The sequence below is a fragment of the Mus musculus genome, chromosome 2, assembly GCF_000001635.26.
Source record: "Mus musculus strain C57BL/6J chromosome 2, GRCm38.p6 C57BL/6J".
NCBI classification, from domain to species: Eukaryota; Metazoa; Chordata; class Mammalia; order Rodentia; family Muridae; genus Mus; species Mus musculus.
This window is the reverse complement of record NC_000068.7, coordinates 30097013-30226464: the sequence shown is the minus strand read 5'-3', so window position 1 is coordinate 30226464 and position 129452 is coordinate 30097013. Positions and strand designations below refer to the sequence as shown.

At 48.8% G+C, this 129452-nt stretch overlaps 5 protein-coding genes, 2 long non-coding RNA genes and 2 pseudogenes across 33 annotated transcripts; 4 read left to right on the top strand and 5 right to left on the bottom strand.

Moving 5' to 3' along the window:
* Nucleotides 1-16957: 16957 nt before the first annotated feature.
* Nucleotides 16958-20616, bottom strand: Gm31201. The gene is made up of 2 exons (XR_374214.4): nt 20474-20616; nt 16958-18615 (listed from the first exon to the last, which is right to left on the bottom strand). It is a non-coding gene; the product is annotated as a predicted gene, 31201 (long non-coding RNA).
* Kyat1 (kynurenine aminotransferase 1) lies at nt 20170-41341 on the top strand. Of its 8 annotated transcripts, none has more exons than NM_001356475.1 (14): nt 20618-20832; nt 32353-32411; nt 34180-34277; nt 34393-34540; nt 38101-38250; nt 38326-38412; nt 38648-38776; nt 39158-39278; nt 39556-39632; nt 39730-39819; nt 39922-40108; nt 40194-40273; nt 40712-40798; nt 40896-41341. In NM_001356475.1, exons 4-14 carry the CDS (start codon nt 34514-34516, stop codon nt 40959-40961), a joined length of 1101 nt encoding a protein of 366 aa, NP_001343404.1. In that variant the 5' UTR covers nt 20618-20832; nt 32353-32411; nt 34180-34277; nt 34393-34513; the 3' UTR covers nt 40962-41341. The 8 variants fall into 8 exon arrangements, 6 of the variants coding, with proteins under 6 accessions (XP_006498378.1, NP_001343404.1, NP_765992.2 ...); NM_172404.3 differs by lacking the exon at nt 34180-34277 and adding an exon at nt 28306-28508; XR_003953717.1 differs by lacking the exons at nt 34180-34277; nt 39158-39278 and adding an exon at nt 28306-28508 and having other exon boundaries at nt 20170-20832.
* Nucleotides 41342-47970: 6629 nt separating this feature from the next.
* On the top strand, nt 47971-53019 carry Spout1 (SPOUT domain containing methyltransferase 1). 2 transcript variants are annotated; one of them, XR_866012.3, is made up of 12 exons: nt 47971-48075; nt 48500-48545; nt 48744-48872; nt 48983-49142; nt 49637-49726; nt 49801-49850; nt 49973-50103; nt 50463-50546; nt 50653-50751; nt 51176-51278; nt 51396-51543; nt 52280-53019. XR_866012.3 is itself a non-coding variant. In NM_172660.4 (12 exons), the coding sequence occupies exons 1-12, from the start codon at nt 48040-48042 to the stop codon at nt 52370-52372; spliced, it is 1158 nt and encodes a 385-aa protein (NP_766248.3). In that variant the 5' UTR covers nt 48006-48039; the 3' UTR covers nt 52373-53018. The 2 variants fall into 2 exon arrangements, 1 of the variants encoding a protein (NP_766248.3); NM_172660.4 differs by having other exon boundaries at nt 48006-48075; nt 50474-50546; nt 52280-53018.
* On the bottom strand, nt 52396-55057 carry Endog (endonuclease G). Of its 2 annotated transcripts, XR_374059.4 has the most exons (4): nt 54399-55057; nt 53514-53623; nt 53021-53404; nt 52425-52774 (listed from the first exon to the last, which is right to left on the bottom strand). XR_374059.4 is itself a non-coding variant. In NM_007931.1 (3 exons), exons 1-3 carry the CDS (start codon nt 54888-54890, stop codon nt 52492-52494), a joined length of 885 nt encoding a protein of 294 aa, NP_031957.1. In that variant the 5' UTR covers nt 54891-54941; the 3' UTR covers nt 52396-52491. The 2 variants fall into 2 exon arrangements, 1 of the variants encoding a protein (NP_031957.1); NM_007931.1 differs by lacking the exon at nt 53021-53404 and having other exon boundaries at nt 52396-52774; nt 54399-54941.
* A 1072-nt stretch (nt 55058-56129) lies between these two features.
* On the bottom strand, nt 56130-63859 carry Gm31080. Of its 3 annotated transcripts, XR_866090.1 has the most exons (5): nt 63289-63859; nt 61854-62061; nt 61350-61415; nt 58023-58087; nt 56139-56168 (listed from the first exon to the last, which is right to left on the bottom strand). It is a non-coding gene; the product is annotated as a predicted gene, 31080 (long non-coding RNA). The 3 variants fall into 3 exon arrangements; XR_866091.1 differs by lacking the exon at nt 58023-58087 and having other exon boundaries at nt 56130-56168; XR_374213.2 differs by lacking the exons at nt 58023-58087; nt 61350-61415 and having other exon boundaries at nt 56138-56168.
* On the bottom strand, nt 64865-67182 carry Slc39a1-ps (solute carrier family 39 (zinc transporter), member 1, pseudogene; annotated as a pseudogene).
* On the bottom strand, nt 74451-92735 carry Tbc1d13 (TBC1 domain family, member 13). 10 transcript variants are annotated; one of them, XM_030252063.1, is made up of 14 exons: nt 92553-92714; nt 91595-91668; nt 90913-91056; nt 89752-89792; nt 89564-89597; nt 89283-89344; nt 89084-89183; nt 85908-85990; nt 84044-84203; nt 79603-79813; nt 78940-79103; nt 77682-77842; nt 77477-77534; nt 74453-76765 (listed from the first exon to the last, which is right to left on the bottom strand). In XM_030252063.1, the coding sequence occupies exons 5-14, from the start codon at nt 89582-89584 to the stop codon at nt 76700-76702; spliced, it is 1086 nt and encodes a 361-aa protein (XP_030107923.1). In that variant the 5' UTR covers nt 89585-89597; nt 89752-89792; nt 90913-91056; nt 91595-91668; nt 92553-92714; the 3' UTR covers nt 74453-76699. The 10 variants fall into 10 exon arrangements, with proteins under 10 accessions (NP_666364.1, XP_030107923.1, XP_006498383.1 ...); XM_006498320.3 differs by lacking the exon at nt 89564-89597; XM_030252062.1 differs by lacking the exon at nt 90913-91056 and having other exon boundaries at nt 92553-92713.
* Nucleotides 82410-82908, top strand: Gm52549 (annotated as a pseudogene).
* Nucleotides 92736-100177: 7442 nt separating the features above from the next.
* On the top strand, nt 100178-129182 carry Zer1 (zyg-11 related, cell cycle regulator). Of its 7 annotated transcripts, none has more exons than XM_017317305.2 (16): nt 100178-102138; nt 112984-113219; nt 115133-115283; nt 115367-115803; nt 116084-116260; nt 118130-118244; nt 118343-118489; nt 118797-118970; nt 121443-121658; nt 122885-122926; nt 123029-123148; nt 123621-123736; nt 124512-124715; nt 125332-125429; nt 126049-126151; nt 127622-129180. In XM_017317305.2, exons 2-16 carry the CDS (start codon nt 113062-113064, stop codon nt 127677-127679), a joined length of 2316 nt encoding a protein of 771 aa, XP_017172794.1. In that variant the 5' UTR covers nt 100178-102138; nt 112984-113061; the 3' UTR covers nt 127680-129180. The 7 variants fall into 7 exon arrangements, with proteins under 7 accessions (XP_017172794.1, XP_006497994.1, XP_006497991.1 ...); XM_006497931.4 differs by having other exon boundaries at nt 100178-102189; nt 118797-118964; XM_006497928.4 differs by having other exon boundaries at nt 100178-102189.
* Nucleotides 129183-129452: the final 270 nt, after the last annotated feature.

Sequence of the window (129452 nt, the reverse complement as noted above, 5' to 3'; positions counted from 1 at the left end):
ATATCTCCTAATAGTGCCATTCCCTGGGCCAAGCATATTGAAACTACCACACTGGGTAACAAATAATACAATTAGCTCTCTCAGGACTTATCCAATCTCCCAGTTTTGTTAGGGTCTTCAAAAGATGCTGTTGCTCCTATTTAAGAACATGACACCCTCTTTCCCACAAGTGGGATGGATGGTTTCTCCAGTCATTTGGTGGTTTATGGATGTCTGTTGTCATTTAGAGAGGTTGGTTACAAGTTGGTTTTGAAGGAAACAAAGTAAAGGAGGTTAGATTCTTTCTCCCCTTTATCCTTTTTTCTTGTATCTAATGTTGGGGAGTGAAAAGGGGGAGAGCAGATACAGGGATGTAAGGGGGTGAGTACATCTCCTTTTACACTAGACAGCAGCTTGGAGTCTCAAATATTTTACATTGGTATGGATTTTTGTATATTGAATGAAACTTAAGGTTATTTTTGCTACATTTTTGCTACATTTTATGTATATATTGAAACATATATATATATATATTTATATGTATATATTGAAATATATATATATGTCTTAACTTTTGTTTTAGTTATTGTACCTATACAACTCATTTTGAAATGTAACATGACATTCTAGTCCTTTTGAAAGATACTATTACAAACTGTTTAGGATAATTAAGCAATGCAAGTTGTCATTAGTCAAACTTGTAGTCTTGTTGGGTACTAGTTTAATTACAAAAATAAGCTTTGTTTAGCCTCCTATAGATGTTTTCAAAGCTAAGCAGATAGTAGATAGCTGGAAACAAGCAACATTTGCCTATTCAGATATACTTTAAACAGATGGTCTTCAGACACTCCAGAGATCTGTAGACTATGGCATTTAAGATTTTTTTTTAGGTTTATGTTATTAACGCGTTCTCACGCCCGGCCAGGAAGAACACAGCAAACCAGAATCTTCTGCGGCAAAACTTTATTGCTTACATCTTCAGGAGCAAGAGTGTAAGAAGCAAGAGAGCGAGAAAACGAAACCCCGTCCCTATTAAGGAGAATTATCCTTCGCCTAGGACGTGTCACTCCCTGATTGGCTGCAGCCCATCGGCCGAGTTGACGTCACGGGGAAGGCAGAGCACATGGAGTGGAGAACCACCCTCGGCACATGCGCAGATTATTTGTTTACCACTTAGAACACAGCTGTCAGCGCCATCTTGTAACGGCGAATGTGGGCGCGGCTCCCAACATCTCCCCCTTTCCTTTTAATAAGAGCAAATAGGCCACCCATATTAATGAGAGTGGAGATAGAGGTCAAATCCCCAGTGTGTAGGTAAAGGAGCCATGTACAGGATTAGCTCTTAGGCTCACAGGCTTTTACCCAGAGCAACCCTGACCTGCTCCCGTGTCGTTTTGCCTGGAGAGAAGGACACTTGGACACTCAACCTTCTTGAAAGATGACATGTCTCCCTAGAATAGGCTCATATATGCCGCAGAGCCTTTCTACTGCAGTGCTTAGCCGTGCAACTCTCTCGGGCTGCTGAAGCACACTCACTCTATCCCGTGCAATGAGACTAGCCTCATGGGATATAAGAGCTGAGTGGCCAGCGACCTATTGCCTAAGCATAGATATATCAGGGGAAGCTCCATGTTCTAGTCCTGCAAGCGCCTGGGCAATAACCACCTTGTCTCTCTTAGTTTAGGCCTTAAGCTTACAGACCAACCAAAGAAGCAACACTAATCCACAGCAAAGTGTATCTCCAAATAATATCAATCCCACCCATTCTTTAAAGAAAGAAAATGCTGAGGAGATCCAATTGGGTAATCCTTTGGTCAGGGACAGGTCCAAGCGCGTGGAGTTGACCTGAAGTCTCAATTCCCGAAGGATCTGTTCAAATTCAGCCATCCAATTCTGTAACATATACTGAAAAAGACTTTTTGACAAATTAGCTGCCCTAGTAAATTTAACATACTGAATGGAAGTAACACACAATCCCGGAAACTTTTGTTCACATCTCAGCTGAGCTATTTGCCATAATACATCTAGTTGTTTCTGGACAAGATCTATGAGTTGATTAACCAGCATGAGACCTCTCTGTATCTTGACATTAGCTGAGGCCTGTTTATCTATGACTGTAGTCACTGAGGCTGACAAAGTGTTAATGGTGTCAGTCGTCTGGACCTGTCCAGACAGAGCCAAGGCTGTCTGAATCAAGGCTAAACCCAGTTCCTAGTTAGTGGTAAAAAAGCAGGAGAATACTTGAGCATTATACATCACCGTCATTGGGAGTGGAAATGTCGACATTATCCCCCAACGCTGCTCTCTCTTTATTATTGACGCCCTGGACATCACCAAGACGAGGGACATCAGTATTCCCTTGGTCAGTCTGGATTTTTCGGGTGAGTCTTTCTGGTATCCAAAATGGGTTGTCTTCATTCTGTGGGAAAACACAGATCGCTCCCCTGGATCTTATCAAAATAGGATCCGGGCCATACCATTTATTATCAAGGACATTTTTCCATTTAACCATCTCATTGGGCCTATCTGGCTCTGAACAATGACGTTCAGCCGCAGTATGGCCATGAGCATCAATATTTAAAAAATTGAGTGTAAAGAGTGCCATAGACACAGACACTCTTGGTGCTCGGGGTAAAATCTCTTCAATTCCCCTCTTTTGCTTTATAAGATAGGCTTTGAGGGTGCGATGCGCACGCTCAACAATACCCTGTCCTTGAGGGTTGTATGGAAGTCCAGTCAGGTGGGTTACATCCATCTGACGGCAGAACTGCTGAAATTTTTGAGACGTATAAGCTGGTCCATTATCAGTCTTAAGGAGTTTGGGTTTCCCCCAAGCACTCCATGCCTCAAGACAATGTTGAATCACATGTGAGGCTTTTTCTCCGGTTAACGGAGAAGCAAACATGATGCCAGAACATGTGTCAATGGACACATGGAGATAGTGAAGTTTTCCAAAGGAAGAAACATGTGTAACATCCATTTGCCAGACCTGTAGAGGTCGAATACCGCGTGGGTTAATTCCCACATGAGGAACTGGCAAGAACTCACAGCAGCTTTGACATTGAGTAACAATGTCACGGGCTTCTTTTCTTGTCAAGGAGAAACGACTGCGTAATGTTTCAGCCGTCACATGAAAATTGTTATGAAAATTTCTTGCAGCCTCTACCGGGGATGATAGGGCAGCAGCCACCACTTTAGTGGCCTTATCTGCCAAATCATTTCCCAGAGCCATGGGGCCAGGTAGGCCTGAATGGGCTCTAACATGAGTAATATAAACAGGAAATCTTCTAGATAACAAAACTAATTGTATCTGCTGAAAAATATTGGCAACTCTACTGGAAGGCTTAATCACTCCAGCCACTTCTAAAAGATTTACTGCATTAACCACATAACAGGAATCTGACACAATATTAAGGGGTTCTAAAAAGGTTTTTAAAACTTCTAAGACCACTAAACATTCTACCACTTGAGGTGAATTTTCATTATATTGTTTGGATACCACTTTACCATTAGCCATATAGGCACCTATGCCAGTTTTTGATCCATCAGTATATACCACAATCCCATTTTTAAGTGGGTTTCTTACTGTTATTTGTGGAAACACAACAGATTGATTTTGGGCAAACTGTAAGATTGGATGCTTTGGATAATGGTTATCTATTTTTCCTGAAAAGGAGGTAACTAAAACTGCCCAATCATTAGATGTGGCTGCCAAGGTTTGAACCTGTGCAGCGGTATAAGGTACAATTAAAAGATATGGACTTCGCCCAAAGTGGGTGATTGCTGCTTTTAGACCTTTAAGGGCAAGCTGTGCAATTGCATCAGGATACCAATCTATTATTTTAGCTGGGGATACGTTTGGATGGATCCACAACAATGGCCCATTCTGCCACAAAACTGCAGTTGGCAATTGTGCTGTCTTAAAGACACACAAACTGAAAGGCTGCGAATCCTCAATACGTTGTAATTGTGCATTTTGTAAGGCATTTTCCACTTTTTGTAAGGCCTGGTTAGCAGCTAGAGTAAGAGTCCTAGGGGAGGAGATATGAGGATCTCCTTCTAAAATACCAAACAAAGGCCTTAACTCAGCGGAAGGAATCTTTAAAAAAGGTCTGAGCCAATTAATATCTCCCAACAGCTTTTGAATATCATTTAAGGTATGGAGGTGATCTCTTCTTATCTCTACCTTTTGGGGCACAATCTTATCTGGGGACACCACAGAGCCCAAGAATTGTCCTGTATCAGAAATTTGGACCTTTTCTGTGGCTATCTGTAAACCCCACTGACTTAAAGTTTTAAGTAGAAAAGGATATGCCTTTTGTAGCATGGTAAGGTCTTTATGGCACAGGAGGATGTCATCCATGTAAAGGAGCAAAATTAAAGAGGGGAATTGTTCCCTCACTGGCAAAAGAGCTTCTTGCACATAAAGTTGGCACATTGTAGGACTATTGGACATTCCCTGTGGTAAGACCTTCCATTGATACCTCTTATCAGGTTCCATGTGATTAATAGAGGGGATGGTAAAGGCAAATCTGGGCCTATCCCTTGGACACAAAGGTATAGAAAAGAAACAATCTTTAATATCTATAATAATTAAATTCCAGCCACGTGGTAAGGCGGAAAGTACAGGGAGACCCCTCTGTACTGGGCCAAATAAGTTCATTTGCTCATTAATGGCTCTGAGGTCATGGAGCAGTCTCCACTTTCCTGACTTTTTCTTAATTACAAAAATTGGAGTATTCCAAGGTGAGGTAGATGGCTCAATATGGCCTAGTTTTAATTGTTCCTCTACCAGTTGAATCACAGCTTCCAGTTTTTCAGAGGATAGGTGCCATTGAGGAACCCACACTGGGTCCCCTGTTTTCCATGGTATGGGTCGTGCTGCCCCAATGGCCACTAAGGAAAAACCCAGACCCTGTCTGTCTTGGTTTCCATTAGGTGAGATGGGCTCTATCCTTCCCTGTTCTTGATGTCCTAACCCTTTTCCTTCTTTATAACCCATCTTTGCCATGATATTTTTTGCTTTAGTTGAATACCCTCCCGATGGGGCATTTTCATTGGACAAAATAAGGCCCAAATGCTGCATAATATCCCTTCCCCAGAGGTTAACCGGGAGTGGGAGCACATAAGGTATGAATTTCCCTTGCTGTCCTTCAGAGGATTCCCACGTCAAGGCAACGGAGCTTATAGTGGGACATGATTGATATCCTAGGCCCTGTAATGAATGAGATGACTCTGTGGTGGGCCACGCTTTGGGCCACCAATGTGTAGAGATTATACTTTTATCTGCTCCGGTATCAAGGATGCCTTCAAACTCTTTTCCGTTAATCTTAAGGCAGAGCTTAGGTCTATTATTCAAAGATACAACCAAATAGGCAGAATCATTTCCTGAGGAGCCCATTTTCTTTATCTCAGGTCCTGCAGATTTCTCCCTGGTATTATCAGGGAGGAGCAGCAGCTGAGCTATCCTATCTCCTTTACTAATAGAAAAAACGCCTTTAGGGCTTGAGCACAGGACCTGTATTTCAGGGGAATGTTGACAATCCATAACTCCAGGGTGGACTACTAAGCCCTGCAAGGTGAGTGAACCCCGGCCGAGAATAAGGCCCATGGTTCCCGGGGGCAAGGATGGTATAGGCTCCACCGGCACCGGCTGAATACTCATTTGAGGCATTAATAGGAAGTCGGAGGCGGCACGCAGGTCCACCCTTGTGGGTCTTCCTGGGTCGCCTCTCTGACTGCTTCCTGGGTCCTGACAAACCGGTTCCCATATCTTTGAGGGCCCTGGGACCGAGGGCCCGATGACCCGTTTTTTGGCACATAAGCTGATTGACTATCAGGTGGGGGAAGAATTCTGCCCTTTATATCCCTCACAGAGCGACACTGGTCGGCTCTATGATAACCCTTGCCACACTTAGAGCAAAGAGTGAGAGTCCCTCCCTGTTTATCTGGAGCTCTGCAATCTTTCTTAAAATGCCCAGGCTTTCCGCAATTAAAACATGTCCTCTGATCATTTCTGCTCATGGAGCGGTTCTGAGATTGGAGGATGGCGGCCGCTAAGCCTGCATTGGTGAGAGGTCCCCCAAGCTCTCGACAGACCCTGAGCCAGTCTTGTAAGCCTTTGTTCTTTCTTGGGGCTATGGCCGCTCGGCACTCCTTTGTGGCTTGCTCATAGATTAGCTGTTCTACCAGAGGCGCGGCTTGCTCTGAATCTCCAAAAATACGCTCTGCTGCCTCTGTCATTCTGGCCACAAAATCTGAGAAGGACTCCTGAGGTCCCTGGACAACTTTTGTTAATTGACCAGTGGTTTCACCTGCTCAGGAGAGCGCCTTCCAGGCCCTAATAGCCGTGGAGGAAACTTGGGCATAAGCTCCCCAATGGTAGTTTGTTTGATCAGCAGAATAAGCTCCCTGACCCGTTAACAAGTCAAAAGTCCAATCTCTCTGCTCTGGAGTCAAAGCAGCTGCGTTTGCTCGGGCCTGCGCTTGTGCAGTTTCATGCCAAAGAGCTCTCCATTCCATATATTTGCCCATACTAGGGAGAGCGGCTTTTACAACCGTTTGCCAGTCGGCAGGAGTTAGTGCCATGCCGGCAAGCCTGTCTAACTGCACCAAGGTAAAATTAGCATTGGTTCCATATTTACGGACCGACTCGGCGAGTTCTTTAATTTGTAAGTATTCTACCGGAGCGTGGACACGCCCACCCTCGGCTCCTTCAAAGACTGGAAATGCCTGTTGTATTTTCCTTTGTTCCTCTCTGGGAATGAATGAGTCTGCGCACTGCCTCTCTGCGCATTGTCTCTCTGCGCAGGGCTGACGCACTACGCAGGGCAGGGACTCCGCATAGGGCGGACCTTGAAGCCGACTGCCCTGAGGCCAATCAGCAAACTGGCCTTCGCCAGCCGCTTTTGGCTTCCTTAACTGATTAGCTAGCACTTTACCTGGCTGGTACCCTTTTTTCTCATAATGAGCTGCTTCTTCCTCCCAGTCTGTTTCTTCAGAGGAGAATTCATCATCTGATTCAGAGCTACCAAGAGCTGGCTCCCCGAGCCCATCCAGCGATGAGCACAGGCTCCTTTTCCTAGAGACCTCCGCTAATTGATCTTTCTTCTTTTCCCTTTTTCCTCTTTTTCTTCTAATCTCTCTCCAGGTATTCCTACCTAACCTTAACTTTTCCTCGGGTTCAAGACCCGTGGAAAGGACTGTATACTTATTTTGTGTACCATATTTTCTCTTTGCTCCTACTCTCTCTCCCCGCTTTACTTCTGATAGATTGCCCTGAATTTCATCTAGAATCCGCCCTGCCTTAACCACTTGATAACATGTGAAAAGGAACAAAAGGGCTTCTAACACTAGAAAAAATTCAAGGCCAAACATAACTTGTAAAGCCATTTTCCACTTTACTTCTGATAGACTGTCTTGAATTTCGTTAGAAAGTTCAAGACCAGACTTACCTCGTAAAGCTGTACTCACTGGTACTCTCGTTCCCCAGCTGAAAAGTTCTGAATTCATACAGTTGAATCCTTCTTAACAGTCTGCTTTACGGGAACCTTTATTACCGCGACCCGCAGTTCTGGTTCTGGAATGAGGGATCTTCCTTGCACCGGTGATGGTAAACTCTCGTCCCGAGTTTTTTCTCGTCCCGGAATTCGGCACCAATTGTTATTAACGCGTTCTCACGCCCGGCCAGGAAGAACACAGCAAACCAGAATCTTCTGCGGCAAAACTTTATTGCTTACATCTTCAGGAGCAAGAGTGTAAGAAGCAAGAGAGCGAGAAAACGAAACCCCGTCCCTATTAAGGAGAATTATCCTTCGCCTAGGACGTGTCACTCCCTGATTGGCTGCAGCCCATCGGCCGAGTTGACGTCACGGGGAAGGCAGAGCACATGGAGTGGAGAACCACCCTCGGCACATGCGCAGATTATTTGTTTACCACTTAGAACACAGCTGTCAGCGCCATCTTGTAACGGCGAATGTGGGCGCGGCTCCCAACAGGTTTACTTATCATTATATCTAAATACACTATAGCTGTCTTCAGATGCACCAGAAGGTGTCAGATCTCATTACAGATGGTTGTGAGCCACCATGTGGTTGCTGGGATTTGAACTCAGAACCTTCAGAAGAGCAGTCATTGCTCTTACCCACTGAGCCATCTCGCCAGCTCTTAAGATGTTTTTATAGGAATAAAAGGCTTTTCATGACAGTGAGACTTGTGTGCTCCTAGCAGTAACCCCATTCTACTTCAAAGGAGACAATGGGCATTGCAGAACCTCTATACGGAGTTTGCTTCAAATGTGGCACAGCTAGCCACTGGGCAAAAAACAAACCTCTTGCCTCAACTGCTGACAGCATGCTGTCCAAACTATAGCCCAGCTGGCAATGAAGAAAATCAACTGCTATACTTTGAGAAGACAAGGTAGGCCGGTCCTTCATAATTCCTGCTTCACGGAAAAGTCTGTCAGATATTCTGGGCTTGTAGGCCGACGATGAATGCCCCAACATTGCAGAGGACTCTTGGGGGACTGTCAGGGCAGCCAGTAGTCTCTGTCATGTCTGTAGCTGTGGAAGCTGCTGGCTCTGCACTTCCTGTTTCCTCAGGGAATACTTATACTTCCCAAGTCTCTCCTGTGGCTGAAGACAAGATGGTTACAGTCTCACATGTAAGTATAAGTTGTTTAGGACTTCGAAAATTGTCTTTTTGGTCTAAAAAGATATCTTGAGGTTGGTAATGCAAGTTATGATAGAAAGTAAATCATGTACGGAAGTTTGGAACCACCAAGATAGGAGAGTTAAGGAATGCTTTCCCCAAGGATGCCAAATACAAATGGACTGGACACTGTGAATGTAACTCTTAACTGAGAGTCTTCATAATTGTGGGGTTTTTTTTCTTTCTTTCTTTCTTTCTTTTTTATTTTTTGGTTTTTTTTTTTTCAAGACAGGGTTTCTCTGTATAGCCCTGGCTGTCCTGGAACTCACTTTGTAGACCAGGCTGGCCTCGAACTCAGAAATCTGCCTGCCTCTGCCTCATAATTGTTCTTACTATGTATAGTCTATTGATATTAGAGAAAGAGCCTATCATTGACTAAAAGGGAGAGACATTGGAATAATCTCTAGTGCACTGTGCAAAGGTTGTCTTTGTAATATACAAATGCTGATTTCTGTACTGGCAGAGTGTTGGGTACAGGTCAGACCTTGGCGTTGTTATTTTCATGAAGCAGTACCTGTTTCAGTGTTTGTGAACGTTCTTCTGTGCATCTCCTTCTGATTGGTTTAAAAAAGAGCTGACTGCCTATAGCAAAGCAGGAGAGGACAGTGGAGCTTCCAGGGAGAATCAGGGGAGGGAGCTTTGCCAGCCAGACACGGAGGAAGAAACAGGTACTGAGGAGAGGTAATGAGCCAAATGGCACAACATAGTATAGTTTGAATCACATGAGCTAGTTGGGAACAAGCCCAAGCTAAGGTTAACCTTTCTTTTTTTTTTTTTTTTTTTTTTTTTTTTGGGTTTTTGAGACAGGGTTTCTCTGTATAGCCCTGGCTGTCCTGGAACTTACTCTGTAGACCAGGCTAGCCTTGAACTCAGAAATCCGCCTGAGTGCTGGGATTAAAGGCGTGTACCACCACACCCAGCCAAGGTTAACCTTTCTTATTAATAAAAAGTCTCACCTGGCATGGTGGTGCACGCCTTTAATCCTAGCACTGGGGAGGTGGAGGCAGGCAGATTTCTGAGTTTGAGGCCAGCCTGGTCTACAGAGTGAGTTCCAGGACAGCCGGGGCTACACAGAGAAACCCTGTCTTGAAAAACCGGAAAAAAAAAAGTCTCCGTGTCATTTCTTTGGAAGCTGGTGTGGAGACAGTCCAATGATAGAGGTAAATTATGGAAGTTGCAATGGAGGAGGTGACACCTTAGCCAAACCCTGAAAGGTGTGCTGCAGACTGCATTAGACTCTGAGCCTAGTTGTTAGGTAAGGACACACAGTAGAAAGTTGCCAGCCGTAGATTAGATCGTCCGTTCTTGAGCCTTGCTAAACAGAAGCATTGCCTAGAGGGAGTTTGCTAACATTCATTGCAACATGTATCATTATCCCTCCTGATGGATGCATATTGTACATGATGTGCCCCTTAATTATTGTGCTAACCAGTGTGTGCTGTGTGTTCTGTTCTTGGTGCTAGGGATCCAGCCCTCAGGTACTGGCCCTACCACTGAGCCACACTGCAGCCCCTCACCCCTTTTAATTTTTTATTATTTTTTAAATTTTTATTTATTATTATACATAAGTACACGTAGCTGACTTCAGACATACCAGAAGAGGGCGTCATAGCTCATTACGGGTTACCATGAGCCACGATGTGGTTGCTGGGATTTGAACCCAGGACCTTCAGAAGAGTAGTCAGTGCTCTTACCCGCTGAGCCATCTCCCCAGCCCCCTCAACCCTTTTAATGACTGTTCATATTCCATTTCCCAGATGTACCATGGTTTACTGATGAAGTACTAACTACCAGATTGCTTCCCTCGTGTCCTATCACAACTGATGCCATCTTTGTACAGACATCTTTGCACACATGTGTATTTTTTTAAGATTTATTTATTTTATGTATATGAGTACACCACAAAAACAACACAAAAAAATGGTATTGTCTGCAGAACTGCTGCTGTGCTAAACTGACCCATGTGCTCCTTGGGCCTTTGGAACTGGCCTAAGGAAGGGGTGTGGCCCAGTTTGAAGTTATGGGAAATCTGGGATGTGTACAAGCTGGCGAGAACGCAATGGACCAGAATGCTTCCAGAAAAACTGACAGCCCCTCCCTGGGAAGTGCACTAGAGGTCACCTTGGCCGTGTTTTGAGAGAGAATTTGTCTACGTTCTGCCCAGGTCCTGAACATTGGGTTAAGGTTAAAGGTGTCCACTGATTTGTTTGTGAGAGGAAGGTTCAAGGCGGCAGGGCTTCCGGCTGTAGATGGTTCTGGCTTTGCTTGACTGTTCAGCTTCAAAACTAAAAGAATAGGGGCCGCCGGGGGGTGATGTCACACGCCTTTAATCCCAGCACTTGAGAGGCAGAGACTGATTTCTGAGTTCGAGGCCAGCCTGGTCTACAGAGTGAGTTCCAGGACAGCCAAGACTACACAGAGAAACCCTGTCTTGAAAATATGGCTCAGTGGTTAAGAGGTCCTAAATTCAATTCCTAATACCTACATAGCAGCTCACAACTCTGTAATTCCAGGGAATCTGACACCCTCACACAAACACACATGCTGGCAAAACACATCAATGCACACTAAAAAGAAAAAAAAATAGAATCACCCACTTGTCACCCCCAACTGGTTTCAGTCCCTGTAGCAACCACCAGGCAGAAGCTAAGGGCAGCGCGTGGGGCACTGTAAACTGTTCCCACAGGAGGAGAAATTCCCTTTACCCACAGGCAGTTTCACTGCTTCCTCTTCATCCCCAGCCAGCAAGGCTGTCTCAGTCTCCTCCAAGGAACAGGGCCTGGTTCCTCAAGATCAACAGGGAATTCCCACAGGCAGGGCTGCCCTGCTGACCTTGTTATAAACAAGAGTCTGACAGTGCCACAAACCAGGCCTTTCCCACTTCCCTCTCAGCAGTCAATGCTCCAGACAGCTCAGAGGGCCAGGGTAGGGCCTACTCTGGGTATAGCATGGTGACAGCAGTTGGCAGCTCTAAGGTCACCTGACTTTTGTGAAGCGGGCACACACAGAGAGGGAGTAGATGTGTAACTCTTCCAGGGAGACTTCTTTCTTTTCGTTTTTGTTTTGTTTTTCTTGAGACAGGGTAGCTCTCCCTGTCCTGGAACTCACTGTGTAGACCAGACTGGCCAAGCACTGGGATTCATAGTTTGGGAAACTTTAAGATTTATATCTGTGTGTCTGTGTGTCCATGAGGAACATGTGCATAGTTGCCTGGAGAGACAATAGAGGGAGTCAGATGCACAGGAGCTAGTTGCAGCTTCAGGACATTCGTGCCGGGAACCGAACTCAAGTACAAGAGCAAGACAAGCTATTTACCACTGAGCCATCTTTCCCACCCACTTAGGGAAAGTTTCCAGGCCAGACCAGAAGGGCAGCAACCTACCAAACAAAGTTGTGCCGGAGTCTAGCATGGTGAACCAGTGAGTTTACTGAGGCTACTAACTGCTGGGGTTCAGGAATCGCCACTCAAACCACCTCAACACTGATCCAAGCTAAGCAAGAACAGTTTATTGAATGTTCACCTTAATACTGAATATTCAGGACTGAAAAAAGGACTTAGAAGCCTAATTATGGTACTGGTCTGGTCTCAGGGTAGACTTTTTTTTTTTAATTATATGTAAGTATACTGTAACTGTCTTCAGACACACTAGAAGAGGGCATCAGATCTCATTGTGGATGGTTGTGAGCCACCATGTGGTTGCTGGAATTTGAACTCAGGATCTTTGAAAGAACAGTCAGTTCTCTTACTCACTGAGCCATCTTGCCAGCCCCAGGGTAGACTTTTTTAAAAGATTTTTTTTTTATGGGCTGGTGAGCTGGCTCAGTGGTTAAGAGCGTCAACTGCTCTTCCAAAGAGGTCCTGAGTTCAAATTCCAGCAACCACATGGTGGCTCACAACCATCCATAACAAAATCTGATGCTCTCTTCTGGAGTGTCTGAAGACAACTACAGTGTACACACATATAATAAATAAATAAAAAGATTTATTTATTTACATATCTATCTATCTATCTATCTATCTATCTATCTATCCATCCATCCATCCATTCATTCATTATGTATACAGTGTTCTGACTGCATGTATGCCTGCAAGCCAGAAGAGGGCACCAGACCTTATTATAAATGGCTGTGAGCCACCATGTAGTTGCTGGGAATTGAATTCTGGAAGAGCAGACACTGCCCTTAACCTCTGAGCCATCTCTCCAGCCCTCAGGGCACACTTTTTATAGGAAAAACCAGGTTGAAAGTTTACAGGGCAGGGAGGGGAGCAGTTGGCTTAGTAGGCAGAGTGCTATCAGCTAACCTGTAAGCTGAGTAGGGTAAGGGGGTGGAGGGGAATTTCTAAACAGTGAGATAACAGAGCATGAGTATCATAATCATAACTTTTTACTTTTTTGCTTAATAGTAGCATTCTTCAGTGTCAGCCAGAAACACCACAGTGAGCCCATACATAGGTGCAGGAAGGGCTGCTCAGTGGTCAGCTCTGATTCAAGATATTTTTAGACCTAACAGTTCATATTGACCTTTGATTTGTAAAGCTTTGTGGAATTTCTTAAGATCAGCAAACCTCATACAGAACATTCAGAACAAAACAGGATATGTGGTCAGCATGTCCTTGAGCCAAGTCACTTCTCTGTGTTCCTGACTGGCAGGCATGTTACAGCAACAGTATGGAATAGCTGGCAGGCATGGAAGAAAATGGCTACAGCTATGCCAGGGGGAGGGGCAGCTCATGCACTAACAGGACCAGGAGCCATCACTTGCACTGCAGAATGGCTGAGGCCCCTTCAGTTAACGTTCCACATCCTGTAAAATGTATCACCTCTTAATGTAATCCTGTAAAAGCCATGTTTTTCCTCCTGGCCCCAGACTCCCAGGCTAACAACACTGGGACTCAAATATATTTACACATACCTAGATCATGAGCTTTGACTGTTTCTCAATTAGATTAGATCTTAATATCCAATTTATTGTTATCTAAGTTCTAACACATGGCTGGTTACCTCTGTTCAGCTCCCATGCTTCTGACCTCTTTCATGTTCCTGGGCTCCTCCCGACCTTGCTCTATCCCAGAATTCAGTCTCCTTACTGGATGTCCCACCTTCTATTTCCTGCCTAAGCTTATAGGCCAATCAGTGTTTTATTGACAGGTGCTGCATCCATATAGTACAGAAGAGATTTTCTCTACCATTGAGATGCCAAAGCTTTTAAATTCAGACTCTTTTTTAGAGAACCTGATCTAAGTTTGAACTCAGGTAGACTAACAGGCTGGTATCTAGCATTGGTTTCCAAGTTTCCCCACAACAGAACCTGAGCCGAGCTCCAGTCAATCCCCAACAAGAGTAGAATTTCCAGGTTACACCCCCAACAAGACCAATGTCTCCAGGTTATTCCCTCAACAAACCTGTACCCCAGGTTACAAGTCCACCCCTTGCCTAACGACAATCAATGCAGAGAGGAGCAGAAGTTAAGTTTATGATATGACTCCCAGCACCAGCCAATTATGTTAAAAGCCACAACAGCTTTCCCTGCTTGCTGCATACTATAAAGTCTTGCCCCAATAGACATTCGGGGCTCCCTCACCACCAAAACCATCCTGCTTGACGGTGGTGTGTTGAGGGCGCGGGGTGGGGTGGGGGAGCTAGCTCAAATAGAATAAAGACCCTGCTGTGAGTTGCATCAGATTGGCTCCTGTGTGTGTTTTGGGGAATCATTAACATTTCCCTGGCACAACAGCACACATAGTTGAGGCAGGACTACATGGGGTGGGTGAAGAGATGAGAATGAATGGCTGGACACTTAGGTGCAGGTCTGATCACCCTTCATACTTCTGCCCTGGGATGTAGCTTCAATCTTGTAAGGGACTCTTGTGGGTGCCCACTGCTGCTTTGATTTCAAGAATGTCACCCCAAGTTGTGTCTTGGAGGATAGCATCCCACAACAGAGGATTATGCCCGCCCCCATCCCACTTCTGAGGAGTAGGTCAGAGAAGTCTTTACCTTTGATACCAGGAATCTAAACACTATGAAACCAGTAACACTCATCTCCTTGTGTATTAAAGTAAAAGCTACTGGGTGGTGATAGAGCACACCTTTAATCCCAGCACTTGGGAAGGGAAAGCCAGTGGATCTGTGTGAGTTTGAGGCCAACCTGGACTACAAATAGAGTTCCAGGGCACTCAGGGCTACACAAAACAAACAAACAGGGGCTGGGGAGATGGCTCAGCGGTTAAGAGCACTGACGGTGGTGTGTTGAGGGCGGGGGTGGGGGTGGGGGGTGGGGGTGAGCTAGCTCAAATAGAATAAAGACCCTGCTGTGAATTGCATCAGATTGGCTCCTGTGTGTGTTTTGGGGAATCATTAACATTTCCCTGGCACAACAGCACACATAGTTGAGGCAGAGGTCCTGAGTTCAATTCCCAGCAACCACATGGTGGCTCACAACCATCTGTAATGGGATCTGATGCCCTTTTCTGGTGTGTCTGAAGACAGCTACAGTGTACTCATATACATAAAATAAATAAATAATTCTTTAAAAACAAACAAAAAACCCGTTTCAGAAAGAAGCAGAAAGAAGAGGAGAGGAGAGAAGAGGAGAGGAGAGGAGAGGAGAGGAGAGGAGAGGAGAGGAGAGGAGAGGAGAGGAGAGGAGAGGAGAGGAGAGGAGAGGAGAGGAGAGGAGAGAAGAGAAGAGAAGAGAAGAGAAGAGAAGAGAAGAGAAGAGAAGAGAAGAGAAGAGAAGAGAAGAGAAGAGAAGAGAAGAGAAAAAAGAAAAAGCCCCTTTACAAAGGTGGGGCTCAAAAGTCTCATGCATGTTGTGGGGAACTGAGGAGGGAGGTAGGGTCTGGAAAGGCAGGCAAGAACATGGACCTAGCCCAAGGACTGCAGTGTTCCCATTCAAGTCCATTTCTTTCCTGGGATGTTGGTTGCAACATTATTGGGGCCCTGCAAGAGGAACAGCAAAACAGCTTTAGAACTCATAGAATTCGGCCCAGCAGGAAGCACGACCGACCAGAGTGCTCTGGAGAGGTACAGCCGAGGCCTTCATGCTCTTATGGAGCTTGTTGCCTCCGTCCCCCTGTCTCTCATAATCTGAGTTGTATGAAACCTCTAAGGGGGTTTCTGGCCCCTCAGCAGGCAGTGTCAGTTTGCCCTGGAACATAACAACAGTGATCGGTCTTTTCGAGGCATTGCTTTTGGAGCAGATTCATGATTCAGCCACCGCCCTTAGAGAGAATTCAGAGATGTAGACTGTTAGTAAAGTTTGGTTGATTTTGCTAGTGGCTTTGACTAGAAAATCTTGGGGACAGAAAGGTGTGCCTGATAATTAAGCAAGGGACTTTTCGAGGTCAGGGAACAAGAACAATGGCAGCTCCACTGGCTAGTCCTAACTGACATCCTTTCTCGCTAAAGAGGGGCTGGTGAGCAAGGTGATTCGTCCTCCCTTGTACTCGTTTTTGCCCTCAGTTTCCTGATACGATTTAATAAAAAGCTGTCAATGAGTAAGTGTGCACTCCAAGTAATTAAAGTAGAAACGATTGTACTTTTCATTAGATATATATATAAAAGTTTAGGTTTGTGATTCTTTTACGGTTTTTTTTTTTTTTTTTTTTTTTTTTGGTTTTTCGAGACAGGATTTCTCTGTGCAGCCTTGGCTGTCCTGGAACTCACTCTGTAGACCAGGCTGGCCTCGAACTCAGAAATCTGCCTGCCTCTGCCTCCCGAGTGCTGGGATTAAAGGTGTGCGCCACCACCGCCCCGCCCAGCTCTTTTACGATTTTTTTATGAGATTACTTTTTAAGATAGATTATAAAATGATTGATCCTTTCTTTATAACTGAAAATTGCAGCCTGCCAGTAAGAGAAACTGACTGAGAAAAATATCCTGCTTGCTTATGCTGCTTACACTTTGTTAATCTCTAATGGTGCTTAGACACAAACGTGTGGATTCTTGGGAATAATTTGTGTTTTACTGTAACCTATAAAACATCTATTCACCTGAGGGTTTTGGGAACGTGGTGCTTTTTTTAAAACAAATACTGTAATCATCCAACTGACAAAAAATAGAATGTGGGCTGGTGAGATGGCTCAGCGGGTAAGGGCACTGACTGCTCTTCCGAAGGTCCTGAGTTCAAATCCCAGCAACCACATGGTGGCTCACAACCACCCATAACGAGATCTGACGCTCTCTTCTGGTGTGTCTGAAGTCAGCTACAGTGAACTTATGTATAGTAATAAATAAATCTTTAAAAAAAAACAAAAAACAAAAAATAGAATGTAACCACATTGTAATTTTTATATTGCTTGTAGGATTTTGCTGGGATGTATAAGCTGTAAGGGGAAAAATAAAGTTGTTGGAGCCTTGCTTCATCCACAAGTGTGTGTGTTTGTGTGTGTGTGTGTGTGTGTGTGTGTATGTGTGTGTGTTTTCCTCCCCTTTTTGCTGGCCCCAGAGAATTAAGTTTTGCTCCGTCAGAGTTCTGGGTTTGGAGCCTGGGCGAGCACTGTAAGTGCCTCTCCTACAGAAGTGTATTCTCAAAACATCCTAAAGGGAGCTGGGTGCCAAGCTTATGCTCTAGAAAGATGAGGATGTGCTGGGCTTGCTGGGCCAGGCTTTAATCCCAGCATGTGGGGCCTGAGCAACTGGGTCTCTGTGAGTGCAAGGTGAGCCAGGGCTACATGGTGTGATCAGCTCAATAAACAAACAAACGAACAAACAAACAAATATGACAACCTAAAAGATCCCTTTTGGAAAATAAAGAAAAGATGTTTAAGCTGAATTTTAGAGAACTCCAGTGCTGGTAATTGAGCATGTAGCAACTGTGACTCTACCCAGGTCTGAATAGACACCGAGACTGAAATTGTTCACTTTCTGACTTGGGTCCCCTTTCCAAGTGCAGCAAAGGTCCCTGGCCTCCACACATGCACGCCACCAAGTGCTCGTGAGGCTTCCCGCCTTGCCAGCTTCTTCTCACACTCGAGGCCCGTGCACCCAAAGCACAAGAAGCCCTGCAGCACAAGGCGACACTGTAAATCAGTGAAGTGCCTGCGATCCCAGCACATAGCCGCTGTGTGGGAAGCTAGATCCAGGCCACCCTGAGCGCTACCCTGAGGAAAGCCCTGCCTGTCTCACAAAACTGAAAAAAAGAAAAAAAAAAAAAAAGAAAAAAGAAAACAGCAACAAACCCATCGTAGCAGAACTTTCTGACCAGCAGGAGCAGAGGCTGTTTACCAGTGCTTCAACAGCAGCCTTCAGCAACACACACTGATAGGTCTGAGATGAGGGCAACAAAACTGTTACCTAGTTTCAAAGCCCTAGACTGAAAACATAGCTGACAGATAGCACTCCACTGCCTGGTGCACTGCAGAGCATCATCTGTCACTGCATGGGACAGAGAAGACCGGGCTTCTGGCCTTTGCCTCCGGTGAGGCTGAGCAACCCTTACCCCTAGATGACTGCTCTCTAGCTGCATGTGGCTGTCCTTGCTGAGGCTGCCCCGGCCATCTCTCCAGGGTCCTGACATCCCTCAAACCCCACGGATGCCGTGACACTGGAAGACAGCGAGTGCTGCTCTCAGCAGGTTCTTGTGGGACTCTGAGGTACCAGCCTCCAATTGGTGCTAATGAAAGTGCTGTCTGAGGCTGTAGACAGGGCAACAGAAACTACTGGGCATGATGCCTGCCCCACAGACCTTGGCTGTCATGAGGAGTCCCCATGGCAAATTCTGCAGTCTGGAAGCCAGACCCTGCTGGGGATTCAGGGACCAAACTTACACCCAGACCAAAGGGGTCAGTGGAGGGTTCTAGAGGAGTAAGAGAACATGGGTAAGTGTCCCTAGAGCAGGAACAGTGGTGAGAGAGATCCAGGCAGGAAGCAGAGGGCGTGTTTCCTGGCAGGAGACAGAGGTGCCATCCAGAGAATGTTAGCCCTGGAGGAGAGAAGGAACAAGAAAGGAGTGTCAGGGAGGACCAGGCCATACAAGGACTTCCACTTAAAATCAGTGGTACACTCTCCAGAGTAAGCAAATACTTAGTGAGACACCGCACAGGCAGCAATCTATTCGTCACTTCACCCAGAGACAAGTGTAGATCCCACTGGAGACTTGGAAGGGACAGCAAAAGCAGTCTGAGTTGGGAGTGTGGCCCAGCCACAGGGAAAGCCAAAGTACTGTCAGGAGGTCACTGGGAATGGGGTGACACTTGCTGGGACCTGAATGGGTCTAAGAGGGATCTAGAACATGTCACACCTGGGGGTGGGGTCAATTTGTGCCAGGAGGTCAATACAAGAACACAGAAGCCAACACGGGTGTCTAGCAGTAAAGCACCTAGAGCCAGAAAGGTGCAGACGCTGTCCAGGCCACCTCTGCACTGTCTCCTCAGCCGGGATCCAGACACCTGGCTGAAACTGAGCCACTACTTGTTCATGGTTAAAGAGCCAGAACTGAGGCTGCAGGCTCGCCTGCTCCTCCAGGATCCCACTTCCGGAAGTGTACCTCAGGCAACATCGTCCATGTGGGTACCTTCTCCTCTGGACTACCATGGGGCTGTCCTAACAATGCTCAACCCTCAGCTTCTATTCCTGATGTCTGTCTCCTCTCAGACTGCAGTGCTGAGGAGGCCAAGGACACATTTCCCAACATAAGTCCCAGTCCAAGGCCAACCATAAAGACAGGGCAGGTGAAAGAGCCCAGGGATGGCAAAGAGGTTAGTATATGTATCCCACCTAGGTTCCTCTGCGGTCCCCCCACAAAACCTGCAATCATTTTTGCTTCCTCCCTTGAAGCTCCTTCAAGCAGCAAGTCAAAAACCCAGCCACCTGCCCGGATTCCTGATTCACAGGGCAATCCCAGAAGCCCCCACTCTCTACAAAGGCCACTGAAGTGTAACGAAACTGCTCTGTAGCAGGTGTCCTCAGCAGACGAAAACCACTGGGGAGGTGGTGGGTCACAAACGTCTCTTGGTCTCCTGCCTTGTCCTCTACAGACCCTGGGAGACAAGAAGGTCCAGAGTCAACACCCAAAACCCAAACAAGCTATGGAACTGGGAAAGCAGGGAGTCAAGCCACCCCAGTATCTCCTCACAACACTAGCCTCCAGTCCCTGCTTCCCCTGGACTGCCACAGGGGAACCTAACCTTCACCAACTGTGTGGCCAGGTCACTTCCACTGTCCCAAGCCTCGGAACATACTCTTATCCTCCTTATCCTCCGTCCCCAGCACAAGAAGCAGACCTCCTGCCCTTCCTCCTGCGCTGTCTGCTAGTCTGTGTGCTCCAGAGAGCAGAACAGTCAGCAGGGGTTGAAGGTTTTGCTGCCACCTTTCCAAGGCAGAAGGTCTTTGAAACTTTCAGGTCCTCCATTCTTTCCTTCTCAATTTAGCTTCCAATTTCATTGTCCCCTGGCTTCCCAAGCTGTGTTCCTTCAGCCTGGACGCGTCATTGCTGACCTCCAGCTCTTCCAACCTCACCTCCCTAGATCTGTCACTCCTGCCCAATGCATACATGCGACGGGCTAAACCAATAGGAGAATCGGTCTTTTCCAGCCTGAGATTCCAAAGACCAGGGAATAGTCCCGCAGATCAGAAAGAGGGAGGGGTTCAAGGAAAGAGTTCGGCACCAAGTACTAGGGGAGCCCGGGTGGAACCTCTGGGAAGGTGCACGTGCGCGGAGGGGCGTGGATCTGCAGGGACCGCGGCGGAAACTCGGGTGAGAGGTGCGAGCGGAGGTCGGGCCCGCGTCATTGGATTCAGGGAGGTGACAGCGCGTCCCTTTCCATACTCGACCCACTCACCAAGGCCCGCTGTTCTCGGCCGCCACGCAGGCAGCCCTAGTCCTGGGTCTGGCTACCCACAGCCAGTCGCGCCGTGGGTCTTTGGCTCCTTGTTTTGTTTGTACCGCTTCTTAGGTCTCCGCCCCGGAAGTGATGTCACCGAGCGCAAATGCTTGGGGATCCTAGGCTGTCGCCCAGTCTTTAAAGGGCACACAGAGCTTCGCACTGCTTCTGACAGTTCTCTTGAGCTAAGCTGCATCTGGGCGGAAGTAGCCCATCTAGGGCTCGGCCTCTTTAAAGGAACAGACTTCTGCAACCTTGGGAATACGTTTGGGGTCGCGGGTTATTGGACAGAGCAGCGCTATTGTTTGCTGAAGCAGGTCAGTTCCTGGTTGCCGTGCGGGGTTTCATCTAGATCGTGTGTTGAAGTTAGCTAAGGTTTGCGAGTGCTGTAGCTCTTTGATCCATGTGCTCCTGTTTGTATGTGATGTGTAGCTTCTCTGAAAGAAGGATCTATCCCCTGAGAAAAACTTGCACACGCGGTCTTGGCAGCTCTACACTCAGTCACAGAACCAGTTAGACTAGTTCTCTCTGCACCCACGTCCACTCTCCCAAGGTAGTCCTGGCCAAGAAGATGCAGACTGCGCTAACGGAGAATTGCCTGCAGAGCTAGCGCCAATAGTCTCTGTGGGTCCTTCTGGGTTCTGTCGGTTCCCGGGCTGCACGGCAATTGGATTCATGTACTAATGTGGGACAACTTCCAAGATAACTTAGGTTAAAATAATAATAATAATAATAATAATAATAATAATATTTTTTAAGTTAATGGGACAGAAAGAATAGCCTTCAGTCCTACTGAAGCCTGCTATGGTCAGATGTGCAAAACCCATGTTCTACCAGGCATATCACAGACATGCCACATGACCTGCAGGAAAAATGGGGCTGAAAGAGGCTGAAAGAGAGGGTGAACGAAAGAGAACAGGGCTGTCCCGCGTAGGTGGACTCCAAGGCTTACAGTCCTCCATAGACCTGGAGTATCATCTATGAACAAATGTGACCACAATGGTAGACACCAGGTGGCCCCGCTGGTGGGTTCACCGTTTTATACACACCAGTTCTGTTTACCAATGGGTGAGGCACAGAGTTTGGAAAAGGATTCCCACAGATGTTCACTCCCCTCCCACCCGCAGGAGGGTTTGAAGACACCAGGTCTCTCCCTCTGCTTCCTGGGAGCCTTAGCACTAATTTTTGGATCTCCTGTGTAGTCGACCTAGTAGGGAGCTCAGGGTCTCACAGCCAACAGGACACTGTTTCCACCCTATGTTTCTGTGAGAGCAACAGACAACCTGGCAGTCAGTTCCTGTGCTGAAAACTTTTTTTTTTAAGATTTATTTATTATTATATCTAAGTACACTGTAGCTGTCTTCAGAAGAAGGCATCAGATTGCATTACAGATGGTTGTGAGCCACCATATGGTTGCTGGGATTTGAATTCACGACCTTTGGAAGAGCAGTCAGTGCTCTTAACCGCTGAGCCATCTCTCCAGCCCTGAAAACTTTTTTTTTTAAGATTTATTTTATTTATTTTATGTAGCTGTACAGATGGTTGTGAATCTTCTTGTGGTTGTTGGAATTGAATTTAGGACCTCTGCTCGCTCCAGCCCAAAGATTTATTTATTATTATAAAAAGTACACTGTAGCTGTCTTCAGATGCATCAGAAGGGGGCATCAGATCTCATTATGGGTGGTTGAGCCACCATGTGGTTGCTGGGATTTGAACTCAGGACCTTCGAAAGAGCAGCCAGTGCTCTTACCCGCTGAGCCATTTCACCAGCCCGTGTTGAAAACTTTTGTATAGTACAAGGAACCAGACTGGGTGAAGTTAGAGGGGGAATTCTCCAAGATTGTGACAGAGAAGTGTGTAGCATGCCTGCCCAGCCTCCCTTCAGGTCCTAAGGGGTTAGCAAAGAGCACACTGTTAGAGCAGGGCCGGCTCTCTTGGACCTGCTGTACTCATTCTACAGATGGATAAACTAAGTCAAGACAACCCATGTTCCATAGCTAGTGCAATATTGGAGCTGGGACCATTACATCTAAGGCCAAACTTCAGGGTTTTTTTTCCTTGTCATGAAATGGGGACAGGTCTTAACCAAGCTTCTCCCGTCCCAATTCATTGGGCACCGTGGGTAGTGTTGTGTCAGTGAGTGGCCGTTTCCTGGCAGAGAAAATGTGAACATTCTTCAAGGGACCAGAGCGTCCAACTGGAACAAACTACTTTGCCTTGAATGCCAGGTCCCCGTGAAGATCAGACTGACCTCAAACTCACAGAGATCGCCCTGCCTCTGCCTGCTGAGTGTGGGATTAAAGGCATAGACCACAGTACCCGGTGCCTTAAAAAAAAAAAAAAATAGGTGTGTGGTTATTTTGCCTAAATGCATGTCTGTTCGTGTGTATGCAGTACCTATGTAGGCCAGAAGGGGGTGTTGGCTCCCTGGGCTTGGAGTTATGTTGCTGCTGGGAGTCAAACCTGAGTCCTGTGGCAGAGAAACCACTGAGCTGTCTCCAGCACCACAACTTTATTCTTTATTTTTTGGCTTTTCCAGACAAGGTTTCTCTGTTCCTGGCTATCCTGCAACTTGCTTGTAGGTCAGGCTAGCCTCAAAATCAGAGGTCCATCTGTCTCTGCTTCTGAATAGCTGGGATTAAAGGTGTGCACCACCACTGCCTGGCAAAAGGGAGAGTTTTGTTCTGTTATTTTGGCTTGTCCAGAGCCTTTATTCTCTGTTCATCCTAAAGAAAAGGAAACATGGAAACTGCAGACTCAGAGCTCAGGCAACTCCTGAGGCCAGCCTGAGTTGGCTCTGCACTCCATCTAGAGTAAATACAGCTTGCTGGACAAGTTGGTACAAATGGGGTCAGCAGCCAGGCACAGTTGGAGTCAGCACCAAGTTCTTGAAGGAAGCCAGTGCCGAGGGCCATCCATCCACAAGCTTTCCTAAGCTGATGCTGGTGGCTAGTAGCTGGCTAGGTTCAGGGAGGTGCCCCTCTGATCCCTGCCCTGGTGGAGATGTCTCCTCACTGTACCCAAGCACCTGTGCTGCCCCGTGGCAGAGATTCTCTGGTGGGTTGTTTGTTTGAGACAGGGTACTTCTGTGTAGCTCTGACTAGCCTGGAACTCGCTGTGGAGACCAGGTTGACTTAGAGCTCACAGAGATCTGTATGCTTTGCCTCTCAAGTGCTGGGATTAGAGATGTACACCACCATGCTTGGCTCTATTTTATGTGTCTGTCTGTCTACATACTTACTTATTTTTAGCTCATTTATGAGTGTTTTGCCTACATGTACGCCTGTCTTAGTTAGAGTTTCTGTTGCTGCAATGAAAAACCATGACCAAAAAACACGTTGGAGAAGATAGACTTTATTTGGCTTACACTTCCATATCACTGTTCATCATTGGAGGAAGTCAGGACAGGAACAAGGCAGGAACCTGGAGCCAGGAGTTGATTCAGAAGCCATGGAAGGATCTTGTTCCCCATGGCTTGCTCAGCCTGCTTTCTTCTAGAATCCAGGACTACCTGCCCAGGGTGGAACTACCCACAATGGGCTGGCCCCTCCCACATCAATCACTAATTAAGAAAACACCCACGAGGGGAAAAAAAAGAAAGAAATAATCCACTTCCAAGGGTGGGGATGGGAAGGGTGATTTTCATGTCTTTAATCCTAGCATTTGGGAGGCAGGGGCAGGTGGTTCTTTGTGAGTTAGAGTCCAGCCTGGTCTACAGAGCAAGTTTCAGGACAGCCAGGGCTACACAGAGAAACCCTGTTTTGAAAAACCAAAAAAGCTGGGTGGTGGTGGTGGCGCAATCCTTTAATCCCAGCACTTGGGAGGCAGAGGCAGGCGAATTTCTGAGTTCGAGGCCAGCCTGGTTTACAAAGTGAGATCCAGGACAGCCAGGGCTATACAGAGAAACTCTGTCTCAAAAAAACAAAACAAAACAAAACAAAACAGAAAAACCAAAAAAAAAAAAAAATCCTGACTATAGCCTGATCAAATTGAGGCATTTTCTCAGTTGGTGCTCCCTCCTCGCCAGTGACTGTAGCTTGTATCAAGTTAACATCAAATTAGCCAGTGTAGTGTCTGTGTACCATACCCACAGATGCCAGATGAGGACTCCTATTCTCAGGAACTAGAGTTACAGAAGGTTGTGAGCCTCCATGTGGGTGCTGGGAGCCAACCCCAGGATCTCTGCAAGAGCAGCCAGTGCTCTTAACTGCTGAGGTATCTCTCCAGCCTCTTATTTTATTTTATTTTTTTTTTTATTTATTTTTTTTTTTTTAAAGATTTATTTATTTATTATATGTAAGTACACTGTAGCTGTCTTCAGACACTCCAGAAGAGGGCATCAGATCTCATTACGGGTGGTTGTGAGCCACCATGTGGTTGCTGGGATTTGAACTTTGGACCTTCGGAAGAGCAGTCGGGTGCTCTTACCCACTGAGCCATCTCACCAGCCCCCTTATTTTATTTTTTATTCATTTGGGGGTTTTGTTTTTTTTTTTTTTACTTTTTAGACAGTCTCACTTTGTAGCCCTGGCTATACTGAAAACTCATTAGACTGGCCTCAAACTAAGAGATCCACCTGCCTCTGTCTTCCCAGTGCTGGGACTAAAGGTGTGTGTCACTATCTCCTAGCTCATTTAAAAAATTTTAATTATGAACCCCCGCCTCTGTGCGTGTGTTTGTGTGTGTGTGGTGTGGTGTGGTGTGTGTGTGTGTGTGTGTGTGTGTGTGTGTGTGTGTGTGTGTGTGTGTTTAGGTTTAGGTTTATGCCTGGAGGCCAAGTGAGGGTATCAGATGCCCTGGAGCTGGACTTCCAAGTGTTTGTGAATCATCTGACACCATCTGACACGAGTGCTAGTAACCCAACTCAGGTCCTCTGATAGAGCAACATGGACTCCTAACCCCTGAGCTGCAGTCCAGTCTCCCCACCCAACTCCACCTCCACCCTTTTACCCCACACCTTGTGGATTTTACATCCCATCAAATTCTTTGTGATTTTGAGTAAATGTTCTGACGTATGCCACTGTCACCACAATACTACTGTGACCAACAGTCCTTGAGACTGTGGACATCACTTCTCATTCGTAACCCACTATCCTACCCCAACTCCAACCCCAGGCCACCATTATTTACTTCAAGTTTCTAAGGAGTTCAACGCCTTGCTAAAAATAGAGCCCAGATCACTCATGCCAGACAAGTGCTTTACCAGCAACTGTATCGGAAGACAGCTCCATTGGTAAAGGGCTTGCAGTATTAACCCGAGTTTGACTCCAAGTACTGGTGTAAGAATAACCCTGGTATACCTGTAGTGCCTCTCGGGGAAGAGGAGACAAGGTGGAGAGGGGTGACAAATTAACCTCTGTCCTCCCCCCCACACCCCCCCACAGCCACACACTGCTCCAGTGCACACTGACAAATCAAACACACTTACACAAATCAAACACACAAATCAAACACACTTACAAATCAAAATGTGTGCAAGTCTATATGTCCCCAATCTCAACCCAGAGAAGCCAGGGTTTATAATTCCATAGAGCCTCTTCAAACACTCCTCAACATAATCATAACCATTCATTATATTAAGCAGCCTCACAGAGCCTTTGTGATAAGGATAAATTGCAGCTGTACAGGTTTGTTTAAGTAACCCTGGCTCTCAACAACACAGTTCAAATGTCAGTGTCCATAGAAAGTTAATTACTGATGGTTGCATAACATGAACTTTGTAGTTAGTTATCCCCAACAGATTTCAAGGAAGGATATATTGCAAAATGACAGGTTACATGGGAGTGGCAACCAGTCACGTCAGGCCCCTGTTTCCCATGTCAGGGGCTGATTAGTCACTATATTTGTTCAGGGACAGGCAGCAAAGCATGCTGTCACCAAGTAATAAAACCAGGGGACCCATGTAGCATTTCACAAAATGGAGTATCAGAAGAGAGCATTAGCCAGGAGAGACACAAGTGCAGGTAAACAAGGGACCTGAACATGGGAAGTCACATGTGCGTGGGACTACATACCTGATCTTAGGAACAGGAGCACTGTAGCTGTCCTTGTTGGAAACCTTCTAAATGCAATGAGAGAAACTTGCCAAGTGTACTCTGACTAAGCTGAGAGGTCCAGAGAAGATGTATTTATTCATGTGGTCCATCTTGGATGGAGCCCAGGCCTGGGACACACCAGTGAAGGGCTCCGCTGCTGAGCTTCAGGCCCAGCCCTTGTTTGTTTGTTTTGAGACACAGTCTTAACTATGTAGCTTGGGTTGCCTATGGTTCTGGGGCTGGCAAGATGGCTGAGCAGGTTACAACATCTGCCACCAACTTGGGTAGCCTGAGTTTTATGCCCAGAACCTCCAGGGATGGCTCAGTAGTTAAGAGTATAGTCCAGGGGCTGGAGAGATGGCCCAGCAGTTAAGAGCACTGACTGCTCTTCCAGAGATCCTGAGTTCAATTCCCATCAACCACATGGTGGCTCATAATCATCTATAATGAGATCCGATGCCCTCTTCTGGTGTGTCTGAAGACAGCAACAGTGCACTCATATACATGAAATAAATAAATCTTTAAAAGAAGAGTATTGTCTAAAGCTGCAGAGAATAGGAATTGGGTTCCCAGCACTCAGCTGGGAGCTCACAGCATCTGTAACTCCAGTTAGAGGATAAGGGTCCAGTACACTCTTCCGGGCTCCCATTTCACGCCTGCAGTACCCAGGCATCTATGCAGACAGAATACACATAACAAAGAAATTTGCAATCTTCCTGCCTCAGCCTCCTGAGGGTTATTGGTGTCTACCCATCCCTAGCTCAGATTTTTGCTACTTTAGCTCATACATGTAGTCATATGAGATACTGTGTTCATTCTTTCATTGATTTATTCTCTGATATATTACATCCTGACTATAGTTTCCCTCCCTCCTATCCTCATTAGAAAAAGAGCAGGCTCCCAGAGATATCACCCAAACATGGCATAGCAAGTTGGACTAAGACCTGCACCTCCCCTCCTAGTAAGGCTGGTCAGGGAACCCAGAAGGACAGGGTCCCCAAAACAGGCAAAGTGGTCAGCAAGAGCTCCTCCCTCCCGAAGCCATTCTTTTCTGTGTAGCTGTTGTAAAGGGAGATCTCAGAAATGGTTATTCTTTGGCTCAGCACCCTCGAATAGATCCAGGGAGTGTAGCTGGTCTCTGCTACTTTGTGGGTTCTTCTTCTCCCCCACCCCCCACCATCCTCTATCCCCTCCCCTCATCTCATATTTATCACTAGAGAGGAGAAAAAGAAAGATAGAGAGGGCTGGGCGGTGGTGGCGCACGCCTTTAATCCCAGCACTTGGGAGGCAGAGGCAGGCGAATTTCTGAGTTCGAGGCCAGCCTGGTCTACAGAGTGAGTTCCAGAACAGCCAGGGCTATACAGAGAAACCATGTCTTGAAAAACCAGAAAAATAAAAAATAATAATAATAATTTTGACCACTAAAACTATGTTTTTACATTTGCTTAGTCAGCCAGCTTCCTTATCTGGCTCTGCACTTTGCCTGCTTGTACAGTGTGTGTGTGTGTGTGTGTGTGTGTGTGTGTGTGTGTGTGTGTGTATTTCCAGGATTGGAGCAGGAGTCTGGGTTTATGCTGTGTTGCTAGCATTTGTCCGTGACCTTCACCTGGGTCATTTGCCCCTGCAGGTGATTTGAATTTTAAAGTGTCATTGAGTGTGACTGAGGTGAGTCACACAATAAAGTACCTGGCAGCAACCCAGAGCACAGTGATTCGTTGTTGTTGTTGTTGTTGTTGTTGTTGTTGTTGTTGTTAGAACTGTGTGTGGGACTCAGGCCCTGGCTTGGAGCCATTTTCTGGCCTAGACTGTCTGCCCTTCTGTGCCCCTGAGGGGACGTCTGCAGTGCCTTGGATCTGGGAGGCATGTTCAGGAGTGCAGCAGGCCTCTCGGTGCACCTGCTGTGACCACTCTGGGGAAGGAAGGCTGGAGCCTCACGCAGCCAGTGCTTGCACCAGTCTGTAAGTGTCCTGCATGGCACTCACCCATGTTCACAGCCCTGGAGGGGAGGGTCCTGGGGTCTGGCTTGGTCTTGCCTTTAAAGCTGTGCATGAGCCCCCTCTTCCAGAGCCTTTCTAGACTACAGCTGGCTTGTCATCTCCCTCGGCCCTGCTTCTCTCATCTGGAACTTAGCTCTGCATGGATGCTTGTATATTGGGTACTGCCTGCCCATGGTTAGCCCAGTGCCCAGCCCAGCTCATAGCACAGAGTGGGTGCACAATACATCTTGGTTGGCTGATCGTGCTATACACAGCTTGAGAATATCACTGTTCCCTGATGTATCCATGTATTGACTGCCTTTAGCAAAGGTACTCTTGAGTACCCCAAATTTGTGGAATGACAGTTCTCTCTCCTTCTCAAGGCCATTCATTTATCTCCACTCATTTCTGTTCTTCTGTAAGTTCATGCCCTCCTGCCCTGCTCCCTCCCCAGCCCGACCAAGCTCTACACTCCTGCTGTCGGGCCTCATCCATCCCATTATTCATTCATCTCATTCATAATCTCTCCCTCTCCCCCCGCCCCCAATCCCAGGTGAATAGCCACCTGGTCCACCTGGCTTCACGCTCTTGGCCACAGGGAGAGGCTCTGCTGCAGTGAGCTGGGGAAATAAATGCCCGTGAAGCTGTAGGTTAGAGACAGGCTCAAACTCAGAGAAGAGGCAGTGTGAAGTGCACCCGTTAGAATCAACCAAAGACCAAAAAAGAGCCAGAAATACACCAATCAGGCTGAAGACATGGCTCATCAGCGGGAGGTACTTTCCACCAGTCGCAGTGACATGAGTTTGATGACGGGACTCACATAGTGGGGAACTAAGGATCCACTCAGGCAAGTTGTCCTCTGACCTCCACACACATGCTGTAACGTGTGTACCCCCAGAAAATACATAAGCTATAGCTTTAAAAAAAAAAAAAAAACTAAAACCCAGCCAGTCAAATAATGCGATGTCTGTACACATTACCAAACAGAAGCAAACAGAAACTGGGAAGCAGATGGAGAGAGGAAGAGGCTCTGCAAGCCCTGGGTGACACCCTTCACCCTTCCTACAGTGTCATGCATACTAGGCACAAGCAGGGTGTGCATGCATAGATACGTACATATTAGGGATTCCTGTTCATTTATTAAATGCATGGTGTCATGTAGCACGGACTGGCCTCAGACTCACTGTGTAGCTGTACATGACCCTCCAAGCCTCCTACTTCCACGCCCTAAAAGCTGGGATTGCAGGTATGTGCCATCATGCCTGGTCATGTGGCGCTAGGGATTGAACCTAGCACCAGTAAGGTGTACTTCAAACAGTTACAGGAGGCAAGCCCTCTACCCACTGAGCCCCAGCCCTAGGTATTTAAAACAAACAAACAAATAAACAAACAGACAAACTTGTAGCTGGTGGTGGCAGCAGCTGAGGGTGCTCACCTTTAATTCCAGCACTTTTGAGGCAGAGACAGGAGAATCTCTGTGAGTTCAAGGCCAGCCTGGTCTACAGCACAAGTTCCAGGACAGCCAGGGAAACACAGAGAAACCCTGCATCAAAATAAAATAAAATAAAATAACATAACATAAAATAAAATAATAAAAAATTTGAGCCGGGCGGTAGTGGTGCACGCCTTTAATCCCAGTACTCGGGAGGCAGAGGCAGGCGGATTTCTGAGTTCGAGGCCAGCCTGGTCTACAGAGTGAGTTCCAGGACAGCCAGGGCTACACAGAGAAACCGTGTCTTGAAAACCAAAATAAACTAAAAAAAAAAAAAAAAAAAGTTAGCACATCCTGTTCTGCAGCCTGTTTTATTGATATCAGTATATTCTATCACTAACCATTCTTTTAAATTGTGATTGTGTCCTATATTTTTTAATCATAAGAATAAAGTATTTAGCTGGATAGTGGTTGACATCTGGAATTCCAGCGCTTGGAATGACAGGCGTGGCAGAGGCTAAAACACTGCTGTGGGTTCGAGGTCACCCTAAACCTCGGTGCAGCACTATACAAGCCAGAACTATAAAGTGAGACCCTGTCTCAAAATGCAGTAGCAACAACAAAAGCAACACTTAACTAAGCTTGATGGCTCATACTTGTAATCCCAAGACTTGGGAGACTGAAGCAGGAGGATTGCCGCAACTTTGAGTCAGAGAAACATAAAGACTCCTGTCTCATACATACATATATATCTGATACATATATATCTGGTATATATATATATATACCAGAGAAAATTTTTTGGCAGAAGCAGGAGGATTTCTATGAGGTTAAGGCTAGCTCTGTTTACACAGTGAGTTCCAGGCAAGCCAGGGATACATAGTGAGAACTTGTCTAAAAAATTCAAATATTGGGGCTGTAGAGAGAGCTCAGAGGTTAAGAGCACTGGCTGTTCATCTAGACGACCCAGGTTCAATTCCCAGCAGCCACAGGACAGCTCACAGCTGTCTATAGAGGATCTGTCAACCTCACACCAATGCATTAAAAAAATAATAAAATAAATAAACAAATTGAAAAATAATAAGTAAAGCCAGGCAGTGGTGGCACACGCCTTTAATCCCAGCACTTGGGAGGCAGAGGCAGGCAATTTTTTTTTTCCAAGACAGGCTTTCTCTGTGTAGCCCTGGCTGTCCTGGAACTCACTCTATAGACCAGGCTGGCCTCGAACTCAATAATTCGCCTGCCTCTGCCTCCCAAGTGCTGGGATTAAAAGCATGTGCCACCACGCCTAGCCAAGCGAATTTCTGAGTTTGAGGCCAGCCAGGTCTACAGAGTGAGTTCCAGGACAGTTAGGGCTACACAGAGAAACCCTGTCTCAAAAAAAAAAAAAAAAAGAAGAAGAAGAGAAGAGAAAAATAATAAAGGAGAAAAAGTAAAATATTTGCTAATCAACTTATCAACAAAAATCACCCCTGACGTTTTGGGTGTAATGATGTAGTCTCAGGACCACCCTCTTCTGAGCTCAGTGGTCTACATTGTGAGTGCTAGGCATTACATCATCCAGGATTCAGCGGAAGAGCAGGGCGCAAAGCTGGCAAAGATTCTGTGTGCCATTGTCAGGAGTCTCAGACTGCTGTGAAGCCTTCCTTACCACACATGGCCTAAGGCTTCTCCAGGGCAAGATCTGGTGCCAAGACTGCTAGCACAAGTGCTGTGACAGGGCCCACAGTAGCCTCTCTGAGCCTCTGTGTGCCTCTTGCCCTCCTATGCCTTGTGGGTGCTATGGGGACTTAGCAGATCCTGAGGAACCATCATGATCTCCCATTGGCCTCCACTGGGAGTGGCCTAGCTTTACTCCTTCCTGGGCCTGAGTGAGCAAGCCCCTCACCAGAGTTGGCCTGGAGGCAGCAGTCCTGAGTCCTGCTGTGTGGCTTTGAATACATCACCCCCCTCTGGCCACTGCAAGCTCTCAGCTGTACAAGGAGCCCAGCCAGATCATCCTAAGTGTGTGTACAAGCCTAGGAAGGCCTTTGCCAGTGCAAGTGCCATTGTTCCTGGGGCCATCCTCCTCCCTCAACACCCCTCTTCCTAGCCCTCAGCCCTTCTGGGGTCACCTGTAACCTGGCCATCATCTCTGTCTTAGGACTGGTGGACTCCCTGCTCACAGCCTCCCTCAGGTGGGTGGTAGAAGCTGGAAGGGTGATGGAGCCCTTCGAGGAGTCAGCAGGGGTAGGCTAGGAGAACAGGTCCCAGCTAGCTGGGCCACCTGAGGGTGGGTCTCCACCCATTTCAAAAGTCAGAGGGTGGGGCTATGATCTTAAAACTGCTGTCTGGAGTTGCTCACCGGACACACCAGGAAGATTCTCACACTGGACTTCCCTTCTCTGTACCCAGCTCACCATGTCCAAACAGCTGCAGGCTCGAAGGCTGGAAGGGATCGATCACAACCCCTGGTGAGCTGACGGGCTGGGGATGTGTCTGGGTGTCTTTTCTCCCATGGGCTGACAATCTCTGACTTGTGTAACTCAGTGTACCCAAAATGTGTGTGACAGCCACAGCACAGGAGAGGCAAGATAGTGGGCTAGCCTCAAATCTCTGAGTGCCCCCCACCTGGCTGGGCAGGAGACACTGGTACAAACTGGAAATGGTTTTCTCTCCCTGAGGGACCTTGTGGACTGGCAATGACTCCCAATCAGGCAGCAGGCCATGGCTTCCACAGATGATAACTGATCCTCCATAGCTACGGCTTCCGTACATCTGGGATTCATCCCATTGGAAATCAAAAACATGTTTAAAAAAAGCATCCTTGTGGCTGGAGAGATGGTTCAGTGGGAGTAAGGACCTGTGGCATCTGCTAGAGTTCCTACCTAGGTTCAAATACTAGTACATATTATTTTTAAAAAGCTGGGCATGGCCATGTCTCGTTGTAATCCCAGTGCTGTGGCAAACAGAAAGTGGAGGGCTGCTGGGCTTGCTGTGCTGCTCAGCATCCTAGCTCCAGGTTAGCGAGAGACCTTACATCAAAGGAATAGGAAGGTCATAGCTCAAGATGCTTGCCCACCTCCTCTGGGTAATACACATACACACACATATATGCTACACACACACACACACACACACACACACACACACACACACACACACGTGTACACTCACAAAAAGGAAAATGTACACTCTTACCTAACACATACAGTTCTTCTTGCCCTCAGTCACTAACAGCGCTTTATATGCACCCGCACGCACGCGCATACACACAGCCAAGCAGTGCTATAGCTCCTCTGTCCAGTCCATGTCCTGCCATGTCACACAATAACAGGGCTTAGACCGACAACACTGCCCGCCGCACAGAGCCAGGCCCAGACACATGTTGTGGTCTGTGCTTGTGACTATTTGGCTGTTAGTTTGGAGCTGGAAGGATGGCCTGTTCAAAAAAGTGGTGACCTCTGAGGCGTTAGGGCCTGAGTTTGGGTCAGCTAATTGTGGTGGCGCTCATCCGTAATCCGAACATGAGTGTGGTCTCCTCAGTGGGATTCCAGACCAGTGAGACACCTTGCCTTAAACAAAGAGATAGAAGGAGCCAGAGGAGGAGTGACACCAAGGTTGTCCTTTGACCTTTAGACGCACACTTGCACATGCGTATAAACATACACATGCACACATGCATATACACACACATGCACACACGCACACATGCACACACGCACACATGCAGTTCTGCACGTGTACACATCCTGACTCCCATATGCTCCTCCTGGGGGTCACTTCATTCACCAGAGCAGTGCACAGGACTCAGAGAACGTGCTCTACCTACCTCACGAGCTTACTATGAAGGCCACTGCCAAGATACAAAGGAACAGCCTGGCATTGCCTGGCACTCAGCTCTGTGTCCCCAGAGGGGCCCAGACCACAGTCCGTCACACAGGCCACCGGGTGGTAATGTGAGTCAAGTGTTGCACACTTTTCTGGGGACAGATGTAACAGGTTAGGCCATCCTTGTGGGATCTCCAAGTAAAACATCACCACGCCCTGCTCAACTGGTGTCTCTAACGAGTCAGGGCAACCGGGGCGTGTGGCTCAGGGGTGGAGCTTTGGCTGGTTTGCCCTCCAGCCATGGGGAGAATGAATGAGAGAAATTTAGGTGAAGAGAGATCAGGCTGTGTCATGTGACAACCCAGAATCTCCTGCTTGCCAGCTACACGGTTTTGAATATAAATGTTTCAGACCATAGGTCAAAGTTTGAAGTCTCCTGGGCTAAGCCATATGATTGGTACAGGACCTGGCCACCTTAAAACATGGGAACCACACATGTGGAGGTAGAGGTGTGTTATCTTTCTAAATTGCCCCATGTATGTTCACTCTGACCCACAGACAGGCACAAGTACCCCTCGGGAGAACAGGTGACCTCCCAGGGTCTGACTCTCTCTTTGTTGCCAGGGTGGAGTTTACCAGACTGTCCAAGGAGTATGATGTCGTGAACTTGGGCCAGGGCTTCCCTGACTTCTCACCGCCAGACTTTGCTGTGCAAGCTTTTCAGCAGGCTACCACTGGGAACTTCATGCTCAACCAGTACACCTCAGCGTTTGTGAGTCTCCTGCCTCTCCTGAAGGTCCTGGGGCACTGACACAGCCAGGCAAGGCTCGAGGGACAGAGCCCAGTTCAGCGTCCCCCTCAGTTACTGAGAGTCCTGTGCCCTGAACCTCAGGTCCAGGGCAGAAGGCAGATCAGGAACCTTCTGATCCAGGCTGTGGGAAAGGAGGAAGTGGCACATGGTAGTAGGAAGGGAGCTTCCAGGAGCAGGTGGTACCTCAACCAACCGGGGAAAGACAGGCTGCCTTCAGCATCAGACTAAATCCCAAGGGCTTTGTGGGGAGCACACAGTAGACATTTGCCAACACTGGACTACAACAGTGCTTTTTTTTTTTTTTTGTCGTTTGTTTGTTTGTTTGTTTGTTTGTTTGTTTGTTTGTTTGTTTGTTTAAAACAGGGTTCCTCTGTGTAGCCCTAGCTGTCCTGGTACTCACTCTGAGACCAGGCTAGCCTCCAGTTCACAGAGATCCACCTGCCTCTGCCTCCTGAGTTTTGGGATTAGAGGCATGCGCCACTACTGCTGGGTAGTGTAAGACCCCCGAAGCTGGGCCTCTGCTCAAGTCCCGGGATGAGCTGGCCAGCACCCCAATGACTTGAGAGAAAACCACACCTGATGCAAACTGCAAGAGGTTTTATTATCAGCTAGCTAGCTGAGGACGAGCTCCTTGAGCTGAGCAAGGCAGGGGAGTTAAACCCCGAGCTGTAGCAGTAGGGGGCTTTTAACAGCTAGCTGAGGAATTGGGAGGAGTTGGGCTACAGCTCTTCTCTGCGGGTGTCCTTGGTAAAATTACAATTATCGCATCTCTGGTTGTAAGGTATAGAAACAAAAAGGCTTTTTGCTGGCAAAGAGCTTCTTTCTAGCTGTATTTTTAGAGATCAGAGAAAACAAGCTGGGTGGGGGGGATGTTTTAGAGGCTTTAACTCCCAGGGAGAAACGCTCTAAGTCCAGGTCTCACATTCCCCACTCCTTCTAGTATATAGTTCTAATCTTAGAACTAGGGAAATTAAACCTCTGTCCCAGCTGCCAAACAAAGCCAACATGAGGTCGCAGCTTTAGGATTTGTAACATTGAGAGCCTCAGAAGCCCCTCAAATGATACTAAAGAGTCTCTCACCAGAGGTAGGAGGGAGGGAGGAGGTTCCTGTGCTACACCTGGTGAGTGTGAGCAGGGCCAGGCCGGCAGGGCCAGAAGGGGGAGTTGGGTGCATGCAGGAGGAGCAACGGAGCAGCAGGGCTTGTCAGAAGCACCAGGTAGGGTCCTTTCCATCTGGGTTCAAGGTTGCCAGAACGGTGGCGCCAGACCAGGACAGGATCCCCTATTTGAAATTTATGTGGGACCCTCCCAGGGAGAAATGCTCTAAGTTGGGGTCTCACAGTAGAACAGCACTTCTTAAATTTTGCAGTCTCAATATTGCCTGGAGAGAATTTCCCATATTTTTGCAATGCTTACTATTCTTTACCTTGAATGGACTCATCCTGTATGTAATGCAATGTAAGTTGATGCTGTCAATAAGGAATGTATCCTGGACATCCTTCCAGTCAAAGTGTCAGTCCCTTTATCCTTTAGTGTCCCCCAGCCCAGGGCCTTGGGGTGCCAGCTCCGTGCAGCTCCTCGCTCCCTTTAGAGTTTCATGTAGTACTGTGCTGACATCATCCCCTGCTTCCTCCACCTCCGCCTGTGCCCAGCACTCCCTCCACACTCACCAGCTCTTCCTCACTTATCACAGTTAAAATGTGTGTAAGGACACACAACACAATGCGTGCGAAGGCCACTTAGTACTCCTCTGTGTAGTGTTTAGGGCTGACCACTTGAGACTAGATAACTTATGAGGGCTCACCACTGGAAAAGAGTGATTCTCTTAGCACCAGTGATTGGGCAGCGCCTTGCGGGACGGCCCACATCCATGTTGGCGTGTCAACTGGTTTTGTTCTTGTGCAGGTTTTGTTTAGGCAGCGATATTATTGAAATTCTATGGCTTCCCTGTCCTGTATAGAAGACACTGTCTCAAGCAGACATCCTTGTCCCTGGCTCCTACAGTCTTCCCGCCCACTCTTCTGTGATGTCCCGAGCCTTAGGTGTAGGAGTTTCAGTGAGGATGTATCAGGTGGAGCTTTGTTCTCTGCATTTCCTCACATCTTTTAATGGCTATTTCTCTTTCATTACCCAGATGTGCCATGTGTTAATTGCCCAGTCTATCTATATTAGTGGGCTGCTTCCATGGCTGTTATAAACATTGCCAGTTTATCTTTAAAAGCATATATGTCTTTGTTATTGTTATTACTATTATTATTTTGGTTTTTCGAGACAGGGTTTCTCTGTGTAGCCCTGGCTGTCCTGGAACTCACTCTGTAGACCAGGCTGGCCTTGAACTCAGAAATCTGCCTGCCTCTGCCTCCCAAGTGCTGGAATTAAAGGCGTGTGCCACCACCGCCCAGCTTGTTATATTATTTTAAATATCCATTTTTGTTATTTTTAGTTGTGTGTGTTTGTGTGTGGGTCTATGCACATGAGTGCAGGTGTCCCTGAAGCCCAGAGGTGGCAGATCCCTCTGGAGCTGCAGTTACAAGAGGTTGTGGGGCTGTCTTATATGGGTGCTGGGACTTGAACCCAGGTCCTCTGAAAGGACAAGATATGCTTTTAGCCACTGAGCCACTTCTCCATCCCTTATGATAATACTTGCAGGTAAAATTAATGACTTGAAAGACAAATATGAAGCTGGGCGTAGTGGCGCACTCCTTTAATCCCAGGACTTGGGAGACAGAGGCAGGTGGATTTCTGAGTTCAAGGCCAGCCTGGTCTACAGAGTGAGTTCCAGGACAGCTAGGGCTACACAGAGAAACCCTGTCTCGAAAAACCAAAAAAGAGACGCAGTGGAGGGTGGATCTCTGAGAATTTGGTCCCTAGATTCCACATGGTAGATGAAGAGAGCTACTCCTAAAATGTCCTCTGACTGCCATATGTGTGGTAGTATACATATGTATGTACATGCTTGTATACACACACACACACACATACACTAAATAATTTTTTCTTTTGAAGTAGGGTCTCTCTATGTAGTCTTTGTTCTCCTGGAACTCACTCTGTAGACCTGGCTGGCCTCAAACTCAAATATGTCTACCTCTGCTTCCTCAGTTGCTGGGATTAAACACATGCACCACCACTCCTCTCCGAATAAATGTTTTGTTGTTGTTATTTTGTTTAAAAAGGAAAAAAGCCCATGTTATTCCTGCATCTCATTCTCTACGACCTTGGGCAAGACAGTTTCTTCGGCATTCTATTTTGTAATGCACCTCAACAAATAATCTGTGGCCCCAGGGCTGCGGGGGGTCAGGTAGGCACAGGGAAGTGTGGGTTTCTGCTGCCCTGCTGTGCTATAGAAGGAGACAGACACAATGTCAGCTTCCCCCACATACCAGCTCTGGGTCTGACTCCATGGCCAGGCTGCTAGAGGAGATGAAACAGGTTAAGCCCAAGGAAGCTGACTTCTGCCTGAGTCTAGCTGAGCTGGTGCAGTCACGGCTGATGCTGGATTCCTGACCGTGCTGTTCTGGCAGGGTTACCCTCCACTGACAAAGATCCTGGCAAGTTTCTTTGGCAAGCTGCTGGGACAGGAGATGGACCCACTCAAGAATGTGCTGGTGACAGTGGGAGCCTATGGGGCCTTGTTCACAGCCTTTCAGGCCCTGGTGGATGAAGGAGACGAGGTGAGAGGTGACGCCTGAATGGGAGGGAGGAGCTCAGGGCAGTGCTGACCCCAGCTAATCTGACCCTTGAACCAGGTCATCATCATCGAACCTGCTTTTAATTGTTACGAACCCATGACAATGATGGCTGGAGGTCGCCCTGTGTTCGTGTCCCTGAGGCTGGTAAGGAATGCAGGGTGGTTATGGGTAGGCCAAGGCTGGTAAGGTTTCTTGGGTGGGTATGGGTGAGTTGAGGGACCCAAGGTATGAGCTGAGCTAAATCCTGGGACATAGGAAGGGAGTCCCCTGAACTGGGCAGATGGAGGTGGAGCCCAAAGCTGAGAGAAATGGGGGCAGATGAGAAGGGAGATGAGCTGCGGTCAGGAAAGTAAATACTGCTCCCCCCCACCCCCCGCAGAGTCCTGCTCCTAAGGGGCAGCTGGGATCCAGCAATGATTGGCAGCTGGACCCCACAGAACTGGCCAGCAAGTTCACACCTCGCACCAAGATCCTGGTCCTCAACACACCCAACAACCCTCTGGGAAAGGTACCAGGGGGCCCATTCAGAGATCTCTGCAAGCAGACTTTTCCTTCTGATCTTGAACATGAACACTCTCAGGCCTCAGTTTCCCTGCATGAAGTGGGAGGGCTGAATGTCTGAAACTCTGAGGACCAATCCTCCCAGAGGTGTGAAGGCTTGTGCGTATGGGCAGAGTGTTTTGGAACAGTGACTTTATCTGTCTATGCAGTGGGATCCAGACATAGCCAATCCCACAGAGTCATCATTGCAGAGCTAGATGCAATACTGACCAATAGTGCAAAGAGATGGTCCAGAGCAACCCTGAGACCTGATATAGTCTTGCATTCTAAGCAGGCTCTGCCCTTGGGGACAGTCCCAGCTGCACACCTGTGACCTTGGCTCCCACAGGTATTCTCTAAGAAGGAGCTGGAGCTGGTGGCTGCACTGTGCCAACAGCATGATGTCCTGTGCTTCTCTGATGAGGTCTACCAGTGGCTGGTCTATGATGGGCACCAGCACATCAGCATTGGTGAGCCAGGCCAGCTGGGAGCAGCCTAGGCCTGGGGATCAGGCCCCAGGGCTGTGGAACTGTGCACTGGTGTGACTGTGGGCAGGGGCTTCCCCTCCCTGAGCTCTGAGGAGTGCAGTAGCATCTGTTTCCCGAGCCTGTCAGGAGCAGGAAATGGATGGGTCCTGTCAAGAGCCTAGCGGATAAATCCTCAGTTAAGAGACCATGCTTGTCCCTGGGTCCCTTCCCTCCACTTTGCCCATTTCAGCATTTGCTCTTTCTTCTTGGCCTCGAGTAGCCAGCCTCCCTGGCATGTGGGAACGGACACTGACCATCGGCAGCGCAGGCAAAAGCTTCAGTGCCACTGGCTGGAAGGTAAGTGTGCCCACGTAGCAGGCAGCGGCGGCGGCGGCGGCAGGAGAGTGGAGAGAGGCCTCCTCTGGTCCTGAGACCCTACTGTCTCCTGGTCTAGGTGGGCTGGGTCATGGGTCCAGATAACATCATGAAGCACCTGCGGACTGTGCACCAGAACTCTATCTTTCACTGCCCCACCCAGGCCCAGGTGAGAAGGGCAAGAAACCCCATGGTCTGGGAAGGTGCCAGAAAGCCCCCCAGACAGGTCATAGCTGACCCATCAGTCCGTCTGTCCATCTGCCTTGTTTAGGCTGCAGTAGCCCAGTGCTTTGAGCGGGAGCAGCAACACTTTGGACAACCCAGCAGTTACTTTTTGCAGCTGCCACAGGCCATGGGCCTGAACCGAGACCACATGATCCAGAGCCTGCAGTCAGTGGGCCTCAAGCCCTTGATCCCCCAGGGCAGCTACTTCCTCATTGCAGACATCTCAGACTTCAGTGAGTGGGTCTGGCCATGTCACTCAGGGTTTGGGAAGGTACCAAAGTTGGTGAGGACTCAGCACAACCTCTTTTGTTGCCCCAGAGAGCAGCATGCCCGACCTGCCTGGTGCTATGGATGAGCCCTATGATACACGCTTTGCCAAGTGGATGATCAAAAACAAGGTAGGCTGGGCTCCTGCCAGGGCCAGGAGATGTAGTTGCACGGGTCATATGCCTGGTCCAGTTGAGGGACGCCAGCCCAACCTTTTCCACGACTCCTGCTACAAGGCTGGTTCACTTGAATAAGGAAGCTATGCTGGCTCCGGGAGGCCCTGCCCCTCTCTGAGCCCAGCCTTCCCTCCTAGACACTGAGGACCTAGCCCATCTGCTGTGAACCCTGCTCAAACCTCTGAGGTTCAAACAGTTCTTCCCAGCTCTGCCCAGGCATGCTGCAGAGTCTGTTGTCTGCACCCTGGGAGGAGCCCAGGGTGATGCCACACAGTGGTCTCTCCTGACCAGCACAGAAGATGGAGGGGACACACCCAGCCTTCCTCTGTCCCTGAGCTGATGGCTTAGCTCTCAAGGCTATACACAGACGTGATCTTCCTTGTTTGTCCCCAGGGGCTGTCAGCCATCCCTGTCTCCACCTTCTATAGCCAGCCCCATCATAAGGACTTTGACCACTACATCCGATTCTGTTTTGTGAAGGTTAGAGAAAGCTGGGGGCGGGGGTGGGGGAGAGAAGGCTGCTGGGCCTGGCTAACCACTGGGTGGGGGGAAAGAAGGCTCAGTGTGTATCTTGCAGGACAAGGCTACACTCCAGGCCATGGATAAGAGGCTGTGCAGCTGGAAAGGAGAGCCCCAAGCCTGAGGCGCTCAGGCCCGCCTCCAACCCCGAGACCTCAGCTGTGCCTTATCACAGAGATGGCGCTGCAGGGCCCAGATGTGTGACTGGGCATGTTTCCAGGAAAGAGGCCATCTCTTGGGGGTTTCAGCCATCTTACCCAGTGTCTGGACTGCTATATTGGGTTGGGGGCTGGTTCTGGAACTCAGTCTGCGCCTCTATAGGTTCTTGTAGAGCCTTGGTTGTTTCTGGCCTCTGCCTGGGACAGTAAAGGATGGAGGATCAGGCCTGGAGCCCCAGCCCCACCTTAGCCCTGCTGAGGCTCCATGGCTTCTCCACTTCTTCTCATGTGACCTCACAGTGTTGCTACTGTTCCTAATAAAGTTTTAAGTTATTAGAACCCTCAAGGCAGCTTCTCTCTTCCTTTGGACGGCTGGACAGGGCTTGGAATAGCTTAGACAACAGACAGCATAACAAGACTCACACAAACAAACGCACCTCCAAGGGGTCCTTCGGGGTTCCTGGGTGTCACGCAGATCTCGCTGGGGCCTCCAAATGAAAGAACTTAGTGGGGAAACCCCCACTCAACTCCCCATTCGGCGTGCACCCAAGAATCACGAATAGAACACAACACCTTGATGTAACAACACGAGGTATTTTAATGGCAGAGCTCCGGGTCACACAGGAGACAGTGGATTCGACCACGAGGCTTGGAAGCTAGGGGTTTTTATAGAAAAGGAGTGGGGCTGGGGGAGGAATTGGCGCGGTTTCACATGATTGGTCCATTTAAACATCAGCAGCCTGTTAACATTTAACTTAGGTCAGAGGGGTGGGAGATAGGGAGGCGATAGGCCTGCCCGGGCATGTCCTGGTCTGTTCTGCTATGTTCTCAGCCCCAGGTTTCAAAGCTCACAAACAACTCTTTGGGCTATTTGACATACATTACATGAATCACAGGTCTCAAGTTTTATTTCCTTTCAGAGGGAGTGTGGGGGATGGCAGAGTCCAGGAACCCCCACTTCCACCCCTTGAACTTGTGATCCTCCTGCCTCTGTTTGCAGAGTCCTGAGAGTACAGCATGCTCCACGCCCGGCTTAGAAATGGGACTCGAACTGGGCAGTGGTGGCGCATGCCTATAATCCCAGCACTCGGGGAGGCAGAGGCAGGCGGATTTCTGAGTTCGAGGCCAGCCTAATCTACAGAGTGAGTTCCAGGACAGTCAGGGCTACACAGAGAAACCCTATCTCGAAAACCCAAAAAAAAAAAAAAAAAAAAAAAAGAAAGAAAGAAAAGAAAAGAAATGTGATTCGGTCCCTAGTCATGGTTCCACTAAAGCAACTGTAGTCCCCAAATCCCTCCAAGAGGCCATGCTAGAAGCCAAGTCCATATGTAGAACAAACTCAGGCATTTCATTCATATCTGTTCTCCAGCCTACAGAAATGTTGGGGTCATCAGGTATATGAACTAAAAAAAAAATGTTTTCCCCTGGTAAGGAGTCCCTAGAACATTAGGTTCTAGGATCAGTCATTTCTGTTAATCATAAAACCTCCTTTGGACCCATGTGTACTGCAGAGCCTTGAGCCCGTGTGTCCTGCAGAGCCTTGAGCCCGCCCCTCCCTCACTCCTGTCTGGGATGGGGTGGGGCTGAACTTGCTGAATCCCAAGGCCAATGATGTTTTTCTTCTCAAAGGTTTCCAGGGAAAGCCAGTGTCACTCACTCACTGTAGCCCAGGTTGGCTTCAAGCTCGTGGCAATCCTCCTGCCTCCCTCCTAAGTGTAAGGATGAGAAGCCTGAGCTCTCAATTCTGGCTGGATTTTGTGTTTTGTTTTGTTGGCAGTGCTGAGGAGTGAACTCATGGCTTTACACAGGCATGGTGAATGCTGTACCACTGAGCTCCACCCAGCCATGGGCAGTGACTAAATCCAATACACATATGTAATAAACCTGTCAAAAGACTGTCAGTGACCAAAGCTCCTGAGTAACACAGAGACATTATTATTTATTATAGCCAGGCCTTAGCTTAGGCTATTTCCCAACTAGCTCTATAACGTAATTAACCGGTTTATTCTGATCTAAGTTCTGCCCCTTGGCCCGTTAGTCACCTCCCTTCAGTACCAGCACAAGCTTCTTCCTCAGCGTCCGACTGTTGAATCTCCAGCGTCCGACTCTTTCCCAGAGTTCCTATCTCTGCCCAGAAGTTTTGCCTTATCCTTTCCCACTTTGCTATAAGCTGTTCAGTTCTTTATTAAACCAATCAGAAAGTGATGGAGATGTTTACAGAACACAGAAAGGGGTGATGCTTCATAAAAGTAACAATACCAAAGGCCATTCTGTGCCCACGTCTCTGTGGGAGTGCCGTGGGGGGTGGGGGACACCCTCTCCCCACATCCACACTCCCCCCTACAGAAATCAGCATTTGAATAATACAAAGACATTCTTTACACAAGAGTTTATCCCAACAAAACACAAACTTAGTTTAAAGATCTAATTTTCTTTCATTTTCTGTTCTGGAATCAAGTGACAGACAACTGTTCTGTAAAATAGAAGAGGGGAGGAGCTTGATGGGATTGAAGAGACAGCTCAGTGGCTAACAGCACTTGCTGTTCTAAAAGATGTGGTCAAATCACAGCCACCTGTAACTCCAGTTTCAAAGGACCCTAGACTGTCTCCTGGGCTCTGTGGGCATTGCATACACATGACGCTGGGTATCAAACCAGGATCTCAATGTTAGACATGCATTCTAACTCTGGGCTGCATCTCAGCCATGAATTGTCAATGGAACATACTTGGTATTGTTGGGGACTGAGAATCACCTCACAAACCACAGGAGCACTGATCTCAGTCAGACAGAGACAGCTTATTGAGCATTCACCCCAGGACCATGGGCAAGGCCACAGTTCAGACTTCAGAGCTGAACCGTGACATTGAGTTAAGATCCTACAGGGCTTTTAAGCATAAAATCCACAAGCATCTGTGCCAAGTTATTTCACTGATCAGGATTTAGGGCTGGAGATTTCCTTAGGAACCTGTCTTTGTGGTATACCTCTCCCGTTCACATTGGTTGGGGTATTCAACTGTAAGAGGAGACTTGACTTGTCTTAACATTCATGTCTTAGCTTGCCAACCACGATGGGCAAAACCATAGAATTCTTTTTTTTTTTTTTTTTTTTTTTAGTTTTTTAGTTTTTTGAGACAGGGTTTCTCTGTGTAGCCCTGGCTGTCCTGGAACCCACTTTGTAGACCAGACTGGCCTCAAACTCAGAAATCCACCTGCCTCTGCCTCCCAAGTGCTGGGATTAAAGGCGTGCACCACCACTGCCCGGCCAGATCTCATTCTAGATGGTTGTGAGCCACCATGTGGTTGCTGGGATTTGAACTCAGGACCTCTGGAAGAGCAGTCAGTGCTCTTAACTGCTGAGCCATCTCTCCAGCCCAACCATAGAATTCTTAATTCAAAGTACCTTGGATGGCATATAGTCATTATTTTACTCCTCAGGTAGAGTAGAATCAGGAGGATTGGGAGTTTAAGGCCAACTTTGATACATACTTCATCCCTAAGTTGAAGCGATGACTGCACAATCAGGAAGGCCAGAGTTTAGCATCCAGCACTGATGCTACAAGCTTGGTGTCCCACTCTAACCCCAGCTAGGAGACCTGGGGACTTGGTGGCATCCAGCCTAGACAGCAACCATAAGCCCCAGCCCAGCAGTGGTGGTATATGCCTTTAACCACAGCATAAATGCAATTGCAAAGCTTGCTGCGTGGTGCACACTTTGTTTTTTTTGTTTTGTTTGGGTTTGTGTGTGTGTGTGTGTGTGTGTGTGTGTGTGTGTGTGTGTGTGTGTGTGGTTTTTCGAGACAGGGTTTCTCTGTGTAGCCCTGGCTGGAACTCACTTTGTAGACCAGGCTGGCCTCAAACTCTTCTGCCTGCCTCTGCCTCCCGAGTGCTGGGATTAAAGGCGTGCACCACCATGCCCAGCTTTTTTGTTTTGTTTTGAGACAGGGTTTCTCTATGCAGCTCTGGCTGTCCTGGAACTCACTATATATATATATTAAGTTATCCTTGAACTCACAGAGATCCTCCCGTCTCTGGATTGCTGAGATTAAAGGCATGCACTGGCACACCCGGTCTATGGTACAAATTTGTAAGCCCAGCACTCAGGAGGCTGAGGCAGATGGATTCTGAGCTAAGGTCTGTGGATTGCTGTTTATATGCAGGTGAGGGCAGGCACAAGATAAGGTGAGAGCCTGTGATTGGGCAGTGGAAAAGGAAGGTGGGCTGAGAACTTTAGAGAGTACAGAGAGTGCAGAGGGAGAGAAGGAGGGAAGGAGAGGAGGAGATAAGATGGAGCCTATAGGAGAGGAAGAGGAGCCAGAACCACACAGTCCTGGGAGCCATAAGTACTGGGGATTTCTTAGACGATTAAATATTAAGTAGGGTGCATTTGCCCCATGTTGGGGTGTAGCTTGTGTTTATATCATTGGAGTTTTGAGTTCACTATGTGGGCATTTTGTGAGCTGAAAATTTACTAATATAAGTCTGACTGAGCTGGGTGTGGTGGCGCACGCCTTTAATTCCAGCACTCGGGAGGCAGAGGCAGGCAGATTTCTGAGTTCGAGGCCAGCCTGGTCTACAAAGTGAGTTCCAGGACAGCCAGGGCTGCTCGGAGAAACCCTGTCTCAAAAACCAAAAAAAAAAAAAAAAAAAAAAAAAAAGTCTGACTCACTGGTTAAGGGCACCGACTGCTCTTCCAGAGGTCCTGAGTTCAATTCCCAGCAACCACATGGGGCTCACAATCATCTATAATAGGATCCAATGCCCTGTTCTGGTGTGTTTGAAGACAGCTACAGTATACTCATATACATAAAATAAATAACTAATTCTTAAAAAAAAAACAAACAAACAAACAAACAACCTTTGAGATGGATGGACGCTGCATGGGGCTAGCCATAGAGGCAGCCAGACTGCTGGGGCCAGAGAGTAGCTGGTACTAGCGTGGAGTGGTGTCTTTCTTACATTGCCCCACTACGAAGGCCTGTGTGGGCTTCACAGTCCATGCCTCCCCACATCGCACCTCAAAGAAGTAACTTGGGATGCTGAGGAGATTGTTCTGTGGTTAAGATGACTGGTTTTTCTTCCAGAGACCTGGGTTCAGTTCCCAGCACATACATGGTGTTTTACAATCTACTATAATTTCAGTCCCAGGGGATCCATTTGCCTCCTCAGGCACCAGGCAAGACTCTGGTGCACACACATACATACAGACAAAACACTCATATAAATAAAGTCAAAATTCACACAGCAGGGTGCCCCACACCTGTAATTTCAGCTCCTGGGAGGATAAGGCAGGAGGATGGACATTATCTCAAAAAAACAAACCAAAGCAAGCAAAACAGACAAAAAGAAAGTATGACTAAAAGAGTGATGTAAACTGTAGTTGGCGGTAATAATGTGTCAGGATTGTTCCTCAACTGTAACAAAGTATCGGATCATTGTAAAATGTTAATACAAGCCGGGTGGGCGTGGTGGCACAAGTCTTTAATCCCAGCACTTGCTCGGCACACGCAGGAGGATCTCTGAGTTTGAGGGCATCCTGGTTTACATAGTAAGTTCCAGGACAGCCAGGGCTATATATTAAGGCCTGTTTCAAAAACAACAACAAAAAGTTAATATAAAACTATCAGGCAGAAAAGTTTTTTGGGGAGGAACCTGTTGGTGTTCTGGGTTATACAGGAGAGCAAAGAAAAGGAGACACTGCAGGACCTGTTAGGCTTCTCAGCAGCAGGGGCTCATCCTCTCAGGCATTGAACTTCACATATTTACCATTTTGCAGACCCTCCTTACTGTTACACAAAAGGTACTTGTAGCAAGTCAATTTCTGTATACCAAAACCTGCTACCTTATCTAGGCTTCTCTGAAGGAACCCTACCTAAGCAATACTCAGGCATAACCTACATTCCCAGGCATACCTAAGCAAGTCCCAGGAGACATCCTGGTTTGTCAGGTATGTCTCAGGACTAAGTTATGCAAAGGCTCTGAGAATCCTTGGAAGAGCAACCCCATAAAACCTCAGACAACAATCAATAACTTTACAAAAGGCTTCTTCAAACCCTAGGTACAATCCCTCTGGAATTCATGCCAGATACAATGGCTGCTATTATAGCAGCAGCTAAAAGTCTTCTGCAGGGACTTCTTTCAGTCCTATCTTCTCATTCTTTACTTAAAATGATTTTAAAGTAGACACAGAATGTTGATCAGTGATTTGCATGCTGGAGACCTTGGATTTGATCCAGGGCTGCCAAAAATCAATCAATCAATCAATCACAGCACTCAGGTGGTTGATGGAAGATTGAGTTTGAGGTCAGTCCAAGCTACATAGTAAGACCCTGTATCAATTTCTTTTTTAAAAAATTTAAAGTACTACATGCAAACAAATGAATTAAACTGATAAAGAATAAAGTCTGGGGCTGGCAAGATGGCTCAGCGGGTAAGAGCACCAATTGCTCTTCCAAAGGTCCTGAGTTCAAATCCCAGCAACCACATGGTGGCTCACAACCATCCGTAATGAGATCTGATGCCCTCTTCTGGCACGTCTGAAGACAGCTACAGTGTACTTATGTATAATAATAAATAAATCTTTTTAAAAAACCAAAAGAATAAAGTCTGGACGAGGCTGGGAATATAGCTCACTGGTGGAGCACTAAATTTAGCACGCGTCGGGCCTTAGCTGGAGTCCCAGGAAACTGAATGGATAAATAAAAAGAAAGTGCAAATGAACTGGATAAAGGTAGTCTTTTGTAATTTCCAATAGGGTGCCCTTACATAAAACATGGAAGCTAAATATCACCAGGGTACCTAACAATGGAAAGGGCGGCACATGAGCCTTACTGGGTTCGGACAGCGTAGTGCTGCGAACTCGTTGCCCTGGAGACAGGGTACCAACGCAGCAGCCTCCGCACTCGCACGTGGCGTTTCTGAGCTCCGCCTCAGCCTGGCACCCAGGACACGCCCCACTCTCCGCTGGGCCTCTGATTGGGCAGCTCCGCGGAGGTGTGGCCGGAAGAGGCGAGGCTAACTGGCAGGCGCGCGGTGGGCCTGGAAACATGGCGGAGCGCCCGAGGAAGCGTCCGTGTGGTCCGGTATGTGCGGACCGATGGGTTCCGGGCTAGGCCTGGAATCTGCAGCGTGTCACAGTGGTGTCGGCCCGGGTCTTCTGCTCTCTCCTCTCCCCTCGCCCCTCTCCCGTAGCCTGAGCTTGCAGAGTTAGCTGGTCCGATCTACATTCATTCGCGGGGCGACGGTGTCTTGAGTCCTCTCCTGGCTTATTTTCTGATTCCTAGGGCGACTTTATGGCCATACCTGTCTTCCCCTTGTCTCGGTTTCTTCTTTTGCCCAATGGGGATTCATTCCTCAGCTTCCCGGATCTGATCCCAGGCTTTGTGCACGGCGAGTCCCTGTGTACTTCTACCCTGGTTTGAGAGAGTCAGATGGCGGGAGGCCCGATGGGATGCGCCCCTCCTATGTGTGACCGGTCAGCCTCTCAATCTTCCTCCTTACTTGCAGGGTGAACATGGCCAAAGGGTTGAATGGCGAAAATGGAAACAGCAGAGTAAGTAAAAAGCTGAGGCCGGGTTGGGCAAGCGCACTGAGCCCTCCCTTTCCACAAACCAGCTAATGGCCCGACGAGCCCTCTTTGGGTCTCAGTGTATCCAAGTGAGTGGTGGCAGCCTCTCCAGAGCCTAGGCTAGCCCAGCGAGAAGGAACTCTCCTCCCCATGTCAAGTCCTTTCCCTCCAATAATTCTCCAGAAAAAGAGGAGAAAAAGAAGTGGAAGGACCTCAAGATAATGAAGAAACTGGAGCGGCAGCGTGCCCAAGAGGAAGAGGCTAAACGCCAGGAAGAGGAGGAAGAGGCGGCGGCCCAGAGGAGCAACCAAGGTAAGCAGCTGGGTCGTGAGGTAAGTTGAATCTCTGAGCCATGGGGACATGCAAGGGAGGGAAGGTCCACAGCCTGTCAGGCTGACAGGAACATCCCCTGTCCCTGCTAGGACGGCCTTACACTCTGAGTGTGGCCCTGCCAGGCTCCATCCTGGACAATGCCCAGTCACCTGAGCTCCGCACCTACCTGGCTGGCCAGATCGCCAGAGCCTGCACCATCTTCTGTGTGGATGAGATTGTGGTGTTCGATGAGGAGGGCCAAGATACCAAGTGAGAGTCTCTGGGGAGTGGGGAGGACCAGCAGGGGTGGCCATGGCTTTGTCCTGCTCCTTGTCACCTGCCTGGCTGCCTGGAAGGAGCTCTCAAAGGCAGCTGCAGACTCACTTTTTCTCACCCTTGGTGCTAGAGAGTGGACTCAGGGTTTTGCCCATGGTCTGTGCTGAGGCTCAGCACTTGGATGGTTTGGGTTGTGTTTAGCATTTCTTTATGGTGCTTGTGTACAAACACCAGTGTGGTTCTGGAGACCAGAAGGCCACTTGAGCTGAGCAGTGGTGGCACACGCCTTTCATCCCAGCACTCAGGAGGCAGAGGCAGGTGGATCTCTGAGAGTTCAGTGCCAGTCTGGTCTACAGAGCAAGGTCTGGGACTGCCAGGGCTATGCCAAGAAACCCTGTCCCCAAAAACAAATGAAAAAGAAAGAAAATAAAAAAAAAAGTATAATAAGCCCAGCACTTGGATCTTGAGGTCTGTCTTAATCTTTCCAGGAGTGTGGAAGGAGAATTCAGGGGAGTTGGCAAGAAAGGGCAGGCATGTGTCCAGCTGGCCCGCATCCTACAGTACCTGGAGTGTCCACAGTAAGTGTGAGGTGAGGGCAGTGGCTGGGAGGCAGCCTCCCCAGGATGGACCTGACAGATGCATTCCTCCCTAGGTACCTGAGAAAGGCGTTCTTCCCCAAGCACCAAGATCTGCAGTTTGCAGGTACAGCTAGTGTGCCTGCCCCATTTCCCATGACTCAGCCTTAGGCACCAAGATGGATCCAGGTGGGAACACAGGCTAGGGGTAGAGCCTGGTCCTATCATCACCTCCTGTTCCCTGCCCAGGAATCCTCAACCCCTTGGACAGCCCTCACCACATGCGTCAGGACGAAGAGTCTGAGTTTCGAGAAGGCGTCGTGGTGGACCGGCCCACCAAGGCAGGCCATGGCTCTTTGGTCAACTGTGGAATGAAGAAGGTAGGATTGGGAAGGTGGGCTGTGGTACACTTGGGGACACTTGCTAGCTATAAAAGGTAAGGACACATGAATGAGGAGACCTGAACTCCAGGCCTGCTGAGAAACACTAGTTATCCCAAAGTAGGGCTCAAGCTATGAGCCCCTCGAGGATGGAGAGGTGACTCAGTTTAAAGAGCACTGGCTACTCTTGCAGAGGACCCACATTCAGTGCCCAGCACCCACATGGCGGTTAACATCAGGTGGTTTCAGGGAATCTGGTGCCCTCTTGTGGCCTCCATGGACCCTGGACGGGGCAGGCTGACCTGGGTTATCTGACAACGTGTCCCCTTCACGGTGTGGCACTCACTCACTCCCTCTAGCTTCTCTTCAGGAGGTGAAGATTGACAAGAAACTGGACCCTGGACTTCGGGTGACCGTGCGACTGAACCAGCAGCAGCTCCCAGGTAGGGGGAGCTTCCTGGGCCCTTAGAGCTGCCTGGCTCAGAGCCTCTTCCAAGCCGCCTCTACCTACCAGTTTCCTTGGTCTTCATAGCCTGTTTTGTTTCCCAGAATGCAAGACATACAAAGGAACAGTTGTGTCATCACAGGACCCCCGCACCAAAGCTGGTCTCTACTGGGGCTACACTGTCCGGCTGGCCTCTTGCCTCAGTAAGAGCTGAATTCCCTTCCCTGAATGTCCATCTGTCCCACTTGTGAGACCCACAAGTCAGATCAGGGTCTCTGTCCTACCCAACTGTGTGTATGTTTAGGAGGTGCCTCCTCTAGCCTCTGGTCACATCTCTGGTACCCTAGTCTCCCTGAACATCTCTGTGAATGCTAAGAAATCTGAGAACAGGATGTGCTTGGCCCCCATCCTGTTGCAGTCTCAGCACTAGGGAGGCCAGCACAGGAATCTCACTGTCTGTCTGAGACCAGCTTAGATATGTCAGAGCGAGACCTTGCAGTCTCAAGACAAGTATCATGGCTGCTGAATGTTGTCTGGGGCTTGGGAGCTCCTTCTGCCTACCACAGCCAAGGTCAACTTCCCAAGAGCAGTAGGTGTCTTCTTTACCTGAGCCTGCCCCACTCCCAGGCGCTGTGTTTGCTGAGGCTCCCTTCCAGGATGGGTACGACCTGACCATTGGGACATCAGAACGTGGCTCCGACGTGGCCTCTGCCCAGCTGCCCAGCTTCAGGTGTGTGCTGTCTAGAATAGGAACTGGGCCCTGCTCTACAGAGGGTTAGGGACTTAAAGCTCTGGAGCCTGCATCCAGTGGAGCCTTGAAGTCAGTGTCCCCCTCTCTGGGTCCCAGGCATGCCCTTGTGGTGTTTGGAGGCCTCCAAGGGCTAGAAGCTGCAGTGGATGCTGACCCGAACCTTGAAGTGGCTGACCCCAGTGTCCTCTTCGACTTCTATGTCAACACATGCCTTAGCCAGGGCAGCCGTACCATCCGCACCGAGGTGAGCCGCAGCCCGAGTTCTTGCAGCCCACCTTGCGTGCCTTTTCTAAAATTTACTTATGAATGTTTTGTCTGCGTGTGCTTGTGCACATGAGGAGAGGGCATCGGATCCCATGAGACTACAGGTGTCAATAGTTATGAACTGTTATGTGGATTCTGAGAATTGAACTCAAGACTTCCCGGAGAGCAGCCAGTACTCCTAACCCATCTCTCCAGCCCCAGCCTAAAGAGCTTTTCTGAAGCTGGGATCTTTACCACAGCCAACTAGTAGCAGGGACTGAACACAAGAGCAATTAAGAGTTGCAGTCCTGGCCCTGTGCCCTGTGGTAGCCCTGTGTTCTTAGGTTGAGGGACCCAGGTGATCTGTCTGTCTGTCCCTCTGCAGGGCTTCTTGCTTCCGCTTCCTTGGTTGTATCCTAGGTCCCTCTGGGTGTTGGGGGAAAGTGTGCCACAAGCTCTGAGCATCCACAGGATCTATGCACCCATCCTGGAGACTAGCATGGGATTCAGTGCCTGTGGATATTATGGGGGAGGCTCTGTTGCTGTCAGCCTCAGGGGCAGTGACTATGCAGACGGGCAGCCCCAGTCTCCCTGTCTCTGAAGTCTTGCCCATATCACTAATTACTGTTCCACCAGTATCCCTCCTGACCCTGAGGTAGGTCTCACATGGGGCCTGAAAACAAGCAGCTGGGAAGGCTGCCTGGCTTCCTGGTCCCAACCAACTTCTTTTCTTCCAGGAGGCCATACTCATCTCGCTGGCTGCTCTGCAGCCTGGTCTCACCCAGGTGGGATCGAGGCCCGCCTCCCCGCTTTCTGGACCCAGGATGTAGAGGAAGCAGCAGGACAGGAGGATCATGGGAGTAGAGATGGTCAAGTCTTCTCTCCAAAAATAACTGCCTTTAATGTGAGTCAGCCCATCTCCCCAGGGGCTCCAGTGAGTCCTCCACCATCACTTGCTGCCAGCAGTGATAGCCTTGAGGTTTCCAGCTCGAGCCAGAATATTGGGCACGAAGAGCAATCCCGAGGCCCGCTCGATGCTCTCGATGGGCACCAGGAACCGCTCCAGAGGGATGGTCTCATCCACGGGGGCATTGGGCATCACGTAGGAACGTAGCTCGATCTGCCCACCGGCTGCCTCCAGGATCAGCACCTTGAAGAAGTGTGTGGGCACTGCCACGTGGTTCTTCCCAATAACCTGGTACTTCACATAGGACTTCCCATCAGCCTCGGTCCTGTGGATAGACCCGGGCGCATGGCCAAGAGGCCTGGTTACATACAAGGTCACCTCTTCCAGGAAGCCTTCCTAACTTCCAACAAGCAAGAAGTTTGTGCTGGGCCTGGTGCCTCCTTGGGTCTGGGAACTATGTAAGGTGGGGACCAATGCTTAACCTCTGCTTTTCTGCCCAATACTGCTTCAGACAGAATGGGAGGCAATAAACGCAGCTAGAGGAATGAGCTCTCTAGACCCTGATGCTCACCTATGCTCACGTGACTGTAACCTGTCCCGTAGGCAGTACACCTAACAAGCACGAGTGGGAGGCCATGCTGGGGAACCCCAGCCCCAGCCTGGTGCTCGGGTGGCGTCACACCGCGCCACGCCAGATGGCCTGTAGTGGATGCCTGTAGCTTCTGGTTTCCGCAGCAGCCGCTGCCTCCTGCAGCCCGTGCTGCAGCCCGTGCTGCTGCTGCTGCTGCTGCTGCTGCTGCTGCTTTCTGTGCCCTCCCGAGGAGCTCAGCTCATTTGTCTGCCAGGAATCCTTAGCACGTCAGAGGCAAGGGTGACAGCCTCCCGTGCAGCCACGGGTTACAGGTGGTAAGGCAGGTCAGACGTGGGGAGCAAAGGCAGGTGTGGGGCCAGGCACCTGAGGGCACAGCAGAGTTCTAGGCCACCCAAAGGTCTCTGGCTACAGTGACACAGAAAGCCCAAGGTTGGAGAACAGGAGTCGGAGGCCCCGTCAGCTACAGGCTTACCTGGGCAGGAAAAGCGGCCCCGTGCAGACATAGACATTTTGGTAAGTTCGCGTCAAGCTGCGGCTGTACCTCTCAAGGTTGTTCCAGGCATTCTGGTTGAGGTGTGGCACCTGGTGGGAGAAGCGAGGCTCAGGAGCACACCTCGGACCTTCCATTAGGCATGCCCCAGCTCTTAATGTCAATGCCCAAACATTTGAAGGACAAGGGCTCAAAGAAGGGCTCCCTCCTTACGGCTCTGTGACTACAGTTTTTGAGCCAGTGCTAGCCACACTCCATTCCTGGCACTCCAATGCTCTAAGCTTTCCCCATCTCAAGGGAAGGAGGAAGGAGGGGACATTAGTCATTCAGAGACCCCCAAGGTCTCTTGGAACTCCCAAACCTTAGGTCAAGCTCTAAAGGCACGGGGACTGGACAGTGCTGGTGTGCACCTTTAATCCCAGCACTCAGGAGGCAGAGGCAGGCAGATCTCTTGAGTTCCTGGGCAGCCTGGAAAATCGAGCAACAAAAGGTGTGGGGTGGGATATGGTCTCCTGTCCATCTCCATCCACTGGGTGGATGTCCCAGGAACCTACTTCACAATCAAGACCCTGCTGGGAGCAGGTGCAGTGCTAACAGTGTGCCCTGGAGGCCTGACTGGCCCTAGGCCAGCAGGGTAGACTGAGGAGTCAAGCTCCCGGGTTCCCTGAGGAAGCACACTGGGTGGCTTGCTGACAGGCATTGCTGCAGCCCGTCACTACTTGGTGCACTGCTTCCCACGGGAGGCTGAAGAAGGATAAACCCCGGATTCTGCAGTGCCACTGTAAGATTCCTCCCTCCCGCCACGGTGCACGTGTAAAGTAAGATCTAGACGCTGCAGTCGGGCGGGCGACCAGGGTCCGAGACTACCTGAGGCGCTACGTTGCTCAGGTAGAAGGTGTCGTCCATGGCCCGCTGACTCCAGCGGTGGTTGGCGGCGGCGGCCAAATGGCCGCGGTCAAAGCCACTGCCGCGGTAGTCCGCATTGGTGGCGCGGTGGTACGCGTGCACAGAGTCATCCTCGCGGAAGTCGCAGGCGCTACGGTCCCCGTCGCCACGGAGCCGCTCTGGCCTCAGCTGCTCCAACACCCAGAGCGCACCGCGCGTGCGCGGGTCGTAGCTAAGCACGTAGGACTCGCGGCTCCGGAGCTGCGCCACGCCGGGCAGCCCGTACTTGGCCAGTTCCCCGGTGCCGCCCGCCGGTCCCCCCGGCAGCGCGGGAAGATCGGCCGCGACCACCGGCAACAATGGCACTCGGCCCAGCAGCCCCGGCGCTTTGCCCTCCCGCCGCCGCCAATGCTCTGCCGCGGCGCCCAGCCCCGCGCCCAGCGCTAGGGTCAGGCCGGCCCGCAGCGCGCGCATGCCTACCGGAGGACAAGGACGCTACTGATGTTAGCACAGAGTGAAGGAGCCTGTGCTGGCGTGGCCCCCGACGCCCTTCAGCTGCCCTTTTAAGACGTAGCTGGGTCCTGGTGCCGCCCTACTCGCTTGCCATTGGTCGTTCCACGTCGGGCTCCGCCTCGCCATGTACACCTCACATGGCCCTGCTTTTAAACAGGACAGAACCCCAGATCTGTCAGACCCCTCAGGTGCACCCACCCTCCTGCCACCAAACGAGCGAAGGATTTCTCTAGATTGATTAACAGAAGAATGCAGGTGTAGCTATTGATAGCCGCCTGGAACCTAAGCTTGCTATATAAGGTTAGAGAAAATAGCTATGCTAGGGTCATACTTTTCAACCCACTTAAAGGGTTTGGCCTGGGAAGTATGTTGTGTTGGCCAATGTTTCCTGTCCGTAGGTCAGGGGCTGGCTAAAGATATTTCCTACATTTCAGATGGAATAGTATTTAACTTATGAATATTTTAAGACATCAACTTCCTTACAACCTATTAAGACGGAGGAAGACCGATACATAAAAACTGAAGAAAATAGGGCTGAGAGTGTACAGTCAGAGCCACACTCATTAGCATGGGACAAAACCAATTATACATTAAAAGATAATTGGGGGATGGCTGGGGGGATGGCTGAGGGGTTAAGAGCTCTTCCAGAGGTCCTGAGTTCAGTTCCTAGCAACCACGTGATGGTTCACAACCATCTGTAATGGGATCAGATGCCCTCTTCTGGTGTGTCTGAAGACAGTGTATTCATATCCATAGAATAATTCTTTTTGTAAAAGGATTTATTTATATATTACATATACAATGTTCTGCCTGCACGATACCTGCAGTCCAGAAAAGGGCACCAGACTTCATTATGGATGGTTATGAGCCACCATGTGGTTGCTGGGAATTGAACTCAGGACCTCTGGAAGAATAGCCAGTGCTCTTAACATCTGAACCATCTCTCTAGCCTGAATAATAATTTTTTTTCTTTTAAGATACATTGGGAAATAGGGCATCTGCAGGTGTTGATGGGTAAGAAGGCAATGGAGGGAAATCATACAAATACCGTGTACATGTGTGAACATGTTATGATGAAACTTGGGCTTGTTTGCTTGGTTGGATTTTTTTAGACAGGGTTTCTCTGTGTAGTCCTGGCTGGCCTGGAACTCACTCTGTAGACCAGGCTGGCCTCGAACTCAGAGATCCGCCTCCCTCTGCCTCCTAAGTGCTGGAATTTAAGGTGTATGTCACCACAGACTGTTGAAAAAATGAAAAAAAAAAGACAAAGTTGTAGACTGGAGACATGGTGCAGCAGTTCAGAGCACATGTTGGTCTAGCAATGGACCCAGGTTCAGTTCCCAGCACCTATATGGTGGCTCACAACCATCTGTAACACCAAAGGATTTGTAGGCAAACACCTATATAGACAACATAATTTTGTTTTGTTTTGTTTTTTAAAGATTTATTTATTTATTATATGTAAGTACATTGTAGCTGTCTTCAGACACTCCAGAAGAGGGAGTCAGATCTTGTTACAGATGGTTGTGAGCCACCATGTGGTTGCTGGGATTTGAACTCTGGACCTTCGGAAGAGCAGTCGGGTGCTCTTACCCACCTGAGCCATCTCACCAGCCCCATAATTTTGTTTTTTAAAGAGCATATTCAACTCTTGCAGAGAACCCAAGTTAAGTGACAGGCAGCTCACAATGTCCTATAGCTTCAGTTCTCGGGACCCATTATATTCTGAACTGTGCAGCCTCTGCAGTTCTAAGGTGAAGGATTCAGCTCAAGTGACCAGAATTTTGCTTGCTTTCTTTTCTTTTCTTTTCTTTTTTTTTCTTTTAAAAAGATTTATTTGTTTTATATATGTGAGTACACTGTCTTCAGACACACTGAAAAAGGGCATCAGATTCCATTACAGATGGTTGTGAGCCACCATGTGGTTGCTGGGAATTTAACTCAAGGCCTCTGGAAGAGAAGTCAGTGCTCTTAACCTCTGAGCCATCTCTAAAGCCTACAACTTTGGTTTCTCTAAAAACACTGTTATAGCCGGGCGGTGGCGGCACATGCCTTTAATCCCAGCACTCGGGAGGCAGAGACAGGCAGATTCCTGAGTTCCAGGCCAGCCTGGTCTACAAAGTGAGTTCCAGGACAGCCAGGGCTATACAGAGAAACCCTGTCTCAAAACAACAACAACAGCAAAAACAAAAAACAAAACAAAAAAACCAACCAACCAAAAAAAAAAAAAACAAAAAAACCACAGTTATATTTCGTGAACATGATTTTGTTTTAATCCCAAGTGTGGGATATGGGGCTGCTTCAGACTGTGCACAGCCGATAACTATGATTGTCTCATGCTCTAGGAGGGACAGCATTTTTGGCAGCTGCAGATAGTTTATGTTTGTAATTCTGGGGACTCTTGAAAGGGAATAAAGCTGAGAACCCTGAGAGGGCCTGTGATGGCTGTGGGCCCTGCTGCCACTGGTCCCTGCTGCTGCATTTGCTATTGGTCCATTGTTGCTATTGCTGTTTTGCTGGATTGCTGGTTGGAGATATCCTGAGGATGGATGTCAGATTCGCCTCATGGGCCGGGTGTGGTGGCTCACGCCTTTAATCCCAGCAATTAGGAGACAGAGGCAGACGGATTTCTGAGTTTGAGGCCAGCCTGGTCTACAAAGTGAGTTCCAGGACAGCCAGGGCTACACAGAGAAACCCTGTCTCAAAAAACTGAAAACAAACAAACAAACAGATCTGCCCCCATGGAACCCAATGCCCCTAATCAGCAGGAAGTAGTCTAAAGAGGCCTATGCCCACGGCAGTGCTTGGTCTGGTGCTGCTATGTATTCAGATGTCAAACACTGGACCTGAAGATCTGGTTGTAGTCTAGACAAGCGCAGGATCACAGCCACCAGACGATGTGTATGAACTTCGCTCACCTATCTTCTCTGACTGGTTAAATAAAAGTGGTGACAGCCAATCACTGGGGAGAATAGGTAGGCAGGGTTTTAGTTACCGGGCTGGACAAAAAAGATGGGGAGCAGAAGATATTCATTATATGTGATGGATCACGAACAGGTAGCTGAGGGGAATGTACACTGAGGACAGCCTTACCTCATCTGAGCGAGTGCTAAGCCAGCCACACCTCACACCATGGGCACAGGGCTCGACTCATGTCACTTTTCCAAAGGAGGGGAAGCCATCACATGCCACAAATAAGAGACAGAGGACAGGGGCTGGTTAGGTGGCTCAGTGGTTAAGAGCACTGACTGTTCTTCCAGAAGTCCTGAGTTCAATTCCCAGCAACCACATGGTGGCTCACAACCATCTGTAATGGGATCCGATGCCTTCTTCTAGTGTGTTTGAAGACAGCAAGGATGTGCTTGGGAGGCCAAATTGTTTAAGTTCAGACTGCATTTTAGAGAACCTGATCTAAGTTTGAACTCAGATAAACAGGCTGGTACCTAGCACTAGTTTCCAAGTTGCCACTCCCCTGCCCCCAACAAAACCCAAGCCTAGCTCCAGTCTCTAGACTAATCCCCAACAAGACCAGTGTCTCCAGGTTATTCCCCCAACAAACAACAAAGGTAACCCCCAGGTTACAAGCCCACCCCCTGCCTAACGACCACTGATGCAGTTGATGACAGGAATATAAATTTAGGATATGACTCCAGCACCAGCCATTTATGTTAAAAGTCACGGTAGCTTTCCAATTAGATGCTTGCACGCTTAACCCTCCCCTGCTCCCCACTTGCTGCTTATTATAAAGCCTTGACCTGATAGATATTCAGGGTTCACCACCACCACCAAAACCCTCTTGCATGAAAGTGGTGCACTGGATAGGGGTCGGGGGACTTCAAATAGAATGAAGACCCTGCTGTGAGATGCATCAGATCAGCTCCTGTCTTGTTTTGTTTTGTTTTGTTTTGTTTTGTTTTGTTTTGAGACAGGGTTTCTCTGTGTAGCCCTGGCTGTCCTGGAACTCACTCTGTAGACCAGGCTGGCCTCGAACTCAGAAATTCACCTGCCTCTGTCTCCCAAGTGCTGGGATTAAAGGCATGAGCCACCACGCCCGGCACCTGTCTTGTTTTTGTTAATCACATTCCCTGGCACTACATTTTGATGTGTTGGCTGAAAAGTTCCCCATGATACACAGGACTAGCAATCTGGAGGGGCAAAACCAGTCTAGGTATTTTTGTTTTTTATGTTTGTAATACCATGTTAAAGTTCCTGCTTTTTGCCTGTCTGAGAGCTGAATTTGTCTGAGCTTTCTGTGAAATCTGCCAAACAGAACAGAACAGAACAAGCTTGTGTAAAGGTAAATGTGAAACTCTTCCAGTCATGCTGAGATGATTTATTTGTGTGGAAACTGGTGGCTTGTGTTGCCATGGCAATTCTTCTAGGTTTGAGCCCTGCTAAGGAATCTGAGTGTCAGAAGCTTCCTATGAGGTCTGAGCAAGTGAGTACTTGCAAAGTGGCTCAAAAGCTTGTGATTTGTGTGGCGGCTAATTTGTCTAAATGTTAGAAGTTTTCTGTGAGATCTACAGAGTGGAATGAAAACTTGTGTAAAGATAAATGACTTATACTGCCATGGTAAGTTTTACAGGTCTCAGTAAACATCTGTGCAGTACTATGAGTTGTCATGTGTGAGAGCGCCACCTTCTGGTTGGCACTTGTTACTGCAAACTGTATTTTTCTGGTTTTGGTTGGTTTTGGTTCTGGTTGTGCCTTTCTCTGTTTGCTGACTCCAAATGGTGGCACATCTTTCTGAGAACAAGGCCTTAAATTTGTTTCCGTGGCCAGTTTGTGTTTACGACAGATGTGTCTGGAAGCAGTGACTGTGGTGGAGCCAGGAGACCTCCCAAGCCTCAATTTGGGTAGGCATGGGCTCCTCACCCATCTGGGAACAAGGCCTTGATTTTATACCTGTGGATGACTGCAGTTAAAGATAGATGTATTGCAGGGCAGTGGTGATGCACACCTTTAATTCCAGCACTTGGGAGGCAGAGGCAGGCAGATTTCTGAGTTTGAGGCCAGCCTGCTCTACAAAGTGAGTTCCAGGACAGCCAGGGCTATACAGAGAAACCCTGTCTCGAAAAACAAAAACAACAACAACAAAAACAAACAAACAAAACAAAACAAAAGATAGATGTATCTGGGAACTGTGGCTAAGGTGGGTCCAGGAGACATCCTGAGTCTCAGTCTGGGGTGGGCATGGACTCCAGGACACCCACCAATCTGGTTCTTTTCTGGTGTGTGTGTACCACTTTCTGGTTGTTTCTCCTTTTTTTCTCATTTGTTGTGTTTTGTGTGTTGTATTTGTGTTTCTCATTACAAGATGACATTGAAGAAGTGACTTTGACTAGAGGACTGTGATGAATTAAGTGACTTGAACTTTGATGGATGTATTAACATGAGACAGGCTACATCTACCACATTCTGCAGGTTCCCTTCACCACAGAAGAGGCAGAAAGCTTGTTCTTGGACCCATAGGGGAGCCCATCAGTAACCAAGCAGCAACTGATGCTTGCTTTCCCCTAACTCTCCCAGATTGGGATTTTAACACAATTAAAGTTAAGACCATCTTGGTCTACCATCAGACTCTTCTGTCAGGTCTCAAAGTGCTTGCAAGATGGTCCACAAATTAGGCAGAGAGAAAATGAAAGCCCTGCAGCTTTTGAAGACATTTCAACAGTACACCCCCATGGACCCTGCATCACCAGAAGCAAAAGCAACAGTCACTCTAGCTTTTTTTTTTTTTTTTTTTTTTAATCAGGCAGCACCAGATATTAAGAAAAAGCTCCAGCGGGGCAGTGGTGGTGCACACCTTTAGTCCCAGCAGTTGGGAGGCAGAGGCAGGCTGATTTCTGAGTTTGAGGCCAGCCTGGTCTACAGAGTGAGTTCCAGGACAGGCAGGGCTACACAAAGAAACCCTGTCTGGGGGGGGGGGGGGAGAAAGAAGAAAGAGCTCCAGAGGGTTGAGAGGTTAGGAGAAAGGAGTCAGAGAAACTTAGTCATAGTGACAGAGAGTATTTTTAAAAAAGAGAGAGACTGCAGAGGAAAAGCAGATGAGAGGAGAGAAGCAACAGATTCGAGAATGGGCAAAGATCCTGTTGGCAGCCATGGACAAACTAGAAGACCATAGGAGATGCCTAAAACAGACAACTTCAGAAGAAGGAGTTAAGGGAGGCCCTGAGGTCAAAAGTGCCCCATCCCCAACCCCAGGGTAACCCTAAGAGTAAAAGGGAAACCCAACAGTTTTCCTGTTGTTGTTGATTTTTAATAAAGTTCAATATTCTGTCTTGCTAAAACATGAAGATCAAGTCTCTTCATCAGTTTATAAATGGCTTTCCAGTGGCAACAGAAACAAAACAAAGACTCAGGACATCTTAGAGGCCCTAAAAATATTGGGCTATTGAGCCTTGACAAAGAAGGCCTTACTCTACTGTTGTGTCCGGCCTGCAGCTCACATGTTTGGGTTCAAGTCTGGAAAGGCATCTTAGAAACCTGGAAGAGAAGAAGGGGACTAGGCAGCGCGAGATAAAGACGGAACCAAGACAAGGCTCTGCTCAAGGTTCAATTTTACTATTCCGACACTCCGTTATGAAGGAGGGGGAGGGGCCGATTCCTGCCAAATAATCTTGGAGTAAGGTTGCAGGTGAACACGTGATGGCTTCGGAACAGCAAAGCGGCAGGCTCCAGCAGTGGGCGAGGCAGAATGATTGAGCGGCAAGCTCCACCCCTGAGCAAGCAGGTTTCAGGCTGGAGAGGGGAGGCTACACTCTACCAATTACAGGTGACCTCCCTAGACCCAGGGGATGCATACCCAGACTCGGGGCCCTGACATCAGCCAATAGCCAATCTGATACCACTTGCCAGAAGCTGCCCTCCCACCCCCGTTTGTGCAGCCTTCTGGTTAAAGATGATGCCAGAATGACTCCTTACCATCCTCTCTTCTCGAATGCCCCCAGGATAACGTTTCAGCTGCCCTGCTGCCTGACCCTGAGCTTGATTGATGGGCTTCTGCATGACTGCTCAGATGGATGCAGAGGTAACATGGTTCACCAATGGCAACTGCCTCATTCAGGATGGACAGAGATATGCTGGGGCAGTGATGGTCTCAGACACCAAGATCATATGGGCAGAACCACTCCTGGCAGGAATGTCAGAACAGAAAGCTGAACTGGCAGCTTTGACCAAGGCAATAGAGTTGAGAAAAGACAAGAGACACAGATGGTTGGTGCCTTTGCTACTGCTCACATCTAGGGTAATTTTTATATAGAGAGAGGCCCTCTGAAGGCAGAAGGAAGAACTAAACTCCATCCCAAAGAGCAACAAGACAGCCCAGTGGGTAATCCTAGAAAATTGGGCCCCTCATTTCCTTGACTGCACTAGATCCAGGAGATCCCACACCCTCTGACCAGACAGAAGATGGGATCTTGGCCAAAAGCCTGCCCATGTATCAGTGTCATAAGAGATGATGGAGATCAGCTGACTACAAACTAATTGTACTAGAGAAAATGGGTATAAGCATACTGAAAAAGATGCATTGTTCTTCAAACATGGGACCCCAGAGAATTCAGAACTTAGTCCACCATTCCCACATCAGAATTAGAGATCCCAACTCGAAAATAGCTGAAATTGTTAAAAAACAAAAACAGAAACAAAACACCCAAAACAACCATAAATCCTGTCAATTGACCAATGCAGTTGCCAATAAAAAGAACAAAAATACTCAATACTGAAGCACTAAGCCAGAAGTCTATCAGGAAATGGACTAATGAACTTCACAGAGGTAAAGCCAAGAACATTTGGATACGCCAGGGCGGTGTTGGCACATGCCTTTAATCCCAGCACTCGGGAGGCAGAGGCAGGCTGATTTCTGAGTTCGAGGCCAGCCTGGTCTACAAAGTGAGTTCCAGGACAGCCAGAGCTACACAGAGAAACCCTGTCTCAAAAACAAAACAAACAAACAAACAAACAAAACCAAAAAAGAAAAGAAAATTTGGATACAAATATTTGCTAGTATTTATAGATACCTTTTCAAGATGGACTGAGACTTTCTCAACTAAGCATAAGACTGTGCAGATAGTAACAAAGAAACTACTGAAAGAAATTCTTCCAAGGTTTGGTTTCTCTAAGCTTATAGGCTCAGACAATGGACCTGCATTCGTGTCCCAGGTAAGTTAGAGATTAGCTAATATTTTGGAGATTGATTGGAAATTTCCTTGTGCTGACAGACTCCAGCGTTCAGGACAGGTAGAGATGGTAAATAGAATCCTAAAAGAGACCTTAACTAAATTGACCTTAGAGACTGATGATGACTCTCTCCCCTTCATCCTTTATAGAGTTCAGAACTCCCCACCCAGGTAGGACTCACCCTTTTGAAGTTGTGTTTGGTTCACCTGCTGACAGAAGCTGTTACATGATCTCGAGGGTGCCCAGTGGGTGCACAAGCTTGTTTGGCATAGCATTGTGCTTTCCATAAAGCAGGTCCACCTGTGGAGCTCCATCAACTTGAGCCTGGAGACACAGCCAGGGGTCATAGAGCTTCGCTGAAAGGGTCCCTGTGCTACAGAGTCCACCACACATCCAGTTGCTGTTGAAGAAGACCCTGGCCAGCAGGAGGAGAATTCAGCCTCAAGACTCCCTCTTGTCTCCCACTGATGCCCCTACCCATGCCCCAGGGGCACCACAAAGACATAGCCCTGTCACTGTTTTCATGAAGCTTCAGAAGTTCCGTGATTGGGCCTTCTGGTCGAAAGAGAAAGGGAAGGGGGTGAGAGGTCAAGTCTTTTAAGTTCAGACTCCATTTTAGAGAACTTGATCTAAGTTTGAACTCAGGTAGACTAACAGGCTGGTATCTTGCATTGGTTTCCAAGTTGTCCCTCAACAAAACCAAAGCCTAGCTCCAGTCTTTAGGCTAATCCCCAACAAGACCAGCGTCTCAAGGTTACACCCTCAACAAGACCAGCATCTCCAGGGTATTCCCCCAACAAACCTGCATCCCCAGGTTACAAGCCCACCCCCTGCCTAACGACCACCAATGTGGACGGGAGCAGAAGTTAATTTATGGTATGACTCCCAGCACCAGCCAATTATGTTAAAGGTCACAGCAGCTTTCCAATTAGATGCCTGTTGCTTATTATAAAGCCTTGTCCTGATAGATATTCTGACCTCAACCACCACCAAAACCGTCCTGCGTGACAGCAGTGAGCTGGGGGGGACCCAAGCTAGGTGGAATAGAATAAAGACCCTGCTGTGAGTTGCATTAGTTTGGCTCCTGTCTGTTTTGGGGGAGAATCACTAACATTTCCCTGGCAGTACATACTCACATATACAAGATAGATAGATAGATAGATAGATAGATAGATAGATAGATAGATAGATAGATAGATAGATAGATAGATAGATAGATAGAACATAGCAGTGGCCCAAAAGCTCAGATCATAGAAGCTGCATTTTTTCTCTTCAGTCCACCCCTACCTGAGAGTGGAAGAATCCAAATCCCCTGCAATGTCCTGAGTCAAACACCAGAGGGAAGCAAAGAACACACCAAAGAAATTGGAGCCTAGAAAACTTTTAACCATGTGAAAGGGGTTTTAAGTGAAATTGATAATTTTAAAGAAAAATAGACACATAAAGATGAAAAACACAATAAAGAGCTTTGGGCTTTATGTAACACTATTTTAAACATTTTGAGGAAGATGGAAGTAATGAATAAAATTGGCACATTGCTGATTAAAATTATTGTATTATTAAGCTTCATTTGGGGGGTGGGGGGCTGAGACAGGGTTTCTCTGTGCAGCCCTGGCTGTCCTGGAACTCACTCTGTAGACCAGGTTGGCCTCAAACTCAGAAATCAACCTTCCTCTGTCTCCCAAGTGCTGGGAAAAAGGTGTGCACCACCACTGCCTGGCTTAAGCTTCATTCTTTTTTTTTTTTTTTTTTTTTTTTGTATAGAAACATCTTTTATTTGGGTAACATATCCCAAAACAGGTCAGTTAGTAAAATAGATTCTACAGAGTACAGACCTATGCACAGCCCTCCCTCCCCAAAAATAATCCTGAGGGAGGGAGTCTGTCTCCCTCCACCCCGGACTCCTCAGATATAAAGTTTTGGCAGGTTATTGGTTTTCTTCTAGGTATGGACCACCATGTCTACTTTCTGTAGTGTCTGGTGTCAGTACCTACTTTTCTCTCACTCCAGACCAGTTCAGTAAACATTTCTTCCCCACCCCAAATTATGGGGCCGAAATAAAAGAGCAAATAGGTCTCTACTGAGGTGCTGGGCAGGCCCCAGCTCCTCAGCACTGTGCTTTCAAAAAGGGGGCAGGTGAGCAATACATGTGCTACACACCTTTAATCCCAGTGCTCAGGAGGCAGAGGCAGACTGAGCTCTGAGTTTGAGGCCAGGACAACCAGGGCTATACAGAGAAACCCTGTCAAAAAAACCTAAAGGGTGGGTGGGTGGGTATTTGGCACTTTAACAACAGACTAGTGAGCTAGGCAGTGGTGGCATGGCACCCCTTTAGTCCCAGCATTAAGGAGGCAGAGGCAGAGACTGGTGGAGCTCTGTAAACTCAAGCCCAGCCTGGTTTACAAGAGTGAGTTCCAGGACAGCCAAGGCTACACAGAGAAACCCAAAAAGGTGAGGACAGGAGAGGCCAGATAAATTATGAAACCTGGCAGAGAGACCATTTGGCACTAGTCCCTTAGTGGAAGACAAGAGAGAAATATAAGAGTAGGAGGGAAGAAAGGAGGAGGAACCATTTCAGCCATCAGAGTGGTGAGATGGGCTAGAACCAACAGGATACTGGCTTTGACTTACAACCTCTGTATCTTTATCGCAATGAGGCTGGATGCCTAACTCAGTTCTTCTGTCAGCTTGTCTCTGAGATGTACTGCCTGGCCTCTGACTGTAGCAGTCTGCCTCCTTCTAATGTCCCTGACCACGTCTGTAGTAACTTCGCTATCTCTTATTCTTTGGGTCTGGGGCTAGCCTCTTCTCTGCCCACTTCCATCTCATTATTCATAGTCCAAATGTCCCATCCCTATCTCTAAGAGAACTCTTTGGTCCTCACTACTTTCCTTCTCCACTTCTTTCTATTTCCCACCAATTGAGAAGGGGAGGGAGGGAGGACAGGGGCACCTGATAGCCAACCTCCCCTGCCTTTTCTCCTGAAGCACCTTAGATTTGGACAAAGAGAAGGCCAGTGAGCAGGGCAAAGCCTGCTAGGAGCAGAATGACCTTGAGGATCCTCTGCTCAGAAGTGGCCAGTTCCTGGGGTAGAATTTCCAGGAAGGTGATATAGAGGAAGGTGCCAGCTGCCATGCCCTCTAGAACAGATTGGGCCAGCTGGTGCAGAGGCCCAGCTGACTCTGCCAGAGCTGCACCCAACCCGATGCCCAGAGGTGTCATACATGAGAAGAGGATCCCGCAGCCAGCCACCACCTGCACACGTAGGTGGCTCTGTAGCAGCCGCAGGGACAGGCTGACTGCCAGAATGCCCCTGTGAAGCAGCAGAGCTAGGCACAGCTCCATTGCCCGAGCCCTGTCTCGCTGCAACCCTACAGCCAGGCCCTCAAATACTGAGTGCAAGGCTAAGGAGAAGACCGGGACACAAGCACGCAGGGCTGAGGGAGCTGCTGGAGTTCCGCCGGCCTGGGGGATCCCTGGTCCATCATGCCAATGCTGAGGCCCACCATTCACTGTGCCCAGTAGAGCCCTTGTCTCTTTCGAATGGGGTGGACTGGACTGTTCCTTGTAAGCCAGCGTGATTTGCTCCATCACCAGGACCAGGAAGAAACCCATGGCCAAGATGAATTCTTGCAAGGGGAACTGAAGCGTCACATGCAGGGCCTCCAAGGCCTCATCTATGGCAGCCAGGTAGTCAGGCAGCAGGTCCAGAAGACATGTAGCCAAAAAGACTCCTCCTGCGAAGCAGCTGACGAGGCTCAGGGCTTTCTGGCCCGAGGCTGAAGCTTCATGGTTAGCACCTGACCTTCGAAGCACACAGACAGGTACCAGGCTGCCGATGAGTGTCAGCAGCAGCAGCACCAGGGCCCCCAGTTTCCCCTCCAGCCCTACTGGCACCGAGGGCTCCAATGCGACTGCTTCTGGGCGCCACACCAGGAGCTCTGGTTCCCCCAGGACCCCATGGTGGCTGTGATAACTCGGTGACTCTTGGACCTATACAGAGAAAACTCCCGAGGGTCTCACTCCATTGCTGTCTCTCAGTTCCGGCCTTGCGTCGGGAATTCCCACCCCCTCCCCTTAAGCTTCATTCTTAACAAGCAGTTTGGTTTGCTGTATCTTTTTTTTTTTTTTTTTTAAACCAAGGACTTTGAAAAAATTCACAAATCTTAGAAAAAAGTACAGAAAATTATAAATCAGAGTGAAGAGATTACTTGGATATCTTAAAAAACAGGAAAAAAGACAAAGGTGAAATATGATGAGAAGCATTAGAAGAAAGGTTACAGAAATTTATAAATCTAAATGAACAAGATAGCAGAGACACAGGCGCAGGAGAGGGATGGAAGATGGACATAGATTTAAAAGGGGAGTTTAAAATATTGACAGATTAAAAAGAAAGCCAGCCAAAGGTTGTTAGGAAAACCAAGCCAAACCAGCAGCTTGTCCATGTAGTGTCCAGCAAAGGCCAGCAGCTTGTCCATGTAGTGTCCAGACAGGCCAGCAGTCGCTGAGCACCCCTGAGAGGACTGTGGACGGCTTCCTGGGGACGTGCTGGCCTTGGGAAAGTTTAAGGGAACTTACAAGTTAAGTGTTGCTAATGTTGGCATGCACTTGCCATACCTAAAAAAATCTTGACTTCTTGGGTGATCAAAACTAGAATAATCCAAGCTGGGTGTAGCACTTTAATCCCAGCACTCGGGAGGCAGAGGCAGGCAGATTTCTGAGTTTGAGGCCAGCCTGGTCTACAAAGTGAGTTCCAGGTCAGCCAAGGCTATACAGAGAAACCCTGTCTTGAAAAACAAAACAAGCCGGGTGTGGTGGCGCACACCTTTAATCCCAGCACTCGGGAGGCAGAGGCAGGCGGATTTCTGAGTTCGAAGCCAGCCTGGTCTACAAAGTGAGTTCCAGGACAGCCAGGGCTATACAGAGAAACCCTGTCTCGAAAAACAAACCGAAAAAAAAAAAAAAAAGAAAAGAAAAGAAAAACAAAACAAAACAAAACAAACAAACAAACAAAAAAAACCCAAACCCTAGAATAATCCAAGTCTGGAAAGATATGGCAAGAACAATATTAGAACCTGGGTCATGGTTACAATGACTTTTGTAGTGGATAGAAGAGGCTAGGGAAACAGAACCAGGGTTATTAACATTCCCACAGACCCCTGCTAGGGGAAGGTCAGTACGTGGAGGTAGAGATGCAAGTCATATGTCCTTATATGATGAAGAAACCTTGGCATTATGACGGATGGCAGCCTTAAATGCCCAGGACAAATTTTTTTTTAAAGATTTATTTATTTATTATATGTAAGTACAATGTAGCTGTCTTCAGACACTCCAGAAGAGGGCATCAGATTTCGTTATGGATGGTTGTGAGCCACCATGTGGTTGCTGGGATTTGAACTCCGGACCTTCAGAAGAGCAGTCGGCGCTCTTAACCACTGAGCCATCTCGCCAGCCCCCCCCCCTTTTTTTTTTTTTTTTTTTGGACAAATTTGAAGGAATAGGAAAAAGAAACATTCACTGGCTTTTTGCAAAAATTGGCTTCAGCTGCAGATGCGAAGACACCAGATCCACTAGTAGGAAGACACTAATCAATACCAGATCCACTAGTAGGAAGACACTAGTCAATACCAGATCTACTAGTAGGAAGACACTAATCAAATCTTTGGCTTTTGAAAATGCTAATGCTGAGTGCAAAGGTGTGATCTGATCTGACTTTAAAGACTTGATCAGCAGCTGTAGCTGAATGGATCAGAAATGCAGTTGAGTCGGGCGTGGTGGCTCACGCCTTTAATCCCAGCACTCGGGAGTCAGAGGCAGGCAGATTTCTGAGTTCAGTTCGAGGCCAGCCTGGTCTACAAAGTGAGTTCCAGGACAGCCAGAGCTGTACAGAGAAACCCTGTATGAACAAACAAACAAACAAACAAACAAACAGAAATGCAGAAGCCATCCCTAAAGCTTTTGAGAAAATGCAAACTCACAAATGTATTTTTCCATTAATTTATTTATTTATTCATATTACAAACCAATCACAGCCACTCCCTTCTCACAGTCTTACCCCATCCCAGACCCACCCTGGGTATTAACATACCCTGACTCATCAAGTCACTGCAGGACTAGGCGCATGCATCCTTTCCCACTGAGGCAACACAAGGCTGCCCAGTTCCCTAACTGTGGGGTAGGATCCACAAGCAGGCAGCAGAGTCAAGAACAGCCCTGACTCTGGTTTGTGGGGGACCTGCATGAAGGCCAAGCTGCATGTCTGTTATATTTATATGGAGGAGGGGGTGGCTAGGTCCAGCCCATGCTTGCTCTTGTTTTTTGTTTTTGGTTTTTGGTTTTTTTGAGACAGGGTTTCTCTGTATAGTCCTGGCTGATCCTGGAACTCACTTTGTAGACCAGGCTGGCCTTGAACTCAGAAATCAGCCTGCCTCTGCCTTCCGAGTGCTGGGATTAAAGGCATGCACCACCATGCCCCTCCATGCTTGCTCTTTAGTTGGTGGTTCAGTCTCTAGGAGCCTCCAAGGGTCCAGGGTTAGTTGACTCAGTTGGTTTTCTTGTAGCGTCCCTATCCCCTTCAGTTCCCTCAGTCCTTCCCCCAACTCTTCCACAGACTCCCTGAGCTCCATCTACTGTTTGGCTGTGGGTCTTTGCAGCTGTTTCTATAAATGAAACAAAAAACCAGAAGGGGTCAAGAAACAGATTAAATTGGGAAATGTCTATAGATGATCAGAGTTCAAAACTAAAGATATTTGCACATAATTGAAGGAATGGTAGACACTAAAGCTGATGCAAATATAACCTCTCCAAAATCTTTTTTTTTTTTTCTTTTTTTCGAGACAGGGTTTCTCTGTATAGTTCTGGCTATCCTGGAACTCACTTTGTAGACCAGGCTGGCCTCGAACTCAGAAATCTGCCTGCCTCTGCCTCCCGAGTGCTGGGATTAAAAGCGTGTGCCACCACGCCCGGCCTCTCCAAAATCTTGGCCCTCAAATTGCCCTCTTAAAGAGGTAGATATCCAATTTCAAGGAGTTGAAACTTTATCCCAGGTAAAACAAACTATCAGATGGCTTAAATGTATAGGGCCAAAAAGTCAAACAGGAAGATTAAGGTTCTATGTGGTTGAGAGAGCCATAAATTTATGGAGAAGATATTATATTACAACAATGGAAACACAGATTAGCCTCCCTCCAACTTCAGGGGCAAGGATTAAAATAGGTGATGCCCCTGATAATTTTTTTTAAAAGATTTATTTATTTATTATATGTAAGTACACTGTAGCTGTCTTCAGACACTCCAGAAGAGGGAGTCAGATCTTGTTACGGATAGTTGTGAGCCACCATGTGGTTGCTGGGGATTTGAACTTCTGACCTTTGGAAGAACAGTCGGGTGCTCTTACCCACTGAGCCATCTCACCAGCCCCAATAAATTTTTTTTTTAAATGTTATCAAAGACAGTTACAGACTCTCCAGGCTGTCCATAAACATGGTTGTTAATGGACAGACTCTTCAGTTTTAAGTGGGGGAGCCACTGCTGATAAAACACCAATAGCCTGACCACTAAGGTGAACTGACTGACCAACCTGTTTGGACCAAGCAAAGGTCTATGATAAAGGAAAAATTACAGGCACTAGAACAGCTGGTCTAAGACCAGCTGGAGGCTCAACACATAGAGGAGTCCACCAGCCCTGGGAACTCTCCTGTATTTGTCATTAATAAGAAATCTGGCAAATGGAGGATGTTGACAGATCTGAGAGCAATCAACGAAGTCATTCAGCCAATGGGTTCTTTACAGCCTGGAATCCCATTACTGTCCTCGTTACCTAAGGAATGGCCTATCACAGTGATTGATCTAAAAAGTTGCTTTTTCACAATTTCTTTACAAGAACAAGACAGAGAAAAATTTGCCTTCTCCCCCACACTTAACAACTCTATGCCAACCAAAAGGAACCTTGTGGCAATCCTGCCACAGGGAATGTTGAATAGTTCTACCTTATGTCAATATTTTGTACAACACTATTGAAAATAATTCATAAACAATTTCTTTGATCCATAATTTACCACTATATGAATGATATTTTGCTGGCTGACTCAAATGGATTTACCTTAGAAAGAATGTTTAATGAAGCAAAAAGAATTTTGCCTTTTGGGGTTTACAAATTGCTCCAGAAAAAAATCGAAGAGGAGATTCTCTTAATTATCTAGGATAAAAGTCGTGTTATACACGTGTTCTACAGAAAATTAGACCACAAAAGGGACAAATCAGGAGCGATCAATTAAGAACTCTTAAAAATTGCCAGGAGAACAGCCAGGGCTATACAGAGAAACACTGTCTCGAAAAACCAAAAAAAAAAAAAAAAAATTGCCAAGAGAAGCCAGGCGTGGTGGCACACGCCTTTAATCCCAGTACTTGGGAGGCAGAGGCGGGCGGATTTCTGAGTTCGAGGCCAGCCTGGTCTACAAAGTGAGTTCCAGGACAGCCAGAGCTACACAGAGAAACCCTGTCTCAAAAAAACCAAAACAAAAAAAATTTTTAAAAAATGCCAGGAGATATTAACTGGCTACAGCCTACAGTTGATTTGCCTACTCAAGAGCTAACTCTTTTGTTTAACATCTTTCAAGGTGACAAAGACTTAAAATAGTCCAAGAAGATTATAAGTAGAAGTTGAAAAGAAATTGGCTCTGGTAGAAAAAAAAACTGTAAGATGAATATATAGATCATAAAGATCTACAGATGGCTTGTATTTTATTTATTTCGCCACAAATTTTATGGGGACATGGTTTGATGCTGCAATGGGAAACACAGATTAACATTCCCCCAACCTCAGAAACAAATAATAAAATAAAGAATGCTTCTGAAAAAAATTAAAAGGCATTACCAAGCCTTCTAGCCTTGATAATTCCTTGAGAATAGCCTTGGCAATCCCAAGGGCTGGTGGACTCCTCTGTGAGTTGAGCCTAGTCACAGACTGTCCAGGTTGTCCACAAGAGCAGGACACAATGGGCAGCCTTTCAAAGGTACTAACTGCCCTACTTTAAAAATGGTTAAGTGACAAACCTGATGGACATTCAGTCCTTCTTCTTCTCCTCCTTCTCCTCCTTCTTCTTCTTCCTTTTCCTTCCTCCTCCTCTTCTCCATATAATATTTATTTATTATATGTAAGTACACTGTAGCTGTCTTCAGACACTTCAGAGGGCATCAGATTTTGTTACAGAAGGTTGTGAGCCACCACGTGGTTGCTAGGATTTGAACTCAGGACCTCTGGAAGAGCAGTCAGTGCTCTTTTGTTTTGTTTTGAGACATGGTTTCTCTGTGTAGCTCTGGCTGTCCTGGAGCTGATTGGCACAAGGGCATGCACGCATATGTGCTCTCTCTCTCTCTCTCACACACACACACACACACACACACACACACACACACACACACACAATTAAACGCTAATGAATAGTAATCGGGCATGGTCATTCTTACCTGTAATCTCAGGAAGAGAGGATGGGGCAGAATAACCATGGGTTTGAGGCCCATCTAGGGTGAGGCATCAAACACACACAGGAGAGCAAAGAAGTTTACCATGGAGATCTATACCAGCTTCTCTTTATTCTTCCACTAATGGTCAATTGAATTTTTTGGTGCTTGTGAATGCTACGAATATATTCACTGTTCTGTGTGGAAAATCATTTCTCTGGGCACAATTTACTGAAGACTGTCTTTTCTTCATCATGTTCTGGCTCCTTTGTCAAAAGTCAACTGATTCCAAATGCTGGAGATGGCTCAGCAGTTAAGAGCACTGGCTGCTCTTGAAGACCCCAGCACCCACATGGCAGCTCACAACCTTCTGTAACCTGGGGATCTGATATGCCTTCCTCTGGCCTCATAGGCACCAAGCACACATACAGCAGGCAAGCACTCATACACATTTTCTGGGCAGTGGTGGTGCATGCCTTTAATTCTAGCACTCAGGAGGCAGATGAATCTCTATGGGTTTGAGGCCAGCCTGGTCCTCAGAGCAAGTTCCAGGATACCCAGGGCTACACAAAGAAATCCTGTTTAAAAAATAAAAATTCCTAAACAAACAAAGAGCCTTTAAACAGATGAATTGCAAGATTCCTACCTGTTTCTGGGCTTCCTGTTCTGTTGGTCAATGGCAAGTGGTCCCTCTCACCAGCATCGTGTTGTAATTACCGTAAGTTAGAAGTTTAAAGCTGGCCCCCAGCTTTGTCCTGTTTGCTCAGGATTATATTGGGTACCTGGGATCTTTTATGGCTCCCTAACCCATTTTCAGATTTCCCTCCTTTTCTGTGAGTTGTGTGTGCATACCTGTGTGTGTGTGTGTGTACGTGTGTCAGGGACCTGACCCACAGTCTCAGACAGGCAAAACAAACATTTTGCCACTGAGCTACACCCCAATGTCATAGAAGTTTTGTTTCAGGAAAGGCCTCAATAGGCAGTCCCAGGAAGACTGGAACTCACTACACAGAGCTGGCTGGTATCCAGCTTACCAGGATCCTTCCTCCTTGTGGAGCGCTGGATTAGAGCATGTGCCAGCACCTTTGGCCACAGTGGCATTTGGATAGGGACTACATTCACTCCTGTGATGTCTCTGACCCGGGGACGCAGAGCCGTCTTGTTCTCTGCTCCTCCTCCAGTTTCTCCCAAGCCTTTATTTACCGTGTTCAGTATTCTCGGGACTGTGGTTCCGGCTCAGTGACACAGTGCTTGCTCGATGTGTGTGTGGGCCTGGGCTCTATGACTGGCACAAAATCCCTAAACACTTTAATTTCTTCTAGGTATTGCAAGTGGCATTTATCATTTTCAGAGTTTACAGTTGGCAGAGGGAAATACTTGTGTTTTTAGCAGTGTGCTTGGTACACACCTTTAACCCCAACACCCAGGAGGCAGAGACCCTGGCCTCAGAGGCTCTACAGGATGAACAAGAGTAGCCTGAACTACATAGCAAAACTAAATAAAACATAGTATTAAATGACCTAAGGAACAATGCGCTGCCGGAAGTGCGTGAGATGGCTGGCTCAGTGGGTAAAGGTGCTCACAGCAGCCCTGAGTTTGCTGGGACCCACATGATAGCAAGAGGGAACCAATGCCAGCTAGACTCCCTCACCCGCAGGCTGCACACAAAGAAATATAATGTAAGAAGATTAATAATAATGTGTGCCCAGGCGCACCTCCTCCTTCCTAAGGCCGTCTCTGGCTGGCCGCAGCCGAACTGCAAGTGTCTTGGCAAGCATCTCCTGGTCTGTCTTAGAACACTCTAAGGGACTCTGGCTCTGTCCTTGCTCCAACTGTTTCCTCTCCTCCAAAGTCTCAAGTCCAGCCAGCACAGCACCGACACGCATGGTAAAGAGCACAGTTTATTAAGGACGACTCATCAACAGCCCTGGCCTGCTGAGCTCCCGGGAGCTGCAGGAGCTCAGGCTCGGGGTTCCCCCTTAAGAATCAAGGGCAGATCCTTCCCTCAGGCAGCGTCCAACTGCGGAGCCACCCTACCCAAGACAAAGTCTCCATGTCCTTGGCCTTCATCTCAAGGACCAAGTGGTGGGCACAGGATGCAGGTCTCCCACAGAAACAAATCAGATGCAGTGATTCCAGTAGCATGGTCCCAGGAAACGGGGCAAGGGGTGGGGTGGGGGAGGCAGGCAAGAAGGAATGAATGCATCCGCGTCCTGGGCAGCATTTGCTGCGTCCCAGTCAACAAAGGGAGCAGTACTGGGGCTGAGCTACCAGCTACCAAGTCCTAGGTCTGGGGGCGGTCAAGATGGCGGGAGTGTATATGGCCTCCCTTATACTCGGCTCTAGGGTAAAGCTGGCAGCCCTCTCAGGCAGGAACGGGGAGAGGATGTCAGGGTTAACCTTGGGGAATAAGACAATCCATATTTGAATTCTCCAACTCCTTTAGCATCCTGGCCACTCCTCCCCAGGTCACTTGCCACTCTGCAATAAATAGCTAGCCTGTGTCCAAATAAATAGTAAAATACGTCCCAGGTGTTGTGTATTGAGAGAGAAGGTAGTAAAAAGGCAGGTAGAGTCCCAGCAGCACTCAACCCAACCTGGCTAAAGCAATGGCCTGGGAAGGAGGCAGCCCTGCCCTCTGCTCTCAGGAAGGCTTCAGGTGCCAGCTACTGGAGCCTCACTCCTGCTGGCCAGTCTCTGGAGAAGGTTAAGAGCCCTTGCTGCCAACCTGCCTTCAGGACTCAAGCCACCTGACCTCCGGAAGAAACATGGTCAGAAAAGTCTATAGGGTTCAGGGAACCCAGCCCCAAAGTCAGAAGATAGATCAAGCACATGACCAGGAAGGCCAGCACCTCCGAAGCCTCCCCCCCCCCCCCCCCCCCCCGCCGCCTCCCCGCTCCGCCTCCCATGGGGGCAGATGGCAGAGGTAGCCCTCTGGTACTGTGAAGCTCCAGGCCTTCCAGTTTAGCCACCCTGGACCCAGAGAAGCTTTCTTTGGTCCCTTGCCCTTGATGAGAACTACACACACCAGATGGGAACATGGCCATCAAAGAGATGACATCACTCCTGAAATGGCAACTCCCAGGCACACAGCAGCCAGGGTATCTTACTCTCCAACTGAAGGCTCTCCCCATCCCTCCTTTCTCCATTCTTGAGTAGAAAATGGGCGAGAGGCTCAAAGCATCACAGGCTGCCATTGGAGCAGGTACTGGGGATTCCTGCTCTGACATAGAGGACCTGGAGGCCTCAGGCTGGGGATGGGAACAGGATGCCAATAAAGTTGGCCTCCAGGGCTTTCTCACTAAGCTACACTCCTGAATGCTGGCCTCAGGGAGCAGAGGGGAGGAGAGCGCCAGGGTAAAGAGGACAGACAAAAGAAAGACAGCAGGAGCCACACACGCCTCTGGCAAAGGAAGAAAAGGGACAGGCAGAGGTAGACACAGAGGGGAAGCAGGGCCTTAGAGGGTTCCCACATACCCTCACCCCACTGCCAGGGCATGTGTGAACACACATGTATACATACATACACACACACATACACACACACACACACACACACACACACACACACACAAAGCAGAGACCTGGGAGACAACCCTACCGGCCACAAGCAAACACACCGGACAGGGACAAACGGTGGCCCTAGAACTGGCAGTCACTCAGCTCTTCTGGGGTGCTTCCCCAGGCAGTCTGAGCACCAACACTCAGAAGTTGTTTCTGGCCCATTAGCTAATTGCCTCCCCTGACCAGGACTCAGGGAAGATGAAAGCACAGGGGTGAGGAGCTACTGGGCAGAGGCATGGCAGGACCCTGTCAGCCTCCTAGGCCCCAAATGGCCCCAGCCCCAGGAAGCCAGTTCAGGAGCTCCGGCCCTGCTGAGCAGTCTGGGTGGAGGGTCCCAGGGCTGAGGTGCAGGGAGTGTGGCAGGGCTGAGCACTGGGAAGGAGCGCATCGCGGCGTGCTCCAGGAGCACCCTGGACCATGGGAACCAGGCTGGGAAGACCTGGAGCTGGCCAGGACTGTAGCTTCCCTTCAGGCTGGCTTTCTCACAGGCTCCTTTGTGTCCCCAAAACAAGGGTGTGGAGCAAGCGCAGTGGCTGCTCTTCCAAAGCTGGGACCCTGCTACCACGTTACTTCGAGTCTTGGAGTTCCTTGGCTTTCTGTAGGATCTGGCAGACGTCTGTGATGGGGTAATCCTGGAAAGCGGAAAGCGAAAGCAAGGTCATGCTCCTGGAGCAGCAGCCACTTTGCTCCACTTGCCACACCCACCACCTTCCCAGAGACTCGTTACCATGGAATGGCACCAGGGCCAGGGACCATGGTGTACCAGACACCCAGAGTAGCCTGCCCCAAACACTGCAAGTCACTAAGGTTCTGCGTCCCAAGGCCCAAAGGGTCTCACAGCCTGTATTAGAACCAGGGTACCCAAAGGCCTCAGCCCTCACGTCTGACACAGAAGCTGGAGCCACACCTATGAACAGCATGTTGCTAGCTCAGGCAACATAGCCCTTGGTTTTCTAGTCACCTCAGGAGGCTCAAGGAGGGGTACTGTGATTATGGCCGTCTTACAGACCTAGCTAGTGAGGTTATTGGAAACCAACCCTAGGCCAGGTGTTGGAGACGCACTAAGGCCTAGAGACAAAGTCACTTGGCTCAAGTCACATGAGAAGCAGAGCAGAACAGATATGGACGTTAGGCTGGCTGTCAGACCTGACACACACCTCTCTGGCCTAAGACAAATCAATAACTTCCATACACTACACTCAAGGTCTGTGAGGACCAGGACTCAACTCAGGCCCAAACCGGATGCGCTCCAGGGGTCTGGACCCTGAATGCGCAGTATGTGTTCCTGTTTCTGGCCCCAGCCTGCCAGTGTCTGAGACTGGGCTCGTGCCACCAACCAGTACCTGCAGAAGCCGCATGTTGACAGTGAAGTCCCCCTCCAGTAACTGCTCCCGGATCAGTCTGCAGGGAAACAAGGAGCCACAGTGCTGGACCCTGGGTGCGCCCCGGGTGTACTCTAGCTGTGGAGGGTGGCCCCTGCTCACCACTCAGGTCTGGGTACTCCCCCACCTCCACCCCCCAGCTTCTCTTAAGGATGGCCCCACTCACATGAGCATAGCACAGCAGACCAGGAGGAGGAAATCGAATCGGTTGCCATCAGCAAAGAGGGAGTCCCAGATACGGATGACATCAGGCAGCAAGAACTCCTGGGACAGCAGCAATGTCAGCCATCGGAAGGCAAAGAACTGAGGCTTGATACTCTGCTCTTGCTGGGGGACAGAGGGTGTGTGTCAGGGAGCGCACGTCAGCTATTTAAATAAACAAGACACAGCCTAGGCGCAAGCCCTGTTCAGGGCCCTCAGAGGGGCCGTACAGAGCCTGGGTCCACTAACAGGGCAATTCCAGCCAATGTTGTTATTTCTGCAAGGCACACTAAAACTCCTGAATCTTACACTAGTCTTTCCATTTGGAGAAGATGTCAACTCATGCATCTCCCCCCTTGGTTCTGTGGAGCAGCATGAAGGCCAGTACCAGGCACTGTACCTGTGCTCAGCTCACAGAACCACAGAACAACCCTATAGAGGAGGGATCCGCAAGAGAACAGCACCCTGTGAGCCACACGGGGTGGTAACAAAGTATACAGCACACAGTAAAAAACAGAACTCTTAAAAAAAAAAAAAACCAACCAAAAAAAGCTGGGTGTTAGTGGCACACACGCCTTTAATCCCAGCAGAGGCAGGCGGATTTCTGAGTTCGAGGCCAGCCTGGTCTACAGAGTGAGTTCCAGGACAGCCAGGGCTACACAGAGAAACCCTGTCTTGGAAAACAAACAAACAAATGCAAGCTTCAGCTGGGAGGTGGCAGCGCGCCCCTTCAGTCTCAGCACTTGGAAAGCAGAGGCCACCAGACCTCTGAATGTGCTGGCCTTGGCCTTCAGCACCTTCACCTGCTCCACCATCTTGCCGGCAACACTCTTTTCTTCCTTTTTTTTTTTTTTTCATGGCAGGGTTTCTCTGTGGATCCCTGGCTGGCCTGGAACTCAGAGATCCACCTACTCCTGCCTCTCAAGGCTGGATTTGTTTTTTGAGACAAGGTCTCATTACGTACTCCTGGCTTGCAAGGCTGAAAGCATGCACCATCACGTTCAGCCTGTAAGTACCATTCTTAACTTCACACTCCCAGCCTACTTAATGTCTTCTACGCTCAGCTGCCAGGCCTCCCAGGCCTGTCTCAGCACATGGGTCAGTGCTCCCTGGAGCTGGGCCAGCCCAACATTGCTCAACTACAGCCACTTCCAGCCCCCACATTCAAGGCAGAACTACTGTGTCCCTGGCCTGTGCGTCCTGTCCATGAGTCAGGTCCTCACCAGCTTCAGGTAGAGCTCTACATCCTTATCCTTCAAGGTGGAGTACACCTTTTCCATCTTGTAGGTGATACCGCACTGGGAGTCATCCAGGCTCTTGATGAAGTTGTCCCGGATCTCAGCCATGAGGTTGGTGAAGCAGAAAAAGGTATCTGCTTCAGCGTGCTCTGGGACAGACAGACAGCAGCAGGGTGTGAGTGGACAAAGGAACGTGAGCTGTTCTTGAGTCCCGCCTCACCTCTCACCCATAAGACATTTGCCCCACTTATGAGTGTCACCAAACTGCCCCTGGCAGCTGGAATGAGTCCTTGGCCTTGGCTCCTGTCCACCCCTAATGCCTTCGGCACTTTGGCCTCACCTAGGCACAGGGTCCACTCAGCAGCCTACATGCGCTGTGGTAATGGACCCCACCTCTCAGTGCATCCTGACCATCTACTCTACCGCAAGTCAAAGGCGTCAACAGATCCGTAAGAAGCAGAACTCAGAAAGGCAGAGCTGGAAAGGGTCTCAGATGCAATCCCGCCAGCCTCTGTTCTGACATGAGCAGAGATGTATAAAAGCGGATGAGGCTTCAGAGCCCCATACAGCCTATCGGTCAGTCCAGCCCCATTTCCTTTCTCTAGGGAGCCAGCAAGGGGAGATTGCGGTAGCTAAGAGCTTGTCTACCTTTCCACTCGCTGTTAGGGTCAGTGGCAAAAGTGTAGTAGAGGGGGCCCACGATCTCATTCATGCCCTGCACGTAAGCGATGCCAGGGTTGAGCTTGGCATAGATGAACAGGATGCGCTCCACCACCTCCCAGTGGGCTTCGCAGCCATTGGGTAGCACCTCATACTCGTTCAGGGCTGATGGCGCACTGTTCTTGTGCGGGGAGCTCATCTGGAGAGAAGGGAGAGCCTGTTAGCAGGACAATTGTTTCCGGTAAGCCCAGCTTGACAGTATCCTAGCTTATGGGCAAGAAAGGGCAGGAGGAACATGTCCAGCCCAAGGAACAGGCAGGCCAGTGGAGCAGGAGGAGATTTCCAGTTACACTAGGCTAAAAGCAGAGGTCACAACAGACATGATAGAACACAGTTCCTGCTGTCCCAGTACTTGAGAAGCAGAGGCAAGCAGAACTCTGAGAGTCTGAGGCCAGCCAAGGCTATCTTAAAATCAAACCAAACTAAACCAACCAAACAACAAAATAGAGGTTATACCGGGTGGTGACGGTGCCCATCTTTAATCCCAGCACTCAGGAGGCAGAGGCAGGTGGATCTCGGAGTTTGATACCTGCCTGGTCTACAGAGAGAGTTCCAGGACAGCCAGAGAGGTTGTATAGAAAAACCGTCTTGAAAAACAAAAGCAAAATAAACAGAGGTGGAGGAAGGGAGAGAAAGAACTTCCTGCAGTGAGAAATTCTACACTAGACGGGTGGTTACGCACAGGTGTAACTTATACACATGCATGTATATATTTAGCATATCTAGCTATATACATAAAATGTATGGTTTTCTGTTTTTTGGGCTTTTTTTTTTAACTTCAGTTGTGGGGCTGGTGAGATGGCTCAGCGGTTAAGAGCACTGACTGCTCTTCCGAAGGTCCTGAGTTCAAATCCCAGAAACCACATGGTGGCTCACAACCACCCGTAATGAGATTTGATGCTCTCTTTTGGTGCATCTCAAGTCAGCTACAGTGTACCTATGTATAATAATAAATCTTGGGGAACGCCAGGGCCAAAAAGGGGGAGTGGGTGGGTAGGGGAATGGGGGGGTGGGTATGGGGGACTTTTGGTATAGCATTGGAAATGTAAATGAGCTAAATACCTAATAAAAAATGAAAAATAAATAAATAAATCTTTGGGCTGGAGCAAGCAGGGACTGAGCAAGCAGAGTTGACCGGATTGAGCAGAAGTCCTAAAAATTCAATTCCCAACAACCACACGAAGGCTCACAGCCATCTGTACAGCTCAGTGTACTCATATACATAAAATAAATAAATCTTTAACAAAACAAAACAAAACAAACTTCATTTGGAAACAAACTTCAGTTGTAACGAGAATAAAGACTTGGCTGTATGTAGTGGTGCAGACCCGTAAATCCCAGCACTGGGAGGCAGAAGCCGGAGTCTCAGGAGTTCAAAACCAGCCTCAGCTATGTATGAGAGTTCTAGGCCAACCTGGACGACACAAAAACCAGCTGAAAACAAGAGAAGGGTCCGAAACCTCTGCTGCTCTGTAGAATCTCAGAAAACTCAGGGGATTCTGATGCCTCAGCTGTCCCTGGCCTGTGCCAGCAGTGGCTACAGAGCTGGGGGACTGCAGGGGACACCCCCACAGAGACTGTGAGTCTTAGAACAGAGGACAGGGAGTCCGAGCTACCTCCACATTCACAGCACACATATAAGACAGAAACACACGCGCCTCAGGAGCAGACCACACTCCTCCAACAGTCCTACACACTTCTCAAAGCCATCTTCTTTTTCTTTTCTTTTCTTTTCTTTTTTCTTTTCTTCTTTAAACAGAGTTGGGCATAGCCCAAGCTGGACTTCAAACTCGTCATACAGCTGAGGGTGACCCTGAGCTGATCCTCCTACCTCACATTACAGGCTTAGAGCCATGACACTACCTTTGAATATTTCAAGAGGAGAAAACTGAGGCTCACATAGACCTGAGCCTGGACTGGCTAGCTCAAAGACTTTGGCCAAGCCACTGGAGCAGGATGTCTCCCAGGAAGGCCCAGTGCTCCCAGCTTTCCAAGAACCTACTTTCCGTGACCTCATTTCCTCCTGCAGTTCCACAGAAATGATCATATCCAGATTACAGAGAGGAAAAAGACCAGAGTCACACAGAAGGTCACCCTACCACAGGTCTAGAGTCCCAGGGATGAAGCTTGGGTGGATCCTGGACTGTGAGACCAGTTCCAAAGGTAAAATGGGAAGAGTCTGACCCTCATATACAAAGCTACAGCAAAAGAATCAATAGAGCTGGGCCTTTATCCAGCATCCACGCAAGACAGATGCACAAGTGAGCCACGGTTCCTTCACCAAGCCAACGCTCTGCACAACTCCTGTGAATCCCAACCCTGCAGCAGGTGCATGGGACCAGGAGAGATGGTACCTGCTCTGATACTGCTCTGATGGTAGCAACTCAGAGAGATCTGTGCAGTCCTCCATTCCCTGCTGGGGAGGCTTCAGAGCAGGGCCTTCCCATTGAAGAAAGCCAGTGACATGTGGGAACAAGTCACTGCTACAGGTCCCAGAGCAATGGGTTTTCATGTAGAAATAAGGTCATACACCTCATTTTGGGGAGTGGAGATGGGGTGCATACCATCTGCCACAAGTGGCAGGATCTGCTAGATCTTGGAGCTCAACAGCACCTTCCCTCACATCTCACTGCTTCTAGCCAAAGGGGCCCTCTTTTTTTTTTTTTCCATGATACAAATGATAAATTAAGCTTTTGTTGTGAGATGTTGAGCTGAGTGATATGGTGGTGAAGGAGATGCCAGTGGCTATGTCCCTACAGACAGTCCTAGCCTGGCTGCTCCTGCTGTGTGAGGATGGACTTTGTCATGAGTTGTGCTATGGTGGCCAGGGCGCTGTTTGGAACCTCCCCCTGTCTCAGGATTGAAGTGTGGGGTTGGAAGCTGTCGGGGAACACTGGAGAAACCCTGATGCGGTAATGGCACCTTTGGCACATTCATGGCCATCAGAATGGGCACAGGACGTTAATCAGGGCAGAGCAGGCCTGCTATATCTCTACTTCCTATCCAGATCCCTTGTACAATAATAGATTTTGGTTTTGGTTGTTTTTTTTGTTTTTCATTTTTTGGTTTTGGTTTTTCCGAGACAGGGTTTCTCTGTGTAGCCCTGGCTGTCCTCGAACTCAGAAATCTGCCTGCCTCTGTTTCTCAAGTGCTGGGATTAAAGGCGTGCGCCACCATGCCCGGCAAAGTTTTGTTTTTTGAGACGAGGTTTCTCTGGATGTCCTAGAACTCATTCTGTAGATCAGGCTGGTATGAAATTCAGAGATCTGCTTGCCTCTGCCCTCCAAATGTTGGGACTAAATGCATGGTCTACCACAGCCCAGCATTTTTGTGAGTGACTTCCTCCAGGGTGTCCAGGAGGGGCATGGTGGCACATGTGCAGCATGGTGGGTAACGGGATGGCCTGTTGGAAAAGGAGGAGGCCCAGTGGTCACTGGAGGCTCAGTCAGAGAGCTTTTGTCTCTGCAGCAGAATCACTAGCCCAGCCCCACTCTGGAACATTTGGCACTCACTCTCTCGTATCTGAGGACTTGGCACATGCCTTCCATAATACTCAGGCAGCTCTTCTGCTCTGTCCTTCACCTCCTGCTGTCTAGATCCGCTGCAGCCGCTGAGGCCCACACCTGGATGGATGGCTAGCTGTCCCACTGCTGCTCGCACCACAATGGGACATCCCTCAGGACTGTCTCCACTCTACCTCTAGCAGAAGCGCCTGAGATGAGGACAGTGCCTGGCCTGTAGCTCTCATGCCCGGCTGGAACTACAACAAAAGGCCTCTGACAGCAACCTTCAGAAAGCACCCAGTGCCCTGTGGCCAGTGCACCAAAGGAGACAGGAAGGGACAGCCTGTCAGGAAAAGCCCCATGGGCTGGAGAGAGATGGATGGCTCAGTGGGTAAGAGCACTGGCTGCTTTTCCAGAGGTCCTGAGTTCAATTCCCAGCAAGGACAAGGTAGCTTACAACTATGTATAATAAAATCTGATGCCCTCTTCTGGCATGCAGGCAAACAAGCAGATAGAATACTCACAAATAAATAAATCTTAAAGGGGGGAGGGGGGAGACAAGACCGCAGGGAGCTGGAAAGATGGCTCAACAGGAAAGAGCACTTGTTCTTGTACAGGACCAGAGTTCGATTCCCAGCACAGCACTCACAACCATCCATGACTCCAGTTCCAGGAGATCTGATGCCTTTTTTGACCTCTATAGGCACTAGACATGTACACAGTGCATGCACACACACACACACACACACACACACACACACACACACACACGCACGCACGCACGCACACACACACAGGCAAACATTCAAACAGAATAAATAAATCTTAAAAAAGAAAACTATCTCAGATCCCCAACTGGCTCTTACATTTGTAACCCCGCTTCGATTCCTGGCCACCGTCTGAGACTTCAGTGTCGTCTGCTCCACCCGCTTACGAAGGGTCTCAAACTCATTTTGCGGGTCCAGGATGAGCAGGCAGGGGTACTCAGTGGCTCTTTGGAAGAAAGATATATCTGGGCACAACCTCCTATTGGAATGGAAAAAATGCTATCACTCAGGGTGGAGGTTCCAGCCAGGCAGCCCCAGGTATCCTAAGAAATGGTTGATCTACTTATTTTACAGTGCTGAGGACTAACCTAGGTCCACACTAGACAAGTGCTCTACCACTAAGCTTACCCCTTCAACGGTTTGCTTGTTTGTAATTGTAACATCACAGCTGGGTATGGTGGCTCACACATGTAACCAAGTACTTGGGAGGTCTAAGGCAGGAGGATTGCCCTGAGTTCAAGGCCAGCTTCAGCTACAAAGTGAGCTCCAGACCACACAGTGTGAGACTTTGTCTCAAAAAACTAAAATAATAATAGTTTTCCCAAGAGAACCAGTTTTTAAAAAGGCAGTAGAAATGGCATCTGCACAGTTACTTCATATGTGTCTGTGAAAAGGAACACGTGTAAATATTTTAAGTGTTTCTATGGCACACAGCCAAATTCTCACAGACCACAGACACTTCTTGAGACTTCTTGTGTGGAGCTGAGGATGCCACTTGGTGGCAGAGCACTCGCCTGGCATGTGTGGATCTAAGGGTCAAGTCCTGAGTTCAATCCCCAACAAGAGAATCATCTATTTCCACCCATCTGTCTCTAGATGTATGCAATGTATAAGGCCTGCCTGTGGTCATTTATCACAGAACGTCCTCTGCTGGCATGGAGAGATGCATGGAACATTAGGAGGGCGGCTTGGATCTGGAGTGTGACAGGGCAGGCATGCACATGTACTCCTCAAAGCTCCTAGGCCCAGCACACTGCTTCCTGGCCCTTGGGAAACCTTAACAACCTACTGCCATCACCAATAAGACAGAACCTGAGCCCCTAATTCCTCCACAAAACTACTACAGGATGGGACTCTTGACCTAAACCTGGCCCAGATCATATTACGGGCAGGGCTACTCCAACGCCAGTCTGAGCAGAAAGGCAGCAAGAGCCTGGTGACTGCCCCCTGGCATCCAGAGGTTATCTGGAAGGGATCTGGACAGAGAAGTGGCACTCAGAAAGCTAAAGGAGAGGATTCCTGGACGGTACCCCAAGCCTCAGGGTACTCCTGCATCAGTTCCTTAGGCTAGAAAGCTCTTCCCATTCTCCTCATGACCGGCACATCCTGCAAGGTCACCTCCTCTAAACTGAGGCTCCTATTCTCTCAGAGCACCAGCTTTTCTTCCCCACAGCACTGGGAACCTTTGCAATCCCATAGGTGTTGCCAGGTTGACTATCTGACTCCTCACATAAGCCTCCAGCCTTCCTCACATGGGTGCAATTGGCCTGTGCCACTGCAGGCAGAATTGGGCCTGAGAGAGATTCCGTGAAATGCTGCTGAGTCTGCTCTGCATGACTTTCCTGTCTAAACAAGGAGTGTGTGCCAGAGAGGACTCAGGCAGGCAGCTCAGTGAGGAGAGGGACTGGCTCCCAGGGCCTTTCTTCAAAGGCCGCTGTCCTGTGTTATAGCCAGCATAACATTCCTATATTGCACACACCCTTAACCTGAGCTATGTCACTTCTACTTCCAGATAAATCATGCATGAGAGCCTGGGTCACCTGCACAAAGTCAAATAGTTGAGGGGAGGCTACAACTAAACCAGACAAATAGGTTCCAGCACATTGTGGCACAAACCCCACAGAGCCTTCCCCCAGTCCCCGCAGCAGGCCCCCAGCAGCAGAAGCCCCTGGGAGCCTCTTACCTGACATCTTTGTCAATCTGGAGTAGCACCTCGTTGTCCTTAAAATATGTGTTCCACCTGCTGTCAGGGTTTGGGTTCAGAGGCTGTGAAGAGAGGGAAAAGCAGATGCTGTGTCCAAGAACTAGGCAGGGTTGCAGCTCAGGGGCCTCAGACCAAGTGCCTTTAGCCCTGGCTTTGATCTAAAGACAAGCTCAGTCCACCCAGAGGACACAGCAAGCACAGGCTTCCCAATGCTTCCCAGGTACTGTGGCAACACTTCCATACTGCACAGTCAGCCACAAGCCTTGCAGCCTGCTCTGAACACATGCTGGGTGGCAGACAGTGCACTTGGCAGTGCCCCAGCTACAAGTGTGTCTATGGCAATCCCTCACTGAGCACTGTTGAAAGGTTGACTGAGGCCGGGCGGTGGTGGTGCACACCTTTAATCCCAGCACTCGGGAGACAAAGGCAGGCAGATTTCTGAGTTCGAGGCCAGCCTGGTCTACAATGTGAGTTCCAGGACAGCCAGGGCTATACAGAGAAACCCTGTCCCCCCCCAAAAAAAAAACAACCAACAAACAAACAAACAAACAAAAACAACAACAGCAAAACAAAAAACAAAAACAAACAAAAAAAAAAGAAAGAAAGGTTGACTGAATGAATGAACACCGTCTCATTTTCTACCAGAGCTTTGAGTAGTCAATTCCAACTTGGGAGGATGGCTCTGAGGCCAGCCCAGCTCCACTTCTTGTCCTGTAAAGTCTACAGAAAGGAGCTTGTTATAAGAAGAGGAGACAGGCTGGGGCCTAGCAAACACAGAAGTGGATGCTCACAGTCAACTATTGGATGGATCACAGGGCCCCCAATGGAGGAGCTAGAGAAAGTATCCAAGGAGCTAAAGAGATCTGCAACCCTATCGGAGGAACAACATTATGAACTAACCAGTACCCCAGAGCTCTTGACTCTAGCTGCATATGTATCAAAAGATGACCTAGTCGGCCATCACTGGAAAGAGAGGCCCATTGGTCAGGCAAACGTTATATGCCCCAGTACAGGGAAATGCCAGGGCCAAAAAATGGGAATGGGTGGGTAGGGGAGTGGGGGGGGGGGGACTTTTGGGATAGCATTGGAAATGTAATTGAAGAAAATACGTAATAAAAAAAAAAAGGAAAAAAAAAAAAAAAAGAAGAGGAGACAGGAGTTTCTCCAGGCCTCAGACAGGCACTTCATCTCCATGTCTGCCCAGCTCTTTCTTTAACTATACAAGCATAGGACCACAAACGAGAACTGTATAGCTCCGGAGAAATGATTGCTTACCACCCTGGAGATCCTTTGCTTAGTCTCCAAGGTCATAAAAAGGTTAACAAACATTTAGCCAGAGGGAAAGCCTGGACCTTTTCAAGGGAACAAAGCACGAAGGCTGCAAGTTTGAAAGCCTGAGCTACATAGCAAGATCCTGTCTCAAAACAAACAAACAAACAAACAAACAAACAAACCCATTTCCAGTCTGCAAGATGGCTTGGTGGTTAAAGAAGCCAACTGCACAAGCATAAAGACCTAAGTTCAGTCCCCAACTCAAAGTTGTCCTCTCACCTCTATGCATGCACCATGACATGTGCCCACCCTGGCATCCATACAAATACTAACAATTTTTTTTTGTTTGTTTGTTTTTTCAAGACAGGGTTTCTCATTGTAGCCCTGGCTGTCCTGGCACTCACTTTGTAGACCAGGCTGGCCTTGAACTCAGAAATCTGCCCGTCTCTGCCTCTCAAGTGCTGGGGTTAAAGACGTGTGCCACCACGCCCGGCTTAACAATTTTTTAAAAAATGTTTCAAGTTCAGTGTCACTCTTGGCTATAAATTGAGTTCCAGAGCCAGGTGATAGTATCAGACACCATTAACCCCAGTACTTAGGGAGACAGAGGCAGGTGGATCTCTGTGACAACCTCTCTGAGGCCAGTCTGGTCTATAGAGCAAGTTGCAAGACAGCTAGGGCTATACAGAGAAACCCCATCTCAAAAAACAAACAAAACAAAACAAACAAACAAAAGACAAAAAAACTCCAAGTCTCAGGCCAGCACAAAATACATAAGAGTCTGTCTTAAAAAGACTAGAGAGATTAATGAGTCTTTAAAAGCATGTACTATTTATGTAGTCAGTTAGGTTTTTTGAGACAGAGTTTCTGTGTAGCCCAGGTTGTCCTGGAACTCACTTGCCTCTGTCTCCTGAGTGGAAGAATTAAGGTCGTGCACCACCACATATAGTGTGACGCATGTACTACCACTCTTTTTTTGTTTTTTGTTTTTGGTTTTTCGAGACAGGGTTTCTCTGTGTAGCCCTGGCTGTCCTAGAACTCACTTTGTAGACCAGGCTGGCCTCGAACTCAGAAATCCGCCTGCCTCTGCCTCCCAAGTGCTGGGATTCAAGGTGTGCGCCACCACGCCCAGCTATGTACTGCCACTCTTAACAAAGGACCTCAGAACCCAGCACCACCCAGTAGCTCACAACCATCTGTAACTCTAGTTCCAGGGGATATGACACCATCGCCTGATCAAGCATGCATGTAGTGCACATATACACATGTAAGCAAAATGCTCATATACATAAAATAAATGAAGCTAGAAAAATTTTTTTAAATTAGCCTTTTATTTAAAAAAAAACAAAAACAAAAACGAGCCAAGTGGTGGTTGGTGATGCACACCTTAAATCTCAGAGCTCAGGAGGCAGAGGCAAGTGGTCTGAGGGCAAATTCCAGGACAGCTAGGCTTACACACAGAACCCTGCCTCATAAAAACCAAGAGACAGACAGACAGACACATAGACACAGACAGACAGACAGACAGACAGACATACACACACACTCTCTCTCTCTCTCTCACTCACTCTTGGACTAGTCAGGTTTCCAGAGACCATGCCCTAGGAGGTCCTGGTGCAGAGCAACTCTCACAGCACTCTCAGGACTATAGTCATTGCCTACGTTATGAACTAGGCCTGGGCTCCTGTGGTTCCCTTGTGTCTAGTGCAAGCAGGGAGACACCACTGTTTCCAAGTGGGGGCAAGCCGATGCAGAAGGGAGGACGACGCACACAGGAATGCAGGCCAGGCTGCACCTGTCCTCCAGCAAGGGGTCCTGGTTGATTCAAGCCTCTGCCCCCACCTATGCTCAGCTCAGCCCATGCTTACATGAACCCTACTTACATGGTCCTCAAAGGTCACATCCTCCCTGAATACACCCATGTTGGCCTTGGCAATGCCAGGCTGGATAATCATCTCTCTCAGGAACTGCGAATAGAGCCCCCTGCAGGAGAGACACGCAGAGAAAAGATGCTTGGTGACCCCACCAGAGAGGCACTCACGGGAGGCTCCATGTGAGGTTGCTCCTCATCATAGGTCTCACCTCTGCTTGGCCAGGATGGAAGTCCACGAGGCTCTCTCCAGAGGGAGGTAGTTCAGGAGGATCTGCACAGAGAACAGCACAGCTCTGGCGACATGCCTGTCCCCATCCTGGACAGTGGCCTCCCTCCTCCTAGCCCAGCTCAGCCCCGTCCTCTGCTTTCCTCAGACTGTTCTACATGAGAAGAGAACTTGGTACTGACGGGCTGGTAACCCGGAACGGAGGCTGCCACCACCTCAGCTCTGAGGGTGGCTTCCCTGGTACCAATGAGTGGAAATCTTTACTGGCATAATGAAGTAGTCCATCCCCAAAGGAGTCCTGGAGGGGAAGCCAAGAGAACACAAAACCCCACAACTTTCAGAAAGACTTCCTCGGACAAGCCAGGAAAATAGCAAAGAGGAGAGGCCGGGAGGAGGTCCATGCAAGACCCAACGGAGTCAGAAACAAGAAGCCCCGCCCGAGGCACACCCACCTTCCAGCAGAGGCACCGCAGTCCGCCCTCACAGGGGATGCCTGTGGACACAGCAGGCAAAGGTCACCCCAAGCCAGAGTTCCAGAACCCCCCAGACCTCTATGCCTTGGAGCCAGCTGGCAGGGAGTGGAGTGGGCAGGAAACACTTCAGGAACCATTCTCTACCAAAGAAATGTCTAAGCAAGCCGGGCATGGTGGCATACGCCTTTGATCCCAGCACTTGGGAGGCAGAGGCAGGCGGATTTCTGAGTTTGATGCTAGCCTGGTCTACAAAGTGAGCTCCAGGACAGCCAGGACTATACAGAGAAACCCTGTCTCGAACCCCCCACCCCACAAAAAAAGAAATGTCTAAGCAGATGCTAACTCTACCTTCTATACTGTCTACAGCCCTGTCCCCAGCCCAGAACTGCGTCTGTACTCTGAACCTTCTCATCTTTGATATTCCTTCCTCAAAGGGCCCTTACCAACTAACCATTCTTTTCAAAGTCAGGCTCTTCTTTTAGGGGAGGGACAGAGTCTCATATAGCCTAAGCTGGTCTCCAAGTTACTGTGGAACTGAGACGGAACTTCTGATCCTCCTGCCTCAGCCTCCTCAGTGGCAGGATTACAAGTGGGTTTTGCCATCACGTCTAATATATAGGGTGCTGAGAGTGGAAAGTGGGGCGCTAGGTAAACGCTCTATAAACTGAGCTATATGCCCAGCCACAGGCTCTTTTCATTTTGTTTTTTGAGACAGGGTCTCACTATGTAGCCCTGCCTGAGCTAGAACTCACTATGTAGACCACCAGGCTGGCCTTGAACTCACAAAGATTCACCTGCCTTTACCTCTTGCTCTAGGATTAAAGGTGTGAATCACTATGCTGGGCAGGCATTAATGTCGCGGTGCTGCTTATAAACAATGGCTCTCTGGTTTCTCCATAGCACCCATAGAAACTGGAATTACATAAAGACCTGAGTATGACTTTAAGTTCTCAGGCAGGCAAAAGCTTATCTATTTGTTGATGCCCCTGTGTCTGTGTCCTGTGCTAGACATAAGCAATGGCTCTGTGGCTTCCCCACATTGGTCCTGTTGAGGGCTCTGTGCCAGACAACCACCATTTCATTCAATTCCCAGTTTAGCTCCAGTAAGGATGGAGGATTAGCTGCATCGTCCTCACTTACAGATAAAGACACGGATCTGTAGACAGAGCAACCAGGATTAAGACAGGTGTGATGTGCAGTCCGAGCTCTGCACAATCAGCACAGGCAGCTTCCCCTCTGGGGCCTCCACACCACTCCAGAATGGGAAGGCCAACTTCTGCAATGCTGTCAGGAGTTCAGAAGAATGGCTCTGAGGGTGGCTTCCCTGACAATGAGCCAATTAACCACCCCACCCCACCCCAATCTGCACGACACAGGCGACTTAAATTCTTTCTTTGAAAAGTTACTAGGCAGTACCACAGGAGCTCTACAAACATCTTGGGATGTTTTTACAGACGGGGTAAAAATCCAGCTATTGCTGTGCTGGAACATTAACCATGTGGGGGGCAAAGTCAAATGTGGTGGAAGTTCAATTCCTTAAAATTGGTGCTCTACGGCTTGAGTTTTAACACTAACCAAAGGTCACTCTCAGCTCTGATCCACAGCCAAGTAGAGAACCCGGGAACCACCCTGCAACTTCCTTAACTCAAGAAACGAGCTGAGAAATGCTGAGAGGCCTTCCCTAGGCACAAAGGGTTACCACCGGTGCAGTCTTCAGGCCACTTCAAGGGATTTGGGGGATCACCCCCCCCCCCCAGCTAAGGGCCAGCTTTCTGCCGGCAGGCAGGTTTCCAGGGAAACCCTGAGTAAAAGTGCATCTTACCACTAAAACTGAGTTCTCGAAGCTTTTCCAACACAATGGAGGGCTCCTTCAGGACATCCTGGAAATCTGCAATCCTTCAAGGGCAGAAAAGGAAACGCCAAGGTAACAGGCTTAATGACCACTCTTGCAGCCAGCCCAAAGATCTTTCACTCCCAACGGTCTCCAACTACCAGCTTAGGGAAGTGGACAATACAAGTTTCTTCCTCTAAGATCTGCCATGTCAACGAAAAGCCATGAGAGGTATTCTAATCCAAAGGGTTTGAAGTGAGAACTTAACATTAAGCACTGTCCACTGTTAGCGAGCTGGCATTTCCTGGGCACTTGCTGCGGCCAAGCCCAGCCCACAGCACACCACTACCCGAATTCACACAACCAAGCTTCCTGCAACCAGGAGTAATTGGATCCACAGACAACAGACTTGTACAATCTCCCCATGGCTCCCGAAGCTCTTGGCTGGGTAAAGGGGAGGGGGCACAGACTTCTCGGGCCTGCCCTCAGGCAAAGACAAAAGACTAAAAATTAGTCCTGGAGTGACCAGAATTTAGCGGGCGTTGCAAGATGTGCCTGGGGTGGGGGTAGGAGGTGGATTTAAGAGGCCAGATTGGAGAACCTGGATCCCCTGGTGTTTCTCATGAGCATGGAGCACAGGGACAGGGGCATTTGGGGGCGGGGGAAGGTGCGAATCCTAGAGCGAGGAAGCGGGGAGGGTAATAGGGGGCTGGACAAGGGAGACACTAGGGAAAGGGGTCCCGAGTGAGAGAGAAAGAAAGGTGACACTGAGGTAAGAGAAGCATCTCTGCTTCTCGCCTCTGCCACACAGGCAATGAGACCGTAAGGGGGCTCGCCGCCGGGGGAGGGGGCTGTTCTTGGCCGCACATGCGCTGAGCAGCTCTCTCTGTGCGAAGGCCCGGCCTGGACGGAGCGGTCTGGGTGCAGTCTTGACCTCAGGTCTCCTTACCGGCTCTTGTGCAGACTCGACATGGTGTTGACTTCCGGACTCCCGAGCTGCTTCTGCAGCCCCAGCTGCCGCCACCGCCACCGCCCCCCTCCCTCCGGGGACACGGGGCGCTGGGCAAAAGCCTCCGGCAGGAAGCAGAACTTGGAGCGTGCGCGTTCCGCGGGGGCGGGGCCGCGCTGGGTCCGCCCAAGGGTCACGTGACGGGGACTTCTTTAAGGCTAGGCAAACCGTCAGTTGAGCGTCAGGACGGCGTGACTGTCAGTGATCCCGCTGGCTATGAGTCTCCCGCCCTCAGTTTCTGATTACTGAATACACTTGTCTATCTCTCTCACTCCCTGTCATTAACTGCGGTACAGTTGTTTGGTTGATTGAACTAGTTGTTTGAACTAGACTTAGTCTCCGGTGTGGTCTCATTCAATGTCGAGTCCTTCCTTATGGAAATGACCCTGTTGCTCAGTAAATACCTCTCGGAGGAGCCGGAGGAGTACAGCTCAAGGTTTCCTTGACTTTGGAAGTTCATAAACTAGAATTCTGGCAAGCCTGGCGGTGGTAGCTCACGCCTTTAATCCCAGCTAGAAGCAGGAGGATCTTTGAACTGACCTACAGAGTTCCAGGACAGGAAGAGCCACACAGAGAAACTCTGTCTTGAAACTCCTCCCCTCCCCCGCACTCCCATCCCCAAGTAGAATTTCTGTAATTGCACAATTTTAAAGCAATAGAAAATGAAAAACAGGAGCTAAGGGTGTAACTCAGTTGGTAAACTCAGTTGTGAGTGTGAACTTAAAAGAGCAACTATGAAAATCATTGGCTAGCATGCACGAAACCAGGTTTCAGGTTCAGCACTCCTTGTAGCTGGATTTGGGGAAACATGCCAGTAATGCCAGCATTTGAGAGGTGGAAGCAGGAAGATCAGAAGTTGAAGGTTCAAGAAGTTCACTCTGCTAGAAGTGAATTCGCTGTTGATGCTCCAGGGAATAAAGCACTCACGTGAGCGTGAGCTCTGGCGTTTGGATCCACAGAATTCATGAAAGAGCTGCCAAGAGGGGCGGGAATGTGCAAGGTTTAGACGGCAAACAGACTCGCTGGACTACCTTCAGTGAATAAAGGGGAGAGCCATCAAGGAAAGCAAATGGCCTTTAGGTCAGGGCCCCTATACACACGTTATTGCTACACATATTTGCACACACAGGCACACAATTTCTTCTGTAAATTATGTGTATGGGTGCTTTGCCTGCATGTATGTCTGTGCACCACTTACCTGCCTGGAGGTCAGAAGAGTGTTGGATTCCTGTGGAACTGGAGTTGTAGATAGTTGTGAGCTGGGAAATGAACTAGACCCTCAGAAAGAGTAACTAGAGCTCTTAACTTCTGAACTATTTCTTCAGTACCCCTCCCACACACACACAATGTTTTTTTTAATTTAAAAAAGAGAGCTGGGGGCTGGAGAGATGGTTCAGTGGTTACGAGCACTACTGCTCTTCCAAAGGTACTGAGTTCAATTCCCAGCAACCACATGGTGTCTCACAACCATCTGTAATGAGATCTGATGCCTTCTTCTGGTCTATCTGAAGACAGCTACAGTGTACTCATATACATAAAATAACTAATTAAATCTTAAAAAAAAAAAAAGCCCAACGTGGTGGCACAGGCCTTTAATCCCAGAACTCGGGAGGCAGAGGCAGGCAGATTTCTGAGTTCAAGGCCAGCCTGGTCTACAAAGTGAGTTCCAGGACAGCCAGGGCTACATAGAGAAACCCTGTCTCGAAAAAACCAAAAAAAAAAAAAAAAAAAAAAAAAAAAAGTATTTGCAGAGTGACATACTTCCTTCAATAAGGCCACATCTCCTAACAGTGTCATCTCCTGTGGCCAAGCATTCAAACACATGAGTCTGTGGGACATTCCTATTCAAACTACCACAACCACCCTTTGTTAATTTGAAACCCAAACTCACTACTCTCAGTGCGGTCTGGACTCACCACCAACTCTGTTCACCTTTTCAAGTTTGCTCTTTTTTTTCTTGAACCTTGATATTCCATATAAGGTGAGTCTTTCAATCTTTCTTTTTTTTTCTTTTTGCTTTGTTTTGTTTTGGTTTTGAGACTGGGTATCTCTGTGTGGCCCTGGCTGTCCTGGCACTCACTCTGTAGAGCAGGCTGGCCTTGAACCCACAGATGTGCCTCCTGCCTCTGTGTCCTGAGCGCTGGGAGTAAAGGCGTGTGCCACCACTACCATGCCCTGCTTGAGGTAAATCTTTCCTTCTTCCCTCCCTTCCTCCATCCTTTCTTATTTTGAGACAGGGTCTCTGGTAGTTCAGGAGACTTCAAACTCACTATATTATTATAAGCAAAGGTTAGCTTGAATTCTTGATACTCAGGTCTCTGCCTCCCCTGTTCTGGTATTATAAGCACACCCCACAATGCCTGATAAGTTTTCACTGTCTTCAGACTCACCAGAAGAGGGCATCGGATCCCATCACAGATGGTTGTGAGCCACCATGTGGTTTCTGGGATTTGAACTTGAAAGAGTAGTAAACGCAGTGCTCCAAGGTATGCTAATCATAAAACAGCGACATTCCTCCACCCACCCGCTTCCTGTGTTCAAAGAGTGTTAATTCAAAGAAAGTCACCCTGACCATTACCGGAACCTGCAATGCAAATGTGCTATTGTTAGGGGCTCTTAGAAACTGTCTTGAGAGTTAACAATTACCTGGTATTCCTTGTGACACCTGTGACTTTGTACTTCCTTGTGACTCTTATCTGGTATTTTTGGTATTTTCCAACAACGCCCTTCCCACCTCCTTGAGTTGTGTTTTTTTCCTTTAAATACCCCCTTACTCAGCTACTCGGGGCGCCACGGTCCTCTACCCCTGTGTGGTGTATGACCATGGGCCCGAGAGCGCTCTTGAATAAAAATCCTCTTGCAATTTGCAGCAAGACCGTTTCTTGTGGGTGATTTTGGGGTGTCGCCTCTCCTGAGTCAGAATGTGGGGGAGTCCTCACGTTGTGAGTCTTTCAAACTCAGGACCTTTGGAAGAGCAGTTGGTGCTCTTAATCACTGAGCCATCTCTCCAGCCCTTTTTTTCTTCTTTTTTTTTAAAGCTGCTGTTAAGAGTTTGGGAAGAGTTTTATTTACTTTGTAGATCAATGTGGGTGATAATGTCATCCTAACGCATTGAACTGTCCCGCCTGTGAGCATGGGTTTCTTTCCATTAATGTGTCTTTAATTTCCTTCAGCGGTGGTTTGTAGTTTTTAGTTTATAAGGGTTTTTTTTTTCCACTTCTTTGGCTAATTTTTATATTTTTTATTTTATTTATATGAGTGTTTTGCCTTCATGCATGCTTGCATGTGCACCACATACATGGTTGGTGCTAAGGAAGTCAGAAGAGGGCACTGGATCCCTTGGAACTGAAGATGATTGTGATCTGCCATATGGGTACTGGGAACTGAACCTTCCCTGATCGATTGTCAGGAAGAACAACAGGCACTTTAAACGGTTAGGCCCTCTCTCCAGCCTGTAAATGTGTTCTTAAATGTTTTGCTCTTGGAAGGACAAAATTCAGCCCTGCAAGGTGACCTTTGCTCTCCATGTGCACACACACACACACACCCTCCGAGAAAAATGTTGCTCTTGTTCCCTTTTGTGCTATTGTGGAGAGCTGAAAAAGCCCCAAGTGAATGTGCACTGTAGACATGGGCATGAATTCTGTCAGGGACCGCATCCCTGATACACACAGGAACAGTAGAGCCTTCCCAATCTTCCCAGTACAGGTGAGGTTCATCAGTGGACTTCCTTTCCTTGTGCGATGCATATTAGAACAGCTGAGTTCCAGGTTATTATGCGTGGCCGCCGCTCTGTTCTCCCAGTTCTAGCTTTTCTGAGCGTTTGTCTGTCCTTTCTTCAATCCCTTGCCACCCAGCTAGGTTTCCAGAACCAAGCTATGCCCCTGTGGCAGGATGGAGAGGAAGCCCCCGGTAAAGTGCCGGCCCGCCTGCCCAGCAAGCCTCAGCTGCCGAGCTAAGCCCCCAGCACCCATGTGAAATCTGCAGTTGTGACAAACTCAGAGTCAAATACTTCCAGGGTTAGTGAGAAACCTGTCTCCAAAAACAGTGACTGAAGAAGATATCCAACATCAACCTCTGGCATCTGAACTGACAGCTACCCCTCCCCCATGGCACTTCTAGAACTTGTTATGTAGACCAGGCTGGCCTTTAACCTACAGAGATCTGCCTGCTTCTGCTTCAGGAGTGCTTGGATAAAAAGGCATGTGTCACTATCTATGCCTGGCCCACAAAAATTCATTTAATAAGATCTATCTATCTATCTATTTATGCAATATATGCCAGGCTGGTCTCAAACTCACAGAGATCCTCTTATCTCTGCCTCCTGGATCAAAATCATGCACTGACAAACCCATCATTCTTTTAAATATTTTCAGGTTGTTCTAGTGTTTAAAGAAAGCAACAGATTTTCTATTCTATTGTATCTTACAATCTCATTGGATTTATTTCTCAGCACTCACATGTTGTGAAATAAGGATTATCAACTTGCATTTCTGTCTTTCTTTCTTTCTTTCTCTCTTCCCTTCTTTTTTAAAAATCGATGCTGTTAGCCGGGCAGTAGTGGCACACGCCTTTAATCCCAGCACTTGGGAGGCAGAGGCAGGCAGATTTCTGAGTTCAAGCCAGCCTGGTCTACAGAGTGAATTCCAGGACAGCCAAGGTTACACAGAGAAACCCTGTCTTGAAAAAACAAAAAACAAAAAATCTATGCTGTTGAGGATGTATAATGGCACTTTTGTTTTCTTTAAAAACACAAAAATAGGGGCTGGAGAGATGACTCAGTGGTTAAGGGCACTGGCTGCTCTTCCTGAGTCTAATTCCCAACAACCACATGGTGGCTCACAACCATCTATAATGAGATATGGTGCCCTCTTCTGGCCTTCAGTATATATGCAGGTAGGACGCTGTATACATAATAAATAAGTAGATCTTTAAAAAAAAATCTACAGAAAATTATAAGAATGTGTTTTTGTTTTAACCCTGGGTGTGGGATGTGGGGCTGCTTTGCACTGACCACAGACGCTGACTATGATTTGCCTGGTGCTCTAGCAATGGTGTGCTTTTGCCAGCTGCAGATAATTTCTGTGATGGTGCAAAGTTTGGAATGCTAGGGACGTTTCAGAGGATATATATAAGGCCGGGTGTGGTAGTACATGCTTTTAATCCCAGCACTTGGGAGGCAGAGGCAGGCGGATTTCTGAGTACGAGGCCAGCCTGGTCTACAAAGTGAATTCCAGGACAGCCAGGGCTATACAGAGAAACCCTGTCTCAAAAAAACCAATAAAATAAAATAAATGCTAGGGCCCAGAGAGGTATGGTGGGTTGTGGTTTGTTAAGTAGTCGTGCAGAAAGAAACAAGAAGAAATTAGATACCCTGACAGCAAAGATCAAACTTGCCCCCAGGAACTCACTACCCCTAGTCAGTAGGCTCCTTAATGATAGTCTTAATGATAATGTTGCTTCCCTAACTTTATTCAGGGATCTCCTTCCTTTCCTCTCTATCCTTTTTTCTGTTATCTAGTGTTGGGGGGCAGAGGGGGAGAAGGGTGGAAGAAAGAAGAACCCACAAAGTAACCAACACCGGCTACAAATATGTGTAACCCTGTGTTGAGTAGACAGAAGAGGCCATCTTTCCCTTTTCCCTGATCTTGGAGTAAAAACTTACCATTTTTCACAATATTGTGTCAACTCTGATTTTTTTAATTTGGCTTTTATGATATTATGAATTTTTTTCTGTCCCAACTTAACTAAGGAGTTTTGTTTGTTTGTTTTTGTTTTGGTGGTGGTGGTTGTTGTTGTTTTCTTTTTCGAGACAGGGTTTCTCTGTATAGCCCAGGCTGTCCTGGAACTCACTTTGTAGACCAGGCTGGCCTCGAACTCAGAAATCCACCTGCCTATTCCTCCCGAGTGCTGGGATTAAAGTCGTGCACCACCACGCCCGGCGTTTGGCTTGTTTTTTGAGAACAATGTCTTATTATATAACCATGACTGGCCAGAAACTCTATATAGACCAGGCTAGCCTCAAACTCAGAAGAGCAGGCTATTAGGTAGCCTGGAGTGACCTCTATGTAGCCAAGTATGACCTGGAATAACATTAGGTGATCCTCCTGCTTCTACACAAGTACTGGGATCACAGCCAGACAGGGTTAAATCTTTTTTTTTTTTTAATTTTATTGATTTTATATATGTGAGTACACTGTCACTGTCTTTAGACACACCAGAAGAGGGCATCAGATCCCAGTTCAGATGGCTGTGAGCCACCATGTGGTTGCTGACAGTTGAACTCAGGACCTCTGGAAGAGCAGACAGTGTTCTTAACTGTTTTTTGATTTGTTTTGTTGTTGTTGTTGTTGTTGCTGTTGTTTTTGAGACAAGGTTTCTCTGTATAGCCCTGGCTGTCCTGGAACTCACTCTGTAGACCAGGCTGGCCTCAAACTCAGAAATCCGCCTGCCTCTGCCTCCAGAGTGCTGGGATTAAAGATGCTTTTCTCCTTCTTATGTCAATGCCCTGTATTAGAATGATTGACCCCTAAAGCAGAGCGTGGTGGCACACGACTTTAATCCCAGCACTTAGGAGGCAGGGCAGGCGAATTTCTGAGTTTGAGACCAGCCTGGTCTACAGAGTAAGTTCCAGGACAGCCAGGGCTATACAGAGAAACCCTGTCTCAAAAAACCAAAAAAAAAAAAAAAAAAAGATTGACCCCCATCTTTGAATTCCAGGAATAAATCTCACTTGGTCATTTTACTGGCTGGTTTAATGTTAACTCGACACAGGATAGAGTCATCTGAAAGAAGGGAACCTTCACTGAGAAAATGCCTGCATAAAAATTTAGATGTGGGCTGGAGAGATTCCTCAGTGGGTAAGAGCACTGACTGCTCTTCCGAAGGCCCTGAGTTCAAATCCCAACAACTACATGGTGGGTCACAACCATCCATAATGAAATCTGATGCCCTCTTCTAGGGTGTCTGAAGAATGACACCTATATGAAGTGTACTTACATATAATAAATAAATAAATCTTTAAAAAATACTTAGATGTATCAGCCCACTTGTTGTACACACCTTCAATCCCAGTGCATGGGAGGCAGAGGCAGGTGATCTCTGAGTTTAACCCCAGCCTGGCCTATAGTGTGAGACAGAGTTACACAGAGAAATCCTGCCTCAAACAAACAAAGATGAGCAAACAAGTGACCTCCATGACCTCTGCATGGACTCCAGCCTCCAGGCTTCTGCCATCTGAGTTCCTGCTCTGACCTCCTTCAAAGACTATGATGGACAAGTGTGTGCCCAATAAACTTTTTCCTCCACAACTTGCTTTTGGTCATGGTGTTTCCTCACAGCAATAGTGACCCTAAACTAAGACAGTCGTGCATGTAGAATTGTTTCAATACATTGCTGAGTTAGGATTGCCATACACAGGGTGTTATGTGACAATTTTTTCCTAGAAAGTTAACAACATGCATGTCTACTCACCCCGGATAGGGAATTCCGGACAGACCAAATATACCACCACAGTCCAGTTTGGTGAGCTAGTGAGTTTTATTGGTATTACTTACAGGAACAGAAATGACTCAAAGACAGTGGCATGACCAAGGCACATCTCTGCGAAGATGACAGTTCAGAAAAGCTGGAAACCTATAGCACAGAGCATAGTCTGCAGAGAGCTAAACAGACTGGGAAATGTACTTTCCACCTGACTGTGGTCTAAATCTCTCATAGGCAGCTCAGCTTGTTTCCTCTTCTTACATGTAGCTGGTCTGGTCTCAGTATCTTCTTTGCAGCTCAGCTTGACTAAGAACTCTCAACTTTTTATTCTTTTCTCTGGCAGGGAGGGTCTTAGTGAATCTGGTTAGTTTCAGGGACTTCCTGAACCTATTTTGAGTTATTTACCTTCCTACTTAAGGTATCTACTTTCTCTTTTCTTTTATTTTTTCTCCTTTTCTTGTTTTGTTTTTTGTTTTAGAGACATGGTTATTTTGTGTAGTTTTGGCTGTCATGGAACTAGCTTAAACTAACGGAATCTGCCTATCTCTGCTTCCTGAGTGCTAAGATTAAGGTGTATGTATAGTATTTTGTGTGTGTGTGTGCGCGCGCTCAATGATAGAATTCCTGTCTGCCACAGGACCTGGGTTTGAGCCTCCACATCCCCTCCCTTCTTTCTCTCTAACCTCACTCCAGGGCATTCCTTAAGCAAAAAGTGTTGTTAGTTTACCAGATGTGGAGGGCAGTAAGAAAAATGTTTAAGCCTACTGCCTGATTGTTTGAGCTTAGAATGACAGAGATGCAAAGAGCCCACACTGATTTCAACTGTGAACGTTCTGGACAGGAGACCAGAAGGAAACAATTTACTGAGGGACTGGGTAAGGAGAGAAGGTAGATGAAAAGTCTGGATGCCCTGATTGTGAGACTGCAGAAGGAACGAAGGGATTTGTGTTCGGAGGCTATGGTAGAAATCAAGAGAAGAAATGGTGATGGGGCCAGTGAGATGGCCCAGCATGTAAGGGTGCTTGGTACAAGCATGGTGAGGACTGAATTTGATCCCTGAAACCAACGTGGCTGGTGTAGAGAACCCTCTCCAGCCAACAGTGCTCTGATCTCCTGCACATGTGCATATGCATGCACACATATAAATAAATGGGAAAAAAATCTTAAAATGAAAAGGAAGTATAGACCAGAGAGCTTGTTCGGTTCCTACGTTTGTGGGGCTTACAACTACCTGTAACTTCAGCTTCATGGGCTCCGGGGCTATTGTCCTCAGCAGGCAGCTGCCGTCACGTGCATAAGCACATATACACTTATGTACATAATTAAAATAATATTTTTGAAAGATAAAATGATGGACAGTAGGGCACTATTGGAGGAAGAGAGAAACAACTGTTAAGAGATCCTTGGTGACTAGAAGAAAACGCAGTGGCCAAGAACAGCCTCACTCCTGCTATCTGACAGCTCCTGGGTGAATGGCCCTTTTCGTGAAGGAAAGAAGGAGGAGCACATTTTGAGGGGCAATGTGGTGGCTGCTTAGAGACCGCCCAAAAGACGTCGGGTTGGGCACCGGGTGAGTCAGCACTAACTAGGTAAGATGGAGTCAATCCTGTCCTGAACCTGCTCCTGCGAGTTAGCCCCTCGCTAGAAGGAACCCTGGAAGCTAACGTGGAGACTGGGGCCTCAGCTTGGGCAGGAGCAGCCCAGAGAACCCGGAACCTTCAGCCGCCTCCGCCCACGTTCGCGGCGGGACAAGACGAGAGAACCCCTCCTCTGCTGCTAAGGGGCGGCCCGGAAGTGACGCTTTGTTGACAGCACACCCGCAGCCACAGGCTCTCCAAGCCTTCGGAACAGGATCGGGGGGAGGGGCTGGGCCCGGAGCCAAGCAGCCGGCGGCCCGAGGGCAAGGGAACGGCCTCCGTCCGGGGCTCCGGTCGCAGCATTCCCGCCCTGCCCCGCCCCGCCCCGCCGACCCGGACCCGGACCGGATCCGACCTCCTGCGGCGCTTTGGCCGCCGATTCCCCCGGGCCGCAGCCTCCGCTTGTAAGCCTGCGAAGCATCCTGTCTCCCCGTTGAGGGCCGCCCCCTCCTAGGGTACGTCCTAAATGCCGAGCCAAGAGACGTACCTGCATCCTTTTCTTCACCCTGTCTCAGGGTCTAAGCATTGTCGCTGCGACTCCTTGCAGAGGTCCACCACAGGCTAGTGGTGGGATGGCGCTCGTCGCCTGCCACCCAGGTCTGAGGATTTTGCCTTGAAAATTGAGCTCTCTCTAGAATGAGAACGACGCTCGCCCTTGCAAAATGGGGGCTCAACGTAGGGCTTAGGAGGCCAGCCTCTGCCCCTCCTACCTGTTGGATGAGTTTAGGTCTTCTCCCAACCCCCGAAGCCGTGCTACTTAAAAGCTTAGGGATGGCTTGGCTCCTGGATCAGCTCCCAAAATGCGATGCCAAGGTACAAGATAGTGCAACAGGGTCGGAAAAGAGCGGGTGGGCTTGCTGAAGATCAATGGCTCCCATAGGTGAGGTGAAACTAAAACTGACCGCTCTGGCTAGCTCTGGGTAGATTTAGCTGCTCTTTAACCAGTCAAAGCTTCCCCGGGTTTGCTTGTGCCTTGTGTGTATGACAGAGACGGGAGGGGGAGCAGAGGGTTGGGGGTAGTGGTGCCTAATGCCTGGGAAAAGCTAACTCAATGATGTTTCTGACAGAATGGTTCTCTACAGGCTTCAAGTTAGAGTGACCGGTGGAGATAGCATTGAAAGGGGGGTCACAGAAGCTATGCTTTGACCAAGAGGTTCTTGTTAGGTATGAAGGGTCGATGTGCTTTGCCTTATTCAGTAAATAAACGTACAACATGTTTGATAGTAATAGGTGTCACGAAGCAGAGACTGGGACCTCTGTATAGAATGGTCAGGGAAGGTCTCTAATGAGGTTTCTGTCTGAGCAGAGATGAGTGAGGTAGAAAGTCATTACAGCTTTCTGGGGGCTCAGCATTCAGCAGCAGGCGCAAAGATCCTGTGGTGGCAAGAGAACCCGCTTGGGTCTGAATGAAGGAGGCAGAGTGGGTGGCAAGGAAATCAAGTGAGAAGAAATAACCGCAGGGAACATATTAGGGACTGGCTTGTGATGCAGGGTTGATTTGTAATTTTTGAAATGTTGGAGAAGAATCAATTGTCTGAGGTGACAAATGACCAATGTACTTCAGCCCTGTGTTTTAAGTGCCCTCTTGCTGTCTGTACTGAACATCCATGGCAGAAATTAAAAGAGATTTCTGCGGGAAAGTCATGTCACATTACTGTTTCCTCGTAGTTAGAATGTGAGCAGGTGACCTTCTGCCTCGGTCTTTCCATCTGTAGAATAGGACTGCTAAGCTACAGGGTGCATGTGTGGCAGTGTGGTACATGACAGGAGGGATCCACCCACGACACAGTCCTGCAGCCCTTCTTTCTAGCATCAGCTGGAGGCATCACCAGCTCTGTCTGACTCCCCTGGCTCATAGGATTTGTAGGAATACTGGGGGAAGCTAAGTAGAACTTTATGACACCATTCACTGGTAAAAGTAATGGTCTGTTCTTCGGGGTATCTGTGACCTTGGCCTTGATTGTTTGTTGTGTTTGTTTAGACAAGTTCTCACTCTGTAGTGAGACTGGCAACGGCCTGTGGAATCCAGACTGAGCTTGAACTCAGCAGTTCTCCTCAGCATCCCAAAGGCTAGGACTGCAAACAGGAGCCACCAACTCCAGCTGGTGGCCATACATACATACATACATACATACATACATTTATTTATTCATTTATTTATTTAGAGGCAGTTTCATGTAGACAAGGCTGGCTTCAATCTTGCTATGTGGTCTTGAATTCATAGAGCTTGATCTGCAACTGCCTCCTGATACAGTTCCATCAGATTATATGTGTGTACCACCATGCCTGACCCAAAAAGGACTTTTAAAATCAAGCCCTGAATATCCCCATTCTGTAACATAATATAAGCAAAACGATGTCTTCCAGACAGATTGGAAAAGAACTGTGTTGGACCTATCTGTGGCACTGAGTGTGTGATCGAACTTCAGGTAGAGGCTGTGAATTCTGAAGGCCCCTGGCACAGGCTGAAAATCTGCAGCCTTTGAGGAGAACAACTCCAGATCTTCTCAGCCCTTGAACCTGACTACATCATCAGGCCTGTGCTATTGGCTGAGCAGGGCCAGAGGATTTGAAAATGCAAGGCCAAGGGTCAGAGGCTATGGCTGAGTGATAGAACACTTGCCTAGGGTCCATAAACCCCTGGGGCCCACCCCATGCACCACAAAATTAAGTAACATGTAAATGTGTAAAGTCAGTGATTAGAAGACAGGAGCCTCAACGGCAGAGAAAGCTTCTCTGACCAGAACCCCAGACTAGCACTGTGGTGAGCCAGGGCCTAGCACAGTTCTGCTGCCAGCTTATTGTATATAGTTACGTGAATCTGTTGCTCCTTCTGAACCTCGGTTTTCCCTGCTTTACGCAGAGAATGGTGTCCTCCTGCCCCTGCTGACCCTGGAGAGAGCGGTAGGATGAAACCAGACACTGGTCAGAGAAGAGTTTATCCTTCACTCATGCTCGCAGTGGTGAAGAACACTTGCTGTTACCGTTCATGCCACTGGGTTCGTACAGGGGCATCTAGGGCCCACATGCTCAGGGCCCACTTTGCCTCCAGGTGTTCGTTTGTGTTTAACAGTTACTTAGGGAAGTACCACAGCACATTTGTGGAGGCCCGAGGACAATTTATAAGAGTTGTTCTCTTTCCACCATGAGGGGCCCGAGGCTGAATGCAGGCTTTCAGTCTCGGCAGCACTAACCACTGAAGCATCTTACGGTCTTGCCTTTGGTGGGTGTGTTTCGTTAGCCTCACTGCTGCAGTTCTTGATTCCAGGAATGTGAGCTCAGAAACCACTATGGAGTCAGCTCTTTGGGGACCAACATCAAACCTGGTTCATTCACTAGAGCTGGGTTTCTGGCTTCAGAAGTGAGCAAAGTCCTGGGGATATGGCTCAGACTGTAAGCATGCTTGCAAACACGAGGACCCAAGTTCAATCCCCGGCACCCATATACAGAAGCCATCTGCTGACATGCACTGGTAATCCCAGAGATGGAGAGACAAACGGGAGGATCCCAGCTAGCCCAACATGTGCTCTTTAATATACAATGGAGGTCCTGTGACTTGTGCACGGTCCCTACTTTTAGGAAGCTTCTAGCCCTGGTCCATGGTGCCCATAGAATCATTACCAGAAAACCAGATCATCTGTGGTCAGTGCTCAAGGATGCTTGGAGTTGTAAGGAGGTTCTGATGGCAGAGAAGAGAAAATGAGGCTTGCCCAAGTCGCTGTAGGCGGCACCTCCGAGAACAGACCTGGAAAGCTGGAAAGCCCAGGTCTGACCTACTGAGTGGAGAGCGCATATCTATGTACTGTGCAGACTGCTTGGCACACAGCCTCAGATGCCACACCTGCAGGCTGTAGATCGATCCCTGCCTCCTGGGAGGATGAAGGGAGCCAGTGGGTATCCAGGGCTGAGCAGTGTAGGCACTAGGAAGTTTGACTACACAAGCAGAACCCAAGCAGCCTGCCCCAGTGTTCTGTCCTTCCTCAGTGTGTGTGCATTGTTACTTTGTCAGGAGAGATACCAGCAGCATGCTGGGCATGTGCAGTCTTCCCCCATTCTGTGTCTTCCTAGCAGTGACCTGCAGGCATCGACTCTGTAGATGTCTTTCTCTAACCTCACTTGCACCTCTGTCCCCGAGAGTCCCCTGACACTTGTCTGGACTATCGACACAGCAGCGTTCTGTCCCTAATCTCCAGCCTGGGACCTATTCCTTCCTGGAAGACATTCAACCTCTATAAAGAGGGTTCCCAGAGCTCATGGGTTAACATTTCACAGGATGGGCACTGCTCCAAGGTTTGGATCCTCTGGCTCCCCAGAGTCTCTCTTCCTAGGTGTCAAGATGTTGCTGTGGTCCCTTGCTTCCTCCTCTGAACATTGGTTACTCTCTTATTCATTTATCATTTTATTTTTATTTTGTGGTTTTTTTTGAGACAGGGTTTCTTTGTGTAACAGCCCTGGATGCCCTGAAACCCTCTGTAGACCAGGTTGGCCTCAGACTCAGAGGGACCCACCTGCCTCTGCCTCCCAAGCACTCAGACTAAAGGTGTGCATCACCATGCTCAGCTAACTCTCTCTCTAGCTGGTTGACTGGATGAATGAAGCAGTGTGGTTGGTGAGCACTTTAGATGTACAGAGGTGTCATCTCAGGCTCCTTTTGTGGGACTTAGGGTTCTCCGTGTCGTCTTCAGCAAGTGACTAGCCGTCTCTACCTCAGAGTGCCATCGTGAGGTGATACTGGCAACAGCAAACCTTTGTTCCGCCTAAATGCCAGGCACTAGTAGGCACAGAGGATGTGGGGGTGGGTGCAAGCCGCCAGTCTGTCCTCTGGAGCTGGCAGCTGGGGGGAGGGTCATAGACAAATTGTTATGCAAATGAATGGGTCTCTATTGGTACAGAGTACTGGGCTGTGATGTTTGGCTGGTTTAAATAAGAAACTGTAGGAAGTAAATTCTGGAAGGAGCTGGGTATCCCTCAGGAAGCACAGAGGATGGAGGTGGTACAGCACAGCGGGGGTGGCTGCCTGGGCTGCTGTTGTTTTTCTCCATCTTTTCTTCCACTGCCCTTCCCCCAGCATGTCTTAACGAGCCTGTAAGAAAAGAGACATGGGGTTCTTCTCTGGTTGTCTAGCAATTTCAGAGTCCAAACTGTCTCCAGTTGCCAGAATTCCAGATGGCTGGAACCTGCCTTGAGAGTGGAAACCCTTAAAGGCTCCAAGGGGTGGAGTGGTAGGGTGTCGTGAGCCTCTAGGCTTTGGTTCCAATGAGGGCAGCTCCTTCCTCCCCAGCTCACCCAGATCCCCCATAGCCCTGACCCCTTCAAAGCTGTAGGGTCGGCTCCTGGAGGAGGTGAACACAGGTGACACCATTCACCAGTCTGTTCTCTGGAGGCCTTTGGTGACTTGGGCAACTGATATTATGGTGTCCCTTCCATGTGTGCAGCCCAGCTAGCGCAGGGTAGCTACCTGGGGCCAGGGCTCAGCCCTGCAGAAAAGGCAGTTCTTTCCCAGCCAGGCACAAGGTTCTACCTTGGCCCATAGGGATTCAGCAGTATTCTGGGGACAGTGAACTCACGCTCAGCCTCATGAGAATCGCATCCTGCCAGTCCACTGTGACTCCTGCCATGGTGTTTGTTGTTGAAACTTCCCTTTCCCCAAGCCCCGCGCTTAGTATTCAGTACCAACTGTGTTCATTTCCCAGGAGCCATGGATCTGGGCTCTCAGTGCCTGCATCCTCTGTACCCCAAGCTCTCAGCCATTGCATGTGTCTTCCTACCTCGAGCATTCAGAGCTAGCTAGGACTCATCTCTGTGGTCTTAGCTAAAATGTCAAACCTTCCCTGATGCTCCAGCCCAGAGTGACAGGGACCCTTCCTCTGTCCTTCAGAGCACTGTTCGTGAGATGTGACTGTATCTGGGTTCTTTTTAGGTAGCTGATTGTCTCCTTCTAGTGCCAGAATGTTTCATAGAGGCAGGACCTTGTCTGGTTTGCTCATTATAGGACCTGTGTCCTCAGTAGCTCATGGCTAGGTCCATAATTACTACAGGAACAGTCAGCTTGAAGGACTAGCCTGGTCTACAGATTGAGTTCCAAGACAACCAGGGCTACACAGAAAATCTGACTCAGGGGAGCCTCAGCAAGACCCTCCTCATGGGGTAGGGCCTCCCTAGACATTGGGATGGTAGAATGGGCTCTGTAAGAGGACTTAGTTCATGCTTTGTAGAGGCAAGATACTCACTGATTGGAACTGGACAGTCCTAGCAGATGGAGGGGTTACAAGTGTGGGGCCACAGGTGAGCAGGCCTGGGGCTCTTGCCATCCTGTGGAGGGGGTAAACTAGAGAGGGTCCAGGAACTAAGGAAGCTGGAAAGCTGGTCCCCAGCAGGGCTGGCCTCGCTATGCTGCTCCCTCTGATGTCATTAGGCTGAAGGCCAGGCTTAAGGGGTCTGCAAGTGAGGAAGGTCTTAGGGCTGTCCAAGAAGTCCATTTGTGCTATCCCCAGAGAGTGTTACATTTCCACTGGGCCGGGTGAAGCATGGGTTGTGTGGGAGGCCTGGGTCTAGGGAGAACAGACCCTACTTGACATAGAAGTGAGAGCAGTGTGGCTAAACGTGGCTGTGGCAATCCTAATAGCTGCTTTTAAAGAAAAAAAGAAGGCTGGGCGTGGTGGTGCACACCTTTAATCCCAGCACTCAGGAAGCAGAGGCAGGTGGATTTCTGAGTTGGAGGCCAGCCTGCTCTACAAAGTGAGTTCCAGGACAGCCAGAGCTATACAGAGAAACCCTGTCTCGAAAAACAAAACAAAACAAAACAAAAAACAAAAAAGAAAAAGTCAAAATACCAGGGCCTTAGAGCTGGCGCTGCAGTTAGGAGTACTTGTTTGCGACCCAGTACCACATAGTGTCTCACAAACACCCATAACTCCAGTTCCAGGGGTGCCGTGACATCTTTTGCCTTCAAGCACCAGGCAGGCATGTAGTCCATGAACATACATGCAGGCAAAATACTCACACATCTCAAATAACTTAAGTACAGCTAAGAAAAAATAACTGTTTTAAAGTACATACTATTCTTACAGAGACCTGAGTTCAGTTCCCAGCACCTGCATCAGGCAGCTTGCAGTGACCTCAAACCCCAGCTCTTGGGGTTTTGGCATTCTCTTCTGGCCTCCATGTGTGTCTGTTCTGTGAGCATGTATCTCCCCCCTACACACACGAAATGTAAGTTAGTTTTAGGGCATAATGGCCCATGCCTTTAATTCTCCTAGCTCCGTGTATTAATTATACATACACATATATGTATACATATACATATATAGATAGATGTCAGATCACCTGGAACTGGAGTTACAGACAGTTGTGAGCTGCCATGTAGATGCTGGGAATTGAATCTAAGTCCTCTGGAAGAACAGCCAGAGCCCCTCTCCCTTTTTTTTTTCTTTCCGAGACAGGGTTTCTCTGTGTAGCCCTAGCTGTCCTGGAACTCACTCTGTAGACCAGGCTGACCTTGAACTCAGAAATCCACCTGCCTCTGCCTCCAAGTGCTGTAATTAAAGGCGTGCACCACCACTGCCCGGCTCAGCCAGTGCTCTTAACCACTGAGCTGCCTCTCCAGCCCCCATTTTTATTTTATTAATATGGGGTTTTACTAAGTTGCTCAGGTTGGTCCTGAACCAGTCATCCTCCTATCTCAGCGTCCCCAGTGCAGGCAATGTTGTCTCTTGCCTCCTGTCCTGAGTAGCTTAAAGGGCTCAGGAGTGGACATAGAAGCTAAGCCCATACCCCATTTGGAACCTTCCTCTAAGGCTGTGGTTCTCAACCTCCCTAGTGCTGTGACCCTTAAATATAGTTCCTCTTGTGGTAACCCCCAATCTTAAAATAATTTTCATTGCTACTTTATAACTGTAATTTTGCTTCTATGATGAATTATAATATAAATATCTATGCTTTCCAATGGTCTTATAACCTGTGAAGGAATCATTCCACCCTCCCAAAGGGGTCAAGACGCACAGGTTGAGAAGTGCTGTTGTAAGGACGGAGCCAGACACCAGTTTGTACAGTGTAGCCTTGAGTCTCTGAGCTCGCACATCCTTATCTGTCCCACGACCAGAGCTCATGCACTGTGTGCCGTGAGCAGCACTATCCCCTCAACTCCTCCAGCCCTGGAGAAGAGTTATCATCCTCATGTTTTCCAGCTGAGGACACTGTGGTCTGAAGAAGTGACATTGTTTACCAGTAAATTCTGGAATGGAGTCAGAACACAGACCTGTCTGTCTGACCTTAGCACCTGTGCTTTTGGGTAGATGTTGGGAATTCATTCCAAATCTCATGTGGTAAGCATGGGCTGTACTACATCTCAGAACACTTAAACTTGTCTCAAGTTCAGTATCACAAGGGATTGAGTTGAAGACTGGGTTGGGTACCAAAATCCACAGATGCCCAAGGTGTTTATATACATAGTACATAGTACTCACACAGAGCCAAGCTTAGGTTGATCTCTGCAAGATCAGTATGCACTCTAAACTACTGTACCATCTCCAACCTGTAGGAACTGTTTCTTGTTCACCTAAGTGCAATATGAAGATTCAGTTCTGCAGCCATTGTTGACACTATATTAACTTGCTTAGCACTGGAATGCATCCAGATCTCTTCCAAGTATGGATCCCTTTGATTGGTCCCAATGTTTTGGTTTGCTGTTTGAGACTGGTTTTCTCTGTGTAGTCCTGGCTGGCCGGAGCTTTCTGTATAGACCAAGCTGGCCTTGAACTCATAGTTAACCACCTGCCTCTGCCTCCCAAGTTCTAGGACTAAAATGTGCCACCACACCTGGCTGGCAACAACCATTTTTAATCTCTTTATAGAATTCTAGTATTCTCCACTGTGAGACAACTCACAATGGAGACAACCTGTGAGTCCACGGAGAGGAAAGACCCAAAGCCCATCTGCACCCAGAAACTCCCCTCAAGTGTACACACATCCTTGCCAAGGACGCAGGCCTGTCCCAACATAGACCTCCTATGTATTAGCAGAAGGGAGCACGCCTGGAGCAAACACAGTGTCCTCTTGCTTCTGACTCCTTCCTGTTACACTCTATGGGTCATCCAAGTGGTTGACTGTGTTCTCAGTGCTGTGTGGCAGTGAATTTACTGTTTTTATCCCCTGCAAATGTCAGTGGACATTCACGGGTCTCTTCTTCTGGAGGCCGTCACATAGAATATTGCTTTCAATATTTAGTGTGTTTTCAAAGTTTCATTTATTACTAGATATGTGTAAGAATGTAGGTATGTACCTGCCACAGTCCCTGTAAGGAGATCAGAAGGCAACTTCTGGGTGTCTGTTGTCTCTTCCACTGTGTGTTCTGGGGCTTGAAATCAGGTCTGCAGGCTTACATGGCAGACACCTTTACCCCCAAGCCATCTCACTGGCTCTGTTTGCACACTCACACAGCACCTCTGTTGGGTATGGTCCTGTGGGCAGACTTGCTGAACCTTGAAAGCACATTCCCGCTCAGCAGTCAATATTGTTGAGCATCTCCAGTTACTGCTCGAGTCACACTGCCTTACAGTCCCACCAGCATCCGTATCTTCACCAGGGCCTGGTGTCTGCAGTAGAGCTGGCTGGCTGTGGGAAAAGGCATCTCATTGTGGGTTGGTGTACATTTTGCTGATCCTGATGGAGGCAGCCGTCCTGAAGGAGGTACCTGTGCTGGTCTCCTGCCTGCCTTTACGCTGGTGCGTGTGCTGCACCTCTCCTCCTGGGCTACAGATGCTGCCTCTGCACCGCCATGCCTGGCTGGGGCCAAGCATTTTCAAATCTCTTTACTGATGTTTAATATACATGCGAATGTTCACAGTGAAGACAGCTGTGGGTCCACTCAGAGGAAGGACCAGATATGCTTTGTAGTCTGTGGCTCCCTTCTCTTCCTCCTCCTTCCTCCCCTCATTCCCCCTTCCTTCCCCCATCTCCATTATGCTACCTAGGCTTGAATTGATCCTTTATTTATTTATTTATTTATTTATTTATTTTTTCCAAAACAGGGTTTCTCTGTATAGCCCTGGAACTCACTTTGTAGACCAGGCTGTCCTGGAACTCAGAAATCCGCCTGCCTCTGCCTCCCGAGTGCTGGGATTAAAGCCGTGCGCCACCACGCCTGGCTATAGTGTATTTGGAACTAACTTTTGTATATATATGAACAGAAATTTCTTCACTCCAGTGCATACCAGTTCAACTTTTTCTCCCTTGTGATTAGCATTTTGAGGTCTGCTAAAAAATCTTAGGGGAGGCCAGAAGTGGTGGCGCATGCCTCTAATCCCAGCACTTGGGAGGCAGAGGCAGGCAGATTTCTGAGTTCCAGGACAGCCAGGACTACACAGAGAAACCCTGTCTCGAAAAAAAACAAACCCCCCCCCCAAAAAAAATTAAATTTAATTTTAAAAAAGGGGGAGGGGGAAAGAAAGAGAGAGAGTGCAATCTTGGGGAAGTGTCCTGAGAGGCGGCTCCGTTGCTCCCAGCACTTGCTTTTGCAGAGTACTTGGGTTTGGGTCTCATCTGCACATGGTGGCTCACAACCATCTGTAATCTGAGTTCTAGGAGATCTGATTTCTTTCCTGAGCTAATTGGGCACTGCATGCCCCTCGAATTGGAATTCTAGTACCATGTACGTTCTGGGAATTGAACCCAGGGCCTATGCAAGCGTAGTAGATGATGCTCTTAACCAGCAAGCCATCTCTCCAGCCATCCATATTTTACATTATAAAGTAACAGTTTCAGTGCAATTCACAGGAGGCGCAATCCAACCATTTGAAGTATCCAGTTCCATGGTTTTCAGTGGATACAGTGTCAGTACTCCCAAAGGAAAGCCCATCCCAGGAGTGGTCACTCTGTCCCCCAGGCTGTCCTCCCTCCATCTGTAGACTTTTCCTTTGTGGTTGCACAGCCCAAGGACTGTGTTGTCACCTTCATAATTGGTTCCTTCAGTTAGCATGACCCAGTGTTATATGAGAACTTTTTGTGACTGGATGATATTCCAACTTTTTATTTAGTCAGGGACTCAATCTGAGCTCAAAAGCTCAGGCTGGTCTGGAATTCCTGATCCTCTTTGCCTCTGCCTCCCAGGTGCTGGGATTACAGGTTTGTACAGCCTAAATTTTAAGGTCCTGATTTGAATGTGATGGATGGATGGGGCTCCCCATTCACCAATCAAGAAGTAGACACAGGTTCTTATCTGCATCTCATTTGGCTGCTTTTCTCCTTCCCAGGCTGTGGCTCTGCCAATGATCTTGTGATTATTGGTAATCCATAGTTGCCCTTGTGGGCCGCTGCTGCCGTCTCCCAGCATGGCGTCTGACACGCCCGAGTCCCTGATGGCCCTCTGTACTGACTTCTGTCTCCGGAATCTTGATGGCACCCTGGGCTACCTCCTGGACAAAGAGACCCTGCGGCTGCATCCAGACATCTTCTTGCCCAGTGAAATCTGTGACCAGCTGGTCAATGAGTGAGCAAGGGTCTCCCCAGGACTGGGCAGGGTTGGAGCCCAATGTGAGGGGTGAAGTTGAGCTGATGATCAAGACCAAGGCAAGGGGGAGTGGCTGTGAGGGTCAATGTGTTACCAGACATATGGTTACATGTGCATTGGTGTGTATGCACAGGGGCACACATGAAGGAATGGGTATACATGTAGGATTATGCAGCACAGAACGTGTGTGTGTGTGTGTGAAGCACCATGTGTGTGATGACAGATAAGTTACTATAAAGTCCTGCATGTACATGGGCCAGCATTATGTGCTCCTGTGTGTGTGCTCGCACCTGTGCCTGCACCTCTGAACTACGTACACATAAACACGTGTGTCAAGATCAGAACAGTAGACCTGTGATCAGAGACTGACTCACGCAGATGCTCTTTGTACAGCCTCCTGGTGGATCCCCACCGCTCTGGAACCCCACAGCACAGTGTGCATGTCCTTCCTGAATGCTTAGTTACCAGTTGCCCCAACAGGAAACCACAGGATCAAAGAGTTTCACAGCCAGATAGGAACCAAGGGAAACAAGCTCCTTATGTGTTCTCAGCACTCAGTGTAGGCCAGGCATGTGGCTGAACCCTTTATCAACCTAGCATGGAGCCAAGTGCATCTCATAGATGGAAAGTCTGGGGAGGTTCAGTTGCCTGTGAAAGGTTCCCGGGTGGAAGCAGCCTAGCATCTGAGATGCTATGGGTTTCACAGTGCCAAGAGCTTCCATATCTTTCTTATTCCGCCTCCTTCCTTTTTTTGGTTTGTTTCTGGGTTGTGTTTTTGTTTTTGTTTTTGTTTTAAACAAAGAGGGTTGCACTGTTCTTTGGCTGACCTGAAACTCACTTTATAGACCAGTCTAGCCTCAAACTCAGTGATCCACCTAGCTATGACCGCAGATGCTGAGGATGTGCAATCCAATGCCTGCTTCTTTTCAGGTTTTTGGGTTTTTTTTTTTTTTTTTTTTTTTTTTTTTTTGGTTTTTTGGTTTTTCAAGACAGGGTTTCTCTGTGTAGCCCTTGTTGACCTGAAACTCACTCTATAGACCAGGCTGGCCTCCAGCCCAGAGATCCGCCTGTCTCTGCCTCCTAAGTACTAGGATTAAAGGTGTGTGCAACCCACTCACCCCCCAACTGGGTCTTTTCATTTGAGACAATTCATTTACTTATTTTACATAAATATGTCTTCAGACACACCAGAAGAGGGCATCAAGTCCCATTACAGATGGTTGTGAGCCACCATATGGTTGCTGGGAATTGAACTCAGGACCTCTAGAAGAACAGCCAGTGCTCTTAACCGATGAGCCATCTCTCCAGCCCTCTTTTATTTTTAAAAGAGCCACCATGTAGGTGCTAGGAACTAAATACCAGTACTCTCCAAGAACAAATATTCTTAACAGCTGGACCATCTCTCTAAGCCGCTAGCCTAGGATTCATGCACAAAAGGCTGTCTTGGCTAGATAGGGTTATACTGATAGCTCAGACTGCCCAACAGGCAACTGTAAGCACAAAACCATTTTGATTTGCCTGCCCTGGAAGGGGATGATAAGGCACCAGAGGCTACTAAGGAAGAGTCCAGACTTGGTGTGATGTGGCTGAGGTCAGTGCACACCCAGTATGTTAGGGCGTGCCTAGGAAGAGGGGAACACATGTTATGGGTTACAGGTATGTGTTTAGGCAGAGTGCTAGAAGGAAGTTCTTGGGACTTGCTGGTGATCACCCTGAAGACCACCTTTAGATTCCTATGCCCTGGGGCCTATGGATAGTCAGAGTCTAAGCAGATGCTGTGAAGAGAGGTGACAGTTGCCTAGTTGATGTCATAGCCCCCAGGCCTGTGATATGGCTTCCAGAGGCAGCCCGGCTCCTAGGTACTTAATGAGCTAGGCTTGCTTCTCTCGAAGGTATGTGGAGCTGGTCAGTGCTGCCTGCACTTTTGAGCCACACGAGACTTTCTTCAGCCTCTTCTCAGACCCCCGCAGTACTCGGCTCACTCGCATCCACCTTCGTGAGGACCTGGTGCAGGACCAGGACCTGGAAGCCATTCGCAAACAGGTGAGACCCTGCCCACCCCCCAGAAGCCAGGCCTGAGGTGGCTCAGGGCAGGCAGAGGAGTTGAGACTGCTGTGCTACTCCAGGACCTGGTGGAGCTCTACCTGACCAACTGCGAGAAGCTGTCCGCCAAGAGCCTGCAGACACTGCGGAGCTTCCGACACAGTCTGGTGTCCTTGAGTCTCTCCGGCTGTGCCAACATCTTCTATGAGGAGGACAACCCAGGCGGCTGTGAGGATGAGTGCCTGGTCAACCCCACCTGCCAGGTGCTGGTCAAGGACTTCACCTTCGAGGGCTTCAGCCGCCTGCGCTTCCTCAACCTGGGCCGCATGATTGACGGTATCCCCGTAGAGTCACTGCTTCGGCCACTCAACTCCCTGGCCGCCTTGGACCTCTCAGGCATCCAGACAAGTGATGCCACTTTCCTAACACAGTGGAAGGACAGTCTGATGTCCCTTGTGCTCTACAACATGGACCTTTCAGATGACCACATCCGTGTCATTGTCCAGCTGCACAAGCTGCGGTGAGCACCCGGGGCAGGAGTTAGACCGGGGAGGAAGCAGGGGATAGAGGAAAGGTGGTGTCAGTCCTGCGTCCATCAGGGAAACCCTTGCATGGAACAGAGGGAGAGAGCCCACTCTTTAGACCACACACTGTAGAGAGTTGAGGGCAATTTAGGGCACCCAAGTCCCAGCAGGGTGTTTCTCCAGAATTCCCTGGAGAAGCTGTGACAGGCATGGACCCTTCCCTGCTGTGGCCTGAAGGAGTAAGATCCTGACCTGTGGTCCCCACCTGATCTCCAGCCACCTGGACATCTCCCGAGACCGCCTCTCCAGCTACTACAAGTTCAAGCTGACTCGGAAGGTGCTCAGCCTCCTAGTGCAGAAGCTGGGGAACCTAATGTCACTGGACATCTCTGGTCACATGATCCTAGAGAACTGCAGCATCTCCAAGACAGATGAGGAGGCAGGGCAGACCAGGTGGGTACCTACTCTGCCGCTGGGAGGAGGCCACTCACTAAGCCCTGAGCAAGTTCCCTGTGCAAAGTACTGTGCAGGTTGGTGAGGCTGGCATGGTAAGCACACCTTTAATCACAGTACACCAGCGACAGGCTATGCTCATCTCTGTGGATTTGAGGCCAGCCAGAGCTGCATAGCTTCAAAAGGGAGTGGGGTGGCTAGAGAGAAGGCTCAGCAGTTTAGAACTCTTGTTCTTCTATAGGGCCCAGGGTGTTTTGTTTTGTTTTGTTTTTTGTTTTTTGTTTTTTGTTTTTGTTTGGTTGGTTGGTTTTTTTAGACGGGGTTTCTCTGTATAGCCCTGGCTGTCCTGGACTCATTCTGTAGACCAGGCTGGCCTCGAACTCAGAAATCCACCTGCCTCTGCCTCCCAAGTGCTGGGATTAAAGGTGTGTGCTGCCACCACCACCCGGCAGGGCCCAGGCTTTAAGTCCCAGTACCCACATGGAGGCTCACAACCTGTCTGTAAGTCTAGTTCCAGGAGACCTGACATCCTCTTCTGGCCTCTGCAGGCACCAGGCACACACAGAGAGTGCAGCGTATATCCAGGCAAAATACTCAAACCCCACAAAGTTAAATAATCATTAAAAAAAAAAAGGCACGGGCCAGTGAGATGCCTCAGCATGTTAAAGTGCTTGTCACCAGATCTGACAACCTGCTTTCTGTCCCTGAAATCCACTCCTACAAACATCTGCTGATGTCCCCATGAGTGTGAGCACTCAAGCATGCACAGGCACATATACACACATATTCAATACGTTAACAGGAAGGAAGGAAGGAAGGAAGAGAAAGACAGACGGGGAGAGGAGGGGGAGAGAGAGAGAGAGAGAGAGACAGGCCCTGAATGCTGTGGCCCGTGTGAGCTGACAGGAAAGGAAAGTCACTCTGGGCACTGGCAGGGGAAGTGCATACTCGGGCTGCCTGAAGCCTTCTGAGTTTGTTGAAGAGATCACATAGCAGCATGGTGATCTTCCTATCGTCTGGATCAATCTGCACCGAGATCTGGCAGGTTGAGAGCCTAAGAAACAAACCGCACCGGGCATGGTGGAATGGTAGGGACCAGCAGCCAGGGACCAGCAGCCAGTGGGGACCAGCAGCCAGGGGTACTGCTGTCCCTTAGGTGGTGCCATGGCTGATCTGGGCCTCTGTGAACTGCTGAGATCTCATTCCAGGCCAGCCGCTAAGACTGGCCTCCAGCCTCCCTCAGCCGTATTTAGCTTTAGATGGCTGAGGAGCTTATCTTGAGCTGGAGAGATGGCTCAGCTGGTAGGAGCACCTATTGCTCTTCTGAAGGGCCTGAGTTCAAAACCCAGCAACACATGGTGGCTCACAACCATCTATGATGAGATCTGACGCCCTCTTCTGGTGTGTGTGAAGTCAGCTACAGTGTACCTATGTACAATAATAAGTAAATCTTAAAAAAACAAGAAAACAGAAAGAGGAGCTTATTCTTGCTTGTCAGTGAAATGTGTCTGTGGTATAATGGCAGGGGACCTTTCAAAGGTACTGGCAGTGGTGGCAGCTCCCAGTCCATGTTCTACAGTACGCCCTCCCACCCTTCCATCAAGAAGTGAGAGCAGGGAATGCAGCTCAAGTGGTACAAAGCTCTGACTTTGATCAAAGCAGGCAGAGAAGCATGTGCCTGTATCCCAGCACTTGAGAGGTGGGGTAGGAGGACCAGGGGTTGAAGGTCAGGCTCAGCTCCACAGTGGGTTGGGCAGGGACAGGATGAGATTAGAAGCCGTTGTTTCTCTATGGGTGGAGTTCCTGGTCCATGGGGGAGCCCAGGCTAGGTCCAGTCAGGTGGCTAGCTCTGACATGCTCTTTCCCCAGCACCGAGCCATCCAAGAGCAGCATCATGCCCTTCCGGGCTCTGAAGAGGCCACTGCAGTTCCTTGGGCTCTTTGAGACCTCATTGTGTCGTCTTACGCACATTCCAGCCTACAAAGTAAGAGGTGGAGTTGGGAGGAGGAAGTGGCCAGGTACCGCATAGCACTGAGTCTGGGGTCCCATTACCTGGGTTGTCCTGACATGTTCTGTCACTAGGTGAGTGGTGACAAAAATGAAGAGCAGGTGCTGAACGCCATCGAGGCCTACACAGAGCACCGGCCCGAGATCACATCCAGGGCCATCAACCTGCTGTTTGACATTGCACGCATTGAACGCTGCAACCAGCTTCTGCGGGCCCTGAAGGTCAGCTCAGAACCCAAGGCCCTCAGGCTCCCAGATACTGCTGCCCTCCTTCTCTGTCCTTCTGCACCCAGCCCTGATCCCAGGGGAACAGGTAGTCTTGCCTTGCAAACCTCCGCCCTTTGGCAGTGCTGGCCTCACTGCCAGCCTGTCCAGGCCCTGCCCTAGTTTCTGATCTCACATCTCCCCAGGAGAGCAAGTCTAAGGTCAGCCTTTCCCCAGAGAAGACACGGTGACTTAAAGAGCCCAGGCTGTCTTTGCCTGCCTCTGGCAGTGCCCCAGCTCCAGCCCCTTCCCTGTGTTCACACAGCTGGTCATCACAGCCCTCAAGTGTCACAAGTATGACAAAAACATTCAAGTGACCGGCAGTGCTGCCCTCTTCTACCTGACCAACTCCGAGTACCGCTCGGAGCAGAGCGTCAAGTTGCGGCGGCAGGTCATCCAGGTGGTGCTGAATGGCATGGAGTCCTACCAGGAGGTGACGGTGAGCCCCTGCCTGCTGCGGCCTGCATGCTTAGGCCCAGTATCCCTTCCTGCTCCCCAGGCTCCCCAGGCTTAGGGGGCCTTTGCCAACTCTCCTCGCACAGTTGCTGTCCCAGAAACCTGCCCCTGGCACACAGGGACCGCAGAAGCTGGCTTCAACTGCAGTCCCCTGCCTGTGGCCATCCTACCTCTGCCCTCTGTGTTCCTGATTTGCCATTTTCTCTGCCCCTCTCTCCCTATCATTGTTGGGGGTGGGGGAGTTCTAAAAACAGGTGGTATCTGTTTTTAATTATAAAATAATAAACATTTACCATAGAACAGTTACAAAGACATGAAAAACACCTAAAACTCTACCACACACCTAGCCTTCCCCTGCCGTCCTTACTCTGAGATGTGGTCTATGCATGAGAATTTAGTAAACAGGTTGTCTGCACCACTCTGCATGTTTGTGTAATGTGGATGCCATTTGTTTTGTTTTCTTTTCTTCTCTTTTGAGACAGGGTCTCACTCTAGCTCTCTCTGGCAAGTCCTTACATGAACCAGGCTGGCCTCGAACTCAGAGCTCTGCCTGCCACAGCCTGTAGAGCTGAATAACGATGCGCACCGCATCGTTACTTCCAGCTTCACCAGGGCTGGCACTAAAGGCGTGGTGCACATCAGTGTGTTTGAGCTCTGCTTTGAAGATGTGGCCTACCCAAAAGAGAAAAAGAATGGGGATCAGGCATACCGGCTCTTGCCTGTGAGCCCAGCCTCAGGAGACTGAGGTGGGATTGAGGTCTGGGCTTCAGTGTCAAACCCTGTCTCAAGAAGAAAATCAAGAAAATGGGGCAAGGACAGATGGTTCAGCAGTTTAGAGCACTGGCTACTGTTGCAGAGGACCCAGGTTCAAATGGCATATCTCACACCCATCTGTAACTCCAGTCTCAGGGATGCAGCACCCTCTTCTGGCCTCAGTGGGCACAGCATGCATATGGTACACAGACATATGTGCTAGCAAAACACCTACATACATAAAATTAAAATCAAGAAATAAAAGGAGTTGTTGTTGGGTGGTGGTGGCACACTCCTTTAGTCTCAGCAGTCAGGATACAGAGGCAGGCAGATCTCTGGAGTTCCAGGCTAGCCTGGTCTACATAGTGAGTTCCAGGACAGTCAGAGCTACACAGAAGAACCTCTCAGAAACAACAACAACAAAGGAGCTAGGACAGTAGTTTTCTGCAGAAATTGTAGCATATAAACATTGTAAAGGGTTGGTTACCTTTAAACTTTAAGGCTAGGGCAGATGCAGGAGGACTCTCTCTGAGTTTGAGGCTAGCTTCATCTACACAGTGAGTTCCAAGACAGCCAGGGCTACACAAAGAAAGCCTATTTCAAACAAGAAAAAAAAAAGCAAAATAAGCTTTCTCAAATTACAGTATTTGGGGCCGGGGTGTAAGTCAATGTTGGAGTATTTGCCTAGCATGTACAGAGCATGGGGTCCGGGGCTCGGCTCCCAGCATTGTAAAACTGTGTGCGTGTGTGTTGTATGATAAAGGGAAAAGCAAGGTGTTGCCTAAGGGGCCATACCCTCTAAACAGTGTATTCGATAAAGCATGGAGAGTGACAATACTTAATAAAGAAGAATGTAGGGCTGGGTTGATGGCTCAGTGCTCAAGTTAAAGGCACTTGTTACAAGCAGATCTTTGTGAATTCCAGGACAGCAGGACAGCCAGGGATACACAAAAAAAGCCTGTCTTGAAAGCCACACACACACACACACAAACTTTTACTATTACCCCTGCAGAGAACATGGGTTTAGTTGCCAACACCCATTTGGTGGTGGCTCCCAAGTGGCTGTAATTCCAGATCCAAGGAATCCAGCACTGTCTGCCCTCCCCTGTCACAATGCATGGTGCATCTATGCAGGCAAAACACTCAAAATATGTTTAACAAGGAAGAAAAGGAGATTAAATGACGACCAGTATAGTACATTTATGCATCATCATAAATGTTCAGGCTGGGAAAGAACAACTGAGAAGGGGTGTGGCCAGATGCCTGTACACAGCCACCTGGATGACAGCCTGGTGCTGTCTAGCAACATGAACATGTGTCCACCTACACCTTCTGATCCAGAGAGCCCTCAAGCAAGCCAGGCTTGGTGGAGGGAAGAGGATCAGAAGTTCAGTGTCATTATTATTTTATAATAAATAAAACTTAAAAAAAAGAAAAGACAGCAAGTATTAGTTGAGCCTGGTGGTATAGTAAGGCAGCAAGGGTGGGAGTTAAAAGCTAGCCCTGGCTACGTGATCCTCAGCTCAGCCCGGACTACGTGAGACCCTCATCTCCATCTCAGAAACCTACAAACCAAACAAACCAAAAAGCCTGCTAGCTTCCTCTTCCAGAGAGCCTCCCCAGCTCTGGGTAACCTCTGACCTGGAGTCCTGTCCCAAATCTGTCCCTGAACGTGCTCTGCTTGTCTCCCAACCTGGCCCAGGTGCAGCGGAACTGCTGTCTGACCCTCTGCAACTTCAGCATCCCCGAGGAACTGGAGTTCCAGTACCGCCGGGTGAACGAGCTGCTGCTGGGCATCCTCAGCCCCACGCGTCAGGACGAGTCAATCCAGCGGATCGCTGTGCACTTGTGCAATGCCCTGGTCTGCCAGGTGGACAATGACCATAAGGAGGCTGTAGGCAAGATGGGCTTCGTCGTGGTATGTGAACTTGACTGCCCTCGTCCTCCTGTTCTCTGTGAGGGAGGCTGCAAGAGGACCTGGCATCAGGGGGAGGAGGGGGAGGAGATTCTTTAGGGTAGACCCAAGGAAGTGCATCTCTGTTCTTGTTGGGGGTGAGCTGGAGGAGGGGATTGCTAAGGGCTGAGCATGAGCCTGGCACATGCTAGCAATCAGCCCAGCACACTGAGCTTCACACTACCACTGAACACTCTTTCCTTCGTGTGTGTGTGTGTGTGTGTGTGTGTGTGTGTGTGTGTGTGTGTGTGTGTGTGTGAGTGTTGGTGAGTGCTTCTGGAGGCCAGAGTTGTTTGATCCACCTGGAGCTGGAGTTACAGGTGGCCATGAGCCTTCTGACATGAGTGCTGAGAATTGAACTTGGGTCCTCTGCAAGAGTAGGACATAATCCTAACCACGGAACCATCTCTACACTTCCCTAGAAGAGTTGCTTGCTTGCTTGCTTGTTTGTTTGTGACATGGTCTCTCTATGTAGCCCTGGCTGGCCCAGAACTTGCTATGACCACAGGCTGGTCTCTGAGTCAGAAAGATAACTTTCCTCTACCTCCCCTGAGTGCTCGTAGTAAATGTGGGCACCACCATGCCCATCTCAGAAGAATTTCTTGTGCTTTGTTTTTCAGACAGGGTTTCTCTGTGTAGCCCTGGCTGTCCTGGAACTCAATCTGTAGACCAGGCTGCCCTTGAACTAAGAGATCCACCTGCCTCTGCTTTCCAAGTGCTGGGATTAAAGATTGTACCACCACGCCTGGCTTTCAGAAGACTTTCTTAATGTGACTGTTGCTATGACTTTGTAGTCTTCTCTGTCTTTAACTACTTCCACTCAGCTCCATGCAGTAAGCCCTATGACAAAAGACCCAGGGCTGGCCCTTCATCACTATGCCTTTCTGGCCTGGTATGAATAAATTATTAGCCTAGCACCTGGGACAGGATAAATATGGAAGGAAAGGAAGATTTGGGGGTTAGGGGCACCAATTGTCACCCTCCCTTATCCCTGGGGAAGTGCAGCGCCTAGCAGAGAAGCACTGTGACAAGTGTGTCCCCAGGTGTGTCCTTGACCACCCTCAAATCACTTCCAAAAGACCTGGGTGCTGCCAGGCTGTGTCACCTGGGACAGGCAGTGCCCCCTCCCTGCTGAGCTCCTAAGCTGGTGGAGCCTTCTGACTCAGGCAACCTCTCTCCTCTGCCCACAGACCATGTTGAAGCTGATCCAGAAGAAACTGCTGGACAAGACGGTAAGCAGAGCTCACACACTCTGCTCTCACCCCAGAGCCTTCTGTGTCAGAGTTGGCCATGTGTCCTCAGGAGGACATAGCTGAGCTGTGCCTCCCCCACAGTGTGACCAGGTCATGGAGTTCTCCTGGAGTGCTCTGTGGAACATCACAGATGAGACACCTGACAACTGCGAGATGTTCCTCAACTTCAATGGCATGAAGCTCTTTCTCGACTGCCTGAAGGTAGGCAGTTCCCGGCTGCCACCATCCCACAGGTGCCATCCCACACAAGCCTCCCATGGGCACACAGGGCCAGCCACACACAGACAATGTCTGCTGCTGAGAGACGTGTCAGGAACCTCCTCTCAGCCATGCCGTCCAGCTGTGCCCCCTGTTCTGTTCTGCCTGCCCACAGACCATTCCCTGCTAACAAGATAAAATTCTGCCCAGAATGTAGGACTCTGTTTTGTTGGTAGCTTCTTAGGGGCTCCCCTAAAAGGACTCTTCTGAGCTGTGGCAAGTGGAGCCACAATCCTCCCAAGTCAGCTCTCTTCGGGGCCTCTCTCCTGGTAGCACTGGAGAGTTGGGCTTGGCTTACTGTACCTCTCCTTTGTCTAGAAGGTCCCTTCACACAGGTGCCCACAAAACCTGCAGGGTAACAGTATCAGACATGAAGGGACCAAGTATGAAGGCCTTGCTGGTTCTCGTTCCCCAGGAGTTCCCAGAGAAGCAGGAGCTACACCGTAACATGCTAGGGCTCTTGGGGAATGTGGCAGAGGTAAAGGAGCTGCGACCTCAGTTGATGACCTCCCAGTTCATCAGCGTCTTCAGGTTGGTACTTCCTGGGCCACCAGAATACTCAGAACAATTGTGTACACTGTGAACACTGTGCTCTGTCCAGTTTCTGTTCTTGATACTGCCTTCTCTCTATATTGTGCTTTTTAAAAAAAATTATTTACTTTATGTATATGAGTACACTGTAGTTTTTTTAAGACACCCCAGAATAGGGCATCAGATCCCATTACAGATGGTTGTGAGTTGCTATGTGGTTGCTGGGAATTGAACTCAGGACCTCTGGAAGAGCAGTCAGTGCTCTTAACCACTGAGCCATCTCTCCAGCCCCTATAATGTGCTTTTGTTTTCTTTTGATCCTGTTTTTCATTCTGTGTATGTGAGGGATGGGTATGTGCCCATGAGTGCAGCTGCCCATAAAGGCTAAGGCTCTGGGTCTTTTCTCAAGAGCTGAAGGGCACAAGTGATTGCAAGCCATCATGGGTACTGGGACCTAGCTCCAGGATGAAAGAGCAGTGTTTTAGTCTTTCAGCCTACCACAGATGGCAGTAATGTTACATCCTTTTCTCTGAAGGACTGTGTATACCAAGTGGCTAGATGTTGTGACATGAGCTTGGGAAATGAAGCAGGAATCTTGACCAACAACAAACTCCAAGCCAGCCTGACTCAAAAGTAGAAAAAAAAGAGCCAAGTGATTTTCAGCTGAGCAGTGGTGCAGGCTTGTAACCCTGGCAACCACGAGGCTGAAGCAGGAGGATGTAGAGTAGTGGCCGCCCACGAGCACACGCATGATGGATTTTCTCTCTCTTGGTAGCAACCTGCTGGAGAGCAAGGCCGACGGCATTGAGGTTTCTTACAACGCCTGTGGTGTCCTCTCTCACATCATGTTTGATGGGCCTGAGGCCTGGGGTGTCTGTGAACCTCAGAGGGCAGAGGTGGAGGATCGTATGTGGGCGGCCATCCAGAGCTGGGATATCAACTCCCGAAGGAATATCAACTACAGGTCAGAGATGGGAAGGTACACAGCATGGAGAATCAGAAGCTGCTTGTCTCAACATGGGGTGCCAGAGCTTTCCACCCTGGTCCTGTTCTCCAAAGGTGTTTGCCCTCACTCACTGTAAGGTCCAGTGTGTGAGGGGCACCTCTCCCACTTGTTAACATGTGCATCTAGCCAGGCCTGTCTCTTATGCATGTTACATACAGCAAAACACAAGTCACCTGTCACCCCGCCCATGGCCATCCGGCTGCCTCAGTCCTTCTCCCTGCCACGCTGTGTATGGTAAACAGTTGAAAGGAAAGCCATCTTGAGCGGCTGTGCTCAGGCCCCAGGTCCCTGGGAGGCAGGAAGCTGAATCCCAGGACGCTTGTGAATGAAGCTTGGCTGATAAGAATTATTGTAGGTTTCTCTCAAGGCTCCCTTCCTTACCAGTTCACACTCTTGGTTACCAAGACCCTAGCTTTCTGCCCTCTCCCTCTTCCCTGACTTTGGTCTTCTCCAGAGCGAGCTTCTGGGTGGGGCCAGCAGCAGGGCCCTGGCATCCTACAGGCTTGCCCATGCTGCCTTTAGGACCCTGCATGGAGGAGAAAGCCTCCCCCTCCCCAGCCTCCAGGTAAAAGTGGTCTCTCTCCTGCAGGTCCTTTGAGCCAATCCTCCGCCTCCTTCCCCAGGGTATTTCTCCAGTCAGCCAGCACTGGGCCACCTGGGCCCTGTACAACCTCGTGTCTGTCTACCGTGAGTGCCTCCCATCCCTTAGCTCAGTCACTCAGTTGAACACAGCATATCCACAGGGAGCTGGCACACAGGGATTTACTGTTGGCATTGGAGAGATGCCAGTGTGCCTGTTAGCCTAGTGCACCATCAGAGGTGCCTTTCTTCACACTCTTCCCCTACCTGCCAGTGAACTTCCCAGTCTTTTTGCCACCTGCAGGGCAGAAGGACACCTGGCTGGTTACCACAGTCACCTGGGGGTGCCTTACTAGCAACATCATAAATTCCAGCTTCTGCCTGTGGAATCTGGTCCCAGAACTTCCAGGGAACCTGTGTCACGATACAAACCTCTCCGAGAGAGTTCATGCTTTGGGCCTGTGGTCAAGATATTTCCCATAGGACCAACTCCAGGAAAATTATAACCACAATTTCTGGGAAACAGTGGGGAAGTACCTTTCCCAAAGACTTGCCCATTCCCTTCCATGTGGCCCCAGGAGCCTTGACACCCTTGGCCTGTTCCTGCTCCCTCTTGGCAGTGTCTTTCCCCAGGCAGCAACTGTAGAACAGTTCTGGTCAACATTCTGCGTGTCTGGGAACAGGCCGGTAGATGCACACTGTCCTCACTATTGCCCCTACCTTATAGCTGACAAGTACTGCCCCCTGCTGATTAAAGAAGGTGGGATGCCCCTGCTGAGAGACTTGATCAAGATGGCAACTGCCCGGCAGGAAACCAAGGAGATGGCCCGGTAAGAAACAAACTGCATTCCTGACTAGGTACCTTGGTATGGGGGCAAAGGGCACAGTGGGGATGGCAGAAATCTCCAGGAGTTATCAGTGTTGAGTGTGGAGCAAACAGTGTATGGGTGTCCAGCAGAGGCCTCTTGTCATTGCCCATGGATGACAGACAGGGTCTCAACTCTCAGGGGAGCTGCTCTGCTTTCAATTCCCACTGAGCACCGAGCACTAGCAAGCACTCTACATTATTTTTGATCAGTGTTATTCCAATAAAAATGGACTCAGTGCAGTGAGCGTATGCTAGAAGCCACGTGCATACAGTGCTGGGTTATTTGAACGCAAATATGAGGGAAACGCACCCTTGGATGGCAGGGGTGAAGCTCAGCGGTACAGCTCTCGCCTAGCGTGTACAGGGCCCCATGCACACAGAGATGATATCAGAGTGAAGGGCGGGGCATGCCAGAACCCTCCCTGGTCTTCTGTGTCTCTGAGATTCAGTGTTGAATGTTTAAGCCTCAGTTCTGATTGTCCCTCCTTCCCAGTGTGCACTAGAATGTACACTACATTAGAATCAGTGGGATTGCATTGCCTTCCTCGTGCCTGGATCCATGCTCTCTGGGAGGTTATTCCTTTGTCACAAATCTGAGCACGGGATAGCCTGAGCCTCAGAAACACCCCCACCCCCCATCCCCACGCCTTTCTGTTGTGGAGACCCCAGCCAGCACCCTGCCATTCAGTCTTTCTGGTGAAGAGACTGGTTCAGTTTGAACTGACTGGTCCTCGAACTCAGTGTCCCTTGGGAGTCCCCTGGAAAGTGTTAGAACTGAACAGCTGCCTGCAGATTTTTTACCAGTGGGCTTGGGGCTATCTATGTTAGACAAGATCCAGGACTTTTCTGTGGGGCTTGTCAGCGAGCCCTCTTGGTCCCCTGAGGCCTGCAGTGTGTGAGCCAGCAGGTATCTGCTTCAAGGAATGAACTATCCTGGGAATTTCCTTCTCAAAAGCCCTCAGTGCAGCCTGTCAGCAAATGGAGGCTGCAATAAACCCCAAAACCCTGAGTCTCCCAGTTGAACAGGCAAGCAGTGTAAGGGTGAACTGCAGTGGGTGGCAGTGTTCTCGGGGAGTAGGCTGAGCTGGCACACTGAGGGCCTGTGCATATCTTCAGTCTGTTTGGGGGGCCCCTGTGGGCCTCTGAGCAGAGGAAGAGCTGCTGGCTGGCAGAGCAGATGCTGAAGAGGGCAGCAGTGGGTTTGGGAGGTTAGGCATGGCTGCTGGTAGGACTTCCTCCTTTTCCTAAGTTGAGGGCAGTGGCAGCATTCATGGCCACAGGTACTACTTCCCAGGTGTGCTGCCAATCACTGGCAACACCATTCAAGACTACGTCAGGGTCACTCTTAAAGCTTGGTAAGTAAGTAGCTGTGGGGCTCCAGGAGAGCCGCTCTCCTTAGCCACCCTCCAATGCTCTCCCCGGTTTTATCCAGCAAGGTGATTGAGCACTGCAGTAACTTTAGAGAGGAGAACATGGACACGTCCAGATAGAGGCCACACAGCTCGGACCACAGGCCGGGAGGAAGCGCTGGAGGTCTAGTGGGCAGGTCCCTTTGCGGAGCCTCCTACAGGGTGAAGAAACAGCGAGGACTTGCACAGCCGACGCATTTCCTTAATGTTAGTGAGATATATATTATATATATATATATATATATATATATATATATTTTTTTTTTTTTTGGTTAGGAAGTGTGAAGTTTTGTGTGTATGACTTCTCCCGAGTCTTTGCAGCTCCTTGCCACTCTTGGTCCGCCTCCAAGCTTTGGTTGCTGCCATGTTCCCTCCTGCCCCAGCCAGGCTTGCCTCTAATGCTGTGAGTGCCTGGCCCCTTCCCAGTGAGCTGACCCTGGCCTGGCTTCTGTCTGTTGTGGGAGGAGCTGGCCCTTAGCAGGCTACTCAACATCCCTGATCCCTGCCTGAGTGCCCTGCCCAGGTTCCCAGGTGAGTGAGGCTGGCAAGCTTTAGGATTAAGTCCAGCCCTACTGGGTTTCCCAGAAGCCTTGGTGCTCCAGGCTGTGAGCCATCTGGGGCCAAAAGAGTAAGCTGTTCCCAGGCCTTAGGCCAAGCAGATCCTGTCCAGAGGACCCTGGAGAAGCAGGGCTCTGTTGGCCCACTGCTCTCTGGCCAGGCCTGTCTGTGGCCATGCTGCTATGGAGGAAGGCTGCCTCAAGTCTCCCTCAGGCCCCTAGGTTTTTGAAGGCTGCAGCCCAGAGAGGGTCAGAACTCAGGGGCAATTACACTGCCCCTTCTGCCAAACATGCCCCAAACCGCCTCAGCTCTGGCAGCTGGCACCTTCCGGGACCAGGGTCTTTCCTTGTTCTGTAGCCCTTATCTGCCCACAGCACCCCAGTGCCCAGGTACTCCCACCAGCAGCAGAGCTGAGCCCACCCGCTGTCCAGAAGATACTACAGCTCCCTCCAAGGCAGGAGGTCCCCACTCCAGCCTCACAGTGGCAGCAGGAAGCCACCTCCAGACCAGCACTTGGACAGTCCTCTGTCCCTCCAGCCCAGTCAGGTTGTCCCTGAGAAGCTGCTGCGCTGTGTGACAGGCAGTAACAGCAAGCTCTCTGGATATCTCCTGCACCCTGTCCTTGTATCTCAGCATTGCTTTTCATTGTTGTAGCTACTGAGGAGACCCATGCACATAAGCAGGCTTTAGGGAGCAAAGCTGGCCCTGGAAGCAGCCTCTGGTGTGGCTTTTTCTGCCCTCTTTCTTCTCTGTGCCCGTTTTTCCGGGCTTGCCTGCCTACAGTCAGAAGGGGCCTGGCTGCTCCCAGAACTCAGGGAGAGGCGACTGATCTTCCCAGAGGAAACTCTCCCTGCCAGGTTGCTTCGCCCATGCAGCACTTGGGCAGCCTCAGCCCATCCTTTCCATCCCACGTCCTCTGGCCCTGCAGGCCCTGAGCAGAACTCGCATCCCATTGCTTTCCTACCTGGGTCTGGGGAAATGTCTGTACTTCAGGATGTCACAGAAATACATTTTGTGCAAAGTGCAGGAGAGTGGTGTCTTTTCTTTCCGGAGGAGACTGGGGGATACTGGGCTGAGGTACACGGTCAGAGGTCAGGGAAGGAGCTAGGGGTCTCCTGGAGTGTGGGTAATTTTACTGTGGGTTTATGTGCCTACAATCAGGAGACAGGTGGCAGACTGAGGTTATGTGTCTATGACATTCTCTCCACATCTCTGTGCCCAGACACTGGGGTCATAGCTGTCCACCAGACTGGCAGAGCCCCTGGGAGACAACATAGTCTGCTGGGAGAGACACAA

Excerpts from the sequence above, each read along its gene's own strand:
- Kyat1 (XM_006498315.2), top strand. The coding sequence starts at position 20,185 with ATGCGACGGGCTAAACCAATAGGAGAATCGGTCTTTTCCAGCCTGAGA. Across the intron at positions 38,413-38,647 it reads TGTTCGTGTCCCTGAGGCTG|AGTCCTGCTCCTAAGGGGCA; the intron begins GTAAGGAATGCA and ends CACCCCCCGCAG. Across the intron at positions 40,109-40,193 it reads TGCAGACATCTCAGACTTCA|AGAGCAGCATGCCCGACCTG; the intron begins GTGAGTGGGTCT and ends TTGTTGCCCCAG.
- Spout1 (NM_172660.4), top strand. The coding sequence starts at position 48,040 with ATGGCGGAGCGCCCGAGGAAGCGTCCGTGTGGTCCG. Across the intron at positions 48,076-48,499 it reads GGAAGCGTCCGTGTGGTCCG|GGTGAACATGGCCAAAGGGT; the intron begins GTATGTGCGGAC and ends CCTTACTTGCAG. Across the intron at positions 51,544-52,279 it reads GCCGTACCATCCGCACCGAG|GAGGCCATACTCATCTCGCT; the intron begins GTGAGCCGCAGC and ends CTTTTCTTCCAG.
- Endog (NM_007931.1), bottom strand. The coding sequence starts at position 54,890 with ATGCGCGCGCTGCGGGCCGGCCTGACCCTAGCGCTGGGCGCGGGGCTG. Across the intron at positions 53,624-54,398 it reads TGAGCAACGTAGCGCCTCAG|GTGCCACACCTCAACCAGAA; the intron begins GTAGTCTCGGAC and ends TTCTCCCACCAG. Across the intron at positions 52,775-53,513 it reads GGGCCGCTTTTCCTGCCCAG|GACCGAGGCTGATGGGAAGT; the intron begins GTAAGCCTGTAG and ends GTCTATCCACAG.
- Tbc1d13 (NM_146252.3), bottom strand. The coding sequence starts at position 92,575 with ATGTCGAGTCTGCACAAGAGCCG. Across the intron at positions 84,204-85,907 it reads CAGATTGACAAAGATGTCAG|GAGGTTGTGCCCAGATATAT; the intron begins GTAAGAGGCTCC and ends CCATTCCAATAG. Across the intron at positions 77,535-77,681 it reads GTCTGCTGTGCTATGCTCAT|ACTGATCCGGGAGCAGTTAC; the intron begins GTGAGTGGGGCC and ends GTTTCCCTGCAG.
- Zer1 (NM_178694.4), top strand. The coding sequence starts at position 113,062 with ATGGCGTCTGACACGCCCGAGTCCCTGATGGCCCTCTGTACTGACTTC. Across the intron at positions 116,261-118,129 it reads GAGGAGGCAGGGCAGACCAG|CACCGAGCCATCCAAGAGCA; the intron begins GTGGGTACCTAC and ends CTCTTTCCCCAG. Across the intron at positions 125,430-126,048 it reads CAACCTCGTGTCTGTCTACC|CTGACAAGTACTGCCCCCTG; the intron begins GTGAGTGCCTCC and ends CCTACCTTATAG.